General features: G+C 37.1%; 7 protein-coding genes across 8 annotated transcripts in view; 2 read left to right on the top strand and 5 right to left on the bottom strand.

The window, feature by feature from the left end:
- Positions 1–25,129, bottom strand: part of LOC139138743 (serine-rich adhesin for platelets-like) — an 81,609-nt gene extending 56,480 nt beyond the window's left edge. Inside the window, exon 1 of one of the 2 annotated variants that reach the window (XM_070707254.1) lies at positions 24,962–25,129. In XM_070707254.1, coding sequence (XP_070563355.1) covers positions 24,962–25,034 — 73 coding nt within the window. In that variant the 5' untranslated portion in view covers positions 25,035–25,129. The remainder of the gene's footprint in view (positions 1–24,961) is intronic. The other variant, XM_070707255.1, reaches the window with a different exon arrangement.
- Positions 25,130–39,507: 14,378 nt separating this feature from the next.
- Positions 39,508–41,108, bottom strand: LOC139137907 (receptor-type tyrosine-protein phosphatase epsilon-like). The gene is made up of 3 exons (XM_070706162.1): positions 40,993–41,108; positions 40,747–40,882; positions 39,508–39,668 (listed from the first exon to the last, which is right to left on the bottom strand). Exons 1-3 carry the CDS (start codon positions 41,046–41,048, stop codon positions 39,588–39,590), a joined length of 273 nt encoding a protein of 90 aa, XP_070562263.1. The 5' UTR covers positions 41,049–41,108; the 3' UTR covers positions 39,508–39,587.
- Positions 41,109–41,787: 679 nt separating this feature from the next.
- On the bottom strand, positions 41,788–43,918 carry LOC139138005 (receptor-type tyrosine-protein phosphatase kappa-like). Its single transcript, XM_070706224.1, has 6 exons — positions 43,790–43,918; positions 43,243–43,342; positions 42,969–43,048; positions 42,521–42,655; positions 42,091–42,210; positions 41,788–41,799 (listed from the first exon to the last, which is right to left on the bottom strand). Exons 1-6 carry the CDS (start codon positions 43,916–43,918, stop codon positions 41,788–41,790), a joined length of 576 nt encoding a protein of 191 aa, XP_070562325.1.
- On the bottom strand, positions 43,829–110,259 carry LOC139138004 (uncharacterized). Its single transcript, XM_070706223.1, has 25 exons — positions 110,159–110,259; positions 109,410–109,513; positions 107,705–107,889; positions 106,916–107,053; positions 106,376–106,475; positions 98,644–98,723; positions 97,505–97,639; positions 97,079–97,198; positions 59,397–59,460; positions 57,665–57,814; positions 57,080–57,355; positions 55,219–55,551; positions 53,705–53,775; positions 53,087–53,327; positions 52,421–52,647; positions 52,156–52,225; positions 51,579–51,685; positions 50,750–50,945; positions 49,790–49,919; positions 49,243–49,495; positions 46,809–46,854; positions 46,258–46,372; positions 45,778–45,881; positions 44,655–44,835; positions 43,829–43,966 (listed from the first exon to the last, which is right to left on the bottom strand). Exons 3-24 carry the CDS (start codon positions 107,882–107,884, stop codon positions 44,756–44,758), a joined length of 3,216 nt encoding a protein of 1,071 aa, XP_070562324.1. The 5' UTR covers positions 107,885–107,889; positions 109,410–109,513; positions 110,159–110,259; the 3' UTR covers positions 43,829–43,966; positions 44,655–44,755.
- Positions 101,588–105,867, top strand: LOC139138741 (uncharacterized). Its single transcript, XM_070707252.1, has 2 exons — positions 101,588–102,965; positions 104,621–105,867. Exon 1 carries the CDS (start codon positions 101,771–101,773, stop codon positions 102,866–102,868), a length of 1,098 nt encoding a protein of 365 aa, XP_070563353.1. The 5' UTR covers positions 101,588–101,770; the 3' UTR covers positions 102,869–102,965; positions 104,621–105,867.
- A 1,459-nt stretch (positions 110,260–111,718) lies between the features above and the next one.
- On the bottom strand, positions 111,719–119,431 carry LOC139138003 (fibronectin type III domain-containing protein-like). The gene is made up of 7 exons (XM_070706222.1): positions 119,314–119,431; positions 118,516–118,742; positions 114,295–114,364; positions 113,706–113,812; positions 112,864–113,059; positions 111,902–112,032; positions 111,719–111,733 (listed from the first exon to the last, which is right to left on the bottom strand). Exons 1-7 carry the CDS (start codon positions 119,429–119,431, stop codon positions 111,719–111,721), a joined length of 864 nt encoding a protein of 287 aa, XP_070562323.1.
- Positions 119,432–122,094: 2,663 nt separating this feature from the next.
- Positions 122,095–139,333, top strand: LOC139138002 (uncharacterized). Its single transcript, XM_070706220.1, has 2 exons — positions 122,095–123,451; positions 139,134–139,333. The coding sequence occupies exons 1-2, from the start codon at positions 122,095–122,097 to the stop codon at positions 139,331–139,333; spliced, it is 1,557 nt and encodes a 518-aa protein (XP_070562321.1).
- Positions 139,334–144,179: the final 4,846 nt, after the last annotated feature.

Below are 144,179 nucleotides of genomic sequence, written 5' to 3'. Positions count from 1 at the left end.
TAGTGGTATTACAGCTCAACTTAATCCTTCACTCTGAACAAAATCTGATGGAAAGACACTATTAAATTTGCAGGATTTTGCAATACTCCAGCAGCTTTCTGTGACCATATACCGGTAAAATAAACTACTGGATAAACAATTGATGTACCTCAGAAAAAAATACAAGCTTAATGCCTGTCCGAAAAGAGTTGCTATATTATATAAATTTCTATATTGTTAGGATTTAGCCAGTTTGTATGCTGCTTGAGTAAAAATATTAAGTAGTATGTAATGTAAATTACAAAGACATTAAATTTGTCTTGTATTGGGATACATTTTTTATTGTGTATATAGGAATCAAACTAATCAATTGAAGATGAACTGCATATTTCCTTTTCGTTTATGTTCTTTATATGCTTCTCTTGCAATTTTCAAACAGTCTGACAGAATGTCAGATGTCATACAATTGTTTGGCAGGTTAGTACTGATTGTAAAGAAAAAAAGGTTAAAAAAATGAGAAGTTAATGGACATTTCTGCAAGAACATAAACAAACTACCTTGCGGCTGATTGAGGTCTGTTGTGTTATGTAGAGAATAACTAATTGTGACACGTGTTGATGAAGAAGGTGAAAAAATCCTTGGATATATAGCTCACTTCATGATGGCCTGACCAAAAAATGGCAAAAATAGTGGCAAAAATAATAATAATAATAATAATAATATTTATTTCTTAAAAAACGCCTTCCATGTAAAAAAGACATCTCAAGGCGCTGTACAGTACAGTGAATTGATAAAATGTTGCTACAATCTAAAAAATCTCTAAAAATAGCATTAAAACTTTCTAAAAATAAATGTGTTTTAAGTCCAGACTTAAAAACATTAAACTTGTCGAACTCCGAAGATTTAATGGAAGCCTATTCCACAGCCGTGGTGCACAGATGGCAAAAGCTCTATCACCGTAAAACTTTGTATTACATACTGGTTGATACAACTGAATGAATCATTCGTGGTTGACCGAAGGGTTCGACCCGGAGCACGGACACTTAAAAGTTCTTTCAAGTATAATGGGGCCGTATCATGCAGAATCTTGTATGTTAAACATAAAAGCTTGTACTCTATGCGCTTGTGAACTGGAAGCCAATGCAGGTAATGCAATACTGGTTGTATATGAATTGATTTCTTAGCTTTTGAAACAAGACGTGCTGCAGAGTTTTGAATAAGTTGTAATTTCTTAATCTGATACTTTGGAAGACCGAAAAGTAGACTATTACAGTAGTCAAGTCTAGACGTAATAAAAGCATGTACCAATTTTTCCGTAGAACTCTGGTCAAGTAGGTTGCGAATCTTACCAATTTTCCATAAGGCGAATGAAGCTGATTTACATAAACTTGCCACATGGGCTGACATAGTTGCAGATGAATCTAATATAACACCAAGATCCCGAACTTCGGTTGATGCATGAATGCTGACTCCCCCTACGTTTACATCACAAGCACGGGGTTGACACTCACCACCAAACTTGGAGGAAAATCTTATCACCTCCGTCTTACCATCATTAAGTGCCAACATGTTGTCGTGCATCCACAGCCGGATCTCATCAATACAGTTCTCAATTTTAGAAATGGGAGCAGTATTGCGTGAACAAGTTATGTATAACTGGGAGTCGTCAGCGTAAAACAGAGACTGTAAACCATGCTTATCTATGATGTCTTCAAGTGGGGCGGTGTACAGACTGAAAAGTACAGGACCAAGTACAGAGCCCTGGGGTACCCCACAGTCAAGCGGTTGAGCTTTTGACACCATAGATCCGACACATACACTTGTTTTCCTACCCCTCAAATATGAACGAATCCATTCTAACACAGTACCATTGATTCTAAACCTACAGCGTAGCCTATGTATTAAAATGTCATGATCGATGGTGTCGAACGCTGCAGAAAGATCCAGGAGTATTAAAACTACTTCGCACCGCCGATCAAGGGCACACAAAACATCATTCAGTACTCTAATAAGCGCAGTTTCTGTACTGTGACCCTCTCGGTAGGCAGACTGGCATTTAGCGTAGAGGTTGTTATTACATAAATACGAATTAATTTGAAGTAATGCTGCTTTTTCAACCAGCTTGGAAATACATGTTAAATTAGAAACTGGCCTGTAATTTTTTAGGACATTTCTATCAAGACCTGGCTTCTTAAGTAGTGGTCGGATAATTGCAGACTTACACGACTCGGGAAATTCGCCTGTCTCAAAAGAAGAATTAATTATTCTAGTAATAATGGGAGCATCTTGATTCACACACTGTTTATCAAGACAGTGGATATGGAATATTGCATAGAGGATTTTGCGGGTATAGCCCTAATGAGTTTATGAACACAAGCAACTGACACCGAATCAAAAGAATCCATACTGAAACTTACATCTAATACAGAGTCTGACGGTTGGACAAAGGACAAATTCTCTCGAATCTTAACAACTTTAGTATGGAAAAAGTCTGCAAAGATATCAGGGAGTGTAGCTGAGTCCATATCTGGCTTAATCGAAGAAATTGCGCCCTTCGTACCTGTCATATTATCGATGATACGAAAAAGTCCCTTGGTGTCAGCTCCTTCAATACGATGACGGTAGTAAGACGCATGGAGGTCACGCAATTTGGTGGTATACACACTTCTAGCCGATTTAAAAAATCTGCTCATGAACAACAAGTCCTGATTTCCTCCATTGCCTCTCCAATCTGCGAAGATTTTGGCGAAGGTGAATCGATTCCACCGTAAACCATGGAGCACGAGCTTTATCAACAAACTCCTTATGAACGACTGGTGCAACTTCATCAATGATGGATGTTAAGACTACTATTGTAAGCATTCACGAGGACTGTTGGAGAATAGAAAGTCTCAAAAATGCTGATTGCAATGATGAGGCGATTTTCTCTTGAAGTACAGTTATGTTGATGTTTGCAAGCTTTCTTGAAGCCCGAGCGAATTTCAAAGGTCGCGGTCTCGTAAATGCAGTGGAGAAATGGAGGGAAGCATGGTCAGATGGTAGGAGCCAGTCAGTTTCGATGTTGGTAACGCACGGGTCGGCTGTCCTGGTGATGATCAAATCCAAAGTAGACCCTTACTGTGCGTTGGCCCAATCACGCGCTGGGTTAGTCCCATAGAATCAAGGAAGTCTGTGAACCTTGCAGTATCGGTATTAGCCGGATTGTCAACATGAATATTGAAATCGCCGACAATAATCAGCCTTCCATGTGTGTGGATAACATTCTCCAAAAAACTAGCAAAGTCATCGATGAAGTCAATTATAGTCCCCTTTGGTGGTCGATAGACAACGACAAGACGAATCACAGAAGGTAAAATTAGCATGTTGCCGTCAATGACTTCAAACGATCTGTAGACCCGAGTCTTATTTGGGGTGAACTTCAAATTGGATCTTGTAATTACTGCTGTATCCCCACCTCTTTGCTTTGAACGTGGCACCTGATATATCACGTAACCGTGTAGTAATGACGAAAAACGTGCCGCAATGGTGTCATCAATTTCTTTAAACCAAGTTTCGGTCAAAACAAATACATCAGATCTTCTCTGCATTATAGAGTCAGTAACAGATTGCAGCTTTTTATCAACCGAGCAAGCATTCCATAACGTAAGCTGGACATTCTTAGCTCTTGATGTAGAAGAATCTCTTGGCACAGTTATAATATTTGATGGATTTCTGACAGAAGGACGACATTGACGATGGAAGACGTTCAACACTGTACTTATGCATTTGTTAATGGAGCAGGTATAACTGCTGTCAGGTTTTTGTGCTGCACTGCGGTGAATGTTCTTGCCAACACCTGCTCTCTTCCCTCTGTAGGTTGATGGTTTGGCATTTAGACGCATGACTTAATAATTTTCAACACAGTCACTGGTAATTTCTCATTGGCTGAGAACTTCTTCAACAGATGTAACACATTCCTGCTGTACTGCATTGTTGAAATTACCATATGAATAAGAATGTGCAGAACAAAAGATTGCAGGAACTAGAAATGGCTTCACAGATACAAGGAGACAAATTTCCAGAACTTCAGCCCAAAAAATTGAGCACAAATGGACAAAATAAGAGTTCAGCCGCTAAAGTCAGAATCAGTGGATGTTCATGGAGGCTGTACAACTGCAACCAGAGTGACACCAATACTAATGCTGACATAAAAATAATGAACAACTCAGGAGCACGGCGTGGCGGCTGCCATCAAGGCGCACAACCAAATACACTTTAATCAAAGATTTCTTCATAATTTTAAGATATCAGATTAAGATCACCCCTAGGAATATGTCTACCAAATATCAAAGCTATCAGACGATTAGTTTTTGAGAAACAAATTTTTATACCAAAAATGGCAAAAAGTGTCCCCAACATACAAAATTGCCGATTTCATCACTCAGATCATTTCTAGGGAAATTTACATTAAATACCAAGGCTATCGGACAAGTGGTTTAGAAAAAAATGACCAAAGAGGCAAAAATTGCCAAAAAGTTACAAAATTTCACATTTCATCATAATTTGAATATATCTGTGACATTTTGATCATCCCTATTAGGACCTGTATACCAAATATCATAGCTATGGAACGAGCCGTTTTGGTGAAAAATATTTTTTACCAAAAATGGCATTAAAATACAAATTTGCATGTTCTGCAAAATTTGGACAACCCTTAAAAGGGGCAACCACCAGGAATCTATATCCTTAATATCAGAACTGTCTGATAAGCAGTTTTGTAAAGAAAAATTTTCAAGATCTTTTGACCAAAAATGACACTACTTATCTTAAAAATATAAATTTGCATATTTTGTCACTATTTTAACATATCTGAATAAGGTCATCACTAAGAACTGTATATAAAATATTAAAGCTGCTGAAGGAGGAGAAGATTTTGTCAAAAATGATTTTGTCAAAAATAGCAGAATATTAGCCTAAAAAGACAAATTTCCATATTTCATCACAATTTGAACAAATCTGATTAAAGTCATCTCTGGAGACCTGTACTCCATATATTAAAGGAAATGGACTGGCATCTCTGGAGACCTGTACTCCATATACTAAAGGAAATGGACTGGCTGTTTTGAAGAAGCTTTGGATGTAAAAAGTTGACAGACACTGGACAATGCCACACATCCACCTACAGTGAAGCTAAATTGGTACACATTTACTTGGAGGTTGGAGCAACAAATCCCAACAGATGATATGAAGTGGCCAGCTTGTTCCACGCAAGTATTGATCAAATGATGAGTGCTTTCAGGAAATTAATTTTCCAGTGTAACTTTAATATGGCTGGCTTTTGCATTTCGCTATTTCTATAGAGCTGATTGGTAATATGTGTATAAAGGTCAATGCCTTCAACATGAGATCAGTCATTCCTGAACTTTATCATTGCATTACACAATGCTGGAAGGTTCCATGTACCAGTACCTGGCAAGAGGGAAAATTATCTACAGGTATCAAAGAAACAGCGTATACAAACTTGTAAATGGTTTCAGTTTCCAAATGCTATACCTAAAAATAAACCCTCTTTCCATGGAGCAGATTTTCTTAATCTTAATTTTGTCATTTGCTCTTCATCACCATATGACATTATATCTATGGAAACTTTTGTAACTGTCAGCATTACTTTTAGAAGACAACATTAAGAGAACAAATGTTAAACTTGTTATTGATATTTGTTCTTAGCTGACAAATTGATGGTAAAGATATACAATATCAAAGGCAAATGTTAAACACAGAACAACGACTTCACAGGTATCTAATTTCAACTACACATGAAACTGATGCTACTTCATGGACCCTGTGATTCATTGGTTGTTCTGACAATTCCAGGGCAAATTACACACAATTGACTTCCATAGTGTTGCGAAATCAACCAATTTTCCCCTAAGTAATGGTACTGAGTGTCTATTGCCATTGCAGCATATTAAGTCCTATTAAAGTTTATTAATTGCTGCAATTTGATGTTAGGCCATCATGAAAATTCAATGACACATTCATTCAGTGATTCTTGCTTTTCAAATTCAGAGACAAGTATTCATCTTTTGAAATTTTTCTTTGTTCCAAGTTATACATGATACATGAAAGGATATGTGTTGTTTGCCTTTAATTATATAAATAGAAAAATAACTCATGATATCAATGTGCATCAGTACCGGGATAATGTAGTAATGCACTTCTACCTTGCAGTTAGGATATCTTCAGTAATAGTCTCTGGTATTACATTCTGACAGTGTCCACGAAATTCACTCAAATTACCCTTTCTAATTTAGTAAATCTTTTTAATCAACAACGAGGAAGGAATAAATTAAGCTTTCTAATAGTTTTCTTTTTAAACAACAACAAGGAAGGAATAATTCTAATCACTTCTTACAATCGAAATATCAGCATTCTTTCAAAGTGTCAACAATATATACCCTGGTGCATATTTATATTTCATTCTAAACTGTCACTGTTTACAGACAGCAGATCACAATGACAGTTAAAACAGAAAAGAGAGCAGATTGCTATCATCTATTGTTACTTTAAAAAACAAGCAACCTAGCAGCTGATATCCCGGTAGCTCCACTGTGTTATGTACCGGTGAGATAACTGTTTTGATACATGTGTTGATGAAGAAGGTGGAAATCTCTGATAGCTCATTTCAGCGGCCAGACAAAATGGCAAAATAGCTGCAATAATACACAATTGAAGATTTCATCATAATTTGAACATATCGAATTAAGATAATCCTTAAGAACAAGTCAGCCAAAGTTATCAGATGAGTAGTTTTTTGCGAATAAAATGTTTTGACCAAAAATAGCAAAATTGCCCCAAACTACAAAATTGCAGATTTTATCATAATTTCAATATATCACATTTAGTTCATCTTTAGGAACCTGTATGCCACATATGAAAACTATCAGACCATTACTTTTTTAAAAAACATATATTTTGACCAAAAATGGCAAAAATTGCCAGAAAATACAAAATTGCAGATTTCATCATAATTTCAATATATTACATTCAGTTCATCAATAGGAACCTGTATACCCAATATCAAAACTATAAGACCAGTAGTTTTTGATAAACAATTTTTTTTGACCAAAAATGGAAAAAAATGCCCCACAATACAAAATTGTAGATTTCGTCATAATTTCAATATATCACATATTGCTTATCCCTATAAACCTGTGTACCAAATATCAAAGCTGTCAGACAATCAGGTTTGGTGAAACTAATTTTTTACCAAAAACAACAAAAATTGCCTTAAAAATACAAATTTTCATATTTCTACACAATTTTAACAAATTTGAAATACTACCTAGGAACCTATGTACCTAATACCAAAGCTATCCAACCTGTAGTTATGAAGAAGAAGACTTTTAAAGATTTTGTGGATCAAAAATGACAAAAATTGCCTTAAAAATACAAATATGCAAATTCACCACAATTTGAACAAATTTAACTCAAATCACCCTAAGTAAACTGCAGATCAAAATTTCAAAGCAATGGGACATGCGGTTTAAGAGAAGACTTTTTTATCAAAAACAGCAAAAATGGCTCCAAAAATCCAAATAGCAAATTTCATCACAATGTAAACAAACTTAAGTGAAGTTACCCAAAGTGAACTGCATATTAAATTTCAAAGCAATTTGGCTTGCGGTTTCAGAGAATAAGGCGATTGTTGACGGACAACAGACTGACAGATGGACAGATGGAAATATAAATTTTACTATAACCCAAACGGGATTCGAACTCCCACACACTCACGGCAACATTAAGCCTACTAGACAGAAGAGCTAATAAAACACACATTTTTTGTACTGCCATGCATGATGTGTTATCTGAAGAACACTCAGTTAAAACATTTTAAGAAGACTTAACAGCTGAACCAGAAAAAAAGCACAATCTTGACTTTCTTGTTTTCTCAAATATGTGAACCTTTTCAGGACAAAAACTTCCAACTGGTTTCCTTATGATTCTATCAAGGGAAATTTAGCAATTGAATTCAACCAACTCATAGAGTCTGACACAATCATGGCACACCAACTGACTTGCAAAATGCAACGACCTCAATGGTCAAACCATGACCATATATAATTACATTGAGTTCCCTACCAACAAGGACATCAACTAAATATTTTGATTCTAACTTGGCATTCACTGAATGTAGAGATGACACTACCTGCCATGTATGCATGGCATACCAGTACACAATAGGAACTGTCAGATTGGTATGCCTCAATGCAGGGTATCTACAAAATTCAGTAAATAAAGCGAAGAAATACAACATCACAAGTAAATCATTGAATGGATAATGCTGGATTACAAAATGTTTAACCTACACTGTACATGTCGGTGAAAGATCATATGAGGAATGTGCCAGGACAAGTACATAGTAACAGTTATAGGGTTGGGCCATTCAATATCTTTAGGGTGTAGATTTATAGATTGAAACAAAATTTTAATGGACTTCTCAGAAATGAAAAATTTTGCAACAGTATAATCATCAAGAAAAAATAATCAGCAAACTTTTAGCAAAGTAATTAAATTAACCTCTTTTGGCAGTTCATGTTTTTCAAAGTGTCGTTCAGCTTGATTTTTCAGCACACTCTTCAGGAGAGATTTCACAGATTACCTCATTCTAAATCAGTCATTGTGAAATTATAAGGCCAGTACTGGTAACTTTTCATGATGTTTTTCATTATTTTTGTATTTTATATCAATTGCAAGCTCTAATTCTACTCCCAAAAGAATGTTGAAGCACCCACTATTTAGCTTGTCAAAACAGCCGTAAAATACCCTGTATTGTTTATGCTTGAATTCTAGTCTTGCCCAGAATTCACTTGTCAACAATAACAACGCAGTTTACACATGTACAGGCCGAGTTGACTAGCTGAACACTATAACATTGACAAGCTGAATACTGTGATGTGTACTATTAATATACTTTGGGGATTTATCGAAAAAGAAATTATGGTTGAATTAAAAAAAAAAATAGTGAAAAAATCTTCCAAAGCTTGCATTTCTGGCCCATAATGCATGTTTGACAATTTCGGCTACTTCTATATGACCTAACTATGCTACTTAAGATACAAACATGATCTATACCCCTCACAAATATGTACATTATGATATAATGCAGGTGTAACTATATAAATCTGATAAACAGCCAATGTGAGATTAGAATGTATACTGGTTATACCTTTGCCATCAGTGCCTCAGTATACTCTGTGAACAACATGCAACCTCAAGTAAATACAGCAAAACTTTTATTTCTATTTTCACAGATAGATCAATATTCAAAGGAATTAATACTGTATCGCCAACATCAAATATGGAGAAAACTGAATTGGCTAAGTTTACTTCAATATAAGAATATTTGTCCACAGTCCCTCCACACATGAGAGACTGTTAATGTCAGACATTAACATTTCAGCAAATACATGTAGATGAAGGATTACATCACAAAAGTTTCCATAGCAAATTTGGCCATCACATTTATCAAAACTATGAACTGTCCTGGCCTAATTGGCAGCGATATTTTGTCCTAGGATCAGACTTATTATACCGAAAGAGCCCTCTACAATACAGATTTAATTTTTCGTTTGTGTGTATATATATTTATGTCATCCTCATAGACTTGTAAATTAAAGAGCTGGTTGTTTACAAGATCTGTATGTCAAGACTTCTTGTAGACTAAAAGTTTGGCTACTTGCAAGTTGCATGTACATTTTTAGCTCACATTTCGAATACAAATTTGAGGTTATCTTATAAGCTGAAGTCGGTGGCGTCTGTATGTATATGTGTGTATATATGTATGTATCTATGTATGTATGTATGTATGTATGTATGTATGTAACAATCTTGAACATACATGCACTTTTTATCTGCCACTTCAAGCACAGCAAATTTAGGGCCCGTCAATAAGAAAAGCTGACGCACGACAAACTTTTATATGATAATGATTTTCTTTCATTAAAGTGTGGTGGGTACTTATTTTGCATAAGAACAATAGGTGTCAGTCGTGTTTTCAGGGATAAATGGATGGCAAGAACAATAGGTCACATGACCTTGAGTGGTATAATATGAAAAATCATAATACTTTTTTCTTATTCTGTCATCCATATCTACAAGATTTGATTCTGTTGTTTATAACCATCTAAACATTCAACATATGTAAGTTGGTCACATTCGATGTGGTATTTTTGAGTTATGAGCTCCACAACTTGGTCAAGGGACAGGCAGACTGACTGACAGACAGACAGACTGACACAGTGATGACATTGGCCCCCTAGTGAGCCAATTATAGGCCGATGGAGAATTGCAAAGATTCATAACAGACAGTAGGGTGTGATAATGAAAAAGTACATCAAGTACACAGTCACTCAGGTTGGCTTCGGCCAATAAAAACAGTATAACTCAAGCAATAACAACAGGGGCCCAGGCCCGGTTGGCTTGGGTCCCTGAATACACAGGGCCTAAAAATGCACACATGTGAAATTTATCCATAACTGGTCATCCCTTAGGACTTGAAAACTTAATATGTAACTTTTTTCTGATAAGGGGTTTCAGAGAAGAAGTGCAAAGTTGATCGTGCTAACTATGGATACCAAACAAACCAATCTGATAAGCTTCCTTCTGTCTGATAAGCTTCAAAATGCAGACAGCGCAGCTAAAAAATGTTCATGTGGGAGTCTTCGAAAATTGTTCGATGTAGGAAACATACTGTGGTACATTTTAGATTACTAGTTTCCCAAGTCATCTTATAGTATTTTGATGATTCAAGAATACAATTAAGTCTCTAAAAACCTGACATAGATATCTTAATGAAAAGTTGTCCATCCAGTGCTTAATTCTTAACATCTTGATCATTCTTGATATAGACATATTGAACTTCTACCAAAAACTTACAAGTGCATGCAGTTCTTGATTCACTGTACCGAGTATTCTAGATGAACAAAATATTACAAGTTAAAATATATTTTAGAAAATCAAAGGAGCTTAGCCGAAAGATGTTTATTCGCATAAAGAATGAGATAAAAATTCACTTTCAATAACCATCAGTATAGATAACTACTAAAGGCAAGGACATTCCATGGACCATGTACTTGTAAGCCCTTTCAGTGCATATGATTTAGTACACAGTGACAACATTAAACAGATGTACCGGTACATCTTACAATTCAAGACATCAAGCCATCAGTAAAGCAGCTGATAGAGCTCTACTGCCTTTATGTACAGAATAACTATTTGGGAGACGTGTTGATGAAGATGGTGGAAATTTTTGATAGCTCGCTTCAGGACTGCCTGACCAAAAACGGGCAAAAATGGTTGCAAAAATACACAATTAAAGATTCAATCATAATTTTAACATATCACATTAAGATCATTCCTAGGAACATGTCTACCAATTATCAAAGCTATCAGATGAGTTGTTTTAGACAAACGAAGTGTTTGACCAAAAATGGCAAAAATCACCCTAAAAATATATCACATTCAGGTAACCTTTAGAAACCTATATATCAAATATAAAGCTATCAGACCAGTAGTTTTTGAGAAAAAAATTGATCAAATTGATCAAAAATGGCAAAAATTGCCCCCAAAGATACAAAATTACAAATATATCACATTTTGATTAACCCTATGATTTTGCATTACAAATATCAAAACTATCAGTCAAATGATTTTGGAGAAAAAAATTTTGACCAATTGACAAAAATTCCCCTTAAATATTAATACAAATATGCAAATTTAAGCACAAAATGAACAAATCAATTGCACCAGCAATTTAAAAGAAGAATATTTGACAAACAACAGAAAAAATTACCCCAAAAATATAAATATGCAAAGTTCGCTAAAATTTGAACAAAACTGACTGAGCATACCCCTAGGAGCCTGCACACTAACTTTAGAAGAAATTGTTCGAGTGTTTCAGAGAAGATTATTTTTTTCTCAAAAGCAATGAAAATTGTCCCCAAAATTACAAATTAGCAAATTTCGCCACAATTTGAGTAAACTTGGCTGAAATCATCCCTAAAAACCAGCATATAAAATTTCAGAGCAATTGAATGAGCGGTTTCAGAGATTGAAACAGATTTTTTACCAAAAAGAGGAAAAATTGTCGTAAAAATACAAATATGTGAGTTTGACAACGATTTGAACAAACCTTTAAAAGGTCATCCTGAGGAATGTCCATGCCCATTTCTTTCAAAGTAACGTACTAGATCAGCAGTTTCAGACAAGAAGCCAAATACTGACGGATGATGAATGGACAGACAGAGAGATAAAGGATCTAATAAGCTCCACATCGCTGAGGAGTTACAATGTTGTGAGCAGACTCTTCCATATTTATAAACTGAACAGTTACTCTTCTAATAAGCACCACGTTGCTGAGAAGTTACAATGCTGTGAGCAGACTCTTCCATATATTTATAAACTGAACAGTTACTCTTCCCAATAACCATGCTTCTGAAGAGTAAAATTTGCAAAAGTCTATGAATTAAGGAACAGCCCCTCCTACTTTACTTCCTTACTACAGTTACATATGTGTCCATGAAAGTTAATTCTCTAAAACAGTGCAAAAGTGATGCAAAATGTGAAAACAAAATTTTCTTGAACACCGTTTATAAAAAATCACATGTGAACTTTGACCTAAAGAAATTTAAAATTTCTCTCAGTACAAACAAAAGTGAAGTCTGTCACAACAGTGAAGTGTCAAAATGAATCTGCCAGTTTTTTCAGGAATAAAAACATTCCATTCCATCCTTTAATAAAAGAACCTATAAACAAAGTTATTTCCTAACTTCCACCAATTTTGTGTCTTAAATTTGTACCGGTAGTTTCAACCCCTGATGACGAGTTGCTTGACTCGTTTTTTCATGGGTCTTGGTCATACATCCAAACAAGAAAAGCAACCCCCCCACCCCACCCCGAGTAATTTGTTATCTTGATCATACTCAAATATTCTTTATTTTTTTTTGACTTCCCATATGCAGAGTACAAGCCAATCTTGTGTCATCTGACTCTGTTAATGTTGCTGACTTTGCCAACTAGCTACAGTTGAAACTAATTAGTGTAAACAGTTTTATTGCAGTTCACACAGCACTATAGCTTCGCTGTCTAACTCTGCAAATGGTCGTTATTTATGTGAGCAAGTTAAATGAAAGAATACAAAGCTAATACATACATGGACAAATAATATAAGAAAGAGTTGGAGAACTTTATTCTTACAACACTTTTTAATGATAACAAACACTACCTCTTGTGGCAGTTATATTGCTCAAGTATTCAGTTCTCTCAAAAATATGATGTACTGTGCCCCATAGGTGCTCAGAATGTACAGTACATTGCAGTACATGTACCACGTACTGTACTGTATACTCTATTGAAAAAAAGTAGATTTGATAAGGCCTTTCCATTGTAAACATGTACAGAGAACCATATTTTACACTAAACCAGAGTCTATCAAACCACTAATTTTAAATTTTCTTTCCTTCAGTTTCTAAGCAAACTATAAGAGGGTCATGATGCCATGTCAGTGGCGTGGGAGTACTGAGAGGATGGGGTCAGAAGGAGTATGTACATGAACACTTTACAGCACTGCAATTAAAATGTTTGTGAAGTTTAGACTGTAGAATTGTCATATAAACACTTCACGGAATTATGAAGCAACAGGAAACATACAAGGAGTCACAATGTTGGGGTTCATACCGAATACTGCCAAATACACTTCTTTACAGGTAGTTAATGGGGCTATACCTGTTGGACAGATATTCAAACTCAAAAACTTTTAAAATATTGTATGTTGCTTGTGGGAGACTAATTTTGAGAATGTAAACTTATCACCGTCATAATTTTGTGAATTTCCAAACATATAACTTTTCCCCATTCAATGGGCTAAAGCAGACATGGCAGCCATTTTGAATTTCAAATATCAGGAAATGTAACGTAATTTGTTGCTCTCATACAGTGACTCCTGATTTTTATTTTTAATTCAGTAATACATGGTTGTGAGTTTCCTTGTGAAAAAACTGCATCTGTCAGTTTCAAGGTCTGTACTAGTACCTCAATATTGTTAATAATATGGAAATGCAGAATCAGTGCGTGCATAATTAGGATTTTTATAATTTCACACTGAAGCAGAGTCTATAGTATCAAACCACTTTTCAAATTTCTTTCTCTCAGGGTTTCCAAGCAAATTATGTGAGAGTCATGACACCATGTCATTAATGTGGTAGTAATGTATAGGAATCACACCTTTATGTCATGCCCCCTGGAAGAGCATGTGATTATTGGTATATCTCCAAACTTTGACAAAATATCCAGTGACATTGATTGAAAAAAAACTATACACATGTGCACACATGTCAAGTAGGCGCTTGAATATCATGACAATGATGTCACAGTGTACACTAAAATAAAATTCACAAGATTTTATCGTGAAGAACAGTTTCACAAGTTTAATTTCCAAAATAGACTTCCACCTTTTCAACAATCTTACTGAGACTTTCAACATTGGATTTGATTTGACACTGGAAGTTCTGCTTTTCTTACACTATCCTGCTACTTCAAACAATACCTCTGCATACTCTTTGTAGGCAATACAAATCTGTAGTTGCAATCATGCTTGTTCAATAATGAATGTATGAACTTCAAATTAATCGCCATCGAGCATATTATTATGTCTGTATTTCAGGTTTAATATTTAATGGTTAATGATAATATTTTACAATGTTTAATTTCGTTTTGCTGACTGAAATAAGTAATCGGATAATAAAATTATACATGTACCGTACAGAGATGTTTGCCTCTTTGATGAGTTTACTCAGACACAAATTCATTTTATCTCCATTGCCAATAGCAAATGGTACCATATTTCAGCATTCACCAATCACCAGTACTTTACGGTATGTCAAAATTTGCAGTAAGTCTTATGCAAGTTTGCAGCAGGGAAATCAAATATTGTACATCTGTGGTCAGATGTACATTAATCACCCGTCCTTGTAGTAAAACTTCTCACGGCAATTAGCCTTGAAATCACTTTTTTAAATAGATACTCCAACAAAGTTATGGATTTTTGGAAATAGTCAATATTTTTTTATGCTATTCAATTAAGTTCAGACACACAAAAATAGGTAATATATATACACACTGTAAGTTTATCATTAATAATAAAACTGAGCTTTTTTTATCCCAAATATGTACCCCTTTATCCTTCGAGTAGACTAGTATTGCTACCATACTAAACTTAAGATTCTGTGTTCTTTATAAATACCGTATATATATTGGTTTTCATGTCATATTTGATAAGAAATATTGCGTTGAAAAAAATGTGTTGGTTAAGTGCAACACTAACTTTTTTGTTCATCCTCTTGTAGATGTTATTTTCTCGCTATTTCATATCAGTGTTTTAAATAAGGTTTGGGATCACAGGTGTCCTTTTTGTTGTTTCTTATATGTTTACAAATACCATACACCCTGAACATTTTTATCTTGTGCTGCCCTCATGAGAAAATTATCATTATTCTCTGATTTCGTCAACAAATGTGTACAATGCAATGACATGGGACATATGGTGATATGCTTAGCATGAGAAATTGTAATTAAAAATTTACTTAATATAATTTCTGAACTTTTTTCAAAACTAAATGTAGTGTTGTACATTAATCATGTTTATTCTGGAGCACACAAAATGCAATTGTGGACAACTCAGAGGCAACAGATGGCTTAACATTTAATTTACCGGTAAAGTAAAAAATCTTACAATTTGGAACATACAGCTTTGAAAGCTATGACAGACTGCCAAACTATGTGAATGCACATATATAATATTTGGACCTTTCTTGTATCCGCCATCCAGAGGCATAAATTTTTGTGCCACTGCTGTCGTTTTGACAACTTAACAGCAGTAGTAAATTGTTCTCAGATTTCTTTCAAAACACATGAATCACTGATAAACCCAAGGCTGTTCAAGAGTGTCCAACTATACCTTATCAGATTTGTGAGTGAATACAATTTACTGACATTGTGAGTTACTGGAGAATTAAATAGCAATTATATCCTCTCATAACATAATTCACCCATACAATGTGATACCGTTACATGGTATTGTACATGGATTATTTGGTGCAGTTGCATTTGTGAGATTCTTAAATTTGTCTGTTAGAGACTACAGCAAAGTCCAACTTTGAGTATTGATCACTCACTACTTACATATGTAAGTAGGTTGAGTACCGTGGCACATGTTGCACTGCTGCAGTGTGTATATAAGCACTCAGGCTTAGTCGTACAAACATCTTGACAGATCAAATCAACACAAAAGATCTGAAAAACTTCTTATGTGATTGAAAAGGGCAACATGGAACTTGTGGTTAAAAAATAACTGCATCAATGCATCCTCAGGATTTTACTTCTGCATTTCTTTGTACTTCATTGAAGATTTTATTGGAAGAAAGTGTACAAAACTCATACCATAAAAAATGATTGGTTGCCAGCTAGTCTCCTTATCCTTTAGACTGGAATAGGACTTTGCAGAATGCAAGAAGGAGTAGACAAATCATTTCTTTCTCACCTTGAAGTCATTTTTTTTAAAGTTTAGCCAGGGTTTCTGGTGCACAGTAGACCACTGCATGAAATATCATCTACTCTGATAATCAGTCTATGGGTATTGTTGATTTTCTTTTTGCTGCACTAAACCGTATCAAAGCAAGCTTTGACATGACATGACAAACAATAACACTAAGAGACGCACGTAGAATACTAAATCACTCATAAAAAGAAAGTGCAGACCCATGGTCTGTCCCCGCGACAAAAGGTTGACAGGTTCCTTCTAGGAACTGACCAAAGGCCTGTTCATTTCCTTACACCATTGTGTGTATGTCACCTTGGCAACAGAGAACCAGACCATGACAGAGATTTTCTTTCTTTAACCCTGCACCTCTACAGTAAACACAGAACTTTTATCTTTGCAAAGGCAGTGCTTTTCACAGGGTCTGAGCAAGTAAGCCGATGAAATAGCTGTGGTATAAAATGTAATTCAGTAGTCAAAAACCACACCGAAATTAATTGCTGTAGGCATTCTGATGTTGTGTATTAAAGAGGGATATCTGAGTCTTGCACAAGCAAACAGTATCCGACAGGTGGTTATAATGATACCTTAACGTATCAATCTACATAAACACGTGATATATGTCAAGATTTATGCTAGTTACTTTTCAATACACTTCAAATGCAAATAAGCTAGCTGGTTCAGCCAATCATGACAAATGTGTAGGCTTGCTCCTTTGGGAGACACTGTCTGAGAATGAGGACAGCCGGTTTGGTTTTACACCATGTACCGGGTTTGCATCTTGTGTTTGCCTTATTAGTTCAAATACACACTTCCTCATGGTTGTAAAAGTTTGACATAGCTATCTGACATTTTCATGATGGTTAAGGCAGAAAAGTGTCAATTACACTGATGCCCATATCAAATATCTGTTACACTTAGTCTGTAATTAAATCCACCATTGACAACAAAAGTACAGGGAATTTACATGTAAGATCAGTGTTGACTCGCATGTTCATCACACACATTTTCTTCTAAAGTATACATACAAAATGTGTTGACAAGCCAGACATAATAGTTGCCGACTCATTTACATTGTAATTTATACTGGTTAGAAAAACATTGAAGTCTTTTGGGTCTTCGGAAAGACTATTTCACACTGAAGAAAGTATGGACTAGTAAAACCATAATTTTAAGAAGTTTTAAAGAAATTGCTTATTGATTTGTAGCTGTAGTGTGTATGAAAAGAGATTTTTTACAAGTAAAAACGTCGTGTTACTATTAAATGCAGTGACTTGTTCAATTTATGTGTGTGTGTGGTCAACTTGTGTGCGTCTGCAGTCAATTGCCTTTCTGTTTACGTGAAAGAGATCAGAAACTGGCACCCTGTGTTCTGGATAAACTACGGATCTGTCTCCACCAAGACCATAACCCCTGATATGTTTTTCTTGCAAATTAAAGATAGTCTTTCCTAAGATCCAAAAGACTTCCATGTTTTTCTAACCAGTAATTAAATGAGTCGGCAGCTTTAATGTCTGCCTTATCAACGCATTTTGTGTGTACTTTAAAAGAAAATGTGTGTGATGAATATGCGAGTGTAAACACTGATCTTCCATTTTGAAGTATATTTTAATTAGCAACCACTTTTAAGTGTCAAATACTTCATAAATTATTCATGATCAACTATAGTATTGCAAGCATATCCTTCTGAATGTGATCTTTATATTCAGCCAGACTAGTGAGTGTCAGAACTGTTAATACAGAGTACCACTTCCTTCCCAATTTTCAGACACAGGTATTTTTATTTCCAATTTTACTTGCCAGATTATTCAGTTTCCCAGATGAGGAATCTTCTGAGGGGAAAAATATGAGGAGGGATAATTTGATTATATTCTCATTTGCTTTGCAAAGTACAAAATACCTTATCACCAGATTTGCTTGGAAAATTTAGTTTTGGATTAGATGATGAATTGTAATGTATTTGTGATATGGCATGATAAAGATCACATGCTGAGAGTGAGTAACTTAGCAGCTAATGCAAATCTGCTGTGATTTTAAAGGGCAAGTTATGCTAACTTGTAATGATTTTTTTCATTATTTTTATTTTGTATGTCAATTGCAAGTTCATATTCTACTCCAAAAATAATGTTGAAATATCCACCACTTAGCTTGCCAACATAGCCTCTATGTATGTAAAATGAATTGCTATTGTTTACATTTGAATTCTAGTCTGGACCAGATTCACTTGTCAACAATATGCAGTTTCATGTGCAGCTGAGTTGACAAGCTGAATACTGTGTATCTCAACATACTTCAGGGAAGCAAACAAGAAATTATGGTTGACATTGAAAACAAAAATTGTGAAAAAAATCATCAAAGTTAGCATTACAGACCCTGTAAAGAAAATTAAGAATTGTCAGAGTTTCTGACTGGTATCCAGTGATTGAATCAAAACAGTCCGTTGATCATGTGAAATGCAGACGCCATTAATATTCATTGTTACAATACTATGAAAACTGTATTGGTAATCACATCAGAATATCAAATAAGAAGACATGTTAAGGTCAATGGAATTTTATCAACATTATTTTGGCACATCTGAATAGCAAACATTTAAAGCTACTGGACTAGTACTAGTTAGGCAGGTTTAAACCATGTCAAAAACTGCCTGAAACATTGAACAAAAGACTTAGTATGAAGATTAACTGAATTTGTGCTTTCCAGTATGTTTTTTTACAAATGAGAAGGTAATTGACTAAATTGAAGAGACTGTACGGGTAAATAAATATACAAACTGATTATGATCATTATAATAGTAACCTTAGTATTAAATTTCATGTTTCAACCTGTCTTGCATGACATTACAGAGCTGATGATTTCTGAAGAGAAAATGAGTAAAAACTTTCACAAATATACATATATGTACAATTCTTTGAAGTGTCTCATAATAAAACACAAACATATGGCAAATATCAAAGTAATTAGACCAGAGGTGTGTTAGAAAAAGATCCAATTATAAAAAATGTTGACAGACAATAAAATTCAGATGAAAACCACAAGAGAATGATCAATTATGCATTATATCATACCAGTATATTGACAGTGCAAACACAGCAATCTGATTGGTCGAGATATGAAAAGAACTGCAGTATATTTGTGGTATACCACAGCTGGCATACGGTGGAGCTCTCAGCTTGAGTAATAATCCGGTCTTGACGTTCCACGCCAGAATTTCAATATATTGTCATGATATAATACTATTAATGGCAATAAATCACATCCAGCGACGGTTTACCACTCGATTTTGACCAGTTCACTTCATATATGCACTCGCTATCGCTCATGCATATATGTCGTGAACTGGTCAAATTCTCGTGGTATACTGTCGCCAGATGTGCTTTATTGCTTAAGTATATGTAGCTTGGCTAGCAGAGGTCTATATATTTATGCAGTGTGCACTTGACTCTCCCGCATCTTCAAATGAAAGAATTGAAATTAAATTTTCTATACTTGAAACAGAATCACATTGACAACTATCAAATCAAACCAGACTTCAAACCAGGTTCAAAATACACTTTGAGAGAATTGTTGTGTCGATGTGTATGGCTAAATAAATGGTTTTTAAATTACCTGTGTGTGGGTGGGTCATTATGAACCTTTAAGTGTTAGTGTTGGTCTGTGACAGGTACATCTACAATTACCTGGTATGTTAATGGTTAAGGTTAATCAAATGGATCTAGGGCTCTTCATAACAGTAATTGGTAACCGAAGTGTTGGCAGAATTAGTTTTGTAAAGATACACAGTAAACATATAACAACATTATGCACAAATTAAGTGGTGGTTGATGGCAAAGCAAGATTCACAAACCAAATACTCATTGAAAATTATTAAGGTGCAGTAAACCTGATGCACAGAAAAGCTGATACAAGAGCATGCCTGAAGACAGAGATTCAAAGTACTTTGCTGGTATACTGCTTGGGTTGGCTAATTTTGAACCTTATCGAGTTAATGAAGTTTCATTATCATATCATATTTATGAAAATTAAAACTTTAATTTTTCCTACAGAAGTGAAAGAGGAATGGTGGCCATTTTAAACTTGAAGTACGGGCAATTTTTTCAAATACCAAGATTTGTACGTGATGTACCAAATCCCAGCCCATGATAGACAACTTTGCACAACATAATGGCAGAGCCGAGTACATTATGAAGTGCAAAATTTGCTCGAGTCCATTATGGGCTGGGAGAAGGTACATTATTGCTACTATTATATAGTTTTGTCGATTTCAGTGAATTCATAGATGTAAAAAACATCTTGGGCCACAATTCTGGATAATTGGATACATTATCAGTAATAATCTGAGAGTATGACATCACAAAATTCACTGGAATTGACAAAGCTGTTATATAATACTATATAAGGACAGGTTTATAATCTCTTGATACATTATGATGTGCTCACTTCCCATCTCTGTTCTGTTTTATCACTGAACACTATAGCGAACTTTCTATTTTCTGTAAGAATTCGTGCAAACCATCGAAGGTTCAGATAATCACTGTGTTAATCCTATCTACAAGGGAGATGAAATAAACAAATTGTAGCATAGTGTCAATATTATTTCACCATAGCATGAAACTTTACTGAATCTAATTGGCTGAATAAATTATCTGATAGGTTTTGTTGGGAAAACAATTCAGGCTGGATTTTTTTATTTTTATGGCTGAGAATCTTGCTTGCTCATACAGCTGACCAAAAAACACAAGAGGATAATGCAGATTTCATAAATTTCACTCACTTTGCGGCACAAGCCACATCATGTAAAAGACTTGTGTCAATTGAGAAAATGCCTAGCAACCTAAAAACCAAATATGTTGAAGCTAGGAAATATGAACAAATCTCAATCAGGTCATGATGATGCCCTACACATTACTTGTTCAAATAATATCTTAATTTCGGAACCAGGTTATTAACATGTAAATCTCCTATGAATCTGTCGGGGCAAATTTTCTTTTATTAAATGTGCAAAAACTTCCACATTTAATTCCAATTCAACAGAAGCATATGGTTCTTAAAGCTTCTGGTAAAGTGCCAAAATCATCTGTATGGAAGTTAATATAGTGGACGCTTTAGACTGCAGATAATTCATGATTTTGTGTTTGTTTCCCTACCCATGTATTGTAGAATTTATGTTGATTGAAGAAATCAATTTAAGGCCATTTCAGGGTAGAAAATAATTCAAGTAATCATAATTTTTATTTTGTTTGGAGCCTAATTCCTGTAAAACCTTTAAATGAGCATGTAAACATTACATTTTGTTTTCTTAACATATACCATGGCTGTAAGTTTGATTCAAGTATGTACAATTTAAAGATAACATCTGCCAAAGTAGTTCACTGAATTTCTTTCATTGCTTTGGACATTTGGTCGAAGGTGCAAGACATGATTTTTATTTACAGTTGCAGCTGAAGTCTAGAACTATACTGAAATCTATACCTATCTGGAGTTTTCCTCACCTGAACATTTGGACAACTAGCAAACTAGTGATTACAATGAATTTACATCACAAGTAATTAAGATACAGTCCATTATTCTGGAATTTTTAAAAGTCATTTTGAAATTTTTAATATTAATTTGATATTATATTGAAAAAATTGATGTCTAATGAAAGAATTTGTCAAGCTGTTTTGAAGGTCAGTGCAACATCTGCTAAATACACTAAGCATATTACTCCTGAATTTGGCATGGTTAACTAATTAAAAGATTTGAGGTTCTGTTTGTTTGTTGGTTGATCTTGGTTGAGTTTATTGTTGGGATGGGGATTCATAAAATCTTTGGTGCCTCCAAATAAATGGATCCGGATGACTTCTTGGAAGATGATAAGATGATACAAATTTCATGACGCTCACTCCCCCCCCCAATGTTGTTTTTGAGCAAATTTTGACATTTTGATTTTCTCAATAATTTTTTGGTGAAAGCTACAGTAACTGTTAATTTATGATTTCTTTTGCAGTTTTGTACTGTCAGTTTCATGGTCTAATTCTTAAAGCATTTTGAAGTATCAGTGCTAGAATGGTTTATCAAAATGGCATGTAATGTGTTATCATATTATATGCATTGTTATTGCTGATGACACAATTCAAGTCCAGAGAATTTTGAATTTTGATCATTAGCACTGGACCTTATTTACATATTTCATGATATTGCATAATACCACAAATATTCTTAAAATTGTTTTTCCTGTGACACGACAGCTAAGGGTTGCTGTTCGACTGCGTGTAACTCTATGGGAACTGAAAAGGATGCTGGTCTACTATGGCAGCTGTCAGCCATTATTGAAAAGTATTTTATTCATTTTACTTTTAAGCTACTTTTATTTTCATTTTATTTTTTTATTTTCTTTTCTCGTTTTAATTTTTTCATTTAACTTTTAATTTTTTTATTTCACTTCGATTTTTTTTCATTTTAATTTTACTTTATTTGATTTTCATTTAAACTATTTCATTTTTTGTTTCTTACATTGTGAAAAATAGTTTCAAATGAAATGTTACTGCCTTTTTTAATCAAATAAAATCATAAAGCAAACGGTTTTTGTTTCCAATCTCTATAGTTCTCTATAGTTAAATTTTTCCTTTTCAAAACACAAAACAAAATGATTTTTCAAATTTATTCGATATTTCTTTATTAAACCTGAATTTCTTTGTTAAAAAATCACTCTTAAAATAATATTTAACATAAAACAAAACACTAATAATTCTTACGTATTTTTATCGGTGGCAACTCCAGGCCACCATACACCACTATCAATGCTGGTTTATTTCTCCATTTTAGCCTTTACTAGAAGAACAGAACAGACCACAGGCGCAGGCTTGAGCACTGGAGTGCACGAGACTGCTGAACACTAAAAAACATGGCGTCATTATTGTATAGACTGCTCGGAAGTCTATTTGAACAAATTATCCGCTGTCAGTGCCGCGTTGTAATTTACGACACATGTACGCACTGGCCTCCGTGTGTGTGCCATTTGTACGCTGCAAAATGCGGGGTAAAGGCCAATGAAAATACAAGATTACGTGGAGAGCGAGTCCGATATCTTTATTCACACGGATGATCCCCGGGGACGATCCTTCCGTCTTGGATAAACGTTACATGTAACACTTGTGGTGTTTCCCTGGTTCATATAGGCCTACACAGTCCTGCATAAATTTTCGTAGGTGTGGGTCCATAGCTGTGGTGTTTTTTGGAAGGGGTTTCGGCCGTAAGTTTTACGGGCTGGTTTTGACTTTTATGTTGTTAACCCCGCCACCACAACATAAAAGTCAAAACCAGCCAGTAAAAGGCCGAAATCACGTCCGAAAATACCAGCTATGGACCCACAAGCTTAACCTGCATCAGGACACACTGCCCGCCCCCTGGCAAGTATGCAAGCCGACTACACTTGTAGTCCGGCCCCAGTGTTCTTGGGGTGGCTTCTTTCTAGCTGCAAAAATTGAAGCCCTGGGTATTAGCTGTGTTTGCGCAATGCAGCCCAAACCATCACGAAAAGAAACTAGCGCACGGGCCCTGGCCGGGGGACGATGTAGTTGCATCACATGCATCTTGTCCGAGCCACATGTGCCATACAGTCGCGTGTGTCGACACAGGTGGAATGCATTAGTAAAACAGCGGCCGCCGTGTATCGAACCACACTCAACCTTGCACAGCGCTGCCTGTATTTGGCAGTGTGTAACGCAGTTGTCCGGAAAAAACAAAAAGATCCGTTTTTGTATTGACCAGGAGTGGCACATTGGCTTACATGCAAGTCAACCAACAAAGGGAATCCTGAGGGTCAGTTCCGCGTATTGGTTCAATGAGGAATTCCTAGTAATTGTGAATACATGTCTGCAATTCTTAGAAATGAGATTGGGATTTTCATGACGTCGACACAGCACGCACGGACGCGGACGTAGAAACTATGAATACAATCACAAACTGATAATGCTTTGCACTGTGATATTCTGTTACATACGTCCCTTTGCGTCATTTCTTTAAGCAAGGTAAGATATTAACTAAAGAAATCGCCAACAAATTAAAAATGTTGTCTTGACATGTGGCAACGGAGGTAAATGGTAAAAAGCTAGTGGGATAACCGAACGCAGTAAGCTTATATATCAGTACGCAGTTAGCTCAATTCAGTTACCGAATAACTGACTAACGAACAGACCGGTATAAAGAGAGTGTCGAAATCTTCTGCAATGTCGACATACCACTTGAATACGGTCGTTGTCAAAGTCCAAACGCCATGTGACCCTCCCTCCCCCTTAATTCATGTGCTGCGTTTTAACAACTTTTCTTTTGAGACATATCGGCTACTTAGTATTTGTTGGCAGATTTCCGAAGTTATTAAAATATGTAATGAGATTCAGGCATAAATTAAATCTTAGTTAACCTTACCTTCGACGAACACAAATGTGAGTATGGATATTGCTAGAAACAAACCAAGGCTTGACAAATAAAGTCTTGCCATGTCGCAGACATGTTGGTCCGGGCGCGACCGCGGGTCCAAACCTCTTCGGCTGCCCTGGCGTGTGACGTGAGTGCATCTCGGCGACCAGTACGAACCCGTTCAAATTGAGGGCGCTCCCGCTAGGAGCAACCAATGGGTACACATGGTACAGGTATATTCACAGGGTACAGCCGGCGTTATACGTTTCGAAGTAGTGCGTGATCAATAAATGTCATGATTTAAACTTTTCCTCATTATACATGAGTTGCCTGTTTTGCGATTATGCATATTACTGTACCCTCGCCATCTATGCATGATATTTCAAAGGAAAAAGTGCATATACTCTTTGTTCTAATCAATTCACAGAGTAGATAGACAGAGTGGCAACACTTGCATGCCTTTTGTTCCATGGTCGTCTCGGTAGACTATTGGCTTTTCATATTAAAATGAGCTTCAAAGGTGTTAAACTTTTTGGAGGCTTTGTTTGTGGTTGATAATTACACGAGATTATGCGAAACATACGACGAGATGGCATCGTACTGCCAGTCGCGTAGCAACCATAGTTACTTTGTGAGCTCTCAGGCCAGAAACACTGCTTCACGCCAATCAAAACATAACACGCCAGCAGTTTCATAAACATGTCCTTTCTTGACGCACGTGTAAGAGACGGTATGACTGACCGTAAACCATTGAGTAAAACCAGACAGTATCGATAAAAGACTTTCAATTTGGTTCAAACACACTCATTATATATTCATAAAAATATGAGAGGAATTTTTAAAACGGTAAAACCCACTTTCCTGAAGCTAAAAAACACTCCCGTTTTTGCCAGCACATCAATTCCGATCAGCACCACACGACAACAACAACACAAACTTTGTCAAACATACTTTCGCTTAACAATTGGTGAAAATCCGAAAATTACCGAAGGGTGCATGGTCGCACTCTTCGGAAAAGAGAGCCAAGAGCTTCGTGAGGCGAGGCAAACACGGATTGCTTACGTAACCGCTTCACGCCTTAAACAATAGGTGTTGCCACTCTGTTTATGATGTTACTCTGTGATCAATTCTACCAAGCACCAACCCCGGGTGGGGGGAGTGGGGTGGCCTTATCTCCCTGACCAAATAAATCGTTAGCAGCTCATAGGGCTCCGTCTTTTAAAATATGAGTTGCCAACGAGTTATGATGACCCCTGTGTCGGCAATCGTGAGGAAAAAACTAATGAATTAGGCAGGGCAATTTAACAACTTGGTATGGATTGTTTTCCTTGAAATGCTATACTGAGACAGCGAGGAAATTGTAGCCACACACAAGCGACACAAATAAGGCTTTTGTTGATCATAACATCTAGGCGAATGATGCATGCTTTACTCTTTGGTATATTCGTCAGTCGCTATTTTAGAGCCTGGACACATTTAGAGAGGGGGTGGGGTTGGGGCTGGAGCGATTAAAAAACTGGGTGCATGGAAAATGGTGACCTTCCCTCAAATTATGCAGGAAAAATTATGACCCCCGTCCGTCTCCATTTTAAATCTAGTAGTAATTTATTATTATTATTTTTTAACAATGATGATTTGATACTATTATAAACTAAAATTGTATAGTTCTGTGAAGCAAAAACAAGCTTAAGCTAGACTGTGAAATTACAATATCAACTTTTCCGCAACACAGAGAAGGATAGCTTGTGACATGAATCGAAGTTGTGCAATGCAACCATGCAGTTGTCATGTAGAGGGATCAGGAGGTGTTATTATAACCTTTCCTGTGTAAAAACTTGAAAATTCAGCAATGGCGTATAATGTTTAGGTGACTTTTCAGATGTGTGCCATCCATGCTAGGCACCCGTGCAGTATTGTTGGGTGAGGTCAGAAGAGAATGCCTCCGTCCTGATGTAGAGAGTTTGAAAATTTAGATTTTAAAATGTCATTTGGTGGCATTTAGGGTGAATTTTGAGATGTGATGGCCATGAATACGAAAGTTCAGCAGTAACTTTTCTGCGACACAGAAAAAAGGGATATCTTTGTGTCAAACAGTGTGGCAATGCAACTCTGCATTAGTCACATGGGGCGGCCAAATGCTTATAGTAGTCCCCCGTCTCGTTAAAAAACTTTTGAAAATGTATAGTTATTGAAAATGAGTCATTTGGTGACATTTTAGGTGGACTTTTAAACATGTACCGGCCAAGTGTCCAAATAGTTTGACAAAACGATTACCCGTATAGCGGGTAATACATAAGGTGTTATCATTTTGCCAATAGCCTAAAAACAGATAAAATTGCTCAATTTGCCCGTGATATAAATGGAAAATACCTGTGGAAGAGATTTAGTCAACTTTGATAGCAGTGCAAGATAAAGGCTAATTAATATCCTTTTTGCTGCTTTAAACCATATCATCGATGAGCGGCAATAAATGAGATTATGTTCTTTTTTAGATATCTGTATAAATGGATCAAGGCGAAGGAAACTCATTTGACCTATAGCACTATTTACGTTTTGCATGGATGCTGTCTTTCCAAGCATTCCATAAGGTAGACTACATTAAAGCCCCTTTGCTGCTAACTTTCGATGTTTTTTTCATTATTTTTATATTATAAATCAATTACAATTTCTTATTCTACTCCCAAAAGAATGTTGAAACACCCACTATTTAGCTTGTCAACTTAGCGTCTATATGTGTAAAATGCATGAATATATTGTTTACACTTGAATTCTAGTCCGGGCCAGAAGTCAGTTTTCAACAATAACAATGCACTTTACAATCATAGGGGCTGAGTTGACAAGCTGGATACTGTGTATATCAACATTCTTTGGGGAGAAGAACAAGGCATTATGGTTCACATTCAAAATAAAAATGGTGAAATTATCATCAAAAGTTAGCAGCACTGGGGCTTTAACATAGTTACCTTGACGTGATTCAAATCAGCTCACCACAAACCCGTGTTGTTTCTAGTGCAATAATAAAAGAACTACAAGGGTAAGACCCGCTGCGTTGAAATAAAGGCATAATTTTGTTCGCAGTGAATAAAAAATAAAGTCACCGTCTTAAAGTGAACGAGAGATTTAATCTACACCTCCATGGAAAATGTATAGTAAATTCTTGGTCTGGCACTCAATCTTTGGTACGTATTGTGCGTTGACTATAGTTTCCCTCATGGTGATGGAGAACAGAACTCCACATGTACTAAAGTTAGCACAAGTGTCTACGTGTGCAGCAAACAGTGTGCAGTGTCGTATCGATGAGATTGCGTCATGTATTGCTAGTTCATATAGTACTAGTTCAACGGGAGATGACGCTAAAGCCGGGTGTTTTACATGTAGAAGCATCATTGAAGATCATTTAATGCTAACAAGTCAAGTTACAAGCCAATTGAAGGCCCCACCGTAGAGAAGAGAACACGAATCAACCTGGAAAATAAGAACAAAGAGGCAAGCGAAACGTTCGAACTGCACCAACCGTCAATAGCCACAAGGGCACAAGCGCCTGTCGACAGTCTCGTAAGTGATTATGGCATCATCATCATCATCATCATTATCATTATCATCATCATCATCATCATAGTTACAATTCAAGAAAGACATTTTAATTCATATTTTACCATCACCTTCCAACATTGATATTAATCGATGGCAAAAAAGAGACACTTTTCATTCATGTTTTCGATTTCCCAATATTCATTTTGTGCATTCGTTTCTTGAACAACAGCCAGACATCAACACTACAGCTGTTTTCGAGGACAGAATAAACTTCTTACCAACGCCTAGGGTTTGCCTGACTTCAGATAAAGCCTGCCAGGAACCCATCATTTTCACTCTGCCAAGCCTGGTAAATGCGATGGCAAGACAAACTTCTATGGTGAGACAACTTTAAGGTTCCAAGACAAGAAATTGACCATTTTAAACTAACAATTCTCTAGTGTTTTAATAAGCTCAGAACCCCTGTAAATTGTATATTTTCTGAAAGCCTAGATATAGGGAAGATTTTGGTAACCACAGTGTTACCATTGTTTACATAACTATCACGTGACAGGTAATTTGCATAACCTTTCAAAAATCGGTTTTCCCTATGTTTTGTTTCAATGCTTTGAGATATGTGGCCGAAATTTGTGTGAGTGCAAGCTATCCTACAGGTCTTCAAAAGACTGTCTCAGAATTTTTTTAAACCTTCTTAAACAGTTTTTATGCCAGAAAAACTTCCAGAGCAGTGAATTTTACCATAGTTGATTTCTTTAAAATTGTGCTCCAAAAAAACTAAGCAAGATATAAAAAATCTGAGACATACTTTGAAAGAGCATTGTGACAGCTTGCATTCCAGCAAGTTTGAGTCAGATATTTTGAAGTTTTGAGACAAAACATAGGGAAAACCGACTTTTGAAAGGTTATGCAAATTATCTTGTCACGTGATAGTTATGTAAATAATGGTGACACTGTGGTTACCAAAATTTTCCCATAGGCCTATATGTAGGCTTTCAGAAAATGTATACTTTACGGGGGTTCTGAGTTTATTAACCGTTAGAGAATTGCTAGATTAAAAAGGTCACATTTCTTGTCTTGGAACCTTTAGGCGGAAAATGCTCAGAGACTCGTGGAGAATGACCGTAGTATTTCGGAATATGAAAATATAACAAGTATTCTCAGATGATTTGGGTTTACCCTTGATTATTTGTCACATCAGAGTCAGAGGTACATCAATACTCTAGCTCTTGAAAATAACCGTAATCAATAAAGATTTACAGCAAAAAATGTAAAATCAACGGTAAAGTATAGTGTCATAATGTTATGATCATGAATATTCTCGTTTTATCAGGGTGTTCGAGATACAAAGGAATTATATGTTTTCATTGATAATTGATATTTTCGGTCCTCGTCGCTATCTCTATTGTTTCAGTTCAGGTTAAGGTTTTTACAAGTCTTGTTTGCATCAATTATGAAGACAATAAACGCATTTTAATGTTGCACAAAATGTAAAATGGTGCAGAAAGTATCGAATGTTGTTATATTTTACATCTTCATCTTGTTTTCACTGTGGTTGTCAGTAGTTTTTTGCCAGGAATGAGTGTTGGTTGAATAGATAGTTACCTGCCAAATGCTACCTGACGTACTTTACTATGCATGAAAAGTAAACCTTGTTTCATCACAGACACAATTTCCGGTATGGCACAGCAAAATAGAGTTTTCATTACAAAGTTTTGTTCTGCAGACACACATATACTTCAATTCTTATTGTTTTCTGTTGTGGGGATTTGTTAATATAGTTAACTCATTGATCTCTCTCTGTCTCTGTCTCTCTGTCTCTGTCTCTGTCTCTCTGTCTCTCTGTCTCTCTCTCTCTGTCTCTCTCTCTTTGTCTCTGTCTCTCTCTCTCTCTCTGCTGAAACCGAGCTTGTCTTTGTGATCAAATCCTGTTACATGTATTACACAGTTAACTCATAACAGAAAGCAATACCCTGCTTTTACGTGGGCGGTTTCGTATGACCATTGTTCCGCTTCGTTAAAATGGTGCGGAAGTAAGCAGCTGTTTATTTTGTAATGAAGTTCCACATCATTGATATCTACTTGGTCGTGAGACTAATCTATATTGAATTACTGACACACAAGTAGAGTTTCAGTAATATTATTTGGCAATCAGCTGTACTTCTGCAAGAAGTGAAACCTTATCAGCATGGTTCATCTGAAGACCGTTTCAGTATTTGTGTTAACATTAACTGTTCACTTAGAGAATGTTTACAGACAGCGTTTGAAACAAGTCACGTCACTTATAGAAAATTGCAAGCTTAATTATTTCAATGGAAGTAACATGATCAAAGCGAGGCTTTCTCTTTGTTAAAGTTCACGGTAATGATAAAATGTGGTATTGCTTCAAGTCGTTAGGCTAGAGGTATATATCATTGAAGAAAGATGGACCCAGTTAATGAAGGACCGCGCCACATCCGATGTCTGCGGTTACTTTTCAAATAGTTGTCACCGCTGTTCGTTTGCTTTGAGACTGGGCACAAACTACGTGTATTTGTACTCAACATTTTGAAATGGAAGCCATTCCAGCCTTGGGCAAAAACAGGAGACAAGAAAAGATTGATAAGGTATTTATTCCTGCGATGTATATTTTTAGTTTACTTCCTTTCTGCAATAGAAAAACAAGTTAGAGCTAGCAATTGAGTTAATTGCTGCATATTCATTAGTGTTATCTAGCCTTAATTTTTCTAAAACCGTCAATTTTAAAGCTTTCCTGAATCTGTATGGCGGCTTACGAAAGAATATCCAACCTTATAAGGGAGCGTTCACTTATTACGGCCTGGGCTGGGCCGGCAAAATCCAGGAGGGTCACCTTAAATTTGAAAATAGTGGGGGGGGGGGGGGGGGGAGGTCATGCATGCAGTTTTCAAACAGCTCAGCAGAGGAGGGTCACTTAATTTTCATAAGTATCCGTCCCGTCAAAATGCAGTTTCAGTGTTCAGAAATATTCTGGGAGATAAAAATGATTTGCTACATGATTTCATTCTCTGAAGTCATTTAACTGTAAATCTGAACAAAAGTATAATTATCTGTCACATGAACATCTTGACTTGGCAACTCTGAGGCATGTCTTATTGTAAATCAAGCTCACTGAGGGCAATGAACAATTTCTATTACTTACAGATTCAGATAGTTTTGTATTGGAAAAAGATTATTCATAGTTTCCTCATAGATTACCATTGGACATAAATTACAGGTGGATTGCAATATTTTTGTGCAACCATGTGTGTACAAAATTTTGATATTTGGATTTAATTGATAATCAGCTGTTGATAATGTTGATTCACTATACATGGTAGTCTATGAGAAAACTATGTAATACATTTTCAATACAAAACTGTATCTATGCATTTATAGATATTTGATATTGATGCAATTAATAGTGATCAGCATGCAATTCACTTAGAACGTTTTCACAAACAGAAGTGTTAAATTAATGAGGTTAAGTGGGATACCTCAAAGAAGGTTGGAATGACTTTATGTATGGTTATATCCCAGTAAGCGAGACCTTGACCATCAAGATGTAATTGAGCGTGAGAAAAAAAATAATAACTATAGAGGACCGCCGGCAAATCTTAAGATGAGCCATTATACATCCGAAAACCAAAGGAGGAAAGAAAAAACGTTTTCCCTGGCTCGGGTAGTATGATATTGAAATAACAGCCTCGTTTGAAGTAAGTTCCCATTCTGGAATACTGCCTCAAGCAGAAGGCTTAGAAATCACGCGGTCTTTTATATTATGAGCGAGGAAAAAAGGTATGTCCTTGAACAGGTAGAGAAGTACCCGTGTTATACTTCCCCTTTTCACTATAAACACATTTTTAGAAGTGTGCCTTATGGCTTGAATCGCTTTGTCTTATCTCAGAATCGCCGTAAATTGCTTACGAACTCAGGCTATTACAATGCTTGAAAGTAAACAATGATATACTTGGTTCTCATAAGACAAATGTTCAAGTCGAAGTGCAATAAAGTTAAGATGGAATAATGGTTGTTGATTTTAAAAGTACACAAAAGTTAAACGGGCGACCACAGATGAGTGATTACAGTCCAGAACCTGTTATGAATAACGCATTTCCTGCGCACACAGAGAATATCTACATGATACATTATATCCTCTCACAGCCCCTCGACAGCTACGCTGCAGACCATACATGTGCTCGTGAACATTTTTTTAATTAAGTAAGGAACTGGTCAGTTTCTTCGGCCTGGGGGGGGGGGGCGGTGGATTCATGGGGGGTCACCCTGTTTTTGACTTTGGTGATGGGGGGTCACCATGTTTTTTGAAATGCCCTATGGGGGGGGGGTCAGTGTGTTTTTGAATTTCGACACAGGCTCATCGTTGCCTAAAATGCATCGTGTCAGCCACAAATTTCATCCAGTTGCATTTTTCGGCGCGCCCTTCGGGCGCATAACTTTAATAATCAGACATATTATTCAGCACCCCCAACTTTAACATATCAGGCATACATATATCAGAGATGTATGTATGTTCAATATTTTTCAGCGTGCTATTTTTCAGCACACTACCTTCGCATTTTTCAGCCCCCCTCCTGTGCATTACTTTAATATACAAGACATATATATCAGAGATATCAGGATGTTTCATATTTTCTCCGCGCCCTTCGGGCGCCATACTTTAATAAATCAGATATATATGCCAGAGATATCGTGATGTTTGCTAAGTGAAAGTGTACTATTATGAAATCTGCATTTCATATGAAAAGCATGACAAATTCCTGATACTTTTCTGTTCTCTCTATGAGAATTCAGTATGAGAAAGCAACATGAACAAATATCAATGTTACAAGAAAAGGTCATCTCAGACTCTGCACACATCAGATTTGGCTAAAATGCCTCTCTATGGTTCCTCAGAGAGATTGGATGGCTGGCAAGTCTTAACACCCATCAAAATTTTTGATTTACTGCTTTTTCCTGTTTGATATTAATGATTGACATCCAGACCAGGACATCTGGTTAAGCATAGAAAGTGTGAAATACATTCACAGCTCATTCAAAATGTACTGTATTCAAACTTTAAGATTGACACTTTGAAATTCCTATCTTACAACTGACATGCAACAATTTCATTAAAACACAGAATGACTTAAAATATAAATGTATGTAAAATATAACATATTATATATATATATATATATATATATATATATATATATATATATATATATATATTTACACACACTCACACACACACACACACATATATATATATATATAACATATATATATATATATAATATATATATATATATATATATATATATATATATATATATATATTTATATATATAATCCCATGGTATTTTTCTCTGTTTGACGTCATCGTATACGAGTGTTTTTCGCGGAGCCGTACAACTTCGAGCCGAAGGCGAGAAGTTGTGCGGCTCCGCGAAAAACACGAGTATACGATGACGTCAAACAGAGAAAAATTCCATGGGATTATATATTTATCACATGAACAGTCTTCTTATTTTTCTTTGATGTGGATGGATCAAAATTATTTTAACAAATTGCATGATTTTTATCGCGATTTTGTGTTTATTTACGCGGATTACTTTCATTTAACGAGTAAAGCGGCCCGTCACCCAGGAGATGTGCAAATGTTTACAGGTATACTTTCATTCATAAATCCGATTAAGCTGAAATTTCGCTACAGCGAAAGGTATCTCCACCAATCAGACATCCGGATTCGGTCACGTGCACGTGTCAATCATTGTCTCGCGCTGGAGCGATGCCAAGGCAAGTCTGCCATCATAGCTTTCACCGTACCGTGCTACCGACGGATAGCCATAGTATTTTGGGTTATTTAGAATATTTACAATTATATTTATGAAGTTAATACAATGGCACTATCGAAACAGTAGTTATCATTCTTAGAGATGCTGTGCTTTTTAAAATACCTTAGCGAGCCCGAAGATTCAGATCGATGACACACAGAGTGTACGCTTGTTGTTGTGGGCACTGCCGTACGTCACCGGTCTCCGCCGCGCCGGTGGCCATCTCAGTCGTCAATGTTTTCGTTTTATGGACTTTGACGTATCTCCCGTAGGTGCATCTCAATTTTGTTACTTGATGGGAACTCTGTTCTGTTGTACAGTGAGTGTTGTCTGAGTCAACTTTCGAAATAAATCAGATTCTACAGCGCTGCACTGCAGAGTTAGGGCTACAGGCGTAGGCTACAGGTCGACAGCTGTATATGTCTTCACTACAGCCTTCCGCTGCAGGTTTGATCTCGATCGAGAAACGACGGAATAATTTGTGTGTGAAGGAAATTTATCGTTGTTCGAATGACTTTATGCTTGTGCCTTCTATGTCGCTTTCCCGAAGATTATACGGTACTCATTTATTAAGTTGAACTTTCGTTGAGGTGTATCTTTAGGGTTTATCGCCAACCGGGATCGCCAGGTACGACGTCGCTTGGCGATCGCCAGGTACGACGACGTCCACACTGAGCCTTACGACTGGAGCAGTGACGTTACTGAGCCAAATGATCGATGGTATCCTCATTCGATTCTTGGGAATAGCTAAAGCTTTAGCGACTTGGAATTTCGTTGGACATGCCTTCTATGTTTCCATATCTGGATTTATCGCGCCGGGTCACCTTTTTGTCAAAATTCCATGAGCACGGCCGGAAGCACGGCATCGATCACGACAAATCGGTCTGTGTTGCGACGCGTCGACGAACGGTACCATTGCAGGAAAAAAGTTCCGGTTGATGACGTACAACAGGGGTAATATGGATTTCTTATTTGTGCTAGTGTACGTCACACAGGTGGAGATACGGGCCAGTTCATGTGATAAATATATATATATATATATTACATTATTATATTATTACATATTACAGTTGTCGCGGGGGTCACCCTGTTTTCAAAATTTGGAATAGGGGGTCACCCTGTTTTTAAAATATGAATAGGGGGGTCAGCCACTTTTTGATGTTGGCAAAAATAATCCACCGCCCCCCCCCCCCCAGGCCGAAGAAACTGACCATTCCCTAAAAGGCCACGTACAAGAATTGTGTTGCTATTCTTCGAAACGTATTAAAAAGACTTTAATGACGACAAATTAACTATAGTAGCACTATGTTAACAGCAAATTGGAACTAGAAATTAGGGAGCCCTTAGTAATTACAAGGGGATGGGAATCCAGGGCACACCTGTACTGAAAAATGTGACCCCTTTGCTTGAAGTGGGAAGTAAAAGGTGCATGATCGATCAAAAGAATTTTTGGATTTCATCAAACACGTTGATTCGCTAGACATGGTAATCTATGAGAAAATTATAAACAACATTTTCTAATACAAAATTAGCAATATCTGTGCATTTATAGACGTTTGATGATTGATAACCACTTTTCCACCTGTGCTGTCATGGACACTTTTACCCTTATGTTCTTCTCTTGTCTTTCACCAGTTTTAATTATACCACACCTCACCCGCAGTCTGTGTTTTGATTCACCAAACGATATAAACACGTGGGATGCGTTATTTTTGTAATGATCCACGACGTTATCAGCCATCAGTTGTCGGAACTGTTGCCTGCCAGGCATCAGTTCCGACAACTGATGCTCGGATATTTCAAAAACGAAATCTGCGCAAGCGCAAAGGGGAATGCAAACAAAGATATCGTCTGCGGCCGACAGAAAGATAGACAAGTTGAGAAATTTCTCAGGTTATCCTATTTCTGAAGAATAACTGAATACTCTTGTTTCAAGAGGGACTCGAAATAGACGAAAACGATAATCAAAGTTGCATTGAACGTTGAACGTTTTGCAGACGTATTGCGAGGCTGTCACTGTGTCAGGACAAATTCTGTTCTGTATGACTGCAGATGAGGTATGTATAAAAACATATTGACAGGCGATGAGGGCAACAGCATACGCCTTAACCCTTGGGCCCTGAGTCACCCCAAAACATACTGGAAAGTGTTTTTGGGGTGACCCACAGTCCTTGGGGCGTACAGACATACACTGTTGCTCTCATGGCAAGTCAATATGTGTATATTGTAGTCCTGCCACACCACACAAGACAACTCCTCCACCCCACCATCTCTCACTGATCTTCAGAGTAACAGTTTTTCTGATATACTTGTCATGCTGAGCCCTAGAAAAATTCAGGTCAGCTTAAAATAGAAAAGAGCGTTACAAAAATTTCCCCAGGCCCTAATTTTGAATGTAAGTCGACACATCATCACGCATTTCTAACATTTTTGTTGAAAAAACACGATTATACCTAATTTGGGATATTTTGATCGTGAAGTAATGTCTCTTTAATCTGCAAATGCGAGCTCAGCTGCTTTTCTTTTTGAATTATACATTGTTTTTATGAGTAATTTGTAATATTGCAACATTCAACTATAGGGCATCTAACATTTTTGAGAAATTTTAAAAAAAATATGAAGATCCAACTATCCCAAATTAGTTCAATCGTGTTAAATGAAGACTAGGTCTGAAGGACCAAAAAGGAATATGTATTTTCGTCATTTTTACAGGTGTAATTTTTAAAAGGTTAATCTTAAAATGCAGACAAAGATTTATTTTTGTATATTAATGAGGATAATGACGTCAATATGAGCAGCCCGAACTGTGAAAATACAGTATAGTTCCTGGTTTCAGTGTGGTGCACGGTGCAGACGTGCGCAATGATATAGCGCTGCCAACCTAGACATCACAGAGAATCCGACGCAATGATAATGATCATATTGTATTCCACGGATGAACAAGATTTTGGCGTCAAAATGCACTGACCGCTGTTTACAATGACACACGCAACGGCAGATCAAACACGGCATCCCCTATTCTAACTCAAACCACATGGCACACGTAATCTTTGCTCCTCAATGGCCGACCAAAACTAAATTTGGTGTAGGCAAGGCATGGCATACACGTATAAATCCATCTAAATAAAAAATTTAAAAACCCAAAAGACCTTCGTTTTACAATGTTGTTCAATATTCAGCTTTGAAGATAATTACTTTCTCTTTCTGTCAAATAGTGTTTAATTCATATCGACGTTTGACATCTTGTTTCTCGACAGTTTTCACAAAGTGCTTTCACTTCTCTGCTGTCTCTGCCGGGTATACCGCACGCGGAGACAGTGAGGCCATCAACGCCTGTGACGAAGAAGTTCACCCACAAAAATATTTTAATCAAACAGTTTATTGTCAGTCTCATTTGAAATTACATTTCAATTCTTATTCTGCACGAACTACTCATTTGACTCAGACGTTTTATGATATTAGCTTGTGCAGCGTGCTGTTACAGGCGGCTGCAAGCGCATCACTCTTATACCGCATTACAATAAGTATAAAATGGTTTACGTAATAATGTTTTTTGAAAAAGATAAATTTATTCCGACAAAGTGCCAAATAAAACAAATCTACATAACTGTGAATTTGTCGTGATAATGAACAAAATAACAAAGAAAACTGTCTGAAACTGAAATATTAGTCATTCAAAAACCCTATGTCATCATAATAAATGCATTCTCTACCGCATAGTCGCCGCCATGCAAGTATGAGTGCGCCAACGCAGGTGAGAGTCACTGCCTCATTTGTTTTTACTTCGGTCGAGATTTGCGATCGAGAAAGTCAAAACGTTACTAAGATAAGAATACCATTTTCTCTCTGCCTTTCTCGACATCCAACGCTAAAATTAACACCTTGACACACAAAAATAAGTAGTTAACTAGAGACCTGCCTTGTCAGGAATGTATAACAAAGACAATTACTTGCATCATTATAAAGTTTCCTTGAATATTTTTAATAGACAATACACTGCAATATAATGTAGTGAGACTACCATAGCGAACATACGAGTACTTCGTTAGATTGTTTCTACGGCTTTCGGCATCATATTTGAAGTACTAAAATGGCATATTAATACTCGTAACTTAAAATCATGCGGCGATTTATCAATACCACTGTTCTCAGTACCATAATTAGTAAATAAAACAAAGCATTTAACAAAATTAATCAGACATATATTTAACCCCTAAAAGATGATGCAACGGTAATGATAAATTTACTACTGCAAAAATTCATGTATAGTTCACGACTGAGCAAATTAATCGATGAATATGACGAGTCCATCTGAATTATTAACACAATCATCATTCATGCACTTTGTAAAAGTGAATAGATCCGTTAAGTAAGTCAAATTAGTTGCATGCATCGAATAGTAATTCAAAAATAAAAAATTCGCCCAATAATAGTTTGTAAAGAATCGTTTCAACGTGAGATGTCATTGAATAAAATGTATATGTAGTATATCTTTAAACAGTTTTCTTATCGAATGTCTCAATACATATTTCAAAACGCATCGAGAAACGTATATGTATATCGAATTAAATTTGATCTACAACAAGATAGATTAAGTCTAAAGAACTTATACTTGATGCAGAACCTAGACTAAGATTATAGTAAATATGTGATCCCCCGGCCCAAATAACACTTTATCTGATATTTATTTTCAAATATATAATTTAAGGATATTGAACGTCGCGGTGGTGATGACAGGTTATCAAACACTTTACTCCTAAGTTCAAAAATGATAATAATCACAATAAAATAACGTTATGTGCTCTTGTATAGAGGTTACTATGTTTCTAGTGAAGGTCACCAAGCATAGGTATATTCTGAAAGATAATCAGGATTCAAAACGTCTAAGGAATAACTGTGATGACACCGAAGTGTCCGTGGCACTATTCAAACAATATTCTAATACTCTGATATCATAATTCAAAATATCAATTTTCAATTCTTAATCTGAATATAACCCAACGAACTTGCACAATTACTTTTCCAATGAACATGTTACCCTTTGGCAAATAGATACTAAATTACAAATTTAATTGTAAACTAAAGACTTAGTCGGAATATGCATTGTATATTTTTTCTCGCTGTGTAGTGTTTGAAAGTTGTGGGTACAGATGTAACTGTAGGATATAAACGGAATCATCTGAAGGATTCACACATGCATGTTCCACTGATACACCGACATAGAATAACTGGCCCCTCGCCCGACGAATCCCTGTGTCGACTTATGTTCATTAAGGCTTTGTATTTTCGTAGAACAGAAGATGGACGTCACAATATTGACGAACGATTTCATAGCAGAGCATATATTGTTCCTGTAAAGCAAAAAACATAAAAGCGAGAATGATGGATGTCCCATTAGTATTGAGTCTCCCAAAGACAGACATAGATAAAAGATTTATAGTTCATTTATTACATTGTACAGTAGGGTTATAGTAGGATTGGACTGGAATCCTATCCTTTTTCAGTCCTACGGTGAGCAAATTTTCATCAGATAACAAATCAAAACCTTTGTACTTCTCGCAATGTTGAAAATGATACCGCATTTTACGATATCGATGTCGATGTCGCAGATACTGATGGGTACAAATGTAACTGCGAGGGTATAAATGAAATCATCTGAAACCATTCACATATGTTGCAGTAATTGAGTATTATGCCGATATTTAGTGGATGCAAGAAAATTATGTTTTAATGCGCTTAATCTTGAAAATTGCAGTGTCGTCTGCAACTGAGAGAAGTAATGATCAGCTCAGCCAAGGAACTTATCAAGTTTTCTGTAGAAAAATTTGGATAACTTAAAGTGTGTTTCAAAACACATATTGACTGGCCATTTCTGATAAAAGCATACGTTTGTTTTCCCTGAGAGTCGCCAAAACAGCTATAGACTAAGCCTGTTATCCTCGGCCCATGGCCTCGTGACACAGACTGTTTCCGCCGACTCTCAGTCCCTCGGACAACAAACTTATGTTGCTACCTCGTGGCCACTCAGTATGTGTATAATTAACCAAGCTGTCGTCGAACAGATCTGCCCAAGAACATAGCCATCGTGCAAATACAGTAACAGATAATGAGAGAACGATTATTACTGAAATATTGACAAAAATGCTGCAAGTAAAAAGCGAATATAAAGAACAAAGCTCTTTATATACTCAATCTACACGTGTTAACTTACCCAAATCCATTGCAATATGTGCAGGAGTTAGTATAATTTTTGATCAGTTCGACATTTCAGCTAAATTTGCATATTTGTATTTTCAACGTATCGATTCATTGAAAATATGTCACCTTCAAATGTATAATGAACAATGCAGATACAAATTTGTGTGATTTTAATGCGTTTCCATACTACGACATTAATGTTCTTTCAGTAAGTCTATATTAACATCTTACCAGATTTTCAACCACGTTTGTTCTCTTATTTCGCAGTGACTTCACAGCCTCAAAAACATCAACCGTCTGATCTACTTTGATTCGTTCACATGCAAATGAAGCAGAACAGTAAACTCCACTGCGTCCGTTACCATTGCTGTGTGTAATAAAAATTAAAACAAATTGAATGTTCAGGTTTAAGGTGGAAATCTATAGATTTTTGATATTCTTTGCAATTTACCGAAAAGTTTCAAAATGACGACTTACATGCAGTGTACAACAATGGGCCCGGCTCCAGTTTTCTTTTGCCGTTTCTCAACCATTTCGATCAAATCTGCTATTGTCCGAGTTAGTTTCCCACCTTCAGAAGTAGCGGACCATTCACGAATTGGAATTGTAAGACAGAAACGGATTCCTTGCCCTGAAATGGTATCAGTAGCGTTTTAGCATTACCACAATAGCAAACGTTTAGATTACGGGCTTGATGAAATGGCCGATTGACCCTAGGCCAACGCGTAACCTTTTAACATGTCAAAAGAGACTTAATTCGAATCCATATAAAAGTTCCTGACAATACATGCAGCTTATAGTGAATTTCAAAATAGTTTGGAATTGCAACGTGCTTTGGTGATTTGAAAAAACGTTTCTGGCGATAGAAAATACCGCCAACTGCATCCATTGCAAACGTTCTCCTTTTGACAGATTTTGCGACAATTTTAACCCAATACGACGTCCACTGTTCTTACTTACAGAACACGTTCAGTGTATACGGTAGGAAGTACCAATCGTTGTACCGACCCGTACACTCTGTACCGAGAAAAAACCTATCGTTGTTAGCGTACGCGTTCTGTGCAGTTTCATCGCCGGGAAATGTGATAAAGGCTATATGAGGAATGTTCAAGCAGCCAGTTTACGGGTGAGTTTTTCAATGGGAGCGCAGCAGCACTGACGATGTTGACTGTGTCACAGTGATCGGTTAAATTGTTGCAAAATTTATCGAAGAAGAACGTTTGTTATGAATGCAGGTGGTGTCATTTTCTATTGCCAGATACGTTTGTCTTATCACCCTAGCACCTAGAAATGCCAAGGTATTTTGAAATTCACTTTAGCAATCATCATACTAACCCGACAATTCAGCTAGTTTTCCGTAACAAAACGGACTGAATACGTGCGTATATATATATATATATATATATATATATATATATATATATATATATATATATATATATATATATTATATATATATATATATAGATAGATAGATAGATAGATAGATGGAATCGGTGGTACGATACAGAAAATATTTAAAACACCCGACAATTAAGCTATTTTTTTCGGTAACACAACGGGCTGAATACTTACCATTGAAACAGTCATTGCTCTCTCAGTAGTCAGGCCATTCTGTTTTACTTTATTCAGTTTCACTTCGAACGGACCAATGTATTTACTGTGTTCATCATCTGGCCAGTATTTACTACGGATCTTAGAAAAGATGACATAATCTTATTGCGATGTCACGATATCTCACGGTATGGGAAAATATCAACATGACCTAGCTCTGTCGTGTTCTTTAAGGTATTTAGTAAATTTTATTGGGTGAATAAAGTAACCAAGGCGTATTTTTCCTTATGACTTTTCTCATTGACACTTTGTGTGCAGTTTTCAACTACTTAGCACAATTAAAATCACAACAATAAGAAGAATTTGATTCCGTCGGCAATGTGGCTGTTAAAATTAAGCATGTTTTACGCTGCAAAATGAGTTGCTAAAATAGCTAACGATATGTACTCACCGATTTGTCACAATCTTCATCATTTAGCATAATGATTGTGCGTACTTTGTGATCATAAACCATCCTCCAGAAATCAACAACGGTGTGTGGTAACGGCATCTGTGTTGCCAGATATGCGTTCTTCACAACATATCCCTGGGAAAGAATGCCGTTACATTAAAAAAAAATCGTTCTGGAATTATTATATTGGAAAGAGCGATGGAGAATTGGGAACATGTTGAGGAAATTTTATGTCGAGCTACTCAAATAGTCAATTTCCTTTTATCCCTATCAGCAGTAACCCCTGGCTGAATTCCAGACACATCACTTGGCATCATCAGGAAAATACAGATATTGATTCAAACATAATTTTCTGATTTCTGATCAAACGGTTCCGAGCTACTATTTTATTTAAATCACCTTTCACTATTTTGTACGCAGTACATTCAATAATTCGGTTGATACTTACATCCAAGAAGCTGGCATTTATGTAGTCTGTGGCATTTGGATCTTCTACTGGAGTTGACAGTTGTGGACGATATCTATCAACTAAAATATAACACCATTCATACATTAAATAATACATTCAATTAAATACCTCAAGCTAAATTTCTAACAGGAATAGACATCTGGAAGAATAGACCCACAAAAAATTATCCTCTCTATCCCCACACACGTTCTTTCCCAAAAGTTTTCCTGGTTAATAGAAACGAACTTGCAAAACATTTTGTATTGAAACTTACTTGGCAAAATATCAGGAAATCTGTTTTTGTTAAGGTTCTGAGGAAGACGGCCTCTTCGACATTCTCCCGATTTTGGCTTGTAGCTAACTTCATTTAACTTCTGTTGAAGCACATCCAGGAGACAAGATATGTTACTTTTTATGGCATTACGATATATATATATATATATATATATATATATAGAGAGAGAGAGAGAGAGAGAGAGAGAGAGAGAGAGAGAGAGGAGAGAGAGAGAGAGAGAGAGAGAGAGAGAGAGAGAGAGAGATGTGCATGACACGGGGGTTTAAGTTTGTGCTCGGTCTGAACTCCATAAAGAGAATAAAGATAAAGTAAGAGTGTATATTATGAACATCTTATATTTGATACTCTCAAACATATTCGGTTCCATTAAATGTAATTTATCTGTATATAATGCAAGGTCTCGACCCATCGCACATTTTACAGAGAACATACAATAAATATTTTTGTTTTATTAATAATACTTTGAAATCGTACCCCCTTGCCAGAAGAAAGACATCAAAATATGGAGCAAAACTTTGGCCGTTACGGTCAAGTGTAGAATGTGTTTTAAATGCCGTCCCTGCCATTCTCGTTCCAGGCGACTCTTCAATGTCTGTTTGTCTTTTTTCACTGCATCTGTAAACAGTTTCTTGAAATCGGCGACAGGAACAGCCATTAACTCCATTGACACACTGGAAATACTTAAGGAGGTATATTCGTCTTTCTGTGAAGAACAGGTTAGCGAAATCAATACGCATGCATGCACACTACCCTTAATAGAGTATCACAGTGAAATGTCGTATCGCTGGTGCACGTGATAAATCTTTCATTTAATTATTTTTCAGTCAATTCTGTAAATTTTCTTGTCGTTTCATGCTGTTTTGCACTTCATGAAATCAATTGTCAATATCTCATTGTTTCTGATATTCACTTTATAAGTTCTTCGACTATTTTTGTAGAGTAGTTGTAAGTTTATATGTTTGACTTCTGAAAAGTTTTAAAAACACGACTGGAACTAACCTGGGATTGGATAGTAAACGTATTGTAATGTTGCTTTAATCTGCAACTGTAAGCTCATCTGCTTTGATGTTTTTGCAAAACACTTTTTATGGGTGATTTGTAATATTGCAACTTTCAGCTATAGGGCACCTAACACATTTGACAATGTTGAACAATCAAACGATCCAATTCTCCCAAATAAGTTCCAATCGTGTTTATAGTGAATCGATCCAATCGGGGTTCGTAATGAATGAATGAATTAATAAATAATAAATAAATAAATAAGTAAATCCTCTCTGCAGTGCTTGAAAATGATACACGTTAGCTGGAGTTCGATCATATTACAAGCTAGCATCAATGAAAAGCACTTGGCGGGCCCTACGATTGGGTATGAATTAAATCGTCCCACTCACAGGTTCGTCCAATGTATCAGTGTAGAAACCTTCTTCACTCGTCTTTTCTGCTTGCTTTCCAGGTCCTGTCTCCTCCTTTATAACTTTCTGAGACTGGATATTTATAATTGGTATTCGTTAGTGTCGCCTGAATTTTCATCCTGGGCTTTGGGATTTACATCCGCCATCTTTTCCATTGTTACTGTAACAAGAGCATTGGGCACGTTTCCTTTCAAAGATTTGATAAGGTTTGGAATTAAGAAGAATCTAAGACTCATAAAAGTCATCTTGCCACGTTAAAATTATGTCCCAATACCTTTTTACCGCTTCTGTTTCCCATTTCGTCTGTTAATTTTTTGTTGAATATTTTTTCTGCATATTTGTCGTTGCGGCGTTTGGCTCGTTGTGTGACATGTTCAATATAACAAACACGTTAAAGCAATGACAGTACACTTCTTCGGTATTTTATCAGAAACAGCTTGCTTTAAATATACTATGACAGCTTTGAACAAATTTTTAAACTTAGGTCTGGAATTCAAGCATCTCATACCCTGTTTGACAGTCAAAAAGGTTACATTGGTTATCTTTCTCTAACTGTAATTTGTATCTCTCAGTCTAAAGTATCGAGAATACAGCATTTGAATAAGAAATAAACAGCCTGAAATTGTGCAAGCCCCCCCCCCCCCCGCCAATTCTATCACAACCAGTTATTCAGGAGGAGCTTTATAATAACTTAGTCTGCAATATAAAACTAGAGATGCATATACTCCTAAAGACCCAAGAAATTTGCACAAGTATTTCTCATTATTTCGCATTATTGAACTTTTTTAACTAATTTAATGCCAAACTATTATTGGACTTTCACATCACACCTGTTTCTGAATATTCTTTCTCACATATACATGTAACAAGCAGGTTTTTAAAATACTTCCGATGTGAATCAAAATGTGAAATTTCAAATACAATGACTTCACATAAAACATATATTACTGGCAAATGGCTTTTGCAACATACATTTGTGCCGTCATTACGTTCTATACGACGATATATAAGTCCCGGGAAAAATTATCATTCTGAAGACAGCACATGTCTTCATATGACATAACATGACTAAGGTGTCTGTTATTTAGGTATATAAATTTACCTTGTTCGTTGGAATAGACTTGGTTTTCCTTCGTTCGTTTACTCTTTTTATTGAGTTCAACTTCATCTTGTTGTGGACTTTCGTGGTCCTGCCTCAAACGTCTCCTGGAAAAATAGATATATGATCTCACGGGTGAAAGTTGAAGCGCATAAGGTCACAGTAGTATGATGGAAAAAATTCAATGAGACATATTAATAATTTGTACACACAAACTTTAAGCAGAAACAAAGAAGGCAGGAGGCAGCGGCGAAAATATACGAAATACACATACATTATCACATATACGATTGAAGGAGCCCTCTAAGGTATTAAGCTCACAACAATAATAAACTCAACAGGAAATAGAATGACAACCCTAGGCGCCCCGTAAATACACTAATGGCAACTATATTACCTGAATTGCAGGATGCTAAAAGCAGCTACTATGTAGTACGTAAAGCACCCTTCCAGAGTTAAAACAAAAACAACGTACATGCTTACCGTCTCACAATGAACACTGCAACAATAACAGCACATACAATAAACACCACAGTCAGTATGCCTCCTACTATGGCACCAGTTGGTGAACTTCTTGTTTTGGGCGTTGGCAGACGTGCTTAGAAGAAGGCGAATGTATACATTAGACCCTTTGAAGGATGCCAGTGTTTATATTTCTAAAACTGGGAAACTTTGCAAAATTTGTGCTCATCGTAATGTACATCGACTCATACGTATGTTTGATAATAATCTCATATTGTGGTTAAAATTTTACCGCGTTTTATCGAAATTGTTGAATTTTAAACTAGCTTGCTTAAACCCCGGCGCGATAAATATGTTTCTAGATTTTTTGATTAAGTCCGCAATGGGCTTTAAGAAATTATATTTGAAAAATGAACATTTCGTGTATTTTGCGATTCTATTAGGTTGCTGATCACAAAGACGATGTGAAATTGATATTTATCGAACAATAATTACATTTTACCAAAAGTAATCTTTAGAAGGTGATGTTTGACGAATTCCTGAATTCGACAGCGGACATCTGTAATACTTACCCGTAAAAGATAACGCTGGGATGTCATCCAAATGATACATTAGTTCCTATTAAAAGTCCAAGAAAAATGAATGAGGGATAAGGAAAACACAATTGAAAGTCTTAACAATGTTGGCTAACAATCATCTCCATTACTGAGAAAACCTTTCGGTGGCCGCACTGATTGTGACTACATGTTCTGACTTAGTCTACTAACAACTAAAATTCTGCACAGCGACACATGGTTTCCTGTGATCTTCTCGCCTGTGCCCAAGAACTCTTTTCCAAGGCTGTAACGCGTCGATGGCGTTTTTTTAACTGTGGTGCATGCATCGTCAGTTGGCCATCTGTGTAGCTGCATATTGTTCGTTGCGATCAGAGAAACTGTAATATATTATAGACCTCAGAGCCCTGGGTTTACACCATGTAATTTTCACAAAGACGACTGGACAGATTAATTAATCAGAGGCGCTCGGGGCGGCATTCCATCTTCCAAATATCAGTGTAGTTGCCAGACTGTTCAGCAATGTAAGGTTAATTTTGATATGATGCATGGGTAGCGACTCACGATATCTCACTCATGTCCATGCACCACCAATTACATGATCAGTCTGGGTTTTTTAATTGTTGCTGCAAAACCCCTCCAAATGCGGAACACGTCATTCAGTACGACAAGGTACGTAACCTCCATAAATGTAATTATCTCCATATATGTAATATTAACCATAATTGTAATAAAATCAATCACAAAGGATACGTAATAAACAGCCAACCAATAATACTCAAAGTCATCAAAATAACCCGGAACAACAAATGTAATACACAAATTAACCATAAATGTACTAAAACTCAACCATAAATGTAAGAAACTTGAACTTGTATATATGATCATTTGTCTATCAATGCCCTGTGTAAATAATAAACTTTAATACTACTAGTATGTAATTGCACACTTTCCAGAAAACTAGGTTTCCTTTCCGAAACACAGGATCGAATACATTGATAACATTGATAATACGGCTAGTTTTCAATCGGGTTCGAACCCACAACATACGGCATCAGTCGCCTAGCGGAGAGGCCACAGAGAGAACCGCTCGGCTAAATCTCCACTCCCAAAAAAGAGTGGTTCAATAGCCGGCTAAGTTGTTACATTTTTCTGACTGAGACCGCTCCACACGTTGTAGAGTTCGTGAAGCACTCACGCACGCATGCTCACTATCACACATCGCACATACAAACTTTATCGAAGCGAAGCAACGAATACATCGCTTTAACTGGGCGAACGATAACCTCGGGGACAATTCTGTCCACCAGCAGAGCTACCAACCCAGGGTAGAAAATACGGCTAGTTTTCAATCGGGTTCGAACCCACAACATACGGCATCAGTCGCCTAGCGGAGAGGCCACAGAGAGAATCGCTCGGCTAAATCTCCACTCCCAAAAAAGAGTGGTTCAATAGCCGGCTAAGTTGTTACATTTTTCTGACTGAGACCGCTCCACACGTTGCAGAGTTCGTGAAGCACTCACGCACGCATGCTCACTATCACACATCGCACATACAAACTTTATCGAAGCGAAGCAACGAATACATCGCTTTAACTGGGCGAACGATAACACTATTAGAAACGGTGAGATACCGATCAACCGTTTGATAAAGGAAGTTGAACAGCATTTAAAGACACTAAAAAGACCTAATAAGGAACCGTCATAGCTCGTCAACCAGTGACACTACACAAAGTTTTCGACTCAGATCAAACAGCAGAGAAATATACAACCTTATAACAGAAACTTAAGACAAAATATGACGAGAACATATATATCAGATTTCAATCTAGAAAACACAATTCTAACACTCTCTTGAACACAGTATAACAACATTAGCACCCTAGTGAAGGAACCTACTTCAAGTGGGACAACATAGGAATACAGGTTATTTATCAATTTTTCCACACAATTTATTCACTGAAGATGAATTTGAGGCGACAGATTAAAGAAGTATGGCAAATGTTCGAAAAACAGCGTTAAAGGATCGTAGTGTTTTAAAGTCTCTCTACTGTGGAGTAGAAACTGCACTGACACGCAGATTTCAGCTGTCTCGCTGTTGCCAATCAGTTCTATACCCAAATCAGTGAAACGTAAAATACACTTTCAAAATACACAAAAACACTAAACGCAAAGAATTAAGATATGGACAATGCGTGGAGTTGCTTTCTTTTATTACATAGATAAATAGTTGAGGGCTAATTCTTTAATTGCGATGACAAATATATTTATTTATGGTTGACAAGTTTATGGATGATTTTTATTACATTTATGGTTACCATTTTTTACAATAATGGTTGTGTTTTCATCACACATATGGATGCATTTTATTTCAATTATGATTGATGTTACATTTATGGAGATTAGTACATTTATGGAGTCGTCAACCTCTGTAATAACCAAGAGTATCTTACCGTGCTGATATTACTCTTAAGTCCATAGTAGACGTCATATTGTCCTCCTGTGGTCAATGGAACATTGGTGTAACCACCATAAACAGCACCATCACCGATGATAAACGTCTCTGGTAAATCTTGAAGAGGGATCGATGCTGTGATGTAGTATGTTGGACCTTTATCACTGTACTCCCCAAGTTGTAGGGTATCAATAGATCTTTTTCTTCTTGTATCAGTGACTTTATCATGGTCGAGGACTATTATGTACTCACTGGAATATGAGGGTTTTTATTAATTTGAACGCTTTAAAAAGTTTTGGGAAGTTTCAAAACACCCATTGCACTACCCACTCTAAATACATCAATCGTAATAATGTACTCAGTGATTTATTGGGGAATGATCTAAACAAGAAATGAATACTTATTTGATTGGAAAATTCATTTGCTGTTTCAGACCATTAAATTTTAGCAACGAAAGTGTGAGAGCACCCGACACTAGTTTTTACATGGCAAGAGACACTAACTAATGGACCTTTATGAGCACGGCTTACGATATTAACACTTACATCAATGTGGTGTCTTCGGAAATCTCCGAATCTTTGTGTGGATGGAGTAACGTTACTTCTACACTGTTATCATTTTTCACAACAAATTTTGTGTTCGCTTCTTTTCTTGGTAGAACTTCTGAGATATCAACTGAAAAATACAAGTCATCATCATACAATAATAATTATCACGTTATATGAGAACCACGGGGCGGTAAGACATACACTCGACCAGTTTACATATTGGAATAAATTCTCGATCTGATTCGATCTCACAACATATGGCACCAAGTCACCAAGCAAAGATATCATCGCCAGAACCACTCGGCTAAATCTCCTCCCTTAAAAGAGAGTGGCTGGATAACTAAGCATAGGTGTTTCAAAGCAATCTGTTACTCCTTCCTTCGCTGTTGAACTGTTTTTACCAAAATATTTAAATTCCAAATGTACATTTGAAACACAATCAAACAAACAATCGTGATTAGGAGACAATCATACGTCTTGTTGTCAGTAATCTTAGGTACATGTCTGGAATAACGTTTTTCTTATCCTCTTAAATAACTTATTTTTAGCGACAGAGAAGATATTAGTTTCGGCGATGGCAAGATGAATGCTCCACGATGTTGCAGTTTTAAACAAAATAATGTAACAAATGGATTGGCTGAAAGGAAAGTACCCTTATTAACAATAGGTTAAGCGGCAGGAGGAAGATGTATTTCATAACAAAATGCAGTATCCTTTAAAATAAATCTCGAGTCGGATGGTTGCAGGAAGTTAGTCGTTGGAGTAACATTTGAATATCTAAGGAAGGAATGATATAGCAGACAGTGGTCCACACAGTATTATCTCAAATTGATGTTCTTGCTAATCTCAAAATGTGAGTACAGATTCGTTTGCCGCTAATTATTGTGCAATAATTTGAACGGTCCTAGTCATGGAAAAATAACTTGTAAACACCTTACTGTGTTTGAAAACACCTACTGTTAAACTCGGTCCATATCAAGGCAGTCGCTCGATCTCCAAACCCTTTAGCAGTACTTGCATTCACTCCGATTTTATACAATGTTGCAGGACTCAAATCTTCCATTGACAGCGAATTATCTGTGCCTTCCAGGAACAGAGTAACAGACTTCATCAGTGTGTCCTTGAACACCGATCTAGTTGCTTCGTACCATACCTAAAATTTAAAAAAGCCTCCAAACATCATATCATATAATCTAATCGTTACAAATCATAGATAACTATATGTTATTACCACTGGAAATAAAACATTCAATTGGGCATTTTGTGTTGTACACGGCCAACGTAGTGTCCCCAAATGATATTTCCATGCATATGAACCCCTGCCAGAACGAACGATGTCACCAAACAGGTCAGGTAATCAGTATCCTTCAAGATGGGAATTAAATAATTTACAAGGTCCTAAGTACAGACTGAAAATGACAACAGCAAATGGGTGATCTTGAACCACTTCTTAGGCGGTGGTATCAGGCATCTAGAATGAGCAAGGGTAGAGAATACCTGCAACACTACCTTTTGTGGCAAGAAGCTGCGTCTCACTTGTATGTACATATATCCGTGTTATTTACTCCGTATATATAACGAGTATCCAAAACATAGAACAGCTGTATATTCATTGAAAAACTATTGAGTTTATGTAAAAAGACATGTAGAGACATTTTGTCTGTCAATTGCACATATTCGTTGAATCAAATATAAATAATGATTTTCAATGTTCCGCCAGTTAAAAAAGGAAAATACAAGTTAAATTTAGCCGCAAGTTTAATTTAGCAAATAGACTTGACATTACCCCATATTTTATGATGGCACCACTGAATGGGTAAGGAGGTGACCAGCTTAATTCCATACTGGTGTCGGTAACATCTCTCACGGCTAGGTCGCTTGGTATGCGCGGAACTGCATATGATAAAGAGAGAGGTATACACTGAACGGGAACCTACATAACCAACTGCTGCTTTTTTTGTGTAAACTAGAAGCAATATCAACGCAGGTCATTCATAAGCAATACACAATTCCTTATAAAGAAAATAGCTATTCTTGTTGCCCAACGCCGCACGAGAGAGAGAGAGAGAGAGAAGAGAGAGAGAGAGAGAGAGAGAGAGAGAGAGAGAGAGAGAGAGAGAGAGAGAGAGAGAGAGAGAGAGAGAGTGAGTATCTGCTGAGATCTGTGGAGGTCAGCAAGTTTATCAGACAGAGACAGGTAGACATATAGCCACAAAGATACATGGATTAAGAGAAGCGACGACAACGAGTCAAACGAGAAAGGTTGAAAGCTTAACAGAAGATAGAGACTTATTGCGTACACAAGAATTTCGCTAGAAGGTATTGGATGATGGCATACATACGAATTCCTGTTAATTTCTCACCTGTTTCTATTGTTTCAGCTGAAGCAACATCACTATAACTTCCCGGTCCTTTTGAGGTGAATGCTTGTACCTTTAAAAATATGAAATATAGATTGATTACAGTGTTGATGGCAATGAAAAGAATTAAAAAAAGAAAGATCAATCTGAATTGATCATTTACCGAAGATTTAACAGAGTGCGCACAGAATGTTTTTTTTTTCAATATAAAACACCAAAACATGAGAGAGTACATACACTGGTTTCCTTATTAAAATAACATTCTCACCTGGACACTGTACAAAACTCTAAATGTAAGGTTGCTTATGACATGTGTATTCACATCACGTAGGTTTTCGGTGAATTCCTCCTCTTGACGACTCGATGCTTCGCCTGTTCTCCAGTATGCTATTGTGTATTTCAGAACCACACCATTGGCTGGATCAGGTATCGACCATGATACTTCCATGGCGTACACTGCAGGCCACAAGGTCACATTTCTGGGTTTCGTAGGCACTTGAACAAAGAAATCAAGTGCGCTACGAATGAGATTTTCACAAGGCGTCTCCTGTGGTTTGCTTTATGTATAAATGATTTGTTTGCGGAAGACATTTTAAATTGCAGATGCTGTGCAAACACATCGTTACCGAAGACGAATGTAAGCAATATTTTTAAAAATTATTCTAATTAACATCAGAATAGAAGAAAGTAAAGTGATCTCTATTCGTCCAAGATGCTGCTAATTATCGATACTTTGAAAGAGTGCATGATTTAAAAAGACTGTCATCGATCCCTCATAAAGGTCACATACGCTTTATGACAACAAACTGCTGATACGTTCTCCTGGGGGATGTGATTCCCCTGTGATTCTGCGTAAACGTGAAAAAGTGTGTCGGTAGATTAATTTTGCTGCTGGAAGTGCCGCTACACTCACAAGAAAATCTGATTAGCTTACCACTTTCTGCAGTCGTAATTGAGAAAGGTAAACTCCAGGGACTTAGATAATTTCTGTTCCAAAATGCCAACATTATTTCATACTCTGTGTATGCCATTAATCTGTCCACTGTCAGTGAACGGGCAGTACCATCGTCTATTTCTCTCTCCGTATACCCATCCGGTTGATTTGCTTTTCTGAACTTGACATGAAAATTCCTGATGAATCCAGAGTCGCATCTTATTGCATAAGGATCAGGTACCTGAGAGTGATACCTTAAAGTTAAAACCTTGGAAAATAAAGGGTGTCACACGGTGTCATGGTTTGTATAAGCCATTTGTCTGCACGAGTTGTCAACCTAGCAGAAACATCGCCGGTTTTCCACGCATTATTTGAAATACAAAGACCATACAGGTTGATATCATTTTAAAATCTCGTTAATACCTTCATGATGAGGCATTCACTAAGGATTTGAATACACATGTATGCTAAGACCAGTGTGCTATGTTTTAAATACAATAAGAATTCAAGTAAATATTGTAGTGATGTTGAGGTAACCGTTATCTTTTGACTGATTCAAATATCCCTCAAATGTTATTTTAAAAAGTAAATGAAAGGTGAATATACGTCCTATCCTACCTCAAATTCGACGACGATCTTCGTTGGATCTGTTGAAGTGACACTTTTAATCGTCGGCCCTTGTGTAGGTTCTATATTAACAGAGTAAAAACACGTCAATACGTATTGATTGGCCTCTGTCCTAAAATAATATTTACAAATTTATATATGTGTGCCGGTATATTATGATTTACTTTACGACTGGCATGCCCTGTGAATAACACATCTTTGGAATATCAGTTGGTCATGTTAAGGAGAGTTCAACTGTACCCTTCATTGTTGTACAGCCGTGGCTGCATTGTAACATGCCTCATCCCCTCCCATTTCTACCTTTACCGAATTACCTTGTTTTTCAAAAGTTGATGAGCTCTTTGCCATTAGAGGCTTCCTCGTGAGAGTCGGCAAAGCATTTCGGCGAGAGACATAACCGTTTCTAAGACCTTCCAAAAACACATGATGAAGAAATGATATCTATTGCAATTACTCCTATAGGTTGAGCTTCTTTTTGGCTTAGATTGACAGGACTAATCGAGCTAACAACTACTTACAGATTTAACGAATGTTTCTAATTGAGGATACATATATCTGGATTGAGCTGACCAAAATTGATGAAATTTGCTGTGTGCATTGAAGTTCATGGATACAAGCGTAAATAAAATCAATTTCATTTTTACGTCAAGCTATCTAACAACAAATTTTAATATTTGTTAACTTTCCTAATAGTGATTATCTTGATAAATTTGATCAAAGTTTATGAAACTTGCTATACACATTGATATGCACTTTGATATAACAGTAATGAAAGTCGTTTAGCATTTTACATCACCTATTAGCTAATGTGCATATTAACGAACTTTCCTAATAAGGGACACGAGTCTGGAAGGACATGACAAAATTTGATGAAAGAAATTTGACACTTTCCTAATCACTAATGTAGTACATGGAATTTTTTACAATTGAAGTTATACATGATGAATATTCTTCATCATGTTAATTATAACAATTTCAATTAGGTTGAAAATTCATGGCAATAACGTCAGAGAACTGTGTCAATTGCAGACGACTACATCATATACTGAAAAACGGGAGCATTTTCATCAGTTCATACCTTTTTATCACAAAACTGCAGATTATCTATGCTGACAAAGCAACGCTCGTAAGATTCTGAATTGGTCTCAAATCTCGCCACCAAAAATACTATTTGTGGAATTCTAAACTACCGAGCAACGTATAGAATGATCCAAATATGTGTAGTGCTACGATGGTCGGAGTCAATTATAGTGACGACGCAAGGCACATATATTATTACTTTGGACTTGAAGAAATTTATGCCGGTGGTTGTAATGCTGCTTTGGCATCGAGCACTTTAGTTTCTTATACATATATAACATACCTCTAAATAAATAAATGTTTATGAAAAGCATATTATAATCCTTTCATGGCTTATGACAATGAACAGACCGCACAATAAAAACTTAGTCAAACACTTGGTCCAACGACTGCTAACAGTTTTAATGTAAAACCTATTCAATTACCTGCACATTGTGTCGTTGCTTTGGTTATTGTTTCTTTGCTGCCTTCACCTTTGCTTCCAGGTCTCTTAACGGTCACTGTGAAATTGTAAGTAGTCGACCAGTCAAGGCCAGTGATATCTGTGCTATAAACCGTCTGATCCTGATCAGTCACAGGAAATTTTCGATGCAGATTCCAATCACCAGAAGCTCTCGTCTTTATGTAGTAAACACTGTAAGACTCCACAGGTCCATCACCGAAGTCAATTCCTTTCTCCCATTTCTGCCAGGTCACGGTTGCATGAAATGTTCCCGCAGTGACGACTGGTGCATTCAATTCTGAGAAACGCGGTAGCGCTGAATAGAAATCATATCATTTGGACAGAAATCAAACTCTGAATGATTCAGAAACTTCATCAATTACACACAATCACTGGTCGCACGTTTTCGTGAAAGTTCAGCGATAACTTTCAATTTTCGTTTGAATTGACGATATTGTACCTTTGCTCGAAGCAAAGTGAGAAACAAGAAAGTACAAAAGTTCTGTTCTTACATCAATGTAAGCATAAATTAATTAATTAATTAATTAATTAATTAAATAATAGTTTAAAGTAATACTTTACTTTGAGACTTTTGACCTGCCGAGCGCGTCTATTTTGCAGTAAGCATCAAAAGGAATTCACATCCAAGGTAAGAAATGAGGGTACTACTACATAAGCACATATGTGGGCCCGCACGCTAGATATTGTGCCTTCGGTAGTCGTTTAATGTAATTAGTAAATGTTATTGGTACATGTGAAATTTACACTTTATCGTTTACCGCAATAGGGAATAGAGGATACCTTCTGAGCGTGTTTTGACGTTCTGTTCAACCGATAGTTTCTGAAGTAACACATGTCTTTGAAACTCATATTAGAGTAACTCGTTTAGTTACTGCCACGTGACATGCGCAGATATACACAAAATAACGTTACTCGTAAAAGTATCAAAACTGTCAACCGCTTACTAATATACACATATAAGTCAATATGTGTTTTATAACACACCTCATCCGCAGTCATGCATAAGAACGTACCATACACAAAACTTGTCGCATGTAATATGTTGGAGTGGTTCAGTAAGAAAAAGTTTTTCCCAACAGGATCGCAATACTTCTGCAAAACGTTCAATGCACCTTTAATTATAGTTTTCGTCCGTTTTGAGTCCTTGTTGGAAACCAGAGCATTCAGTTCTTCTTCAGAAAGTAGGATAAACTTAGAAATTTCTTGACTATCGTTTCGATCGGCCGCAGACGACATCTTTGTTTACATTCCGGTCCGCGCATGCGTCAATGTCGTTTTTGACGTCAGCGGGCATCATTTTTCGGAACTGATGCCTGGCAGGCAACAGTTCCAACAAATGATGCCTGATAACGTCCTTCAATGGATCAGCACAAAAGAACGCATCCCACGTGACTATCAATTGGCGAATTAGAATACAGATTGCGGATGTGGTGTTTGTTATAACAGCTTTTGACTCGGCAAGCGTCACATGAAAACGCAGTCACCGCATGCACACAAAGAAGATTACTGTGTCTCTGCGACAGCAACGGGTGACAGCAGGGAACTTTCGATTTTCTGCGAGAATTGAATGAGGTGTGTTACAAAAAAAAATATTGACTTGCCATGTTTTGGTTGAAGCATATACGTCTGTTTTTTTCTCGGCATGAGAGTCCCGATCCAGTCAGCTTCGAACGGCTTCCGCCTCGTGAGAGTGACAGTTTTTGGCGACTCTCAGATCGTCGAGCGACAAATACAAGATGTGTTTACCCTCATGACAAGTCAATGTGTGTATATTGCCTCCATTGCACTTCTATTGAGTAAACTAGTACCATAATATTGCTTACCATATAAATTCAGTGTCGTTAGTTCGTTTGAATGGTCGCTCACACTACAAGTAAAAGTCAGGCCATGATCAACAGTTACGCTACTATAGTTACTTGTTGAAAGGTAAATCCCTGTGACATAATGACTTGTACGTGTAACAGGAGATCCAGACTGATCAACTAGTGTCACATCATCAGGCGATAAGACAGGATTCGCACTTAACGTACAAACGATAGAGCTTTGCTCACCAGGGTTGACTTTGGTGTTATACAAGGACCATATAGTAGGGCTTCCATCTGTAAAAGTAACAGACACTTTCAATATTATTCCAATGAGTATACAGACCTTCACTAAGCTGTATGATTAAAGTATATTGGTATGGAATAATCCGGAATTATGAATAAGCAAATTTCTCTTGCAAGAACAAAGTACCGAAGTTCGTATAATTAACGACACGAAATTTAAGCTCGGCTCCTATGTTTTTAGTTTCTTTAGTGAAAGTTGATATGAATTTAGAGACGTCAATGCATAGTCTGATGAAGCTGGGTGTATTACGTATAAAAGAATTGAATCAGGACGAACATTTTCCTCTGAAAGACACTTACCTTGTTGGCAGTCAGTAATATTTACATTAACCCAACCTGGAGCACACTGTCCGTTCGAACACTCACCAGTTATCTTACCACAAGCTGCATTGTCTTTGCAGTGACACTTGTACTCACACAACTCTCCATAAAAGCCATCACTACATGAATCTGGAACTGAAGCGAGAATTTCTCATTTTGAGTCTGAATCTGCTAAAATATCAGAGCAGGACGAAAATAATGTGGCTGTTCTTGATATACGGGCTTAGAAAGCATTCATGCTCTTTCTGACCTGTTATTCTGATAACACACCTGAAGTTTACATACAAATATATGTTGAGGTCAAAGGGAACCATGGAATATTCTTTAAGAGACTGAAATACAATTGAATGATGACAAATTGTAGCATTAATCGCCATGCCGCTGTAGATGATATTATATGTAAATACTTGTTGCTTAGAAGCCCAGTTTTGTTCGATATAAAATTAATAGCACATGATAGCAAAAACGATCAGAGTTTGTTGCCTTTTCTACGGCTGGAGCTTATGACGATAATGGTGATGACTTCCATGCCTTCGACTATGGTGGTGAGCAACAACGACAAATCATGTTGTCGCTCTGACGCGTAATCGCCCTCCTCTTTCAGGAGTCTTCTTACAATGTACCTACCTACCTACTTACCTTCATACGTGCGTGCGTATGTACATACTATGTATGTATGTATGTATGTATGTATGTATGTATGTATGTATGTATGTATGTATGTATGTATGTATGTATGTATGTATGTATGTATGTATGTATGTATGTATGTATTCTAAATGTTAATATGTATTCAATTTTGCAATGATATCAAAGTAAAGTAACATACAATATTCACAGAAGTAATGTTAATGTAAAGCATTATAGACCTCCATAAACACAATTGAAGTTACCGTATATTTCACCCTTTGTTTGCATCCATAAAATGCAAAATTTTACCCTTAGGCTCATCGAATAAGTATCAAATGTATACCAACGCCAGTCAATATAATCAGGTGCATATGCCTATCGACTTCTTATTCGTTTACCTCACGATTTCATGTTCAATTATCCCGAACATTGACACAACTCCCTGAGTAGTGCTTGACAACACTGGTCTATAGTAGCTAATCGGAACATTTTGGCTTTCCGTAAATTCATACTGACAGGTCCCCTGCTCAAGCACGATAAGTAGCCGACAATTAAATTGGCATTTTCTCACTCAGATTGGAGGGACGACAGAGCTTGCCTGTCTGTATGCACTACTTTCATCTTGGAAAACGTCCATCTATACAGTAAAATGACTGTCCCTGCGACTGTATGCACTGTCTGATAATATATTTTACATTTTACTAAATCTCTATTTGCTCTATTTTTAAAAATCATCTTTCGATAAGATGGTTTGAAATAACACCAACTGATTTAAAAATGTATTCCCAAGTGTGACAACAGAACATTTTCAAAATAACGATGAACGCACAAATTAGATTTGATAACTAATAGTTGCAAATTAAATATGGCCGCCACAACTTTACGCGTCATCACCCGAAATTAAACAACGAAATCCAAACAAAATTTGAAATGGTGATATTTTCAAAGACAAGATGCCTTATTTAACGAGAATCCAAAAACATCTCTTCGATGATTGAACAGTATTTGGTTTTGTAAGTTAGGGGTTTTAAGAGTACACCAGGACTCACTGTGACATTTTGAACCCCCCGTCCCCACTCACATCCACCACTGTTACATTCACCTGTAGCTCTATCACAATCATTGACACAGTGACATGTCGACGTCTGCGTGTACAAGAGCAATGAAATAAGTGTGCTGATTGGCCTAACACACACACACACACACACACACACACACACACACACACTGGTACTTACTACGACACTCGGGTCCACCCCATCCCGTCTCACAAAACTACCATTTATACATTCACCTGTAGCCTTATTACAACCATTGGCACAATGACATGTCTGTGTGCATCCAGCGCCGTACTTTCCATCAGGACAATCTGTCGACAGATCAATGTATAAGTAGTAATTTCTACGATACTTTACAAAGTGAATTATAGATTTTAGTAAATAGAGCTAAATTTTCCTTGAAATACATATAGTGGACTATGATGTTACTTTGATGGATTAAAACTATACGATCGTGTTTAGCTTCTGATAGCAGATACATGGTTAAACTTATTCGATCCAAACCTGGAAGAGTTTTTCTCATAACATTTTATTTTGGGTGATAAAGGTATTTGTTTAGTCTATTCTGTGTTTTTCACGGCATTCCACATTCGTTTTAAAGACACAGCATGATGCCTGCAAATGATAACTGCGTCTGTATGACTTCTGCAATATTTTTCGGTCGTCATTATGGTGGACGTGAGATTCAGTTGAGCATCATTTATCACCCGTATTAAGTCATTAGTTTATTGCTGAGGAAGATTTAGTGGGTGACGAAATGCTGTGTTAACAATTACGGATCTAAAATGTACGAAGTAACGTAGCACCGATATTGGGATCAAGAACGTATACACATTACTATGCCATTCACATCAAAATCGGTATATGAGCAATTGATGTCACTATGCCACTTACCAATTGAACAGTCTAGTCCTCCATGTGATGCACTGCATGAACATCCATAGGGATCAGCTATGCAGTACATTGTTCTGCGACACCAATCAGAATTCCAAATTGCACATCTTCTTTCACAAGTCATCCCCCACATATTTTTACCACAGCCTAAAAAACGAAGTTATATGTCTTTCCACTGCTATACAGTAACGGAGGAGGTCCATGAAAGTATTTTGAATGATTACTCAAAATTACAAAATTGACATTTCCTCTAGTCGTCATTCTAATTTTTAAAATCAAATTGCATAGTGACTTTATGGTACGTTTTATCATGAAATTCACTTTTACTTTAATGGCGTTTCGACATAAGACATCAGTAAAATTTTAATTTTCGTTAAAGTAAGAATTATTTTTATTCTTAAAATTAAATTCTGATTCATTTCGATTTTTGTGGATTTTGATTGTTTTTACGTTTTATTGTTGATATTGATGTTGATTATCTGTTCGCAAAATGAAATTCATTTTCGTTTCAGTTTTATTTTGATTTTGATTTTCCTCTGAGTTTAAGAATAAAAGTCTTTGCTTTAAAGTTTTGTTCCGAATTTCATTTGATTATGTTACGATAGCTTCTATTGTAAGCTGTCAAAGCGAATGTACTGTTTCCTTTAGCGTGACCGGGTGGACATATTTTTGTACCGTGAATTTATGCGTGACCAGGTGTGTCATGAAATATTCAGTTAGTGGTTTTGTAAAAGCACACGCATCGCCACGCCGCTTGTCTTTTGTAAGCAGTGTGATCTGCAGAAGTCCATGGTTCGTTTTCTTCCCAGTTTCTATATCTTTTCAGTGAGATTTTGATTGTTTAGCGACGAAGAAATCATGCCAAGTTGTTACTGGCCGAACTGTTCCTCTCCGAAAACGCTCAACTTCAGATTATATCAGCGACTTAGAGGAACGTCCTAGTTGTAGGAGTTGCACGCTGTTATATCTTGGTAGTCTATTTGGTCTTCGACCCAAGAACTGCATTACCGATGTTACGTCGTTACGATGTTACTGTACATATTATATATGGGAGTTGTCTTTACGAGCACAAGTACTCAGAAGGGACAAACCTGGCAGCAGTATGCAAAACTCACGCAAAATCTCTACTGGACAAGCGGCCTGCAACTTTAGAAAAATCACTGGCCTTCAAGGAAATCAATTGGTCCGATCATCAGGTCAAATGTAAATATAGTGGAGATTTTTTACCCGCGCTCAGTATAGGGGCCCAGAACATGCGATTGAAAAATAAAAAGACACCACTTCAAAATCGTAACATGAAACTGTTTTGTGTCTTTTAATTATCTAATTCTTTTTTAATTCTTCAAATGAAGATGACTATCAAAACCAAAAGTTGGGGAACTTGTCTCTGTATTAAAAATTTAAACATATGAAATCAGTGAAAGGTTAAGCACTTAACACAAAAAAAATCGTTCTTATTTCCTAAAATAGCCTTTTCACAAATATTTCTAATATTGAGAAGAATAAGCACAAGCGTGGGCTTAAATATGTCCGAACACGGTAATGCTAAGCATCCAGAACTCCGATCAGGGATGGGTAAGTTTTGGCAGCACAAACACCGGATCACACACAAATGGAGTCAATACAACACTTGACTCTTCCAAAAACGATTCTGGCTTCTCCCCTTTGAGGGACTCATCGTCAAATTCAAGGAAGGGAATACAAAAAATTAGGGCAACTGATGCAGAGAAATAATACTGAAGTGTCGAAACCCACGTTAAAAGACGAATCACAAATTTAAAATGTAAGCGTAATCTTTACAGTGACCAAGGCAAATGGCCATCAAGGTCAAAATACAATGAAGACGGTACTCTGTATAATGTTTAAATACGGGTTTGAGAAATTGTCAATATTTTACCCCAGGCTGATACATATTGGCGATTTTGGACTCTTTTAGTAAACGATACTATAGGCAATTCTGGAATGATTTGCCTTTCGTCTCGACACGTCGGATCTGTGAAATCACAGATATTAACTCGATATTTATCGGCGATTGGGACCCTAATATCATCACTAGAATGACTCGCCTCGTGTCTCGGGCACGTCTGGTCTATGTAAAATCACCGATGTTTATCGGCGATTTCGGGACAAATGTCCGATGTATAATGTCGGAGATTTGCCACGCCACAGATCTTGCCAAGCCCGACTTCATCATTTCGGCTCGAACTTCGATACTAGACGATACTATACTTGTCAAATTGCGGGCAAATAATCGATGTTTATCTGGAAGATACTTCCTTACGAATTTGGCCCGCGGTCTAGCCAAGCATGACTTCCGTAGTCTGACTTAAATTATATTATACGATATTAGACTTGTCTGAAACGGTGGGTAAATATCGCATATCGGAGATTTCACCACCTCACATATCTGACCATAGTTTTTGTCCAGGGTCTATGATCTGAGCAAACAATTCTAATTTCGATACTGTGTTGTCCAGAAGCTGAAAATATCCGATATCATATAAAAGTGCAATGTTGCAGTGTCCTCGAAATCCAGTTTCAATACCTCGACACCTGCAACGAGGTCGATACGCTAAACAATTACTCATTTATGACCAAGAGGAGATCTCTAACCTAACACATCCTTAACAAATGGGGAGCATATTGAATAGCGCCACTACTCTCGCGAGAAAACGTGAGTTAGTGACTTCACAGCAAACTCAGCTACTCTTTTCAAACAACTTAATATTCTCGATATATACAAATTACATAAATTACATATCAGTACATTCATGTATGATTTATAAATAATAACTTGCCACACAGTCTTACAACATACTGTCAGTTGCCTTCTCATTGCTACAGTACACGTCATAAAATTAATGGTAACCTTTATGTCCCAAGTGTCAACACTTCCTTGGGTAAATTCTCGATATCATATACAGGCTGCATCTATTGGAATACATTACCTAAACAAATTAAAACAAAACCACTAGAAGTTCGTTCAGACACTCCCTTTCAAGTCTCCTCATACACGGTTAGTGTTTTACATGACGAAGAGTTATATTCAACTTTACAAATATGTATATCATAGATATATAAATATATATATTTCACTATACATTTTGTTTTGTTTTTATTTTATTTTACATATTTTCTACTTACTCGTAATGTATTTATTTAGTTATATATTTATTTATTTATGTAGTTGTTCTTATTCACTTAGTTACTTAGCACTTTCAAGTCTACTTTTACACGATTGTTTTTTTTAAGTGATACAGAGTTATATTCAACTTTACATGTATGTATATCATATTTAAATATATATGTATATTTTATATACGTTTTTTTTCTCTTATCGTTTTCTTTTTTACGCATTTCTACTTACTCGTAATGTATCTATTTAGTTATATATTTATTTATGTAGTTGTTCTTTTATTCACTTAGTTACTTTGTTACAATTAGGTTACTTTGCAATCCCACTACTTTCATGTACACTACCCTCGATATACTTCAGTTTTCTTTTTTCTTCTTCGTTTTCTTGCTTTAACATCAAATGGCTTTGGGAACGGACTAGACTAGCATTTGCTATTTTCCGTTTCCATTTACCCTTTATCACAGCACAACTCAGATGTACATTCATTATTGAATTGTAATATTATTATGATAAAGGGTAATAAAGATTATTATTGTTAGGGTCTTTCGTTTTGATGCAGTACCGATAAGTCTCTTCACTTTTTATTTTGCGATTTTCACGTTTTGCAAATCTCTTGAAAGAATAATTTTCGTATCTTTGAATTATTTTTATATGTATTTAGCTTAAAACAGACTGGTAAACTTCTATACATATAGGGAAAAGTTACCGCACGCGTCTTTATACACAACAGGACGTCTTTGAAGAGTTATTGGTCCGACCTAAAAACTGCTGGTCTCGGGTTAGCGTGAATTTCGCACACTGCCTGGCAGTATGTGACAACTTTGTATCGGAAATAAATTGTGTTATCTTTAAAGACTTTGAGCCACTACCCTATATCTCGATGACCTCTCGCTAACTATTCCTCGAAGGGAGACCCTGAGCTGTATACACGATATCGTTCGCCCTGTGCAAATTTCATTCTACCCATGGCCATTTCATTCTATCTAATTTTCATTCTATCCATTTCTACCGAGTTGTTTATCTCGATTGAAATGTAAAATTTTGTTTCTGTTACGCGATAAATTTCATTTTCATTTTCAAAATAGCTTTCGTTTTCATTTCAAAATCGCTTACGCTTTGATTTTCATTTTTGCTTTTTAACATTGACCCATAACCATTTGTTTGTCACCTGATATCGTCGGACCAACGACAAGTGTTATGCATCTCCGCACGTATTATGATCGAGAATGGCTAAGCTCGGAACTTGAGTGACTCCGAATACTTTTTGTGTCTGGCTGGGCTCCCAACCGTAAGCAGCGCAACCGTCAGCCTCCGATACAGAGGCCCTTGAACTTGATGAAGAGCAGGGGTAGGATAGAAACACAGGTGGGAAACCACTTCGTGGGCCAGTAAAACCTGCGGTGGACGGCAAAAACTCCCGAAGGAAGTTGAAAACTGGATTCCATCGCGTTCCCTGCGATAGTCTGGTCCCCTGACCCATATCTACAGCTGGCTGCGCTGCTAGCGACAGGGGGTCAAGTATGAGCTAAGGATTTGGTCGCCATTTTAGACAGAATTTCGATTGCATATCAATGAGCACAGTCACCTGACAAGATCATGTGATCAGCACATCTGTGTAGTGTCAAGCTTGGGAATTAGGTGACGAAACATCGAACCGTGAAATTGTCTGCACGGCTTCACTTTTGATGAGTATGCGACTGTATACTTCTATGATGGCATTTAGTGGTGAAATGTCGATTATCGTCTGTGGTCTTTTTCTAAGACGTAATAAACTATCCCTCCTTTCGCATGTACGGCTGTGACGCAAAAAAGTGATTTTTCGTTTTTTATTCAATGTCGACATAGAATGTTTGGTTCGGGAAAACATGGAGGTAAAACTAATCAGTTGGAAATAAATTTCATACAATCACTGCACTCGTACTATTGACCAATGAAAGCTATGCTTACAATAGCCCATATATGACCCTATTTTCGTTAGCAGCGCAGCCAGCGGTAGAAATTGGTCAGGGCACCAGACTAACCCGGCAAAAGCGTCCAGTACTAGTGGCAGTAAGAGGGCGTTTTCTTTCGAGATGGCGACACCTGCTTTCTACACACATCTATGTACGTCTCTAATATGGATGCCCTATCCAATAAAAAAAAACCCCAACATTTTCGAGAATACCCGTGTCAAGTTTCTTTTGAAAGATTATGTTTTGCTGTTAAGAAAATCAAATTCTTGTGTAACAAATTTGGTTTTCTTCACATAATCTGTTACGGAACTATGGATTTTCCCAATGCACCGCAGGTCATTAGTTGTCCAGAAAGTAGTTTCCGTTCCCTATGCCTATTTTATCCTACACCTGTGTTCGTTTCGTAAACTGTCAAGCTGCGTTTCATAGTTAATATAAATGCCATTTGTGTGTGCAGTAAGAGTGACATCTACGGTGTAAATTAAGTGTAACAGGGCGAATTCAATAAGGTCTGGTAAGTGCCAAAATCTTCTGTGGCGTTACCTCTTCCCATCTTGCTGACGAGCTTATTGAGTACTTCAGTGAGAGTGAGCACAGAGATGCGTTGCAAATTAGCAAGCTTCCGTTGTGCCTGGAAATGGGACTACCTTTAATTTCGAGCCTTGATTACTATGTATTACGTACGTAATTTTGTCAGGCGAGAGTGCGTACGATCTACGGCTCTCACAATGTTTTCACAGGAGCTAAATCGGATGCTAGCGCTGCATGGTAGGGTTGTGTGTTACCACTGGCCAACACAGCCCTGCAGAGCTAGATCAGATTCTTGCCACGGTGTCCACTGGTTTCGCGGGGATATAACACTTCGTCGTAAGTTAGCTCGAGGATTCTCATAAAAAGTAATTTGTACGTATGAGTTCTCAGGTTAGCAGAATAGGTTAGATAGGAATTTCATAACTACGGTCAGTGAGTACATCAGTGAACAGTTTCCTCTTCTGTCAAAATCGCCATTAAAGTTAAACTTAGATACAAAATGAAAAATAGAGTTTTAACTGAAACGCAATTTAAATTGAAGTAGATCTGAAAGCTAGGAAAAACTCAATTTCTTGATGGTGAGTAATCATTTATGAATATGATATGACCAGCGTCATTGATTGACGCACTACAGGCCTTTTTGTGGACAGGAAATTTAGACAGAAGTACGTAAATTTTAAAATGTCAAATAATGTAATGATTGTTTGTACCATATCCCGTGATTACATGGAAGCATAGCCGTAGAGTGTGCGCACGATGCCGTGTGGTATCCGGCTTCTGTCACCGAATAAACTATAGCAGAACGCCATCATACCGTTCTTATTATATACAATACGTGTCAATTTTTCAATTCAAAGAATTTCGACTGCATGAAACTCAAAATGCATGCCTTTTGTTCCATGGTCGTCTCGGTAGACTATTGGCTTTTCATATTAAAATGAGCTTCAAAGGTGTTAACGTTTTGGAGGCTTGTTTGTGGTTGATAATTACACGAGATTATGCGAAAATACGACGAGATGGCATCGTACTGCCAGTCGCGCAGCAACCATAGTTACTTTGCGAGCTCTCAGGTCAGCAACACTGCTTCACGCCAATCAAAACATAACACGCCAGCAGTTTCATAAACATGTCCTTCCTTGACGCACGTGTAAAAGACGGTGTGACTGACCGTAAACCATTGAGTAAAACAAGACAGTATCGATAAAAGACTTTAAATTTGGTTCACACACACTCATTATATATTCATAAAAATATGAGAGGAATTTTGAAAACGGTAAAACTCACTTTCTTTAAGCTCAAAACACTCCCGTTTTCGCCAGCAGTCAATTCCGCTCAGCACCATACGACAACAACAACACAAATTTTGCCGAACATACTTCGCTTAACAATTGGCGAAAATCCGAAAATAACCGAAGGATGCATGGTAGGCACTCTTCGGAAAAGAGAGGCGAGAGTAACCTGAGGCGAGGCGAACATGGATGGGTTACGTAACCGCTTCACGCCTTAAAGAATACCCGTTGCGACTCTGTCCATGTTTCTTTGTGATTGGATATAGCATAATTGATTCTCTCTTTGCATTATACCGACATTCTGATCACATGCTTATGGAATGAAATATAGATGACTTCTCGATTATTTCGCTCGTTCTACAAATCCAGTATCCATTCGAATGTTAGGAAAAAAACATAGTATATCTTTATTGGAATCTTCCAAGCTATTCACCCGAAAATATTGAAGTTGTGCTACAGCAAATGAAACATGAAGTACTCATGGGAAGCTGATATTTTTGACTTGCAGATTACGATACCATACTTATTTGATGTACACAACTCGTTTCGAATGCATAGAATTTTTACTTTTCTTTTGTTGATGTTTACATGTAGTTCATTTTCTGTGTGATTTTTGATTATTTTAATCCTAGTTTCAATCAATGTTCTACTGTGAGCCGAGCCAACAGACAGATTCCAATATCTGCACGCAGATTAAGACCATCATCCAAGCGTGTTACAGAGCATATCACATGCACTAGCGCTAATACCAAAGACAATACGCTCAAAACTAGTCAACTATGAAAGTGACCGAGAAAAATCATCCAAATACTAATACACCGAGGATATGATGAAACCAGTATCCAGAACCTAATCAGCAAGATTGACAAAAATGACACACAAGACTTAATTGGTATGCAAAACCAACAAAGAAAGCAGAAAACTAAAAATCGTGTGGTATTTCTTATGAAGTACAACAGCACGTTACCCGACGTACTCCAAATCCTCGCCAGAAATTTACACATCCTCCATAGATCAGAACGATGTAAAAATGCTTTTCCACAGTCGCCAATTGTAGCCAGGAGAAAAGGAATAGACATAGCATCAAGAGTGACAAACACACATGCGATGAAAACAGCCTCCGGGACAAATCCAGGATCAGCACCGTGTGCCAGCAAGAAATGCGTCATCTGCCCGTATATGCATATGGAGGAGCACAAAATGTCCATGCCTGGGGTAGGGGTGTCTCGGGCTCAGCACAGGGTTCTTCTTGCAATTGTTTATTTTATTTGCATACGTTTGGCAATGATATGTAGTGCCAATAAAGAATACTGCCAACCTTTGTGTCTTGGTCTTATGTTAGCACTGGTTTTGTAACAATTTCTTTTTCTTTTCTCCTTCCCCGCGTCACGTACTTGTCCTTTGACAATCTTACGCGAAATTTTGTCACTGTGTTGCGTCTATTATCTGATGCGTTTGGTTGCCTAATGCGCCAAAGCAAGCAAGGGTAAATTACTAATTTGTAGATGCTGTCACAAGATTATCACCGGATTAACTTTGACAAAATCAACAACGAAGGCACAAGCGCGCACAGATGTTTACAACATCTGCAAATTCATTGGCATCGCCAAAACTATAAAATAATAGCAATAATGTACCGCCTTCCTCAAGCAAAATTTATACTCCAAAATGTACTCGGCGAAGGGGTTACATTATTGTTCAAATATTTTATTAGGCAATTAAATATTGTACGGTAATCTAAGTCTTGACGTATTTTTACACTTACCGGTTTCACAGTTATTTCCTCTGAATCCGATTGGGCAGATACATTCACCAGTATCTGAGTTACATATGCCTCCGTTGTAGCACGTCGGACAGGAAGAAACACATTCGATAATCCCCATTTCCCATTAGGACAGCCTGATTCAATCAAAATCCATGTGATGCACTAATTAAATACCATCCATTTATTTGTCTGTAGACTGGTCTAAAATTGACTTGAGGTAGAATCACCTCAAAAATTGAAAGACTTAAAGTTCTGCTGAAACGTAATGCTTAGAAATTTTAAGCCATTTCATGTCGAAATAAAGAATAAAAAATTAGGCAAAATGCAAAGTTTGTGCTGGAGAAACAAATTACCCATGGCAATATTTACCGACACTTCGAATTCAAAATGACTGCAGTCTCTATGTTATCTCTGCGGATATTTTTTTTCTTACACAAAAATTAGTTGGTGAAAAGCTTATTTAACAGATAAGCTTGAAAATGAGCCCCTCGAGTGGTAGACCAAACACGTATGAAAAGTTTGAGAGTCTGAATTTCTGTCATTGAGGCGCATTCTACCTTAATAATGTTCAATGTGATGCTGAATATGCACTTGTTATAAGTGAAACACAAATATATATTTAAAATCTATTTCTATGAACATATAATAACATTATTTGCCCATACGATGACTTATCTTTTCGTACATGAGTCAGTTTGATGTAACATCGATGAAATTTCTTCAGCTGTGCGATACGATTTGACATTCTTAATAATATAATTTATAATTATTTGTAAATCCATTATAACGTCAGCATCGTCTTAAAACACTAACATTATCATCTGTATGGTTTATTTACCTCTAACAATGAGTCTCATAAATCCACTTTTCCCGTCACTTCGTTGTGTTTCACTGCTGTAACATTCATAAATTCCCGCGTCACTGGTCTTTGCAAATGATATCGTAATACTACTCTGACCATTCCATTCTGATTTCTCTATCCCATTATGTCTCCATTTTAATGAAGCTTCTGATATTGACGTCGTCATCGTCAGTGTTGCATCGTCTCCCCAGTTTACTGTCTTTGTTTGAATTTCTGGCTTCACCGCAGCTATATAATTTGCAAAAATAATATTACTACCTCTGTCTGTACCTAATAAGTAGCAGTACCGTAAGTTTATGAAAGCAAATTTTGCAGAAAGTAATTATTATGAATTATACATAAAACGTGGTAAAGAATTGTTGTGTTACTGTTTGAGGTGAGAACTAGAAGCAAAACTTGCTATGCATTATACTTACAGAGAGAAAGGAAAACACGTTCGTTTGACGTTTAACTGTAAGAGTTTTGGAAACATGGAAGATTTATGAATTGAATGGACGAAAGTATGGATATAGTCCCCTGCTTTATCGGGAATTACTGCGCTAATGTGACACATGCCAAATGTGTCTCTAAACCCTGATTGATGATCAGCGAAATCCAAAACCTTGCCTTTTGAAAACGGATACAGAACACGGGTAAAGATAAGCCCCCGGCACTTAAAAAATTGTGTGCTTCCGATAACATTGCTTTTTAAAAATAGGATAGGTAGGCAGGGGAAATCTCTTTTTTTGCATTTTTTTCTTTCACCAAAAATATCAGTAAAGCATGCAAGTAAATAGCAAGTGATCACGCAACTGATTCTGTTCCATATGAAAATGATATTAAAAACACATTGTGTTTGATACCGCGTGCAGAATAGCTCACTGTGTCGCTGACGACAATAGGCTGGCGCAGGCTAGACTTTCCTTGAATGATGGCTTCATATCGCTCCAACTTTTTCAAAGGAATTTTCTCAAAATTATCGCGCAAAGTACAATTTGTGTTACTTCCTTGTTGACGGACCCATAAAGAGTTAAGAGTGGGGGATAATTATAGGGTAGATCGGGTTACCGGAACCACACATTTTGTTTTCATTGGCCTAAATTGTTAAGCTTTAAATTAAGATCTTTGTTCCGAAACTGGAGCATAATCTTGCGGCAATTTCTCAGGATTTGTCTATGAGAAGAAATTTGAATAATTGATGTGGTTTTAAGAGTACTTACTGACTGAATGAACGGACTCGTTAATAAGTGTTTAGATACTCCAACTTTCTGAGAGTCTATAGAAGAGTTCATGAGCGACAAAGATAAAATGTAGCTGTAATAAATAAATACTTTGAAAATTTACCTTCTGCAGCCACCAATACTGTTTGCAGACGTTCAGTCTCTCCATTGTTTGAATGGGCATCACAGTAATATACACCCGGTCTACCAGCGCCAGTAGGTAAATAAAGTCTTCTTGCATAGCCCATAAAATCTTCATACCTATATCCTTCGGGGAGACTAGATCCTGAACCTGTATTTAACATTCTACCGTAAGAGAAACTTGCACCCACAGTTGACTCGGCATCTCCAGCTGAGTATCCCCCGATGAAAACGTTTCCACTAATACTTGGACTTGCTCTCGAAACGAAAAAGGTGACATCGAGCCTGCCCACTTGTAAAGAAGAACGAAATCAATAATATACCAATATAGAAACAGAATATTATGAAGCAACAGAATCTATGAAATATTTTGGCCATCATAAATAAGAGCAACTACAGTGTACCTGTTATCTATATTCTTACCAGCACAAATAAAGGCAACAACTACATGTATGTGCCAGTTATAGACCTTTAACAATCATTAATACAGACAACTACTATAAGTACCATTTATCGACATTTTTACTATTATAAATCAAGGACTGTGTACTTGTTAATATGAAAAATAAATGATTTATAGCATATTACCGTTACCATTAGCGTGAGCATTTCTCATTCTCGAATAGGAACAGCAAATTGAAAGATTTCACAGTCCAAAGTTATTGTACTACGCATTTTAGAAAGTTTCAAAGAGTGATTGCGAAATAGCAGACCTGACTACTGAACTTACTATCAGAAACATGGCAAACTCAGGTGTTTTGTCCCACAGCAAGGCAGTTTTCCCGGTTGCTAACTTGGGTGGGGATGATCAGTAATTCCTCTTATAAATCATGGAACTGGCTTTCTCGCCCGTGGGATGATAACGTAATTTTCTCTATGAACGATTGTTGGTTATGATAGATGTTCTGATAGTGTGTTAAAGTGTCTGATATCTGATATACAGTTAGTTCAAATATGTGATGCAATTACCGACATACCTCAAATCATATGAAAATAAAATGTTTGACTGATGACGCCCATATATGTCACACTAGTTGATAAAATGAGTATAAAACTTAATGTAGCCTCACGAGGAAACCTGTCAGGATGTCAAATAACTAATACAAAGTTTCTACTGTTGAAACGATAATTCGAAACCGCTCACATTCTCCGACATTTTCCTGTTTTGATATGTTGTTACCGACTGATAACAAACGTCGATAATACTTTTCCTGAAAGTTTTTCAATTGCGTCAATATATTACCTTCGCCATCTTTCAGATTCATAACACAAAATTAACATAATAAACGAACTCAACATATTAAAATGAAATGGAAACTGACTTGTTTTACGACTTGCGCAGAGAAATTATCAGGTTATATGTTAGCTAGTCGATCTGTTTTGTCACTCTTTTTTACGCCGATGATGTCGTATTTTTTGCAGATTCTGTTCGGGATTTGCGGGCTCTCATTGACGTACAGAAAACAACATTCAGCATTCTGCTCACCTTGTCTAACACATACAGAGATTCAAAACAAATTTTGACGACAAAATTTTATATCTAACAAAGCTTTTGCATTTCTATTGATTAAGTGTGCAAAAAAATATGATACCCAAGGTATTTCATTAATACAGTAGGAAAAATTTTGTTTGAATATTTGGTCAATATAACTACATATGGAATCAGACAAATTGCCTGGCCCTGATTTAAGCCTTAAATTAAGTACGCACATAATAAATGACATGTACTTGTCTTAAAAGCGATTATATCGAGTATGTGCCTTAGATTTACAAATATCATGCTTGTACTGGTTGAAGGTCAATGACCTTCGGAAAGTATTCGGCAAAATATTAGGTGCAGACTGGTTTATTTACGGAAGAACCTCTCTTTCAACTCCATGTAATTTCCAAGACACATGAGAGTAGACCAAGGGTCAAAGGTCACTCACCATATTCAAGAGCAAATGTGATTCCATATAGGTCAATACCCACCGAAAAACAATCCCTCGCGGTCCTTGTACTTACAAAAATTTGAGAAAAATTTCAAAGGTCATCTCAAATCATCCTAAAGTTTTTTTCTGGAATCCATTTGTTACATATTTGCTAATACGTAAAGACACTATTGTCTTAGCCATTGAAATTGCTGAGATATGAGAAAGTAGCTCGAAGGTCATTTTGGAGAAAAAAGGTGGTTCAAGATTGGTTAATTTTCAACAATATCAAAACCTTTAGACCTTGTTGATGCTTAGATATGTAAAACTAAGTCAAAGTTCATTAAGGTCATCCTTAATTTTGGTGAAAAAAAAATTGACGCCGCACTTGTCCATTTGAGCAAAAATGTCATGTTTGTTCCAGTGAAGGAGATTAGTTTATTATGTCAAGGTTATCGTTAGTATTTCGTGGAAGCAATTAGTTGAAAATCGAAAATTATATTTTACCCTTAGACTTAACACAGGGATTGCGGCCATTTTGAATTCCAAATATCTCACATTTACGGTAATTTGTTTCTCCGATACCAACATTAGCAGGTGACTCGGTCCTGAGTTTTATTCTAAGACTTGATTTTGAAAGAGATTTGTTTTCAATTTTAGGAACACTTGGGCAAAGGATAATATTTGTAATTTCGAGACGCTTACTACTTGAAGCAAAACCGAATGTGCATTAATCTGTAGTTTATATTGCGTACGGGGTTGCATTCCGATGTGTACCCATTCCTTCTGTAACAATTGAATCACAGGAAACTGCAAGCAGATTTTGGTCCGTCTATTCTGGAGGTAAAAGATATCAACATCACAGTACTAGACATTTTCATTGATAAGGCAATTACTGTAAAGACCGACTGAGTATGAAGTGATAAAATGTTCTTAAATCAGGTCATATTTCATTTCTTTCCTTTGTGTGGCAGAATAATATAAGCCCTTCCTCAACGATGGACCCTAGATCTTGTAAACATTATGTATATAGGAGGTCTCTACTATAAAAAGTTAGACTTTGACGGCTACACTGAGAGGAATCGTCTTGGTTAGTTGGCAAATTTGAATGAGACAACCTCACATGCGTAAATTACCATAATAACCATTCAAAACGCGTTACAAGTTGTTAGTTTGCGAAGAAGAGAGACAGTGCCCAGCCCCGACGACATTCATATTCAGTTAAATATGAACCTGCCCAGAGGAACAAATAGGTATTATACTCACGTACCTGTTAAAGATATCGGCAAGGATAGGATGATAAACTCCACTAATAGGAAACATGTCTGATCCTTTCATCAAGGTTTCAGTACTTTTACTTTGAACAGATTCTTATGCGCCTTTGAAGAATGTCTTCACCTTTAAATATTATTTCCTGCTCAGTGGACGTCACGTGACACAATGATATCTATAGACATGGTTGGAAAGCAAATTTACATAGCGTCCTCGTCTCTGAGCCTGTTTTTGTATTTTGATTATGTGTTTTGTTTTGTTTTGTTTTGTTTTGTTTGGTTTGGTTTTGGTCTGGTGAGGTTGTCGTTGTAGTTTACTGTTTACAATTGTTTAAACATAAATTCACACCTTCTGTGGCTAAATTAAAATGAGTAGCTGTTGTTTCCCGTTAAATGGTTTCTGGTCGCAGGATAGTTAGGCCATACCACTGAGCATCTCACACTGTACCTTTGGAAATTTCGTACCATTTCATTGGACTTCCTTGAGTTCGAAAATGTTAAGAGGTGGTAGGGCTGTGATATGATTGTATGCTTACCGAAAATATTTAACTCTCATTTTGATGCATGGGGCAGTAGGGGAAATAGATATGCAAACAGATAAAAGCCTTTGGGTAAATTTGTGAAATCGAGGTCAAAGGTCATCGAGGTCACTTGACATTTTATCACAAAAATTGTATCCCATAGTATCCCCTTGCCCACATGATATAGCGTCATAAGGTCTCCTATCATATCAAATATGAAGGCTGCAGCACTTGTGATTACTGAGTTATGAATATATATGTTAATCTGAGGTCAAAGGTCATCGAGGTCACTTGACATTTAATGAGGTACAGGATATGGCGTCATAAGGTCTCGCATCATAGCAAATATGAAGGGTGTAGCACTTGCAGTACCGAGATGTGAACATATATGTATATTTCGGGTCAGAGGTCATCAAGGTCATGTGATATTTCATAAAAAAAATGTATCCAAGAGTTATCCTTATAAACAAAAATCAGACCTGTAGCTCTTCTAGCTTGCCAAAAATTAGATATGTGCATCATTAATAAGGTAAAGGATGTGTCGTCATTGGGCGTCCCATAATACCAAATATGAAGGGTGTAGCACTTGTGGTTACCGAGTTATGGACATATATGTATATTTGAGGTCAAAGGGCATCGAGGTCATGTGCTATTTTGTCAAAAACATTGTATCTTATAGTTATCCCTATATACCAAAAAATCAGACCTCTAACTCTTTTTACGAGCCCAGAATTAGGTATATGTATAATTAATAAGATACAGGATGTGGTGTCATAAGGTCTCTAATTATACCAAATATGAAGGATGTAGCACTTGTTGTTATTGAGTTATGGACATATACGTATATTTGGAGGTCAAAGGTCATCAAGGTCATGTGTTATTTGATAAAAAGATTGTATCCCATAATCCTTAAATACCACAGATCAGACTTCTAGCTCTATTGGCTTGCCCAGAATTAGATATGTGCATAATTAATGAGGTACAGGATGTCGCGTTATAAGGTCTCTAATCATATCAAATATGAAGGGTGTAGCACTAGTGGTTAATGAGTTATGGACATATATGTATATTTGGTGTCAAAGGTCAACGATCATGTGATATTTTGTCAAAAAAAATTGGAATTGTATCCCATAGTTACCATATATACCAAAAATCAGACCTGTAGCTCTATTTTTAAGCCCAGAATTAGGTATGTGCATAATTAATGAGATACAAGAAGTGGCTGGTCATTATGACATATGACATTTTGTCGAAAAACTTTGCTCCAATATTTATCCCTATGTACCAAAAATCAGACGCAAGCCCAGAATTAGATATGAGTGCAGGAGGATGCCAAGGTCAAAGGTCAAGTGGAATCTCCAAAATTGTAGAGCGTAATTTTGTCCCCAACTGGGCATTGTCCAATAGACGCTGGATTTGTTGGACTTAAACATAGACCAGAATAAGCCATTGCCATGGCTCAGCTGCATATGTATAGGAGAGGTCAAACGTCACTGAATAATGTGAAAAATAATATTTCAAAATCTTCTTCTCAAAATCGGCAGGGCCCATGACCTTGATATTTGGCATGGAGGAGTCTAGCCCTAGGGTCTACAAAATTTAGGACATAACTTTGATTGATTATTTTTTATTGCAAATAAAGTCAATTTAAAAGTTTAATTTCTATATATAGCCGCCAGGTCACGTGACCAATTGTTATGGTTATGTTATCAAAAAAATGTTTGGAGTTTTACCTGAGTGCTAAATTTGAAGTCTCTAGGTGCGTTGGTGTTCCCATGGCAGTTGCATTTAGGGGACGGAAGAAGAAATAGAAAATAGTAATTATAATAGTCGCGCCAGCGGCTTACTGACTACGCATGCGCATATTCATAATATACTATGCGAGTAACCGGAAGTGTACCCTACTTTCATGGGCGCCGCCATGTTTTTTTGAGTACTCGTAAATAAACAAATACGAAACGTGCAAATTATTATATAACATGCCATTCATAAAATATATCTCTTTTATTAGCCAGTAAGTATTATTATCCACCTTGTCACTGATACAAAATATCGTTAATATCACGCATAAAAAATAGAAAAAGGGAGAAAACTGTCGTGCATATGAACGGGGGAGGGGGCATACGCAAAGAATGCTGGGATTGAATTTTAGAAAAGCGCCCCCTGTGTCAATAATTAGATCCAAAAATTGCCAGTTTTTAGACGGAACGCTGTAGTTTTCAGCTTGCAAGTGGAAGGTGGGCAGTGCGGTTACCATTGCAATGATAATTATTGCATAATACGTCCCTTGTTTAACGCAATTGGCTGTTATCATGGTAAAAATTGCCAATTTTGTCCAACATTTTTACACATTACAGAAAATCTTTACCTGCACTGCTGCAGGGTTTGACGTCGTGTACGTACGTGAACTGCTTTCATCAGAGGGAAACTGGGCATAGTTGTCATATGAAGCAACAATTAATTATATTTTATCATGAATCAATACAAATAACATTGCCAATCTTAACCCCTGGCGCGACACCAAGGGCTGAGCCCTATATAATATTAATTATTATTATTATAATATAACAATAATTAACAGAACAATTACTAGAGTCTTTCTGACCCGTGGTCTCGAAACCGTAATTCATCAATCATTATGCCACGTGGAAAGTAGGACTATTATGTGGCAACAAGAACCTACGTTATATTGTTGTCGTCATAAATAACGGCAACTACAATGGAAAAATATTATTGCACTTTTACTCTTACAAATTTTAAATATTTATATTGTCTTCTCTTGTTTTGTTTATGTTTTAGTTTGATGCATAAAAGTTTTATCGCAGAAAACATCCTTATAGGGTTAATTTTCCGCACTTTTGTTCATTAAACAAACTTTCCTTTCTCTGTACACAGTCTGCACAATTCAGTTATACAGTGCTTATAGGATACGTCGTAATTGTAGTCGTAATAGAATAGTAATTGAAGAACACATGTAATCTCCATAAAGTTTGGCTTTCAGGAAAGAATGACTTGTTGAAATAATTTGGTATGAATCACTCATGTATGGGATATAAAGCTTGATGGATTCCAACATTCAAAGTATCAAAGCATTACCTATTTGCTGGAAAGGGCATACTTCGAGTGCGATCTACTGACTGCAAGCTTCAGCCATCAGAATGAAACTATTAATGTTGTAGACAAATTAAAAACAACGGTAGGATGCAAATGATTTTATAAATCTGTTCTCGGACGTTGCACATCCAACAGATTAGGAGAAGTAGACACTCGTCTTCAGAGTCACCTGTGTTACATAGCTTATAAATTCTCAGACGTTGACCTAGTTTCTTACTTCAACTTCGGCGATCACTAAGTTGACGACGAAAATGCGCAAAGCCTTGACAAATTTATTATTACGTAACCTTTCAAGATAAGACAATTTTCTCTATGTACGTTCTAATGTTCTGATAGATTGTTCACAAATGCCTGATACTTAACGTATTCGTAGTTCAAAACATGATTTAACGTGATTTAACGCGATTTAATTACCAACTTCTTTAGCAACACACCTAATACCATTATAAAGTAAAATGTTTGACTGATGATGCCCATATATATCCAACTAGTTGATCAAGATTTATACATAACTTATTATATGCCTAACAAGGCACCTGTCAGGATACATATGCAACAGCTTCATACAATAACTAATACACTGTTGATGCGGTAATTCGAAGCCGCTCACTCTCGCCGACATCTGCCTCTTTTTTGTGTTTAAAAACTGATAACCATACGTTGACACTATTTTTTCCGTAAAACCGTCAATTACGTCATAATATTGCAGTCCTCATATTTCAGGTCCACAACACAAAATTGGCTTTGGAAATGAGTTAAATATCTTTAAATGACACTTAACTGGAAACTGCATTGTTTCACGACTTGCACAGAGAAAATTGTCAAGGGATTTGTTCTTAGCTTGCCGATCTGTTTCGTGTTTCGTCTGTTCTACACCGCCGATGTGGTAACTTTGTAGATTCCGTTCGTGTTTTGTGGACTCTCGTTGACGTACCAAATAATTCATCTGCAGCCTGTTCTGAATACCACAGCCTGTCTGGTTACAGGTATGCACAAATATTACCTAAAAAATCTTGTTATTGTCTTACTCTTGTTACCTGTTTAAACACGTATGTGTTTCAAACTTTTATTGACCACTTTAAGAACGTCCGAGGTAATGCACCTATTTATCTGATCGATTTTACATAATTGTACTGTTCGTTGCGACGAGAGATCTGCGTATAACTTCTAGTCGCGGATATTTTATGTCTTACGGTTAGATAGCTTTTACGGTATGTGCTCCATTGCTGTGGAACTCACTGGCTTCGGAATAAGCTGTACTAGAAATGTTCCTTCTTTTTAATATGTTTTGAAAACACTTTTCAAACATGACTTATAGCAAGAGGACTAGTCAGTACCGGTAGTACTATGTATTCCTGCGAAAAGCACGTAAAACTATTTTAACGAAACTGTAGCCAGAGTCCATAGTTTGCATTGATAATGACATCGAAAACAACCATCAAAACATGGCGTTAGCCTCTATGATCAATTTAATTATAGTCAGTCGAAGAGATTTGGGTTAACCCCCTCCAAATCTATGGCAGAACGTGACGTTACAGGCCATATGGATTGATGGCAGCATGCCAGGAAATCCCAAGACGATTTGACCGGTTGACCTCGCTGTTAATTTTATGCAGGAAATTACAATAACAATGCTTGGTCGAATGACGCAGTGCCTTGAGGGTGGGATCGCCAGTGGTATAGGGGGAGGAGTACCTTTCCGATGGTGATAAGTGGTGCAGATTACCGTAGCCTAAGTGACTTGATTTCCTGTTGACCAGTCGGATGGCAGAGTTGCAAATACCTGGACTGAACCATTTGGTTTTTTGTGGGTGTCGGTGGTACTTTGACAATAAAAGTAAAGATGCACATATATTGAGTTTATCGTCTTGTTTATGAGCGGCCAGTATTTCCAACAGCACAATTCTTAAGCTCGACGTACACTTATGTGCATTTGCCCTTGAAGAAATAAATAATTTCGAATAAAACATCGCGAATGTAACCACATTCCTTAAGCTCGACGTACACTTAAGTGCCCCAAAGAACCATGAAATCGCCCGACTTTCGATTGAAGAGATGAGTTTTGCCAAACCGCGTGTACAGAAAAAGTGGCAGATGACTTTATTGTTAGAATCATAGACAGTATTGCGAGATGTAAAAAATGTGAAACAGGCTCCCCACCTAACTATCCTAAATGTTTTTTGTGTCGAGTTTGTGTGTGATTCGTTTCGAAAATGTGTTCCTACATTCTTATCCGATTGTTTGTGTTAATGAAATGTTTGTTTCGCTTTGGATATTTGTAGAGAAGTTTGGATTAGTGTGTACGGTAATGTTTTGTTTTTGTGGGGAAAGCTTATGGTGAGACGCAGCCGGACCTATGTTGTTACAAAAGTTGATAAAGTCGGCCTTTGACGCTTGCATTTCGAAACCCGAGTGTGGTTTCTCATCAGTCGCAGTGTAGATTCTTTCCTTAGTTTGTGTTTGTGAAAATTTATTTTAATGCATTTTAGTGGTCTTGCTTTCCGATTAGCGAGGCAAGTATATTAATTTTGGTCACGTTGTGAGTCCGTTTGGTGGTTCGGTTTGTTTGTTCTATATTTCTTTACTTCGGTAAATTTTGTTTTGACTGGTGTGTCTTTTAGACTTTTGCGGAGGTTTGTGAATTTTTAGGCAATAAGTACCACTGCGGGGTACGGATTTTATGTTTATTGGATCAAGATACTTACAAGTATCCTGGTTGATGTGCTTGTTCTCGTACATTTTGATTAATAGTTCGTTTACTTTGTTTACTGTTTGTTCTGGCTTGTTGTGTATAATACTGAGTGTTGCGTAATTGCCTTTCGCATTCGAGTACGTAATCGTTTGTGTTGACAATAACGAAAAACCGACCCTTGTCGAAGGGTTATTTTCCCGAAATTTGTCCATTGTTTGCAAGCTGGTTTATCGCGATTCTTTTGGCACGCGACATGTTTTGTTTCCTTGTTTGAAAGGGTATCTCTAGAAGTGCGAGTTTAGCAGCTTCAGATAGCTTTCAAGTTTTTGTTTTTTTGTTGTTCGTGGAGTCCAATTTGACTTTTCTTTGAATTGGAATTGTTTGTGTCTCACGATGTAGCGTAGTCACATTATACGACTTTATTTGTTGAAATCCTTAGGTGGTTTTATTCTGTTTGGTTTTGTTGGTGTCCGAATGAATTTTAAGGCTTTTGCCTAGTACTATTTTTCGGAGTTTCATAGTTTGAGCGATGATAGGTTGTTGTTGAATTTCATGTTGTTGTCGGCTTTTCTTTGGAAATAGCTGATTTATTTCCACGGCCATGTTTTCTGTTACGTTACGGTGATTGTTTATTTTGTATTTAATGTTGTGTTTCAGTTGTTTGTTATGTGTACGATTTTTGTTATTTCTTTTAAGTGTTTGTGTGTTCTATGTCATTTTATGGGGTTTTTTTGGTAGTTCTCTTTTTGGAGTATTTGAAAAGGGCCGCTTGGTATGGGTTTTTGTTAGCGCTTGGCGCGTTTGTTTTGGCGATGAGCCTAGCTTTTTTATGCTTCTTTTCGCCGATTCGATGTGCTTGATGAGTAGGTGTTTGCCGCCTTCTTGTCACTGTGTGTGCGTACATGGCACAGGCACTCCTTAGCTGGGTAGTCTGCTAAGTAGATCGATTTTCGGATAGATCTATTGATCCCGTAGTCGATATGCCCGCCACTGCAACCTAAATACTCACTTAGGATAGTGTTTAGGTTGCAGTGGCGGGCATATCGACTACGGGATCAATAGATCGATCCGAAAATCGATCTACTTAGCAGACTACCCAGCTAAGGAACGCCTGTGGTACATGGACAGTCTGCATAGCCCTTGAATGTGGTCTCGATTTTGATCAAACTTACAATTTAAGAGTATATATCAAAACTGATAAATGATTTATGTGATTACTGTACCTATAGATAGGCTACATTCAGGACGGGCAGCGACGGGCAGTAATTAGTAGGCAAAACAGGTGGTTTTTACCGTGGGCAGAACTCGGTGCAATGATACTGAACATTAATAGTAAGCCTGTCACCTTGAAGGTAATGCTGTAGGTGAAACAAGGACTTCAAACGCACGATGGTACAAACAACACCACAAGTGAAACGTACACATAGAAATACACGCGTTCCTATGTTGTGCCCACCCGGGCCACGCGATTAAAATATGACTGATACTGCTGGATAGTGTTAATTGGGTCGGTAAACAGTCAATTAATAGTTTAATTGACTACCTGGGTGATTGGCAGGTCGTGTCCAACGACGCATATGCAAAGCAGGCCAAAAGACAAAAGCCCCCAAAGATATTGACAGCTGGCCAGGGGTCACCATGAATACGTAATGACGCTTCACTACGCAGAAACTGCGTAGTCAAGCCCTTCTTAACCGGTCAAATCCTCTTGGCATTTTCCCTCATGATCAAGTGTACACGTGTTTTTACACATGGAAATGACAAGTCGTGTTCTGAGGACTGGCGAGATTTGATATACCGTCCCGTAATGATAATTTAACAAAACTTGTATGACATTTGAATAGTTGAAACATTGTATCTGTTAGTTCAAGGTGAACAAGTAAACGTCATCACCCAACCTTGTAAACGCTTCACGATATGCGTGTCGGGGACAGTTCATTGAGTACGAGCCACATCGTAAAAATATTTCGACAGAGGCTAGACTTTTAATTCCTTCAGTAACGAAGACAAACCCAGTCTAAATTCAGTCGAAGGTTAAAAAACGTTTCGTGCAAAACTTGCAATTAGTCCGAAAATAAACATAACTTAGTCATGATGAGTTTATTTTCGGTGTCACCACAGGGTCTCGCGAGCAATATTCGTCTAGAAGTTATGAATATGATCAATAAATGTCTCGTATTAAACTTTTTTCGTTATACAAGCTTACATGTGTCTAGTATGTGCCTATTACTTTACCCTAGGTATCTGTGTATAGTATTTCAAAGAAAATAGTATATATCTGGTAATTGCCTTCACTAATCCCCTTCATTAATTTGTTCTGCCGATCACCGACGCGGAGGCTTATCCCCAAGCACCGAGGTCACGATGGATTACATTAAGTTTTGCGAGGAGCTATGCATTCCCAGGAAGTTGGTAACATCTTATCCCAATGGTAAACCCTGGTTTGATCGGACTGTAGCTACCAATCTTCGCGCGAAAGAAGCTGCTTTCAGATCTGGCGACAGTTCAGCTATGAAGAAGGCAAAATATGATGTTGTGAAGGCGATTAAACATGCGAAACGCCTGTATCGAGACAAGTTAGAAAAGGATATTTGGCAACTGACTCACGGGAATTGTGGAAAGGCTTTGATAAAATCATGCGGTATAAACCAAAGTCAAAATCAGCTCCAACGGATGATGAAACTCTTCTGGATCGTTTAATGAATTTTACGCGCCATTTGACCGTCCTTTTGACATTCCACCAGTCATAGTGAATCGCTGCCTCCTCTGTTTGAAGCTTTGGGACCTCCGACGCACTTTGAGTACATTGGACGTGAGAAAAGCTTCTGGTCATGATGGAATTGTCCTCGCCTGTTACGATATGTAAAGAGGAACTGTGTGAAATCTTATGTGTGATATTTAACTGGTCATTGAAAACGAATCACGCTCCAAATGTGTTCAAAAATCCATGATAATTCCCGTACCAAAACGCATTCCGGTTACTTGCTTAAATGATTATCGTCCAATAGCTCCTAAATTTACTGTTATGAAATGTCTAGAAGCTATTGTTAGGAAATAAATAAATAAAATACATTCAATCGAATATTCCTGCATCTTAAGATCCATATCAGTTAGCCTAAAGAACAAATAGATCCGTTGATGATGCTGTATCTTGGGTACTTTTCCAAGTTTCTCAGTTCTGGATAAGAACATTCCAAATTATTGTCGGCTTTTATTCATTGACTATAGTTCAGCATTTACTACTATATCACCTTTTAAATTATATGATGAACTCATTAACTTAAATTTCAATCCCTCGATTTGTAAATGGATTCTAGATTTCTTGTTGAATCGCTCCCAAGTCGTGAAATTGGCAGTAACTTTTCAAATTATATAGTCCTAACCACCGATACACACCAGGGTTGTAACCTGTCACCGATACTCTATTCTTTGTTTACACATTGATTGTGCTGTGAGTTCTGAGGAAAACAATTTAATAGTATAATTCGCCGATGACACAACCCTTTGCGGTGTTATTGAATCTGACGAATCATCATATAGGAAACATGTGGACGATACAGTTAAAAGGTGTTCAATAACAACTTGGAACTGAATGTCAAGAAAACAAAGGAAATTATAGTGGACTTTCGTAAAAATCCATCGGAAATTACGCCTCTTACTATGAATGGTACCGAAGAAAATAGTTAATTTTTTCAAATTTCTTGGTGTCTACTTATCTGCTGACTTGAAATGGGAAACCAAAACTTATTTCATAGTCAAGAAAAGCCAGAACGCTTGTTCTTTCTGAGGGGGCTGAAGAGTTTTTGTGTTAGCCAGAACTTGTTGATTAGGTTCTATCGAGGAGTAATGAGAGTGTCTTGACATTCGCAATCACTGTCTGGTATGGTAATATTACAATGAATGACCGGAAACGACTCAACCGGATCGTCAGTACCACTAGCAAAATTATTGGTTGTAATCTTCTATCGTTAGACACTCTATACAAGGACCGTGTTCTCAAAAATATGTCTCCATCGTTAATGATCTGTACCACCCTGCACACAATTTATTTCAACTTATGCGTTCTGGCGAACGTTCCCGTTCCATCAAGTCAAGTTCAAATCGGTCCCCAAAGAGTTTTTACCCTACAGCAGTTTGCATGTTAAATGAATGTAAATCGAGTACTGTGAGAGCTCACACATCTCGTCTCTCATAGTTCCTACACATTGTACATCTGAAGTCGGCACTTTTATTTAACATGTTATTTTATTCTGTTTGTTTTATTATGTGTATTGCTCTTTTATTCCGTTTTTTGATCTCACTGTCTGTCCTTTTGATGTCGCAAAACCAAGATGTATTTCATTGTATGTGCACTAGCGTATATATGACAAATTATTATATTATTACCAAATACATCATAAGGTCCGTCTACTTGCTTATGAGCTGTTAACGAGTTATTTGGTCAGGGCGATAAGCCTCCGCGTCGGCGATGGGCAGAACAATTTTATGAGGGGGATTAGGAAGGCAATTAGATATTATTCCCTAATATTTTTCTTCGTTCAGCGAAGGAAATACTTGTGATCGACGTAATGACCGTGTCACCACTCGTCTTCGACTCGTGGTGAGACGGTCATTACGTCACTAGTATTTTCCTTCGCTGAACGAAGAAAAATATTAGGGAATAATATACTTATCACATGCACAAGCCAAGAATTCGTTTTTTTTTTTTTCAAAATAAATAAGTTTTCCATGACGACTCCGCCTTTAACTTTTGAACTACTTTAGGAATAAATATCAGTACGCCGTGCACAAGTTGTCAATCATTTCCAGTCGTCCGTCGTGTGCGTTAGCGCTCACGTTCGTTCGTGTATGGAACAAATGACAGCTCTCTGTCTACACGTAGGCTACCTTCCGCAAAGTCATACTCCATTTCAAAGATAGCATAGTCCACGGTCCCTCCAGGGACCGTGCATAGTCCTAGAAATTTTTTCACAGACGAAGATACGCTATTTTTCGGGAGCAAATATCGACTGAATCTCGACGCCGCGAACACTGTAAACGTCGCGCCTGACCCTGTTTGCAATGCATACGGAATCCACGGTATACGCGACCAGCTTTGAGTTCGTTGTTTCCGCAAATTATTCACGTAATTCCTTCGGAATATACAGGCCGTACACTCTTGTGTTTACATTGTTCGGATTAGTAATGTCGTAGTCTGTGAAATTTCATTACATGACTTTTGATCGTGGGAGAAACATCGGCCGCCATGTTGTTTGTTTACATATTTACGAGCACACTGAAGGTCGACAAAAAAGGTTCGACGCACCAAAATTGATGACATAGACGCGGGTTGTCGTGACGTAGAACGACAGAGAATAAATCCCGTATTTTTTGTTCGGAGACGACAAACTTGGCTTGTGCATGTGATAATTAACAGATATGGACTGTTTCTTTGAAATACTATACACAGATAGCTAGGGTAAAGTAATAGGCACACACTAGACATAGGTAAGGCTTGTATAATCATAACTTCTTAACGAAAATTGCTCGCAAGACCCTATGGTGTCACCCGCCAAGCAACCGAGTAGCCGAACGCAATCGCTGCACAGATATCGAGTTATCCCGCTTTAGCACACACTCTGTGAGATTTCCGGTTAAATTTTGTGGATTGACAATCCTTGGTAATATCCTTCAAATTCGTGTCTGGGATTTCCTTTATATGCCTTACACACGATTTGACCCAATTTGGGATAATTTGATGCTGAATTACTGTCGCTTTAACGAAATGTAACTTTATCTGTTTTTCTTCTTACGTTACACACTTCTTTTCCCGATTGATTTGTAATATTGCCACATTCAGCTACATGGCACCTAACACTTTTGAGAAATTTCAAAAATATGAATATCCAATTATTCCAAATAAGTTCCAATCGTGTTCTGTGTTTCTTTTGTTGTGCACCATTTCAGCTGTTAGACTAAGGTGTTTTTCAGGAAGTATAATTGTCGCGCCATATTATTCGAATGCAGACTCGGAGAAAAAAATGCAGAAACGGATTTGAAGGGTATTGCTAAGGCTTGACAATATATAAATTTCAAACGGAAATCTTGCAGCGTGTTTGCTAAGGGTGAAAAAAACCTATTTTTTAAGGTTAGGCAAAACGGTTGTCACGTGACTATTGTGCAAATAATGACTATGTACTATGCACAGTCAGATTTACCAATACCAGGGCTTATGGAAAATATATACTTTATTGGTGTTTGGGACTTTTATAAACAGAGAAAAAAATAAAAATCTGAAAGTGTCTGTAAGGTATGTTGCTACTTAAAAGAAAAAGGAGCATCAGAGTTCGACCGAACCCACAGGGACCAACGCCCGGTTTGCCTTGGCCTCCAATAAATAGGGCTTGCTACAACAGTTTGACTGACCGGTTTATTTTCGAAGTACATGTGGAATAAAGCTAGGTCTTTAACCCTGTGTTTTTTGGCCAATTTACCAATTACTGGATCATATTCAGTCAAAAGACACTAGAATCATTAAAACGAATTAGGTGAACAGTCTATTTTTGATGTTCATATAAAAGTCTTCCTTCACCATATTTTATGCTGATATAACGTAGTCGGTTTTGCAAGAACAATGGGGAAATATGAGTTTCCCGGAAATTTAACAGACTGAGTCATTTTATATCCTGAATGTACAATAAATAGCAAGAGTGATCTGAAGAGAGACATAAATAACAGTACTTCCTTGAGCTTGCGCTCCTCAGCGAAAAGGCAAAACATGAATGCAAATAGATTAGATGCATCAAAGGGAATGGCAAAGCAATATTTTAGATATGTTGTATGTAATTATGGTGTGTCCGGTGCCTGACTCGCTTGCACTGCGTTATATTTGATAAAAATCGTTCATCTTGAAAATGAAATATCGCTTTCTTCTGCTACATTATTATTGCCAATGGCACATTGTACTACGGCTTGTACTTACAGGATGATTTTAGAGCATGAATTTTCAATAAACGATTTCTACAACTCGGCCTTGATTCAGCCCTGAAGATAATTAATGCATCTTTTAATGCACAATGGTTCTCGATTTTTGAATTCGGCTTTAAGGTAAAATGCACTTCTGCGGCAGATAATCGGACTCTCAGAGTTTTACAAAACTCTTTTGATTTACCGCTCATGTTGAATGTTTAATTTGCGACTTCTTATTTTTGTGAAAATCGAAAATTACATATTTCCTTAGACTTAACACAGGGATGGCAGCCATTTTGAATTTCAAATACCGTCACATTTGAGGAAAATTCTTTCTCTGGTACCAAATTAATAGTTGGCCCCCATAATTTTTATCTTGATTTTGAAAGAGATTTGCTTGAAGTTTCTTTGGGGAACGCTTCGGCAAATGTTTAATATTTTTATTTCGAGACGCCTTCTACGTTAAGCACAATTAAATGTGCATAAATCTTTAGTTTACATTATGTACGGATATACATTCCGATGTATACCCATGGTATTCTTCTGTTAAAATTAAATCACAGGAAACAGTGCAAGAAGATTTTGATCCGTTTATTCTGGAGGTAGAAGATATCAACATCACAGTGCTGGATATTTCATTCATAACGCAAGTACTGCGGGAAGACCGATTGAGTAGTGAAGTAATACATGTTTTGAATCAGTAATATTCGTTTCATTCCGTTATTGTTAAGAATAATATAGGAACTTGCTCAACGGTGGACAATAGATGTTGTTCCATTATGTAGGAGGTCTCTCTAAAAGATTACAACTTGAAGGCTACGCTGAGAGAAACCGTCTTGGTTAGTTGGCACATTTGAATGAAACAAAACTCACATGTTATATATTACAAGTTGTTAATCTGCAAAGGAAAGAGACAGTACCAAGCCCCGACGACATTCACCTTCAGTTAAGCATGAACCTGCATAGATGAATATGTATTATAATTGACATACCTGTTAAGGATATTGGTAAGGATAGGATGATAATCTCCACCAATATGAACATGTTTGATCCTTTCATCAAGCTTTTGGTACTCTGACCTAAAACAGACTCATGTTCCTTTGGTTAATGTCTGTTACCCTATAACCTCATTTTCCTGCAGGCAGACTTCACGTGACACATGATATATATATGGACATGAATGTAAACATATTACATCCTCGTACTAAGCCTAATCTTTTGAATTTGTTAATTTGTGTTTTTTTCGGGTGTTAGTTTGTATGGTTTTATTCGGATAGTTAGGCCATGCCAGTGTGGTTCTCAAACTTTACTTGAGAAAATTTAATTTCCTACCATCTCATTGGAACTTTCTTGACTTTATGCTTTGGTTTTGAAGTATACTCATCACTCTATCACATGAAAATAAAATTCAGTGACACAATGGTCTGTTTTTGTTTATGTAAAAAGTATGATGATACCTTGAAAAAACACATTCATATGAGAGAACGTGTCTAAATGAATTTTTTTTCCAGAAACTGGGTTCAAAGTACAATGACCTTACATATCTATCTGATATTTGCAACTATCCTGAAAATAGTCTTATAAAAGGCATTGAAATGTGAAGTTAGGTATATTGATAAACAGTCAATATAAATTTAGAGTTTAATATAAGGTCTGAAGCCATGCAACCAAAAGAAAAGCATAATTGACTGGCATTGTCTTTTGAAATACGTATCGAGTTCATCGAGCAACCTCTGCGTTCACAGTGTGTTTCGTCTCTTTTGGTGCAATATTGTCTTTTTTGAATAGTAAACTTATACATGGAGGTAAGGATGAAGAAATGGCACGTCACAAATGATGTGCGCAAAAAACAGATGCCTTGTAATTGCGGCACTGACTAACTGATAACGTTAAAAAATAAATTTCCACTTTCTTCCAAGCACTTTTACAATTTCTGACGGCTTGATTTTGCGTCTGATAAAGCATACTGGGGGCCAAAAATTTTTGTTAGCTTATCGAACTGTCAGAACGGAGCAAGCGTAAGCAAGCGACGTCTGACAAATAATGACACATCAAAGTTTACTGCACAAGAGCAGCCGCCACTGATGTGTGATACTTGGAATGCACAAACAAGAAGAAGAAATGAGTCCATGCCACTAGTATGAAGACCCTACATAACGAATGCATTGGTAGCAGATTTTGCGCGCTTCCGTACCTAATTCACTTTATCAATTTACGGACTTTTCATAATGTATTTTGTGATATCTTCCAATATTTTGTTCACATTTTCATTTACAATAGCAATGAATACTGCATTTAATGCGTATTCAGTGATTGACGACTTGATAAAAGCGGTATTATCACAAAAATGGAACAGATGTATTTAGTATTGTAAAAAGTAGCAAAAAAATTTAACAATAAATATCAAAAACGAAGTATTCAACATATATAACACCCTCAATAACCACGTCACTTTTGAGTAACTGTGCAATGCGACACAATGATATGACAGAATATTTAACAAATAATAATAAAGCTGCACAACAAACACGGCAATGGAACATAAAGAACAGAATTGAAATAAACAAAGAAATAATAAACCTGAACAACAAACACGGCGATAAGGAAAAATGCGAATTAAAAATAACATAATGAAGTAAATACAAAGCCATAAATTGATAAAAAGGAACCCAAAATGTCTCAATAAATTTAGACCAGCATCAGCACCTGCAACTTGGTCCCCTGAAGTACAAGTTATAGGAAAAGCTTCACATGGGAAAGGTGCTGGGTTCGAGCCCAGGCAGCGGTGTTATTAAAAAAACATTGCATAACTGACAAATAACATTTTTTCTCGCTGTTCAATTAATGGCTGTTCCTTCCACTATAGGTATCAGGATGAAAAAGAAGATGTGGATAAAGTTCGAATGTCACAATTAGAGGGAATGAAAATGAAAACCGTGAACGTTAGGACCTTTCTTTTCAATAGTTTCCCGCTAAGTTTCCAAGCCCCGTTCCTAACTCTTACTCACCATTTTAAATGTAACCTTTGACCTCATTTCCATAAGTACACACAACTTTGACGTCATCACTTTGTGGCATACCACTTGTACAATGTTGTCAACTAACCCTAACCCTCAAATTTGGTGTTGGTATTCATTTGCTTGATTCTGTGACGGATGAAGCACAGTGGGAAATTGGAATTGGAGTTAGCTAACCAAAGTCTTACGCTAGCTCCGTTCCGACAATTTGGTCAGCAGACCCTCGCCAAATCCTGGCGGCAATTTGCTTCACAAATCACAAATATAAGCAGTCGGATATTGTGAATGTGATTGGAAGAAAGTGAAAATATTTTTTATTTACCAGTTTAGGTTAGTTATCTGCAAAATTAAAAATACAACGACCAAAGTGACCTGATGGGAATAAATTACTGCAATAACAATTAACCTAAACGTAGCGTTAATCAACGACAAATCATTAAGGCCATATATTGTATATGACATCATGATCTCAACGAAGGTAACCGACATAGCGATTTACTGCCTGCACTTGCTGGGCTTGCAACCAGTGGTTAGTATATCAAATAAATTAAGGCCTTTTTGCCTTTTTGACATATTTAGAGGACCATCAAATGTTGATCTGTTGACGTAAAGTTGATAACAGTAACATATACCCAATTTTATATCAATATGGACGCATTTGGTACTTTCATCTTCATTCATAGCAGTGTGCGCGTAATAATCTAGTGCATCTACATATATATAAGTATGCAAGCCATAATTGATTAGAATGCTGCCTCAACATTTACCACATATATTTTGCTGCCAAAAATACGTATGTACTGCGGCTCTGTAGTAGAAAAATTTACACCATTCCTTCAGATACAACAGTTCTCATGGATTACGAGTTAAGGTATGTAGTCGTGCAAAAATTTAAATATTCAAAGAATTGTCACAACTTACATCTGATTTGTGTTTGCTTCAGTCAAAAACTCCTGAACGTACAGTGGTTTTAAAACATTACCATAGCACTTACGTGTACTTACCCGTTTGATAAGTGTAAATAATTTCAAACACACACACATATGAGAAAAAGCAAAGTGTAATGCCCTTAAAGATTTACCGTAAAACAAGACAAAAATCCAAACGACGACGATCCTACCATCAACAAAAGACCTCGCCCTACAGTCTATGTCAGCCCTTTGATGCCATATGGAAATCTACATTGTCATGTGTTTTTATTTACGACCGTCGTGACAGTACAATGCGAGAAACCAATACAATATTATATTTTATTTAACTCGGATACTTTGATCTACGCAATCCTTAATGCCTTCTGTTATCTCAATCGTTTCAACATATTTTTGTAAAACGGGGCCATATCTCAACAAAACATTGAGGAGAGTTGCGTTTTTTCTGAAGAAATGGGGCAAGTTTCGACCGTATCATTGTCCATGTTGAAAACAGAAAGGTCAGAAAGTAGTTGCAATACTAAGATTTAAGTCCAAACACCGTTTTCCATGTCGCTCATAGTTTCTTTGCCAAGAGAATTAGAAATGAACCATCATTGAGTCCTACTTGGGTTGCGCCCCTCGTATAAAGTATATAGATTGATAACATAAATGCTTCAATTCATCGGATATTACAATTGTACATATGAAGAATAATCTTTGGAGAAAACAACGACAAATTGCGAATGAACACGTAAATTAATTACACCTGCAACTCTGATAGACCCCAAGATCAATTAACAACAATAAGGGTGGGCTCTTTTACGCGTATATTTACTTAAGTTTTTTATCCGTACGATTGTACCGTGACCATATCCTGGAAGAATGATTAAGGGGACGCTGCACCAAACACAGCATATTTTGCTCAAAAATCACTTTTTTGCAAATATTTATTCAATTTTAATAAATTTGTTAACGAAGATTCAAATATTGGTTGGGTTCACCTTGTAGATTTATAAATGCTATTTAACAAAATGACTATTTTGTTTGGCATTAAAGTTCTTACATTTTAAATAAGAGGCATTTTAATTTTGCTTATCATGATTTCATCAATTTTGTTTAGTGTCTTTCTTTAAACCCTTGCCATTTTAGAATGAGGGTAGATAATGCCAAATAAATAGTCGTATTTTGCTACATATACTCTTCGTTCAAGTGAAATATTACATTTCAGAAATAACGTCAAATTTTTGACTGAAATTAATTTTTATCATTTATACCAAAATTAAGGGTTTTTTACCCCAAACATACACGCATTTCATCCCTTGAGTAAACTACTGCTGCCATACTAAATTTAGAGTCTCTGCATTTTGAAAATATATATAGTATGAGGGGGTTTCCTTGTCATCTGTGATGATAAATATTGCTTTGAGAAAAAAGTATTGTCATTATGCAGTTCCACCTTAAGGCAATCGCTGTGCTTACAAGATTTCGAATCGCTGTATTGATAACAATGGTCGGGTGCATCCTTTAACTTTAACCCATATCTAAGGTATTATTTGAGCCACGCCAATAAGATATTGTTTTAAAACCCCTACTTCACAATATCAATTTCTCTCTCCCAATCTTGCTCTCTCGACGTCCAACACTAAGATAAAGACCACAACACACCATGACAAAACATATAAGGAGTTACTAAAGCAATGTGAAATAAAGACAATTATGATGCAACATTATCAAGTTTCATTGAATTTTTTTAATGGACAGTCCGAATGCAATACAATATAGTGAGACTACCTTTGCGTGCACATGAGCTAGCTTTTTGTTAGATTATTCCAAGGTATTCCTTGTCCGGATTCTAAGTCACATGAGGGCTTTCGGCATCAGATTTGAAATGCCATAATACATGTTAACTTTATGGCCAATGCTGCATTCTAAGTTTTTACTTGTAACTTGAACTCATGCGGCAATGAATCAATGCCGCTGTTCTTACCACCATGTTCATAAAAAACATTTCAGAAAATAAAAAAAAAAAAACATTTTAGAAAATACATCTGACATAAAATTTAATCCTAAAAGATTATAAAACCACAATAAACCACAATGATAAATCAACTATTGCCAAAAGCCATGTATATTTTGCACGATTGTGACAAATGAATATTCTTGATCGATAATGAATAATTATGAGTCCATCTACTTGTATTATTAACACGACGTTTTATAAACTTCGTGAAAATGGATCAAATTAGTTGTATGCACCGTACATAAAATAAGTAATATTTAAATCACGAATCAACAATTCGTCCAATTAAAGTTTGTTAAAGAGTAAAATGAACGTGAGATTCTCATTGAATAAAATATCCATGTCAAGAATCTATAAACAAATTTCGTATCGCATATTTCTCAATACATCCATCTCATCGCATCAATCTAAACAGTTATAAACTTATGTCGAATTATGTTTGATCTACAAACAATGTTAAATCTTAAATACTAAATACTTGGTACAGTCTAGACTAAACGTTGTAGTAAAGATATGATCCCAAGGCCTAAATACAACTTTCTTTGATATTTATTTTCAAATAGGCAATGCAAGGGCATAGAGTGCCTCAGTAGTGATAACACGTTATGAAAAACTTTGGCCCAAAATTCATGTTAATTCATTGATTCATTAATGTTAGGTGTTCTTGAATATAGGCTACCGTATGGCCATATTTTCAGTCGTCATAATTAGCATTCAAAACGTCTTGTACATCATTGTGATAACAGCTAAGTGTGAACTACTCGAATCTAATAGAATCACAATTTTTAATTATTGATCTGAACATAAAACCTAACAAACTTAAACAATTACTTTTCCAATTAACACGTTAACTTTCGGAAAATGGTAGATAACAAAGATTATTACTCATTGAGACTAGTCCGAATATGAATTGTATGGTTTTCTAGCTCTGCAGTGTTAAATACTAATCGGTACAATTGTCACTACAATACGAGGATACAATGGTGATCATCTGAAAGGATTCACACATGTCCCACTGATACTTCGACATAGAACAACTGGCCCCTCGTCCGACGAGTCCCTGTGTCAGCTTTTATCCATCAAGGCTTTGTATTCTCGTAGAACAGAAGATGGGCGTCACAATATTGACGAACGATTTCATAGCAGAGAATATATTGTTCCTGTAAAGCAAAAAAGCAAAAAAAAGCGAGAATGATGATGTCCTAGTGGCATAGTCTCCCCAAAAATAGATATAGATGAAAGATGTATACTTCATTCATTTCACAGTACAGTAGGATTACAGTAGGACTAGACTGGAATCCTATCCTTTTTTGGACGTACGGTGAGCAAATTTTCATCATATAATAGATCAAAACATTGGAACTTCTCACAATGTTAAAAATGATACCGCAATTTACTACGTTTTCTCTAATCTAAGTAGCAGATACTGATGGATACAAATGTAACCACGAGGGTATGAACGATAACATCTTTAATCATTGACATATGTTACGGTAATTGATGTATTATGTCGATATTTAATGGACGCAAGAAACTGCCGATTTCTTGAAAAATGCAATGTCGTGTGCAACTGAGAGAAGTGATATGATAAGCATAGCTCAGGACCTTCTCAAGTTTTCCATGGGAAAATTTGGTTGTGGTGTGTTGAAAAACACAATTTGACTGGCCAATTTGGACGTTTTTATTGCACGTTTTGTTGGCACGTTTGTTTTCCTGGTGCCTGAGAGTCGCAAAACAGCCTATTATCCTCGGCCTATGGCCTCGTGACACTGACTGTTTCTTCCGACTCTCAGTCCCTCGGACAAAATCATAGTCAGTCTGTATGTTTCATAATTAATCAGCGGTCTCGATACAAGATCTGCCCAAGAACATAGTCATGGCAAGTACAGTAACAGCTAATGAGAGAACGATTGTTACTTAAATAATGACAAATGCTGTAAGTTAAAAGCAAATATAATTATGAAAATCAAAAATCTTTATGTACTCAATCTACATATGCTAACAAATCAAAACCAATAGCACTATGTGCAGGTATTAACGTACTGAATTTTTGATCACTTTGACATTTCAGCTAAATTTGTATATTTGTTTTTCAACGTATCGATTCATTGAAAATATGTCACCTTCAAATGTATAATGAACAATGCAGATACAAATTTGTGTGATTTTTAATGCGTTTCCATACTACGACATTAATGTTCTTTCAGTAAGTCTGATATTAACATCTTACCAGATTTTCAACCTATGTTTGTTCTCTTATTTCGCAAGTGACTTCACAGCCTCAAAAACATCAACCGTCTGATCTACTTTGATTCGTTCACATGCAAATGAAGCAGAACAGTAAACTCCACTGCGTCCGTTACCATTGCTGTGTGTAACAAAAATTAAACATAATATGTTCAGGTTTAAGATGGAATTTATCGATATTTGATATTCTTTGCAATTTATTACAAGTTTTCAAAATGACGACTTACATGCAGTGTACAACGATGGCCCGGCTCCAGTTTCTTTTGCCGTTTCTCAACCATTTCGATCAAATCTGCTATTGTCCGAGTTAGTTTCCCACCTTCAGAAGTAGCGGACCATTCACGAATTTGGAATTGTAAGACAGAAACAGATTTCTTGCCTGAAATGGTATCAGTAGCGTTTTAGCTTTACCACAGTAGCAAAAGTTTACATATTAGCGATACGGCTTGATGAAATGGCCGATTGACCTTACGCAACGCGAAACTTTTGCATGTCAAAATAGGCTTAATTCGAATCCATATAAAAGTTCCTGAAAATACATGCATCATATAGTGAATGTCAAAATAGTTTGGAACTGCAACGTGCTTGGTGATTACAAAAACGTTTCTGGCGATAGAAAATGACGCCAACTGCATCCATTGCAAACGTTCTCTTTTGATAGATTTTGCGACAATTAAACCCAATATGAAGTCCTCTGTTCTTACTTACAGAACACGTTCAGTGTGCGGTAGGAAATACCAATCGTTGTGCCGACCCGTACACAATGTACTGAGAAAAAATCCTATCGTTAGTACGCGTTTTGTGCTGTTTCATCGCCGGGAAATGTGATAAAGGCAATATGAGAATGTTTAAGCAATCAGTGTACGGGTGAGTTTTTTAATGGGAGCGTAGCAGCACTGACGATGTTGATGTAGCAAAATTTATCGAAGAAGAACGTTTGTAATGAATGCAGGTGGTGACATTTTCTATTGCCAGATACGTTTTTCTATCCACCCTAGCACCTAGAAATGCCAAGGTATTTTGAAATTCACTTTAGTCAAACATCATACTAACCCGACATTCAGCTAGTTTTCCGTAACAAAACGGACTGAATACGTGTATATAATATATATATATATATATATATATATATATATATATATATATATATATATATATATATATATATATATATATATATATAGATATATATATATATATATAATAAAGAAGTAAAATACAGACAATATTTAAATTACCCGACAATTCAGCTATTTTTTCGGTAACAAACCGGCTGAATACTTACCATTGAAACAGTCATTGCTCTCTCAGTAACCAGACCATTCTGTTTTACTTTATTCAGTTTCACTTCGAACGGACCAATGTATTTATTGTGTCCATCATCTGGCCAGTATTTACTGCGGATCTTAGAAAGGATGACATAATCTCATTGTGATGTCATGATATCGCACGGCATGGGAAAATATCAACACAAGCTCTGTCGTGTTCTTAAGGTATTTAGTAAATTTTATTGGGTGAATAAAGTAACCAAGGCGTATTTTTCCTTATGACTTTTCTCATTGACACTTTGTGTGCAGTTTTCAGCTATTAGCACAATGAAAATCACAACAATAAGAAGAATTTGGTTCAATCCGTATTTTGCTGTGCTATAAATAAAGCATGTTTTGCGATGCAAAATGAGTTGCTAAAATACCTAACGATCTGTACTTACCGATTTATCACAATCTGCATCATTTAACATAATGATTGTGCGTACTTTGTGATCATAAACCATCCTCCAGAAATCGACAACGGTGTGTGGTAACGGCATCTGTGTTATCAGATATGCGTTCTTCATATTATACCCCTGGGAAAGAAATGCCGTCACATTAAAAAATATATCGTTCTGGAATTATTATATTGGAAAGAGCGATGGAGCATTTGGAACATGTTGAGGAAATTCTATGTCGAGCTACTCAAATAGTCTATTTCCAATTCCTTTTATCCTCATCAGCAGTAACCCAAGCTGATTCCAGACACATCACTTGGCATCATCAGGAAAATACAGTGTTACGGAGATATTTTATCTCAAACAAAGGTTAATGAACCTAGCGGTCATTGATACCAGTAAAATTATCAATTAAAACAACAAGATGTCAATTAGAAGCCGATTTCCGTACAAACTACATTTGAGACAAACGCACAATAACGCTAATTACGTTTTACGAGGATTTTTTACGGAAGTCTGGATGAAAACTGGAATATATTTGAATTATATTAACAATCATGAAGGTAGTCAATTACAAAAAATACCTTTGCATATTAATGGTAACATATCAATTTCAGATAAAGATCTGTATTGATGTTTATGGTTATGTATCATTTTATCTTTAATTTATGTCTATCGTATGATAAAGCCACTCCTTAAACATAATGTTAAAAATCCCATACACAATATAACGAAGAGGGTTTCTCAAAGATAGTTGTTGGAAGATAGTTGCGCGAATAGATAGTTGCTTGAGAGAGAGGAACACGTTGGACCCAAGACATTGTGACTATGGGAGAAGCGTATCTTGGGCGATGGAAACTGCTAAGCTTGTCTACACAGAAATAAAGTCTATGTACTACCAAAGAACTCTGAACGTCTCGTGTAGTCAATATTTTGAAGATCCCCTGGTACCTCTCCACAAGCAAAAGCGAATGTACGGGAAGAAATAAACGATTTCTTTTGAAAAAAACCATACTTACAACAGATATTGATTCAAACATAATTTTCTGATTTCTGATCAAAGGGTTCCGAGCTACTATTTTATTTAAATCACCTTTCACTATTTTGTGTGCAATTCATTCAACAATTCGATTGATACTTACATCCAAGAAGCTGGCATTTATGTAGTCTGTGGCATTTGGATCTTGTACTTGAGTAGACAGTTGTGGACGATATCTATCAACTAAAATATAACACCATTCATGCGTTAAATGATACATTCAATTCTATTACGTCATCAACACTCTAGGAATCACATGAGAATGCACTGCGCATGCGTAACTTCAGTTGTGCTGCTGACCGTACGAAAGATCAAAACTTGCTACATATTAGTACATATATGTTACAAATTTGATACACACTTTAATTGAACATGTGAAATATGCACCAAGTTTGTACTAGTTTGGTACACACTATGGGATTTTCACCATGGTAGTTGTGACATTTGTACCAAGCTTGTAGATATATGTGAAATACAAATCAAGTTTGGTACGAACTACCTCCATGGTACGAACTTCAGATTTTTTTAGCTGTCCCACGTGGCACTGTTTTGTCACAGAATTGAAACAATGATCGAACTACGTACCCTGTGTTCATTGTACAAAATGACAAATTAATTCTTTTTATTCAAAAATTTTTAAATACTCTCGGTTGTTAACACATATGAATTAGGTTACGCGTGGAATGCACAAATTATAAAAACCATTGAGGTAGCTACCTCCATATCAAACCATTGCAACATCATGAATGAAAAACATCAAAAGTCAACTAAGCTGCCATTTTTCAAACAATTTCCTTGGACATATTTTAAATGATAAGGATCCAAAAATGGTACTAGAATTCCATTTAAAGACTTTTTTGTTCCGTTCACTAGTCGTAACCACTGAAAGTACCTGTCATGTGTCCGCCAAAACACATTCACACTGTCATACCAGTACTGAGTACGCTCAGAGCAGGGAAAAGTCATTGCCACGGCTATAAATGATTACTTGCATTATTACACATGTCCAAAGACCATGGATCCCAGCTGACACCAAATGTCTTCAAATGATTGATTTCAAGTGCATAAAAGTTTGTAAAAAAGTAATATACTCTCCCATTTCTCGAGAAACTGACGTTTCAGATAAATGAGAGCATCGAGGTCACAGGTCACACAGCCTATTATGTATTTGAACTTCGACCTTACAAGATCACATGTCGTGAAGAGAGACACTTGATTGGCTAATTTGGCCAACACCAGCATTTGAATTCCACTGCACCATAGCAAGTCATGGATCATGCACTGCTTCAGCAGTCAAATTTACAACGTTTTTACCTGCCGTTTTGGGGAGAAATTGTAGACTATTTCTGTCATCCGACGATTAAGGGAACAAAGAAGAGTTTTGGGAGTACAATTGTTGTTTGATGAAGGACACATTGCCTCCGTTCGACACCGAGAGTTTATGTAAGTTAAACACATTCAGTGGATCATGGATGTCCGTTATACACTCAAATGACCTTGGATAATTCCGCGGGATTTCAGTTAAGTTTCAAGCTAGAGTTTGCTGCTTTGACACTTTCCATGCCACAGAGGACCATTTCAAACCAACCACTGTTCATTGAGAACATCATGATGACAAGAAGTGAGACTGTCCCTATCGATCATTGCATTGGTTCTTATGATAGAAACTCCACTGCATGCTGTGCATTGGACAAATCGGACATGGCAGAGTTATTTTCGTCACAGTTGTCAGTATCTTACGGTGGAAACAATATTTAGGACTCGGCGGAACTAATCTATCATCCAAGTGATGTGGAATGTGGTTGTGTTTAGTTGTTTGCTTTTGAAGTTGGACTGAACACTAAGTGTCTGTTCAAATATCGCTGTTAAGTCAAGGTCATCCCATGAAGTTTTTTTTTTTTGTAGCTCTGGACAATGTTTTTCGATGATTTTGCGTTTTGATTTGAACATGTAATAATACAACATTAAGTTAAAACTCTTATGTTTTCCATGTACATTCAATCGGAAAGGTATTTTGAAATGTTTAAAGTGAATTTTATTCGTCAACAAAAGTATATATGTCACAAAAATTACAAAATTTTTTGAATAAGTTTTTCATAGTTAACTATCTATGAGACTTTAATATTTTCACCACTCAGTTTCTATTTGGTACACATTTAAAAAAATTGTGATCTGTATGATCTTCTTTAAAGAGACAATTTACCATTTTTCAATCTAAATTCCATTGTCAGGGAATGTTTTGAATTAGAGTGTACTGTACATATATGCCAAAAAGAATATATTTTACAGCTCATTTTATGTATAAAGTACAAAGATTGTATGTTTATTATAGTAGAGATACTGTTTTATTCTGCAGTAATATATTGTGTTTTTTAGTTAACAAAATTATTGTGTGAGAAGTTTTTTCTTTTACAGTGTAGTATAGTTGAATGTGTCGTAGGGTGAGTGCTTGTTGGATGTAGTAATATCCTCTCAACTTTTTCATAGATGTTCAACCTAACATCTGGATACATGACTCTAAGGTGAATTTTAGAATCTGCTGCTCACAAGGTAAACATATCTAAAGAGTGTACATTTATAAGCCAGTTTAGAAATTATCATTTGTATACAATACAATGGGGAGTAGCAGCACGATGATGTCATGTACCACATGTTGTGTGAGCATTACTTTGAAAAAGACGCTGTCAGGAATTACAATCATCTAAATCCTTGAAATGTAACCAGGGCAACAGTATATGTCTGCTGTTGCTAAGGCAACAGATACCATGCCCACGATATTGAACCCCCCCCCCCCCACATCTCCAAGCTTGGTGCACACTCAATACAAACAAAAACAAAATGACCTCTACATTCTCTGTACAAACTTGGTGCAATGTTCATCACACTCTCCACACATACTTGCTGCAAACTTAGCCTATTTTGAATCAAAGTGTATATAACTGACTAGCAAGATTGGTGCTTGTTTGGATGTCAGAATTTGTATCAAGTTTGTAACAAATAAGGAATGCAAACTTGTGGCAAATTTTGATCTTTCGTAAGGGGACCTTGCTACGAAACACGCAGCGTTCCGTAGCTCTTTGCGTAGCTTGCTGGCGATACACGTGGTGTGTTGCATTCAGCGTTTGTTCCAGGAGTTGTAATAGTTTACAGTTACATTACTCGAACATTTCTATTTTATTAGCAACGTTGTTGCTTACTACTACGACTGGTGAGTAGTTAGTGTTTTCACAATGCCGTCGAAACCTAAGACAATGACGGACTCGGCTTCTAAGGATTCAGGCAATGTTGCAGCTTGTGCAACCAGTCCAGATAAGGGCAAATGTCCTAAACGTAAGCGTGATACTATTACTCTGGGCAGTGGCGATGCCATAGCCTCGACAAGCAGTAGTCATACTAGAGACTCTATGGGAACTGACGTCAGAACTGGTGGAGATACGGCGGCCATTTTGAATTTACTGACGGAGATAAAGGACAATCAGGGTAAGCTCACTGCTCGTATGGACAAACTTGAGAATGATTGTTATTATGAAGGTGGTGACAATGAATTTGTGGATGACACTGGAATTGAGCTTATCGAGCCACCTGTAAAAGTGAAACGCTCTACTTCGGACGCGTCCGAGGAATCTGTTTCAGCTGCCGACGCCTCGCAGAGTGACGTCAACAAGCCTAGTTTGTTCAAAGACATAGCTAGCAAGTTTCTTGTGAAAGAGCAGTGTGAGGATCCTATTGATGACGATTTTGCCAAGATCATTAATGCTCTCTTCAGAGATGGAATCTCTGATGATAAATATAATGACCTGATAAAGAAATTCAATCGACCTGAAAATTGTGATGGCCTCACCAGTGTAAGAGTAAACCAACTGATATGGGACATCATACGTCCTGAAACTAGAAGTTTGGACACCAAATTCCAGTCTGTTCAAGCATCACTTGTCAAGGGTGCCATTTGCATTACTCAACTTGTTTGTGAATTAGCCAAGTTGAAAGATAGTCCGTCAGACAAGATCGATTTAGGAAAGCTGATGGACTTGGGTACAGACTCTCTAGCGCTTCTTGGTAATACGAACCGTCTTTTAAATCTTAGGAGACGGGATTGCATGAAAGCAGACCTCAAGCACGACTATCTACATTTATGCTCTGCTACAGTACCTTTCACTGAGCATTTGTTTGGTGATGATATCACCAAAAGAGTAAAGGACATACAGGAAGTGAATAGGGCTGGTAATAAAATCAGCACATGGCAACAGCGAGGTGGATATAACCGTGGTAGAATGAGGGGACGTGGTTTCCGTTTCAGAGGTAGAGGTCGTGCAACTTCAGACAATTGAATGAGGCTTCAAAAAACTACCCAAGGGGTTTGAAACCCCAAGTCAAGTCACAGATGAAATAGAGACTGGTAACGGAAGTGCATCTTCTGCTTTATCTGTGAGTACGAAATTAATTTCTGATCATGTCACGTTTCAAGCAGGTAGTGGCGTAATATTACTTCTGATGAGCGTATTATTGATATCGCTCTTCACGCCCATATAGAGTTTATCGATGATAAACCACCTGTGCAAATTAAGTGGCCAAATTTATCTTCTTTCATTGCGATTGAAGAAGCAAACATTGAGATAGAAATAAGGAAATTGCTTTCAAAGGGTGTGATTTCTGAATCACAGCATTCTAGTGATGATTTTGTTTCACCATTTTTTGTTGTACCCAAGAAAGATGGTTCATTTAGAATGATTCTAAATCTTAAGAAATTAAATGAACAAGTCCAGTATCATCATTTCAAGATGGACACATTTGAAACGGCATTACGCCTTATTACACCTGTTGTTATATGGCATCAGTAGATCTTAAGGATGCTTATTATTCTGTTCCTATAGCTGAGGAACACCAAAAGTATCTGAAATTTCTTTGGAAAGGACAGTTGTTTCAGTATACCTGCTTACCAAATGGATTGGCATCTGCCCCCCGCATGTTTACTAAACTTCTGAAACCAGTGTATGCTACCCTTCGTCGAATGGGTCATGTAATAATGGGTTATATTGATGATTCTTTTCTTGTTGGACATGATTTCATTTTATGTACTCGCAATGTGTCTGACACAGTTGCTCTTGTAAGGGAGCTTGGATTTACTTGTAACTCAGAAAAATCTGTTCTTGTTCCAACACAACGAATTACCTTCTTAGGTTTTGATATTGACTCTGTGTCAATGACTGTCACTTTAACTCAAGCCAAGGTTGAAAATTTGATTGAGCAATGCACGAAGTTGCTTGCTAGAGACTTTCATACAATACGTGCAGTTGCCAAGGTCATTGGCATGATGATTTCCAGTTTCCCTGGAGTTGAATTTGGCCCACTGTTTTATCGGTCTCTTGAGTTGGCCAAAATAAGAGCTTTGCAGTCACAGAATGGTAACTTTGATGCCACAATGGTCATTTCTCTGGAAATGAAAAATGATTTGAACTGGTGGGTTCAAAATTTACCCTATGAAAAACGTCAAATTTGTAGATGTAATCCACAAATATGTATGTCATGTGATGCTTCCACGTTAGGCTGGGGAGTCAGCTGTGAAGGAAAAAAGAGTTGGGGCAGATGGACTGTAGAGGAAGCCACACACCATATTAATTACTTAGAAATGCAGGCTATATATTTTGCTCTAAGATCTTTTGAGCAAAGTGTAATAAACAAACATGTTAAGATACTTTGTGATAATACCACTGCTGTAGCCTATATTAATAATATGGGTGGAGTGAAGTCAGTAGCCTGCAATGATATTGCCAGGAAAATTGGTTGTGGTGCAAAGTGAGGGGAATATGGCTTACTGCTGCACATTTGCCTGGTTCTCGAAATGTTGAAGCTGATTATGAATCAAGACAGTTTAATGAACAGACTGAGTGGCAATTAAACCCATCTTTATTTAAACGCTTTGCTAATATTTGGGGAACTCCAAATGTTGATCTTTTTGCCTCTAGGCTTAACACTCAGCTGCCAAATTTTATATCATGGAGAACAGATCCCGATGCCATGCATGTTGATGCATTTACATTAAACTGGAAATCTTATCATTTTTATGCTTTTCCTCCTTTCAGTCTCATGGGGAGGTGTGCACAGAAAATTGCGACAGATCAGGCAACTGGCATTTTGATTGCACCACTTTGGCCGACACAGTCATGGTTCACACCACTGATGCAGATGTTAGTGGATCTACCATTGCTACTACCACGGACAGACAACTTGTTGAGGCTTCCAAATGTTCAGAAGCTTCATCCATTACGGAAGAAGCTACAGCTTATGGCCTGTCGTGTGTCCGGCAATCCCTTGAAAAGCTAAACATTTCTGCAGGAGCAGCCACTATCATTATGGCATCATGGCGACAGAGTACTAAGAGACAATACAGAACTTACACCAGGAGATGGTTTCAGTATTGTAGTAAAATCAAGGCAGATCCACTTTATCCAGATATAACACAAGTGCTTGATTTTTTGACTGAACTGTTCCATTCTGGTATCAGTTATAGTGCTCTGAACACAGCTAGATCTGCTTTGTCTGCCTTATGTTCAACTAAGCAACATATGACTGTTGGCGCACATCCTTGGTTGTGAGGTTTATGAAAGGAGTTTTCAACCTGCGGCCTACTGTTTCCAGATATAGACATGTTTGGGATGTTCGCAAAGTTTTGAATTATCTGAAGACTTGTTCTCCAGTTGTAGAGCTTTCGCTAAAGACTCTTACCTTAAAACTGGTAATGCTGTTAGCATTAGTAACAGCTGCTCGTAGTCAATCTTTACATCTATTAGACTTGTCCAGTATGACTACAGAAGAGAGTTCATATACATTTATTTCACCGGTTTACTTAAGCAGAGTCGACCAGGATATGTGAATCCTGTTGTAACTTTACGGCCTTACACGCCTGATAAACTCTTGTGTGTCTGTGATACTCTTAAAGAATATTTGTCTCGTACTGAGAATTTTCGTGACAATGAGACTAAACTTTTCATCAGTTATGTGAAACCACATAAGGCGTTTCTAAAGCATCCATAAGTCGCTGGATTCGTGAGGTAATGACTAGATCTGGTATTGACACTGACAAGTTCAAGGCTCATAGTGTGAGAGCAGTTGCTACTTCAAGGGCAAAACAGAGTTTTGTTCCAATAGAACATATACTTGCCACTGCAGGCTGGTCTTCTCTTTGTACCTTTGCGAAATTTTATGATAAGCCCACCGACAACAGACAGTGATCTGTTTGCTCATAGTGTATTGAAGGCTTAGATATTTTTTTTGTGTTTTCGTTCCAAGTATTTGTGTTGTACGGACAAAGTTCTTGCCGTGTTAAATACAGTTCGTATTTGAAACATTTATTCTGTTTCATTTCACACGTCTTTGCTTTAAAATCTCATGTGATTCCTAGAGTGTTGATGACGTAATAGAATCCCCAATTAAACGAGACTTACCTGAAGTCGAAGTTTGATGGGTATTCTATGTAGTCATCTATAACACGAAAGGGATCACATGCCCGCCCTGGTTTTTTCTGGGACCCCTCCCATGGAATACATTTGGACGTGTTCATTCAACCTTTAAAATCTGAAGTTACGCATGCGCAGTGCATTCTCATGTGATCCCTTTCGTGTTATAGATGACTACATAGAATACCCATCAAACTTCGACTTCAGGTAAGTCTCGTTTAATTGGGGGATTAAATCCCTAATTCTCAATTTCCAACAGAAGTGGACATCTGGAAGAATAGATCCACAAAGAATTATCCTCTCTATTTACTCACGTTCTTTCCCCAAAGTTTTCTTGGTTGATAAAAAGGCTCTCGCAAAACATTTTGTATTGAAACTTACTTGGCAAAATATCTGGAAATCTGTTTTTGCCAAGGTTCTGAGGAAGACGGCCTGTCCGACATTCTCCCGATTTTGGCTGGTAGCTAACTTCATTTAACTTCTGGTGAAGCACATCCAGGGGAAAAGATATGTTACTTAATATGGCATGCCTATATATATATATATATATATATATATATATATATATATATATATATATATATATATATATATATATATATATATATATATATATATATATATATATATATATATAATATATATATATATATCTGAACTTCAAGAAGAGCATATTATGAACATATATTATGAATATATTCAATTTGATACTCTCAAACATATCGTTCCTTTTAGTAATGTAATGTATCCAATGCAAGGCCTCAGCCCATCGCACATTTTTACAGAGAACATGCAATAAATATATTTGGTTGCATTAATAATATTTTCAAAATCGTACCCCTTGCCAGAAAAAAGACAAACAATATGGACCAAAACATTGACCGTTACGGGCAAGTGTAGAATGTTGTTTTAACGACGTACCTGCCATTCTCGTTCCAAGCGACTTTTCAATGTGTGTTTGTCTTGTTTCATAGCATCTGTAAACACTTTCTTGAAATCGGCGACCGGAACAGCCGTTATCTCCATACTGGAAATACTCAAGGAGGCATATTCGTGTTTCTGTGAAGGACAGAATGCGAAATCAATTCACATGCAGGCACGCTACGTATAATAGATTATCGCAAAGAATTTGGATTTGATAGTAAAAAGTGTAGTAATGTTGGTTGAATCTGCAAGTGTAGCTCATCTGCTTTTGTGTTTTGCAATACACTTTTGTATGGGTAATTTGTAATATTGCAACTTTCAGCTGTAAGGCACCTAACACATTAAATTTTGTTAAAGTTTAAACAATCAAATGATCAAATTCTCCCAAATTACTTCCTATCGTGATTAAAGTGAATAGATCCCATAGTGGTTCCAAATGAATGAATGAATGAATGATGAATGAATGAATGAATGAATAAATAAATAAATAAATAAATAAATAAATAAATAAATAAATAAATAAATAAATAAATAAATAAATAAATAAAATAAACAGCAAACAAAAAAATAAAATAAACAAAACAAATGGAATAAAATAAATAAATAAATAAATAAATAAATAAATAAATAAATAAATAAATAAATAAATAAATAAGTATAATAGCATCTATGCATTGCTTGAAAATGATACACATAAGCAGGAGTTCGATCATATTACAAGCTAGCATCAATGAAAAGCACTTGGCGGTCCCTACGCCTGGCTATGAATTAAATCATTCCACATACAGGTTCGTCCAGTGTATCAGTGTAGGAACCTTCTTCGCTTGTCTGTTCTGCTTGTCTTTCAGGTTCTATCTCCTCCTTCTCTCCAACTTTCTGAGACTGGATACTTATAATTTGGTATTCGTTAGTGTCGCCTGAAGTTTCATCCTTGGATTTGGGATTTACATCCGCCATCGTTTCCATTGTTACTGTAAAGAGAGCGTTGAACACGTTCCTTTTCAAAGAATTGATAAGGTTTGGATTTTGCCCACGCTAAAATTATGAGTGTCCAAATACCTTTTGACCGCTTGATCTGTTACCCCTTTAGTATGTTGATTTTTGTGTTGAATATTTTTGTCTGAATATTTGTTGTTGGGCTCGTTGTGTGACATGTTCTATATAATAAAAAACACGTTAAAGCAATGACAGTACACTTCTTCGCTATTTTATCAGAAAGAGCTTGCTTTAAATATACTATGGCAGCTTTGAACACATTTTCAAATTTAGGTCTGGAATTCAAGCATCTCTTACCCTGTTTGTCGTACGGCGTACGGGCCCTCGCACGCTCGGGCCCATCCGCCGTACGACCTCGGGCCTCAAAAGCCGTATCAGGGCCGTAAAGATTAATCATATACCTTATGAAATGGTAATATGTAGTTTACATAATATTCAACATTGTGTAGGAGATAAATATGCGTGCGACATCAAAGATTTTCGCCATTTGTGTAAGTTTATCAGAAAATACGATGACCGCTTCCCGTCGCGGATTGACATACATAATGACGTCATTTGTTTACCTGCAGAATTCTAGAACGCGCAAATACATCCGTACTGTACGTGACCAACAGAGATCAAGGCTGAAATCGAGGTGTATGGAGGACAAAAGCGTGTTGTCAGTTTCTGGTAATTTTTACTGAACAGGCACGCACTTAGTATACACAGGATTTCACTAGAATTTAGAAATAAAAGCCGATGTCACCTGCACGGCCCCACTGTCGCCACGCGCAACTACGATCTGAGTGAGCAGACGTTTTCCTAATCTCGCGCTGGCTTTGTGTACGAATGGAACGTTTGCAGATAGCAACGCGCGTAGTAACCAGAATCGAAATAGTTCAGAAATGCACGCGATTGCCCATATTTGGGCACCGGGCCGGGGCGTGATACGTCAAAAAAAATGCACGGATCTGAGGGCGCTTTCTCCCATAGCTTTACACAGGCACGTCAATGTAGTAGGTATATGATAATGCATATTACATCATAAACGGATTTTTGCTCAAGCCGAGAGCTCGCTCGTATGGCAGCCGTGGTATATTGCCAATATACCACGGTTCTTTCGCGTCTCGACCAATCAGATCGCGTATTTGCACCATCAAAATACTGGTATGATATAAATCTTGTATTGAAGTGTTTTAACTAATTTAATGCTTAACTATTATTGAACTTTCATACCACACCTGTTTCTGAATATTCCTTCTCAAATATATACCTGTAACAAGCATGTTTTTAAAAATACTTTAATGTGAATCAAAATGTGAAATTCCAAATACAATGATTTCACATAAAACATATATTATTGGCAAATGGCTTTTGCAACAAACGTTTGTTCCGTCATTACGTTTTATAAGACTATATATAAGCCCCGGGAAAAGTTATCATTCTGAAGACAGCACATGTGCCTTCAGAGTACATAACATGACTAAGATGTCTGTAATTAGGTATATAAATTTACCTTGTTCGTTGGAATAGACTAGGTTTTCCTTCGTTCGTTTACTATTTTTATTGAGTTCCACTTCATTTTGTTGTGGACTGTCGTGATCCCGCCTCAAACGTTTCCTGGAAAATACAAAATGATATTACCTTTAGGCGCAAAAGGTCACTGTAGTAAGATGGAGAAAATTCAAATGAAACATATTTAAAATTACACGCAAAGCAGAGACAAAAAAGACTGAAGGCAAGGCAAAATAGGCAGACAAAGAAGGTCGAAGGAACCCACTAAGGTTTTAACCTCATACCAATAATACACTAATGGCAGCTCCATTAACTGAACTTCACGATGTAAAACGCAGATACTAAAAGCAGTACTTAAGGTAGTATGCACCTCGAAAGTGAAAGACTTAAACTTTTGCTCTAACTTTCCTCAAGGAATCTTTCAATCATTCTCTTTCAAAATCAAGAATAAAAATAGGGGGTCACCGTGCAAATTTTGGTACTAGAGAAACAAATTAACCAAGATTTACCGATATTAGAAATTCAAAATGGCCGCCATCCCTGTGTTAACTCTATGGAGAAAAATGAAAATTTTCGAATTTCGAAAAACTAAGCCGGTGAAAAGTTTTCTTTCACCAAGAGCTTTAAAATGAACCCCCACATGTGGTATATCAGAAGAGAATTGTAAAAGTTTGAGAGTCCGAATGTCTGTCCCCGAGGTGCGTTCTACCTTAATTCCAGAGTTTAAACAAAAACAACGTACTGGCTTACCGTCTCAAAAAGAAACACTGCAGCAATAGCAGCACATACAATAAACACCACAGTCAGTATGCCTCCTACAATGGCATCAGTTGGTGAACTTGAAGGGGACGTTGGTAGACCTGCTTGGCTAAAAGGAAATGTATACGGGGTATACGGGCTTTATATTTCTAAAAGTGGGAGATTTGTCAAATATATGCTCATTGTAATAGAATAGATTCATACGTTTGTTTAATAATAACCCCAACTTCTGACTTATATGTTACATTAGTTTTTATCGAAAGTTGTTGAACCTTAAATTGGCTGCTTAAGTTAGATCTGAAAAGGAACATTTTGCATAATTTGCATAGCCGATCACAAAGACAATACAATTGATATTTCTAGAAGAATCTACAATTTTACTTAAACTTATCTCTATAAGTTGTTGTTCAACGAATTCCTGAATTTGAAAGCGGACATCTGTAATACTTACCCGTAAAAGATAGAATGGGATGTCATCCAAATGATAGATTGGTTCCTATTAAAGTCAAAGAAAAATAAGTTGTGGATAAGAAACACACAATTGAGAGCCTTACATTCATTTTATACTGAGAAACCTTTCGGTGGCCGCGATTATTATGACTATATATTCTGACCCTAACAACCAAAATTCTGCGCAGCGACAAATGGTTTCTTACGATCTTCTCGGCTGTCAACGGGAACTCTCTTTGCCAGATTGTAATGGCGTTGTGGTAACTGTAACGGATCGCAAGTTGGTCATCTTTGTACAGCTGATTATTGTTCTTTGCGATCGTTATTATGTTATATATTTATAAACCTCACAGCACCGGGTGTACCTGATGTAATTTTCTCAATTAAGAAGTCTGGATAGATTAATTAATCAGAGGGAGGATGGCATTCCAATTCTTTTACATTTCACTGTACTTGTTAGACTCTTAAGCAATGTAACGTTAATTTGGATATGAAGCATGCATAGCGTCTCACGATATTCACATATGACCATGCATCCGAATTACTAGTCTCGGTTACCCAGACTTCCCTGCGCTTCCGCGGCACTACAGGAAGTCTTGGTAACCGAGACTACCCAAATTACATGATCAGTCCATTTCGTAATTGTTGCTGTAATACCGTCCATATAATAAAGGAACACATCATCCGAGTACGGAAAGATATCCCCTACTTCGTGTAATAAGCCCGAGTATCTTACCGTGCTGATATTACTCTTAAGTCCATAGTAGACGTCATATTGCCCTCCTGTGATCAATGGAACATTGGTGTAACCACCATACACGGCACCATCACCGATGATAAACGTCTCTGGTAAATCTTGAAGAGGGAGCGATGCTGTGATGTAGTATGTTGGACCTGTATCACTGTACTCCCCAAGTTGTCGGGTATCAATAGATCTTTTTCTTCTTGTGTTAGTGACTTTAGCATGGTCGAGGACTATTATGTATTCACTGGAATAAAAGGGTTTTTATTAAATTGAACGCTTTAAACGTTTTAAGAAGTTTCAAAACAGCCATTGCACTACACACTCTAAATACAACAATCGTAAATGCACTCAGTGATTTATTGGGGAATGATCTAAACAAGAAATTTGAGAATACTTATTTGATTGGAAAATTAATTTGTTATTTCAGACTATTAAATTTTAGCAACAAAAGTGTGAAAGCACTCGACACTAATATTTATATGGCAAGAGACATTAACTAACGGAACTTTATGAGCAAAGCTTACTATGTTAACACTTACATCAATGTGTGTGTCTTCTGAAATCTTCAAATCCTTATGTGGATGGAGTAATGTTACTTCTACACTGCTGTCACTTTTTGCAACAAATGTTGTGTTCGCTTCTTTTCTTGGAAGAACTTCTAAAATATCAACTGAAAAATATAATTCACCATCGTCTAATAATAATTATCACTTATATGAGAACCACGGGGCAGTAAGATATACACTCGACCAGTTTACATATTGGATAAATTCTCTATCTGATTCGAACTCACAACATATGGCACCCAGTCACCAAGCGAAGATATCATCGCCAGAACCACTCGGCTAAATCTCCTTCCTTAAAAGAGAGTGGCTGGATAACTAAGGATAGGTGTCTCAAAGCAATCTGTTACTCCTTCCTTCGCTGTTTTATAAATTTGAACTGTTTTGACCAAAACATTTAAATTACAAATGTACATTTGTAACACAATCAAACAAACAATCTTGATTAGGAGACAATCGTGCGTCTTGTTGTCAGTAAACTTAGGTACATGTCTCGAATAACGTTTCTCTTATCCTCTTAAATAACTTAATTTTAGTGACAGATAAGATATTAGTTTTAACGGTGGCAAGATGACAGCTCCACGATGTTGCAGTTTTTAACAAAATAATGTTACAAATTGATTGGCTAAAATGCAAGCACCCTCATTAACAATAGGTTAAGTGGTAGGAGGAAGATCTACATTCATAACAAAGTTGAGTATCCTTTAAAAAAATCTCGAGTCGGATGGTTGCAGGAAGTTAGTCGTCGGAGCAATATTTGGATATCTAAGGAAGGAATAATATAGCAGAGAGCGGCCCACACAGTATTATTTGAATGATCTTGCTAATCTCAAAATATGAGCACAGATGCGTTTGCCGCGAAGTATTGTGCAATAATTTGACCGGTCCTGGTATGGAAAAATAATTTGAAACACCTTACTGTGATTGAAAACACCTACTGCTAAACTTTGTCCATATCAAGGCTGCCGCTCGATCTCCAAACCCTTTAGCAGTACTTGCATTCACTCCGATTTTATACAATGTTGCAGGACTCAAATCTTCCATTGGCAGCGAATTATCAGTGCCTTCCAGGAGCAGAGTAACAGACTTCATCAGTGTGTCCTTGAACACCGATCTAGTTGCTTCGTACGATACCTAAAATTAAAAAAAAAGCCTCCAAACATCATATCATATAATCTAGTCGTTACAAATCATAAATAACTGTATGTTTTTACCACTAGAAATAAACATTCAATTGGCGATTTTGTGTTGTACAGGCCCATGTAGTGTCCCAAATGATATTCCATGTATATGAACCCCCTGCCAGAACGAACGATAAGTGACCAAACAGGTCAGGTAATGAGTATCCTTCAAGATGAGAATTGAATAATTTACAATGTCCTAAGTACAGATCGAAAATAGCAACTGCAAATGGGTGGTCTTGAACCACTTCTTAGGCGGTAGTATCAGGCATCTAGAATGAGCAAGGGTAGAGAATACCTGCAACACTACCTTTTGTGGCAAGAAGCTGCGTCTCACTTGTATGTACATATATCCGTGTTATTTACTCCGTATATATAACGAGTATCCAAAACATAGAACAGCTGTATATTCATTGAAAAACTATTGAGTTTATGTAAAAAGACATGTAGAGACATTTTGTCTGTCAATTGCACATATTCCATATATTCGTTGAATAAAACATAAATGATGATGATTATCAATGTTCCGCCGGTTAAAAAAGTAAAGTACAAATTAAACTTAGCCGCAAGTAAAATTTAGCAAATAAACTTGACATTACCCCATAATGTATGATGGCACCACTGAATGGGTAGGGAGGTGACCAGCTTAATTTCATACTGGTGTCGGTAACATCTCTCACGGCTAGGTCACTTGGTATGCGCGGAACTGCATATGACAAACATAGGGGGATACACTGAATGGGAACCTAGATAACAAAATGCTGCTTGTTTATGTAAACTGGAAGAAATATCGCAATAACGACATAGGGCAATCATTAGAAATACACACAATTCCTTACAAAGATACACTATTCTTGTTGCCACCGCCGTATGAGAGAGAGAGAGAGAGAGAGAGAGAGAGAGAGAGAGAGGAGAGAGAGAGAGAGAGAGAGAGAGAGAGAGAGAGAGAGAGGAGAGAGAGAGAGAGAGAGAGAATCTGCTGAGATCTGTGGAGATCAGCACAGTTTATTAGACGGAGACAGGTAGACATATAGCCAAAAAGACACATGGATAAAGAGATGCGACGACAACGAGACAAACCAAAAAGGTTGAAAGCTTAACAGAAGATAGAGATTTATTACGTACACAAGAATTTCGCTAGACGGTATTGGATGATGGTATACATTATGAATTCCTATTAATTCTCACCTGTTTCTACTGTTTCAGCTGAAACAGCATCACTATAACTTCCCGGTCCTTTTGAGGTGAATGCTTTTACCTTTAAAAATATGAAATATAGATGATTACATGTTGAATTCAGTCAAAAGAATCAAAAATTGAGATCAATCTCAATTGGTCATGTAAAAAAATTGTCTGACTAGCGGGAAATACAATACTTGTTAAAAGACAGAAGATAAAAACTGCAATTGTTTAAACAAGTATAATAAAATACTAACCGACCAGCGGGAAATAAAACACTTGCAAATCGCAGAGACTAAAAATACGCAGACGTTTCGCGTGCAACCCTTCGTCAGTACTAAATCTCGCAAGGGAAACGTGAAAACAAAAGAGAGAAAAACAACCAATCAAACAAGAGAACGATCAAACGCGTTAAATATGCATTCATACCGGATGGTGCCAGAGTGCCAAGTGTGAAAATAGTGGCTTGTTTGAGTTTATGGCGGGTAGAGTCGGTGGTGGAAATAATAGCAGACACTGCCATGTCAGACCGACCGCGGTGGGGTGGTGTACAGAAATGTTTGGCCACCGGGTATGCAAGCTTGTTGTCGGTCACGGTGAGAAGGTGTTCAGTAAAGCGATCGCCTATGCGACACTTTGTTTCGCTAATATATAGCATGCTGCAGCGTTTGTATTTGATCCAGTATAAATGATATTAGCCGACGTGCATGTGAACACGCGGGAAACATTGAATCCACCACGCGGGCCCTGAAAGAAATTGGTAGTAAAAGTATGCGGGCAGGTGTTACACACTTGACGGCCACATGATGGTGTTCCAGTTGTGCAGTCGTAATTAGGTAAACTGGAACGTACAAGCCGGTCTTTGATATTCGAGTCAAGTCGAAATGCCATGATGGGAGGTGCGGAAAAAATATGCTGTGTGTTGGGGGAGTTGGTTAAGATGGAAAATCCTCACAGATGATTTTATAGATTCTATGGTTGAAAGGATTGTATGTTAACACAAAAGGAATGCGATGGCATTGAGAACGGGTGGGTGACATTAATAAACGCATCCTCCTGTGTTAGTGGTTCCACGCGCTGTTTGGCTTTGTCCAATACAGAGTGGGGATGACCCCGAGAACCAAGTGCTAATGAACACCTATTGCCTGGTCATGAGGGCTATAGCGCCCGTCTATTACCCCGAGGGGCTGTGTGTTGCTAGAAACACATCGCTTTTCCCCGAGGTCGTAGGCCGAGGGGTATAGCGATGTGTTTCTGGTAACACAAGGCCACGAGGGGTAATAGACGGGCGCTATAGCCCGAATAAAGACCAGGTTATAGGTGTTTTATAACACACCACATGCTCATGTTGTATTGTTATATAGTTTTTAATGTGTTTTCAAATGATATTTTGCACCGCAGCAATCCATTGTGACAAGTTTAATGGGCGATGTTTCCACAGCGGTTTCAGTTGTACGTGGTACCACTTTCTTTCAAAAAATATGTAATCATCCCTGGCGACATCCTTAGTTGCACTTTAATCTTTTCCGTCAATGAGCTGTTCAGGTTCCTACGCTGTTGGAATGTTGGAAAATGTTGGAAAATCTGTTTTAGAGAACGTATCGTCACCTATCCCAGACGCACATCACGTTCTAGTCACCCGCCATTGTTGCAAAGCTGCAGACGACACTATGGTCACGTGACCGGGCACTTTTCCAAATTTGGTCCGAACTGTTTCCCTAGGGAGATAGCTTTTCAAAAAATACCCTCTGACGTCACTTTTGTCGATCCGGTGGGGACTAGACGTATCTATTTCTCGTCACGTGACGTATTCTGGCGAATCGCGACACGGAATGAGCATGTGGCGTGTTATAATAAACACCTATTGCCTGGTCATGAGGGCTATAGCGCCCGTCTATTACCCCGAGAGGCCGTGTGTTACCAGAAACACATTGCTATTCCCCGAGGCCTTAGGCCAAGGGGTACAGCGATGTGTTTCTGGTAACACATGGTCACGAGGCGAGGGGTAATAGACAGACGCTATAGTCCGAATAAAGACCAGGTTATAGGTGTTTTTTAACACACCACACGCTCATGTTGTATTATGCTATAGTTTTTAATGTGTTTTGATCTTTTGCTCTGCAACAATCCATTGTGACAAGTTTACTTGGCGATATTTCCACAGCGCTTACGGTTGTAAGTGGTACCACTTTCTTTCAAAACATATACGTAGCAATAACCCTTGGTTGCACTTGAATCTTTTTCTTCGATGAGCTGTTCAAGTCCTACGCTGTTGGAATGTTGGAAAATGTTGGAAAATCTGTTTTAGAGAGGCTCGTCGCTCATCCTTGACGCACATAAAGTTCTACACAACTGCCATTGTCGCAAAGTTGCAGACGACACTTCCGTCATGTGACCAGGCACTTTTCTAAATTGGTCTGAACTATTTACCTAGGGAAATAGCTTTTAAAAAATTATCCTCTGACGTCATTTTTGTCCATTCAATGGAGACTAAACGTATCTATTTTCTTATCACGTGACGTATTCTGGCGAATCGCCACACGGAATGAGCATGTGGTGTGTTATAATAGTGTCTAGCTACTGCTCAAAGTCCTTTTGGTCAGAGCAAATGTACCGAGTGCGTAACGTAGAAACTGTGAAAATGTAATGGATTCCTTGCACCGACGGGGTGAGATGAATAGAACGTACACATGAGAGTCTGTGGATTTATAATGTCTGGAGGTAGACAGCGAGTCCTCACTGATAGATACTGATATGTAAAGAAATGCATTCCATTTTCAGAGTTTCTACGCACTCGGCGCATTTGCTCTGACCAAAAGGACTTAGAGAAGCAGCTAGACACTATTTGCACTTGGTCATTGACTCGGGGTTATCCCCGCTCTGTAGTGGACAAAGCTAAACAGGGCGTGGAACCACTAACACAGGAGGATGCGTTTATTAATGTCACCCACCCGTTCTCAATGCCATCGCATTCCTCCTGTGTTAACATACAATCCTTTCAACCATAGAATCTATAAAATCATCTGTGAGGATTTTTCCATCTTAACCAACTCCCCAACACACAGCATATTTTTTCCGCACCCCCCATCATGGCATTTCGACTTGACTCGAATATCAAAGACCGGCTTGTACGTTCCAGTTTACCTAATCACGATTGCGCAACTGGAACATCATCATGTGGCAATCGAGTGTGTAACCGTGCCCGCATACTTTTACTACCAATTTCATTCAGAGCCCGCATGGTAGAGTCAATGTTTCCCGCGTGTTCACATGCACGTCGGCTAATATCATTTATACAGCAAGTTATACCTTTACAAGTTTAGCCCATGAAGGGCACAGTTGTCCCGATATTTTTCCAGCGAGAGAATTGAAAATGCATATAGTTCGATTACGAGTTAATTATGCAAGTCTAGAGTTTCTAACACTGTCCATGTGGGACGATTTTTTTCCCTGTGACGGATGGAATGCATGTTAAGGTGCTGCATGCGTTGCCACCCTGTCTTCCCTTCGAGGGAATGATGTATTCCCTCTGAGGGTTACTTACTGCATCAAATGCAAACGCTGCAGCATGTTTTATATTGGCGAAACAAAGTGTCGCATAGGCGATCCCTTTGATGAACACCTTCGCACCGTCACCCAACACAAGCTTGCATAGCTGGTGGCCAAACATTTCTGTACACCACCCCAACGCGATTGGTCTGACATGGCAGTATCTGCGATCATTTCCACCATCGACTAAACCCGTCATAAAATCGAACAGGCCACTATTTTCACACTTGGCACTCTGGCACCAGCCGGTATGAATGCATATTTTAACGCGTTTGATCGTTCTCTTGTTTGATTGGTTGTTTTTCTTTCTTGTGTTTTCACGTTTCTCTAGCGAGTTTTAGCGTATTTTTAGTCTCTGCGATTTGCAAGTGTTTTATTTCCCGCTGGTCGGTTAGTATTTTATTTTGCTTGTTTAAACTATTGCAGTTTTTACCTTCTGCCTTTAACAAGTTTTGTATTTCCCGCTAATCGGCCAATTTTGTACTGTATTCATTTATACTTGCTGCAGATTTATCCCTCTTTTTAGGTAGGCCAAACGTTTTTGTAATCTTAGGCCAAACATTTGTAATTTCTGTAATACGCCAAATATTTAACAGTGTGCACAGCGTTGTTTTCTCGATGCAAGACATCAACACACAAGAGAGTACATTTACTGGTTTCCTATTAAAGTAACATTCTCACCTGGACACTGTACAAAACTCTGAATGTAAGGTTGCTTATGACATGTGTATTCACATCACGTAGGTTTTCGGTCATCTCCTTCTCCCGACGTGTTGATGCATCGTCTGTTCTCCAGTACGCTATCATGTATTTCAGAATTACACCATTGGCTGGATCAGGTATCGACCATGACACTTCCATGGCATACACTGCAGGCCACAAGGTCACATTTTTAGGTTTTGTAGGCACTTGAACAGAGAAATAAAATGCAATACACATGAGATAGATTAAAATGCGAGCTTTTCACATGGCATCGTCATTGGTTTGTTTTTTAGCATAAACGATTTTGTTTACCGAAAACAATGCAGCATGATGCTGTGCAAACACTCCTTTACTGAAGACAAATGTAAGCAATCTTTTTTTCCAAATCATTTGAATAATATCAGAATATAGGACAAGTAACGTGATATATATTCGTCCGAGATGCTGCTTATTATCGATACTTTGAAAGAGTGCATGATTTAAAAAGACTGTCATCGATCCCTCATACAGGTCACACGCGCTTCATGGCAACAAACTGCTGATACATTCCATTGCTTAAAAATGAAAAAAGTGTGTCGGTAGATTGCGTTTCTGCTTGAAGTGCCGCCACAACTCACAAGAAAATCAGAATAGCTTACCACTTTCTGCAGTTGTAATTGCGAAAGGTAAACTCCAGGGACTTAGATAATTTCTGTTCCAAAAGGCCACCATAATTTCATACTCTGTGTATGCCATTAATCCGTCCACTGTAAGTGAACGGGCAGTACCATCTTCTACTTCTATCTCCGTATATCCATTCAATGGATTTGCTTTTCTGAACTTGACGTGGAAACTCTGATGAATCCAGAGTCGCATCTAATTGCATAAGGTTCAGGTACCTGAGAATGATACCCATGATTATATCTCACTTTGAATTTAAAGATTAAAACATTCCGAAATAAAGGGTATCAGACAGTGTCATGGTTTGTATAAGCCCTTTGTCGGCAAGAGTTGTCAACCTAGAAAAACATCTCCGGTTTTCAACATATTATTTGAAAAAACCATACCTGTCAGGTTGTTGCCATTTAAAGTATCGTTAGCACCTTCATGATGAGGAATTCGCTAGGATTTAACCCTTTCACCACCATGGTTTGTCCCAAATCCATTGTTTTCTATGGTAAAGTTGGACCTGTACACAGGGAACTGGCCATGGGGGTGAAAGGGTTAAATACACATGTCTGCTAATACCAGTGGTTCTGTTTAATACACTCGAAATTCAAGTAAATATTTGTAGTGATGTTAAAGGCGGAGCCTCCCTTTAAAAGGACGCGAAGCTATGGCGGCATTCATTGTGTAAGTGGACACTAAACAGGTAACACGCGGGTACACGCTCCAGAAAATGCCACTATTTAGTTTGTTTCCGGCCGCAAATACGCAGAAGACTGCCAAGCGCTCAGCGCGGTTATATTCAAATTCTACCGTGACTGGAAGACGATTTTTTAGAAAATTCGCGCGTTGGTGATAGGTAATGAATGACCGTTGGCGATTTCAACCGACCGTCAAACAAACGCTTGTATAAACTCTGTTAGCAGGATTAGCAAAATGTGACAAAAGGTTGAGATCAGTTTGTGTAATTAATGTTATAGAAATCAAACCATCGTATTGGCCAAGTGTTTGACTGGGAGGAGAACTCCACTAATGCGAGAACCTGGGATTGAAATTGCGGCTTTAAGGTAATTGTTTTATTTCACTGATTAAAAATTCCCTATTTTTTATTGTAAAGGTAAATACTACATGTACGTCCTCTCTTACCTCAAATTCAACGACGATCTTTGTTGGATCTGTAGAAGTTACAGTTTTAATAGTCGGCCCTTGTGTGGTTCTATAAATCAACAGAGGAAAAACACGTCAACCAGGTATACGTATTGTTGACCTAGGTCCGTATTTACTTTTACAAATTTATCTGCACGCTAGTATATTATGATTTACTTTACGACTGGCATGGCAGTGTGCATGCCTATGTACATGTCCTTTGGATTATCATTTGGTCGCGTTGATGAGTGTTCAACTGCACCCTTGACTGGTTTTAAATTCATGGCTTCATTAACTTGCTTCACTTCCCCAAAACATTGATGAGCTCTTTACCATAAAAGGCTTCCTCGTGAGACTCGGCTAAGCATTTCGCCGAGAATCCTTACTGTTTCTAGGATCTTCTGTGAAGAAATCATTTCTGTTGCAATTAGTCCTAGGTTTACCTCTTTTTGGCTAGATTGACTGGCCTACTCGAGCTAATAACTTATTTACATATTGAACTATCGTTTCTGATATATATATATATATATATATATATATATATATATATATATATATATATATATATATATATATATATATATATATATATATATATATATATATGGTTTCAATAGGACGTTAGCAGTTGATCCCCAGTGGAGAGTGGAGTGGAATAATATAGAAAACTTGTTGATACACACTACTACACCCAGTTGTTTGGTCCGAACGTATTTAATAAACTTGTGACACAACGTTTCGCTCCAAAACTGGAGCTTCTTCAGGTGTACTGTATAACGGAAAATACAAAGATCGTGCTTATAAATAAATGTTGTACATTAAGAAAACATGCTTTACGAAACTTTAAACTGTGGAATTGTCTGAGAAAGTCGATCGATTGGAAATGATGTACCCACCTTGCAGTCCGACGCCCAAAGTTTTAATCTGGCGTGCGGATATGCAGGTGAATGGCTATTTATACCTCCGGGAAATGGACTGAGAGGGCGCTGTGGGAACTTATTTGAATATTGGGCGGATGTTTAAGCCAACAGGTGAAAGAGTATTGAGTTTCTGGATCCATAGTGATTCGATTTGTTTACGCAGCTTATCATCTGACTGATATATTTGCACTATCGCGGAAATTGTACACTGCATGAAAACCCAATAATACATACTGTATTTGCGTGGATTATTGCCTGTATTTTAGCTGAAGAGTGCACATACAGATGAATACAGTCAATAATCCTTGGCGTGTATTCAGCAAGCCTGTATTTATGTGGATTCATGTGAATTTACGTGTATTATTCTATAATACAGGTAATTCATTTGTGTGAATTTATCTGTATTATTGCGTTTTCATGCAGTATGTAATGTCGTTGATGTCATGCTGATCAGAGTTGAAATGGGTGGCTACAGGGGTGTCTTATTGTGGCGAGTAGTCGAGAGATGATTGTTGAAACGTAGTCTAAGTGAAGTCTTAGTTTCACCCACATATTGTTTTGAGCAACGTTTGCATGTGATGAGATAAATGATGTTTTTACTTTGACAGCTCATATTATTTCTGATTTCATGGATGGTATTATTGGCTGTGCTAGTGAAATGGGTGATATCCGATGAAAATTTGCAAACATAATGCGTCAAAAACATTATGTAATCTTCTCATAAAAGAATACGCTCACCAGGCGCATCTACATGCTAATGAAGTCAATAACATTGCATCATCAATAAAGACAAGATTCCAACACAAGGTGCCCGTGAACATCACTCAACAAATACAACAATGGGAACATGACATCAAACATGAACAAACAGAACTCTTCTACGACATCATCGCAGTTGCGAAGTCACTCACAACACAAGAAATCAACTACGGTCATCAATCTAACTCAAACCAAACTCACGGAACACGAAAGAAACCTCCTTGATAAGGGCTTGTCTTTCTGCCCCACCCCGACGAAAGCTAACAAAGTTCAACTAGCCATCGATATGAACACTTTCCACCGTCGTCTACGCTTGGCGGAATATTTCTTCGACGATGAAACAGAGGACACGACAAAATATGTCAATGAACCATTCCGCAAAAAGAATCTCTTCACACCACCTCCGAACCGTGATTCATTTCTAGAGGCATTCATCACTTTGACCAAGGAAGATACAGAAGATCATTCAATATTCAGAACTATGAAAGACAATCTTACCAAATCAGAGAGAGATGCATTAGAATCACTCAGGAAGAAGAGGGACTGGATCATCAAACCAGCAGACAAAGGGTCAGCTACGGTAATAATGAACAGGTCAGACTACATCTTAGAAGCTGATAAGATTCTGAACAATACAAAACATTATAAAAGACTCAAATCAGATCCCACTAACAAAATCAATATTTCTATCAAAGCAGCCATTAATGATGAATACCAACAGGGTAATATTTCCAAGTCAACCCGGGATTATCTCATTTGCAACGACCCCAAACCAGGCACATTTTACATGTTGCCCAAAATACACAAGGAGGGCATCCCATTTAGACCAATTATTTCCACCATTAACCATCCAACACAAGGTATTTCTGAATACATAGATTATCATCTCCAACCACTAGCAGCGAAATTACCATCATATATCAAAGACACGACCCACTTTTTACAGATAATCCATAATCTAGAACACATTCCTCCAGGAAGCTCCATGATAACATTTGACGTGGTTTCTCTGTATCCAAGTATTCCCATAGAGGAAGGCATACAAGCCTGTCGTAAGGCCTTAGATCGTAGATCCGACAAGACGCCACCCACAAATACTATCATACGTTTTTTAAAATTAGTCCTCTACAGCAATAACTTTGTCTTCAACAACCAACACTTCCTACAAATTCACGGTACAGCCATGGGCCAAAAGATGGCACCTAGTTATGCCATTATCTATATGGGTGACCTGGAAGAAAAAATCCTACAGGACGCACCCTCAACACCACTTCTATGGCATCGATTTATCGATGACATTTACAGCATTTTCGTAGCAAACATGCAAGCCATTACTGCCTTCTTTAAGTTTCTCAATTCATATCATCCCACTATCAAATTCACCATGGAGATATCCAAGACGAGCATCCCATTTCTAGATGTCAAAGTTCATGTGGATGATCACGGCAAAATTATGACCGATTTATACGAAAAACCCACCGACACCCATCAGTATCTTCATTTTAATTCCTCACACCCTAGACATGTTAAACGAGGTTTACCATATAGCCTGGCCATTCGAATTTGTCGCATTTGTTCAGAAACTCATTGGAGAGACACACACCTTTCTGAACTACAATTTTCTCTCTTGGAACGAGGCTACCCACGAAATCTTGTGGTAAACCAAATCGAACGTGCCAAGGCGATCCCCAGAACAAACTTACTGCAATACCATAATAAACAACCCCAAACCCGCATCCCCCTTGTCACCACCTTCAATCCTCGTCATCCCGACTTGAAAAAAGTTATCTCCACACACTTAACACTCTACACAAATCACCAAGATGTACACAGGCGATACCAGATACACCTATCACATCATCAGTCCGGGTCAGCTCCAAAATTGGAGACGCTATACCATAATATTTCCCCCCTCTCATTAGCCAATCAGCGGCCAGCGCGCCATCAGTAAAAATTGTATTTCCTGGCAACCTCCACATGCGTCCTTCGTTACGTACGCCATACTGTGTCGAACTCCCGCGCCGTATTCTGTCATAATGTCGAACAGTTGTGTGGCCACTCTGTCAAAACACAATTTCAAAATCGCGTACCGTTTTAATTCTGGCTAAGACAACCTAACCCCATATATCGCTGTGATTCCTAGACTCTGGCTTGAAGTCCTGCGAAATGTAAATCGTGTACCTACACAGATCGTTCAGAATACCCCATTTGTATCGGAGATGGCAGCGATACAAATTCTACCGTATGGGGAACAGTTGTGTGGCCACTCTGTCAACACATTTTCAAAATCGCGTACCATTTTTAGTCTGCGTTTGACAACTACAAAACAGGTATCGTTTTAAAGCTCTGACATTGCTCTTCTTTCTTGCAAAATGTTATACGCGTACCTACACAAATAACCTTTATAACAGTATTTCTAATAGAGATGACGAACATCCACAAAATGATTCTCGGTACTTGAGCGAAATCGATAAACTGGGGGTAGAAATGAATCGTCAATATTTCGAATATTTGTTCACTAATCGGACTCCTTGTTGGACATGACCTTCTGCAGAACACGTGGATTATGTTGACTGTCGAAATTCGTCGAAATTCACAAGACAGGGGGCTTAATAAGCGGCCCAAAACTGCCGATCACACTTGGTGGGTAATTTGTGACCAAGCGTGACCTGTACTTTATTAATGATGTAATCTGGTCGATGATTGGCTGAATGCCGGAATACATTATCATAATGAGTCTCCAATTTTGGAGCTGACCCGGACTGATCATACGTCGTACAGAAATCTCCGCGATCTTCTGGTTCACCCGACATCAGTACGTCCATTACACACAAACTCTGGTTTCTTTAAATGCGGCCTCAAAAAGGGCATGCAATGTTTGCAAATTTTCATCGGATATCACCCATTTCACTAGCACAGCCAATAATACCACCCATGAAATCAGAAATAATATGAGCTGTCAAAGTAAAAACATCATTTATCTCATCACATGCAAACGTTGCTCAAAACAATATGTGGGTGAAACTAAGACTTCACTTAGACTACGTTTCAACAATCATCTCTCGACTACTCGCCACAATAAAGACACCCCTGTAGCCACTCATTTCAACTCTGATCAGCATGACATCAACGACATTACAATTTCCGCGATAGTGCAAATATATCAGTCAGATGATAAGCTGCGTAAACAAATCGAATCACTATGGATCCAGAAACTCAATACTCTTTCACCTGTTGGCTTAAACATCCGCCCAATATTCAAATAAGTTCCCACAGCGCCCTCTCAGTCCATTTCCCGGAGGTATAAATAGCCATTCACCTGCATATCCGCACGCCAGATTCCAACCTTGGGCGTCGGACTGCAAGGTGGGTACATCATTTCCAATCGATCGACTTTCTCAGACAATTCCACAGTTTAAAGTTTCGTAAAGCAATGTTTCTTAATGTACAACATTTATTTATAAGCACGATCTTTGTATTTTCCGTTATACAGTACACCTGAAGAAGCTCCAGTTTTGGAGCGAAACGTTGTGTCACAAGTTTATTAAAATACGTTCGGACCAAACAACTGGTGGTTGTGGTAGTGTGTATCAATCAAGTTTTCTATATGATTCCACTCCACTCTCCACTGGGGATCAACTGCTCACGTCCTATTGATACTATATATATATATATATATATATATATATATATATATATATATATATATATATATATATATATTATATATAATATATATATATATATATATATAATATCTCAAATGAGCCGACCAGAGTTGATCCTACGATACAATTGAGCTAACAACAAATTTTAATAGGTAGCGATCTTTCCTAATTGAATTGTTTTCTTTAAAGTTTAGGCCACTGGCCCCGTGTGCCACACAAAATACCACACAATAATACACTCAAAGGTCAACACTTAGAAAACAATCAAAAAAGGAAAAATGGTTACAGTATCTTAGGAGTTTTCACTCCGTCTCGTAAACGCATAAAACAAAAATCTGCATAAATTTCAGATAACATCAGAATTTTTACTTTGTAATAATTGTATAAATTTATCAATATTTGGTAAAATGTAATAGCAATTGGGTATGTATTTTGTCCTGAGTTCTGTGTACATAGGACAAACTAGCAAGAAATGAAAAACACATTATCACAACTAAAAACTCTATGTTCCTTGACAAGACCCTCCTGTCGCCCTCTTTCAATATTCAATGAATGTGACGATATACGGAAGGATGTAATGTATTTTTGAAGACTGGTTCATGGAAAGTTGAAAATAATTTTCTAAACATAGCGAATTCTTAAATAATGTATGAGTAGCTTATCTGTTGTAACTATTTATCTGATCATGCCAATTCAGGACATCAATATCTCTGCAACGTTGTCTATAAACTGTAATAAAAATACAACTTCAAGAGCCACTCTCACTGCTGCATTTATTACACATTTCTTTTGTCTAATTAGCTGTTTACAAAATTTAACATGTACTTTTTTCGATATTGTAACCGTCTATATGCCCCCAAACCTCTCTTCCATAGTGTAAAATAATGAGGATTTTTGAATCAAAGATTTAAAGCAAAACTCCATAGCTTCATCCTGAGACAATGTATTTTGAATTAACGTAAACAGTGCTTTTGTAACTAGGTCAGCCAAGACCTCCTGCGCTTTACTCCAGAGACCCTTAATGAAAATACAACATCCAAATATTTGAAAATAAGATACAACTGATATTTGTGTCCCTTCATAAAACCATCGTTCTTACTTGCGTAGTCGTCCACCCTTTCGAAATACAACAATATTTGTTTTGTCAAGGTTTACCCTAGTTTTGAATTTTGTACAATAAGATCTTTCCTAATATCGATATATATTCATAGATTTGACCAAAGTTTATGACTTTTTTGCTTTGCAATGTATTGAAGAGAATATGATATAACAGTAATGAAAGTCGTTTAGTTTTTTACATCACCTATTTACAACTTTGCGTATTAAACGAACTTTCCTAATTAGGGATACGAGACTGATAGGATATGACAAAAGTTGATGAAAAAATTGGCACCTCCTTACAGATAATTACTTACATATATCCTTGACATTTTTTCAATTGAAACTGCACATGGTGAATATTGCTCATAACATTGATTTTTAATAATTGTAATTAAGTTGCAATTTCATGGCAACAAGTCAGAGTAATGTGTCAATTACAGACAACCACAATAGTTACTGAAACACGGGAGCATTTTTATCAGTTTGTGTCTTGAACACGATTGGAACTAATTTGGGATAATTGGATTAACATATTTTTCAAATTTCTCAAAGTGTTAGATGCCATATAGCTGAATGTTGTAATATTACAAATTACTCATAATAAGAAAAGCAGATGAGCTTACATTTGCAGGTTAAAACGACCTTACTTCATCATCCAATTATCCCAAATTAGTTCCAATCGTGTTCTTGTTCCTTGTCAGAAAACGGCAAATTATCAATGCTGATAAGCCACCCTGTTAAAGGTTTTGAGTATGTCTCAAAATGTCGCCATCAAGAAAAATACTATTTGTCAAATTCTAAACTACCAAGCACCGTATTGCAATGATAAAAATATATACAGTGATACCATGGTTGGAGCTAATCTGTATGACGGATACAAGGCACATGAAACTTAGATATCATTACTTTGTGCTTGAAGAAATTGATGCCGTTGGTTGTCATGCTCTGCTTTTACATGGAGCACATTGATTTCTTACACTTATACATAAACATATACCTCCAGTAAATTAAAATGTATGAACAGCTTATTCCTTTCATGCCTTACTAAGACAATGAACAGACCGCACAATTGTCACTTAGTCAAACATTGGTCCAACCACTGCTAACAGTTAAAATGTAAAACCATTCAACTTCAATTACCTGCACACTGTGTCGTCGTTTTGGTTATTGTTTCTTTGCTGCCTTCACCTTTGGTTCCAGGCCTCTTAACAGTCACTGTGAAATCGTAAGTGCTCGACCAGTCAAGGCCATTGATGTCTGTGCTATAAACCGTCTGACCGATCAGTCACTGAAAATTTTCGATGCAGATTCCAATCACCAGAAGCTCTCGTCTTAATGTAGTAAACACTGTAAGACTCCACAGGTCCATCGCCGAAGTCAATTCCTTCTCTCCCATTTCTGCCAGGTGACGGTTGCGTGAAATGTCCCCACAGTGACCACTGGCGCATTCATTTCTGAGAAACGCGGTAGTGCTGAATAGAAATCACATCATTTGGACAGAAATCAATCTCTGAATGATTCAACAATTTCATCAATTAGCCTACACACATTCACAAGTCGTACAATTTCGTAAAAGTTCAGAGATAACTTTCATATTTCGTTTGAATTGATGATATTGTACGTTCGCTCGAAGCACAGTGAGAAACAAGCAAGTACAAAAGTTCTGTTCTTACATCAATATACTAATAAATAAATAAATAAATCTCAAGTGATACTTTACTTTCAAAATTTTGACTTGATCGTCGCGTCTATTTTGCAGTCAGCATCAAAAGGGATTCAATTTCTGGGTCAGAAAAGGGGGTTCTGCTATGTAAGCACAAATACGCATGGGTACAGATAGTGGGCCCGGATGCTACTTACTGTGCCCTCTGTTGTAGTTTGGTGTAATTTGTTCATGAAATTATATTAACATGTGAAATTGGCAATTTTATCGTTTAAACGCAATGGGGAATAGAGGATAACGTCTGAGCGTGTTTTGGTGTTCTGTGCAACTGGCAATCTATGTAGTTACACATTTCTTCCAAACTCATAGTAGAGTGACTCCTTCATTTACGGTCGATTGATGATATGCACCATTTTGGCGCCGATATACCGCTTAAACGGTTTGGAACAGCTGTTGACTGTGTAATTGTGAAAGCGCAGTCAACGCATGCACACAAAGAAGATGGCTGTGTCTCTGCGACAGCAACGGGTGACTGGGGTACTTTCGATTTTTCTGCGAGAATTTAATGAGTTGTGTTACCAAACACCGTACTAACTTGCCATATTGGGTTAGGCCGCATTCACAAACACCTGCGGAGGGGGGTTAAGGGGAACTTGAAAAAATTACAACATGCCAGGGGTATCTTAAACAATTGACATTGCAATCGGGGACTTGAAAATTTATTAATTATCAAATTCTTTTCAAATACCTTCTGGCGTTTTCATTTCCTGCCATTTCCATTTTCGGCGCGCCCTTCGGGAGTAAGATTAGGGTATATTACACAATTATGATCCGAGCAGCCACCTTGAGGCAAAAGATTTAGTTTGTCATGTCCTATTACCAAACCCTTTGTTGTGCAAAATTGTCCTCTATAATGAGTAAAAGTTTAAACTTTTCAATAACAATTTGGGAGATAACTTATTTGATAACATTCCCTCATTGACAATTTGAGTCGAGGTCATTGTCAAACATTCATGTTGCCGTATGTACATTTTTATTTTTTAAAGACTTTGACAGAATGCAAACAATTAAGAATAGTGCATATAGTGTCATCATTAACTACTGGAAGCTTCAGGTCAAACAAACTTTAAATAACATTTGAATTTAGGAGATGATAACCTTTGTGTTATTTGTAGTTTCCACGTAGCCTACAATTTATAGTAAACAAATTTTCAGTGAAATTCCAAAATCAAATTCCTTGCACACACATGTACTTGTAACCACGATAGTCTAATCAATTACATTAATATAACTTATCAGACTTCCATAATACACAGATTTAGCTAGTTTTGTATTGTAAAAAAATCATTCGCAGTTTCCTCATAGACTACAATGTATAGTGGATCGACTTTTCTGCAAAATTCCAAAATCAAATTTCTTGTACTTATATGCACAGTAACCACCCTCTTCTAATCAAATACAATTATGGCAATTATTCAGGTCCATATATGCACAAATATTGCAAGTTTTAAATTGGGAAAAAAAATTTCACAGTTTTGTCATAGACTCCCATGTATAGTGGATCAATATTTTCGTGAAATTCCAAAATGAAATTTCTTGTACACATGTGCACTTGTAAACACCCATGCTAATCAAGTACATTTATATCAGTTATCAAACGTCATACATGAATAGATATTGCTAGTTTTATATTGGAAAATACGCGTTCATAGTTTCATAATTAACATTATCGATGAAATCAAAAAATCATTTTTTGTACACACATGCACTTTTTTACCTGCCACTTCAAACAAAGTACACCAACATGAATTATCACACACATATAAATGTGAGATACAGTTTGTTCTTATGGGAAAATGTTAGTAGTTTGCCCAATAGACAATAAAACATGTCATTTCCCGTGTGTATTTTTCACATCCCGAAGTTTTACGATCGTTTCTGATTATGACCCGAAATCCCCCGAAGGTTTGTTGTTGTGCTGATTGACGATATTCTAGGGAGTCCATAATAAGTTCGAACGACGCAATTAATTTACCTCCCACTGCGAAGACTTTATATACAGCATTATGCCTTTACCTCAGGTAAGTTTTTTAAAACTTCTCCTTAGTTTTTGTCGTTTTCATTATTCTCAATCAGTTGTATTATATTTTTAACCAATACCACATAAATATCAGTTTTTACGTGTAAAATATTAGCCGCCTCTGATGACTACATTTTGTCGTCTGCCACACAGTTACCTGTGGTTCGATACTTAGCGGCCGCCGCGTGGTATGCGTCTATGCATACACGCGGCGGCCGCTATGTATCAACCGCACGTAACTGTGCTAGTCACCTATGCGAATTCTGGTGGAATCAACAAAAATTGTTTTCGTTTTTTCGCCAAGTCAGTAAGACTCAGCTTTCTCCCACGGGGCATGACCGATCACCGACGCGAGTGGTACTGTGGCGTACAGCAGCGTCAGCGTAGACTCGTACTCCATAGCTTAGTTGACAATGGCCCCAGTGCCGAACGTTCGATGTTCGGAAGCTGAATTTAGGTGGGCCACCGGAATTTAAACTTTTACTTTTTTGAGGACATGCATGTTTTTATCGATATCTCGCGATCCGCGCGCAGTCGCAACGTCAATATCGACCGTTGGCATTAAAAATATTTTTTTTAAATGCTACCAAATGGGAGTGCCACTTTAAACACATTGCGAGTTTGTTAAGGGTATTTAAAAAAAATCTGTGAGAACTTTTTTCGAATTCCCCCTAAGAGGTGTTTGTGAATGCAACCTTACAGAGTATACATGCTATTTTTCTCAGCCTTAAAGTCGTCCCGATACAGTCAGTTTCGACCGGCTGCCGCCTCGTGAGAATGACAGATTTTAGGCGACTCTGAGATCGTCGAGTACAAATACAAGATGTGTTTACCCTCATTACAAGTCAATGTGTGTACATTGTCTCCTTTTCACCTCTATTGTCTTAAACTAGTAGCCTACATAATATTCCTTACCAAATAGTTCATTGTCGTTAGTTCCTTTGAATGGTCGCCAACTCTACAAGTGTATGTCAGGCCATGGTCAGCAGGTACACTGCTATAGTTACTTGTTGAAAGGTATATTCCATTGACATAATGACTTTTACGTGTAACAGGAGATCCAGACCGATCAACTAGTGTCACATTATCAAGTGATAAGACCGGATTCGAACTAAACGTACAAACGATAGAGCTTCGCTCACCAGGGTTGACTTTGGTGTTATACAAGGACCATATCGTAGGGCTTCCATCTGAAAAAGTAAATTGACGCTTTAAGTAAAATTCCAAAGAGTAAACAGACCTTCAGTAAGATGTTCGCTTAAGGTAAATTGATTTGGAATACCCCAAGATCAAGATATGAGCATATTTTCCTTGCAATAATAAAAAGAGCTATTACCCAATATCGCCTGTTCCTGTGTCTTATCAGCATTCGTGTCATTTGTGCTGCGTCAGACACGAGACTAAGTCGAGTGTCTGACGCAGCACAAATGACACGAATGCTGATACGACACAAGGAACAGGCGATATTGGGTAATAACCGATTTATCATATACCCATGCCATAATTTAGTAATTTTTACTAAAAGTAACGAAAAACCTCAAATTTTGAGGCTTTACTTTATTACGGCTTGCGCATAAATATCAGAATATTTATGTGAACAGGCTTCATTCATAAAGTATAACGACATCGCTGCAAGTCGTCCTATATCTCAATGAAACCCAAGAAGAAAGACACCGGGATTACAAAAATCGTCATACAGAAGGAACATTTTAAGGTGCAATATGCTAATACTACTGTAACCGATCAAAACTGTCCTCAGCTTTAAATCTATCGTGATTTCAATGCGCCGATCGTCGTGCGGCACGGAGGTCGCGCAGAGAGGTGCCGCCATTTTGTTTGTTTACCCTGAGAGTTGCCATGTCAATAGTCGTCGCGCGCGACATGCCGTCACGCCACGCGCTCACTACCTGTTCGGCGTAGACCGTGCACAGTGGCGGCGCCGTGCGAACGGCAGAATGTTTGCTAGAGCTTGACCAAAAAATAAGAACTACGAAATCATGGGAAAACATTACAAGACTCAACATGTTATTTTCGTATTTGGCAACCAGAAATAACCCGTGTTCCTCGAAGCCTTCAATTTTTGACGTCGGCGACATTCGCTTCGCAGGCGGGGAATGGCAGCCATTTTGTTGTTTACGTTGTTTACCAACAAACTGCTAATGTAGTTCGGGAGAACTCGAAAACCGATGATGTTTATCGTGCATATCTCGACGTTTACCGTGAAATATCACGGCTGATATTTTACGGTGAACGTAACTAGGATGAAGCAATATGGGCATGGGTATATGATAAAGCATGAATGTTCATATGATTAACGAGAGGAAATTTAGGTTCGTTCCCTATCTTTTGATGTCTTAAGAGAAAGTTGCAATTTAATTTAGAACTGTCAATGTACAGTCTGAAGCTGTGAGTGTTTAGTATTACAGAAATCAATCAAAACGAACGTTTTCCTGTGATGAGACCTACCTTGTTGGCAGTCAGTAATATTTACATTAACCCAACCTGGAGCACACTCGCCGTTCAGACACAATCCCGTTGTCTTATCACAAGCTGCATTGTCTTTGCAGTGACACTTGTACTCACACAGCTCTCCATAAAATCCATCATTACACGAATCTGGAACTGAAACGACAGTTTCCATTTTGTGTATGTGAGTCTGAATCTGACGCAATATCAGAGCACAACGAAAATAATGTGGCTGTTCTTGACATGTTGAGTCAGAGAAAATTCATGCTTTTTTCTTACCTGTATTCTGGTTATATACCTAAATTTCATGTATATGTTGGGATCAAGGGAAACGTGGAATATACTGATAAGAGAACGTAATTACACATAATGATGACAAAATGACATTAACCGTCCAATAATCATTTCCATTCAAGGTAATACATTACCAGGTCCATGGGACATTTGAGATTTACAAATTTAAGTAGGACCATCCTGAACCACTGATAGTTAGTGGTGGTACCAGGTGTCCGGAATGGGTAAGCGTACCCTGCTAGCATGCTTCACCCGTCAGGATTGGTCCCAAAATTGTCTAAATATTGTATGAAGTGATACAGTATATGAATCACTGTAATAAGTCAAAGCCGGGAATGCTGTCGCTAATCATTTGAGTGATCGAGGTGTCATATTTGGCCACAATGTCGTCATATCGACCGTAGAACTTTTTGAAAGTCCTCACGAGTCTTTTGGATGTATATCCCTGTCTCACTAGTTTTGATACCAATAAGCTGTGTCTCATTTGAAAATCAGCGTAGGAATCACAAGCCCTACAATATCTGAGAAGTTGAGACACGTACACACCATAAGCAGGTGCAGATGGAATATTACTTGATAAGTGGGGATAATTTATGATTTCAAAATCGAAATCATCCTTTTGTCATACAGCTTAGTGTGTAGCCCATTAGTACCCACTTGTAGGAACAGATCAAGATATGAAGCTGAGTTCTTACTCTCAGTTGTTTCTTTGATTTCAAACTCATCAGGGTAGATATGATGTAAGTAATTTGATATGTCTGGATTGTCTAGACTAATCAGATCATCAATATATCTGTGCGTGTTGTTAAAACGCCTTGCAAGTTTTTTAGACCCTGCTTTGTAGAGAGATTGTAGGAACTCTGCTTCATGATGAATAGAGAAATAAGTCAGAAAGAAGTGGTGCACAATTTGTACCCATTGGTATGCCGATAGATTGTTGAAAGATCATACAACCAAACTTAACAAATATGTCGTCGATTAAGAAATTAAACATTTTAATAATTTCTTCATCTGTGTTTTTATGCTTGGTATCCATGTTGTTACTGAAATAAACTGACCTATGTTTGATGATAACGTATTGGTACCGTAGAATTAATCGTCATGACGTTGTACATGATATTACATTGTGACCACCTGCTGCTAAGAGGCCAAGTTTTGTTCGGTCATATAAGATTGATAACACATGAGAGCAAAAACAATCACTGTTTATTGCCTACTCTGTGGATGGTGCTTATGACGATAACGGTGATGAATGAATGCCTCCGATTATGGTAAAGAGCAACAATGACAATAGCTCTGGTGCGTAAGCGTGCCCTCTTCTTTCGGTGTCTTCTTACAATACGGTACAATGCATGTACCTGCCAACGTTACGTGCGTTCATATGTACGTACTATGTATGCATGTATGCATGCATTCATGCACGCATGTATGTATGTATGTATGTATGTATGTATGTATGTATGTATGTATGTATGTATGTATTATGTATGTATGTATGTATGTATGTATGTATGTGTTCTGAATGTGAATATGAATTTGCAATGGACCAGGTACCAAAGTAAAGTAACATACAACAGTCATAGACCAGGGCTCGAAATTAACCCTTTTCCCTGGTACCAGGGAAGACTACCATTTTCTGAAGTTGGCAGCCCAGGGACAATGGCTGGTAGCTCATGCATATTTTTAGTTTAGGTATTGTTTCATTAACAAGAGGAGAAAAATCTATTTTTCAAGATTCTGCCAATGAAGTGAATTTGTTAGTCATTTGATGTGAATACTTGCACACCTTATTACCCAAAGGAAACTAAATAATTGACGACAGTGACACTAAAACCTTTGGTGACCTATCATTGTATTGACAACCCGTTTCATATTCTAGGAGTTGCATGCCAATTTTGATAGTCGTCATGGCAATGGCCAACGCGTTCTCAGCAGGGCTAAAACAGACCTCGGGCTTTCTTAAGTAGAGAGGGGTTTGTGATTGATACATTTTGATCAAAATGCAATGAGAATACGTTTTCATTGGCCATCATTTTCTGTGCCTGTCATCCAAGTACATCAGTTGAGATATTGAAACTTTGTTGCAAAGTTCCATCGCAAGGTTGTCTTTGTAATTTGCAAAACAAAGTCATAGTCTGGGCTTACTGTGTCCAGCTGGGTTTGACTGCATTTAGTTCGTCCAAAAGTGAAAGACCGGACATGGCACGCCAAGTGCGACTGAATTTCATGTCCCACGCTTTGGAAGTCCATGTGGACTACCATTTCATGGACTTTGGTAGTCCAAGGGAAAGTTGGTTGTCTGTGGACGCGGGACTACCGCTATTTCTAGCCCTGCGGACGCATAAGTATTGTTCAATGTATAGGCCTGCATAAACACGAATGAAGTTACCCTACATTTCACCCTTTGGTTTGCATACTTTTCACTAAAGTTACACGACTACCATATCAACTAATAATTATCGACATTTCTATGGTTTTTCGGTCATCGATTACCTCAAATATATTTCACAAAAAAATACAATTCAACTTCATTCAATTCAATTCAATTCAGTTCATTATTGTGTGTCCATAAGATGCAGAATTTTGCTCTTCGGCTCATCGATATAGCATCAAATGTAAACCAACGCCAATCAATAAATCAAGCGGGTGCCTATCGACTATTTATTCATTTATATTACCTAACGAGTCATTGTCAGTTATCCTGAACATTGGCACAACTCTCCGAGTCGTGCTTGACAACACTGGTCTGAAGTTGCTAAACGGAACATTTTGGCTTTCAGTAACGGTAAGTCGTTTAAGTTTCAGTGAGTATGACATATCAATATTGAGATTATTTTCCTCCAGAGGCGTAATCTATATACATCCAATGTGACAAATTATTAAAACTGACAGGCCCCCTTCTCAAGCACGATAAGTAGCCGTTTTAATGTAATTGGACGACATAGCTTATCTGTCTGTTACTATCTGTATGCACTACTTTCATCTTGGAAAACGTCCATCTATACAGTAAAATGACTGTCCCTGCGACTGTATGCACTGTCTGATAATATATTTTACATTTTACTAAATCTCTATTTGCTCTATTTTTAAAAATCATCTTTCGATAAGATGGTTTGAAATAACACCAACTGATTTAAAAATGTATTCCCAAGTGTGACAACAGAACATTTTTTCAAAAATAAGCGATTATCGCACAAATTAGATTTTGACAACTAACGCGAATCAAATATGGCCGGCCCAACTATATGCATAATCACCTGAATTTAACCAACGAAATCCAAACTAAGGTTTGAAATAGTGACATTTTCAAAGACAACATGGCTTATTGAACGGAGAATCAAAAAACAAATCTTCGATGATTGAACAGTATTTGGTTTAGTAAGTTTGGGGTTTTAAGAGTACACCAGGACTCACTGGCATTTGAATCCCCTCCCACTCACTCACCACTGTTACATTCACATTATCCCTATCAAATCATGACACAGTGACATGCGAGTCTGCATGTATCAAGAGCAATGAAATAAGTGTGCTGATTGGCCTAACACACACACACACACACACACACACACACACACACACACACTGGTACTTACTACGACACTCGGGTCCACCCCATCCCGTCTCACAAAGACTACCATTTATACATTCACCTGTAGCCTTATTACAACCATTAGCGCAATGACATGTCTGGGTGCATCCAGCGCCGTACTTTCTATCCGGACAGTCTGTCGATAGATGAATGGGTAAGTAGAGATTTCTGGATACTTTACAAAGTAAAGAATAGATTTTTATAAATAAAGCTGACTTTCCTTGAAAAACATATAGTGGACTATGATGTTACTTTGATTGATTCAAACCATACGATCGTGTTTAGCTTCTGATAACAGATACATGGTTTAACTTGCTTGATGCAAACCTGGAACAGTTTATTAATTATAACATTTTTTTAGTGATAAAGGTATTCGGTTAGTCTATTCTGTTTTGTTTATGGCTTTCCACACTCATTTAAAGACAAAATGATACTTGCAAATGATTATGAGCCTGTATGACTTCAATAATGTTGCTCAATGCTCATTACAGTGGACGTAGATGTAAAACGCAACAGTTACTGTACGAGGTTCAGTGGTAGGAGCATTATTCATCACCCCTATCAATTAGCTTATTGCCGCAGAAGATTAGATTTGGATTTTTTAAGAGTTAGAGAAACAAATTACGCAGTAAATTAACAACGATACAAGGATCAAGGAACGGTTACTATTTTATCGCATACATATACATAGACCCAGTTTTCCCTACAGTATGGACGTCACACTATAGGTATATGACTAAGATGAATCCATATTCAACATGTGGTGGATATCGGACCCGGACTTTTTTGAAAACGTAAACAAACCAGATGTGAACTGAATGTGCTAACGTGTTTTACATCAGTTTCATTAATAGTAGTACGCTTCCTAGAAGAATAAGATATATGTTATATTCATTATATGTAGAAGGTTTAATCAACTTTCGCACAGTACTCTCAGAGTTAAATTACTTATTACAAAAAATTATTTAATGCAAATAGCTGTTTATTAAAGTTGACACTGCTTAATGCTTCGTGGGACAATTAGATATTTATCAGACCACATATTTGTAGCACGTTTCATTATAATTTCATGCTGTAATTTTGGAGTATATCTCTCATGACAAAGTTCATCAAATATGCAAATGACCCTTAATAAACCTGACATTGCTCAATGTTTCATAGCACAATTAGATATTTATCAGATCAATATCTGTAGCGGGTTTCACCGAATTTTGTGCCGTAATTTCAGAGTTATATACTCCGTAATTTCAGAGTTATATACTAATTACAAAGTTCATTAAATATGCAAATGAACCCTTAATTAACTTCACACTACTAAATGCTTTACACCACAGTCAGATATCTGTCTGATCAGTATCTGCAGCAGATTTCATCAAATTTGGTGCAGTTATTTCGGAGTTATATGACTAATTACAAAACTTCATAAAATATGCAAATGAGCTATTTATTAACTTGACACTGCCCAATGCTTCTCAGTACAATTAGATATATATCAGATCAATATTTGTTGCAGGTATCATCAAATTTGGTGCAGGAATTTCAGAGTTATGTCACTAAATTACAAAAGTTCATTAAATATGCAAATGAGCAGATAATTGACATGACACTCACAGTATCATCATAATGTTCTGAGATTGTCATCTGTGAAAAGTTTCATGAATTTTTTTGCAGTATTTCTTGTATATGTCGACACTGTCATTACTGTCTCCATAGGGAAACCATTATATGAAAAAAGATATTGCATAACTTCATTAATATGCAAGCCACACTAACCAAAATCTAATCAGTTCTTGCATTAGCATATGGTACCTGTCTACCAAATCTGACTTGAATCTGTTCAGGCGTTTTTGAGTTATCGTGTAAACAGACAGACAGACAGACAGAACACAAGACAGACAGACAGACATCGCTATGACATTAACCCACGTGTTTAACACGTGAACTAAAAATCAGCTGTTCAGAACTATTTTCAAATCCCTGAAATGCCAAAAGTGGGAGGGTAATGAAGCATATGGAAATATGAAGTATTAAAATATATGTGTAAAACACAAAATACCGTCGATACTAGAATGTTTTATGAATTTGTGTTTCTTTGTCGTTGATTTGCGATTGAAACGTTTGATTTCTACACCACTGACATTTATACACAATGTTACCGACATTTTGTGTTGTCTACCTCGTCAAAAGAGCCCCTGTCGATGTCCATCAAACAACATACTAATAAGCATAGCCGATAACCCAAGACACGTACCAATCATCCCTGCAGCAGTAAGAATGTTTTCTGAAGCAACATTGACGGGTTTCAAGTTCAACATCACGATCAATGCTGCCGCGGCAGTCAACGAGTCGAGCCCCCGGGTCGAGCCGAGGAAGCGAAGAGCGTTCATCATTTCTGACAGCAATGACGATACTCCGGACTTGAGACTCATCAGAAGAAACGCTTTTTTATTTTTCAAGAGCGACTAGTTCACAAGGTTATCAGTACATGTAAAGATGCAAGCTATTGTTTTGTCCATGATGTGCATAACGTTTCCTGTATGTACCTTGTTGTTGAACTTCGTCGTCTCGCGTCTGAGCTAAGAAAGACTCGTTTCTTGTAGTCTTACCGATTGAGTCAAAGACGAACACTGTTCTTCTTATATTTAAACAATCAAGCTCATTTTATTTGTAAAATATTGAACATACAATTGATAATTTCGTAAAACATAATAATTGGTAATTTTGAAAATTTCATACAAACTTTGCAAAGCAGAATTCTTTGAATGATGTTCGAATATTGACAAAAATAACCCGTTCTCGGTAGCTGCGGCTGAGTGTTGCGACGCCCCGCTTGCACGTTCAACAATTTTATGAATGAATTTTCACTCAAACTGATGTTATAGTAAGTACCAAATAAATACCTTGCATTAAAAATCCATAGTCTTTCCTATTTCCGCTTGATTCGCACAGAAAAAGCCTACGAGAGACGCTAATTATCCACAGGAGCAGCTTCGGCGTGCTCGAAGTTAAACCTCGACATATAGAACTGAGCGCAGTCAAGTTAGAAGTGACCAAGCCACGACCGCAATACACAAGTGTATGAATTCTTGCAAAATACTCCCTCTCGTTCTTTCCCAGTAATTATCATTCCTGAAAGCTTTATTCACGGAAAACTTGGTCTATGCATGTGATAAGTATATAATTCCCCCGTATTCCTCACTCGTGTGTCTGCGTGCGGACTAGCGACTCGTGATTCCTCGTGTAGCGGCCGTATCCCCCTCGCGTAGTACGGCTCGGAGGGATACTGCCGCTACATGGGGAATCGCGAGTCCGCGACGAAGACACACAGTAGGAATACGGGGGGATTATGGGATTATATATAAATATCCTATCAAAATCGGTACATGAACAATTGGTGTCACCATATCACTTACCAATCGCACAGTCAAGTCCCCATAGGATGCACTGCATGAACATCCATATGGATCAGCTATGCAGAATATCGATCCACGACAACCATCAGAATTGCCACTTGAACAATGCCTGACACAAGTCGCCCCCCATCTATTTCTACCACAACCTAAAAAAACAAATTATATCTCTTTCACTACAGTACAGCAACCGAGGAGGTTCAAGAATTTATTCTTATTAATATCTTTACTCAAGATTACAGAATTGACAATTCTTCTAGCTGTCATTTTTATTTTAATATTACATTGCACGTTCTTTGTGACTTATATTATACGTTTCATCACGCAATTCACTTTTTTTCAATGGCGACTTTGAATTAAGATTTCCTTTACATTTTAATCTTCGTTATGAAGTTAGTATTTATCATTTTCAAAATTAAATTAATTTTCATAGCGGGTTAAGTTGGATTTTGATTAAGTTTCTCGAAATTAAATTAATTGTCGTTTTCGGTATGTTTTTTGACATGTTGAAGATAATGAATGAATGGGTGACCATGCATATATTCGAACCCGGTTTTAGACAAATTAAATGAAACCATCGCAAAAATGATTTAATGGTCATGACCACTAATTCATTTTTGCGATTGTTTCATGTATCTTGTCTTAAGCCAGGGTTGAATATGATGCATGGTCACCCATTCATTCAGTATCTTTCAACATGTCAAACAATATAAGAAGTATCTTGCATCAAACAAAAATAATGAAAACGGCCGACTTTGTCCCTTTAATACCAAATGAACAACAGCGTATCTTATATCTTGTGAGCGTGCAATTAATATTTATTGTATTATAGCTTCGTCAATAGCAGCGAATTTTGTGACGTCATCAGCCTAGATTATTACAGTTAATGTATTCGATTATCCAGCATGGTTGCTCAGATGTTTTCTACATCTTCAATTCATTGGCATCGCAAAAACTAAAATAATAGCAATAATGTATCTCCTTTCTCAAGCAAAATTTACACTCCATAGTGTACTCGGCGGAGGGGTACATTATTGCTAAAATACGTGATTATGCAATTATAAATATTGTATTGTAAGTTTAGCCTTACCGATTTCACAGTTGATTCCTCTGAATCCCACTGGGCAGGTACATTCTCCAGTATCAGAGTTACATTTACCTCCATTGTAACACGTCGGACAGGAAGAAACACACTCTTGTGATCCCCACTTTCCATTAGGACAGCCTGATTTAATCAAAATCTATGTGACGCACTCATCAAATATCATCCATTGATTTAGAGGTTATAAACAGCAAGCGAGGGTATTTGGATGCGATATAAGACCTCTGGGGTGAAAATTAGCATATTTGGCGGGAATAACCACCGAGCGACGCGGAGTTCAGGAGCGACAAGCCTCAATACAAACCCATTAACCAGATATGAACTGAAAATACATCACGTGTTTCATATATATTGCAGTTATGTGTAAATTTGAACCTTTGCCACATGTTTGCAACTTCATTGAAAGTATTATGATCAACATAATGAACAATATTCACCGCGATTAATTCTAAAAGGTCATGAAGTATACAAATATGTCATTAGCTGAAATGAAAATATTAATGTTCTTTGACTGCTGTCATTGTATCACCACTTTATATAGCAAGTGTAATTACCTTTGGCCAAGTCCTTCAAGCCGAACTGTGAAAGCTCATTAGATATGCAAATTATAATATGCTGACATGAAAATGTGAAATGACTTTCGATATTGTTTCAATCTGCTATAATTATCATGTACATAGCATTTTTTGCCAACTTTGATCAAGTAAATCCCAGTATATATCCGTAATTAGGAAAGATCATTGAAAACGTACATAGGGAATTGGCTGAAGTAAAAATGTTTAATGATTTTTAAATCATAGTATCTTCAATATATGTAGCAGGTTTTGTCAACTTTGGTCAAGTCATTTCATATATCCCTTATTAGAAAGTTCAATAAATATGCAAATTACGAATTGGCTGAAGAGAAAATGCTTAAAGACTTTCAATAATATTGCATTTTAGTGTCTTTAATGTACATAGCAAATTTCATCAATTTTGATCAAATCAATTCAGATAAATATCCCTAATTATGAAAATTCATTTAATATGCAATTAGGAATTCGCTGAAGTAAAAATGTCTTTTGACTTTCAATTATGTTATATCACAGTATCTTTGATGTATATAGCAAGTTGTAACAACATACAATCAAGTTAATTCAGATATATATCCCTAATTAGGAAAGTTCATTAATATGCAAATTCGGAATTGGCCAAATTATTAATGCTTAATGACTTTCAAGAATGTTGTATCATCATAATAGCTGCTATACATGTAGCAAGTTTCATCAACTTCGGTCCAATCAATTCAAATATGTATCCCTAATTAGCAAAGTTCATAAAAAATGCAAATTAGGAATTGGATGAAGTTAAAATGCTTAATGACTTTCAATAATGTTAAATCATAGTATCTTCAATATACATACCAAGTTTGGTCAATTTTGATCAAGTCAAATCAGATATATATCCCTAATTAGGAAAGTTCATTAAATATGCAAATTAGCAACTATCTTTCATGTCACCCCTTTAATGGTTCCCACTGCTGATATATCTTGGTGTGATCAACATTTGTAGCAAATCTCATCAAATTGAGTGCAGTCGTTTTTAATGAATATCCGTTTTTCCTAAAATCATTAATTATGCAAATGAGCAAAAAGTATGCAAGCCACACCCACCAAAAACAAATCAGTTCTTGCCATTTGCTAACTGAATCTACCAGTCTGCCACAGAACCCCTGATTTCCGGTACCATTGTATCATGGGTAATTTGGGCCAAAATGGCGTTCTCGGCGAGATTCGCTGATCAGTGGAAAACAACAACTCTCTCAACTCGGCATTTCAACACGAATTCGCGATGCTCCGTGTTTATTTCTATTCCGACGTTGTGGCCCAAGTTCGAAAGAATACCATCAAAGCCATATGCCACAAAATTACCCAGTTTTATTGCCATGATCATTTTTTAAAATCCGGTGGCTAAAAATAGCTTATTTTGCAATAAACAACTTCAAAAACGTGTACTTTTGTGTCCAAAGAACGATATGCGAAGACACGTGTACGATTACGATCGATACCTTTCTGACTAATGGTGAATGGGTCAGCTCGGTGATCGAATGCGTCATTGTCTCGTAAAACCGCCAGAAACCATAGGTGGTAAATTGGTCAAAATCGTTGATTTTACGGATTTTTAAGAGGTCGTACAGATCACAGCACTTATTTAGTTTTGAACCAGAGAGCAGAATCATGTACAGTAACATGCCGCCATCGCAAGGAACCTGTTGGTGGTCATGCGTGCATACTTTTACTGGCCTGTCAACAGTAGAATCCAACATGCACTATTTCCGGGGGTTGGAGCAGTACATTTTCGCGAGCGTGTACTTTTGTGTCCAAAAATGAAATACGCACAATATTGTCATCAGCGTGTAATACAGTTGACATTAAAAACCTACGTTGTAAAATTGGGTGGAATTCTGACGCGACGACTGGTTTGAAGACACTCGAATTTCGAGTAAAAACGTAAAATTCTGTACAATTTCAACCACTTCAACACACACATGAAATACGAAAACACACACAGCGATGCCGTTGAATTTCCAGTGGGTTAGTGTCCGGACAACATGCTCTTTCAAGCTGCCCATCACTATCTAGGCTGTACCCCAGTCAAACTTTAGAACGTCATCGGATCGTGATGACAGTCATAAAATTGTAAAGTGACACATGTCAAATTCCTCAAATTGAGGGCAGTAAACACCGTTCTATCCAATCATAGCATATGCAACACAGTCTGGTCTCCTCCTACTGAACTCTGACACTCAAATTTTGCATGA

Source organism: Ptychodera flava, chromosome 8 (assembly GCF_041260155.1).
Source record: "Ptychodera flava strain L36383 chromosome 8, AS_Pfla_20210202, whole genome shotgun sequence".
Classification (NCBI taxonomy): domain Eukaryota; kingdom Metazoa; phylum Hemichordata; class Enteropneusta; family Ptychoderidae; genus Ptychodera; species Ptychodera flava.
This window is presented reverse-complemented; position numbering and strand designations above follow the sequence as displayed.

What these genes read in the sequence shown, in the direction of transcription:
- LOC139137907 (XM_070706162.1), bottom strand. Translation starts at nt 41,048, where the DNA reads ATGGTTGAGAAACGGCAAAAGAAAACTGGAGCCGGGCCCATTGTTGTA. An exon ending in CCCATTGTTGTACACTGCAT is followed by an intron (nt 40,883 to 40,992) that starts GTAAGTCGTCAT and finishes TATTACACACAG; the next exon opens with CAATGGTAACGGACGCAGTG. An exon ending in CAAACGTGGTTGAAAATCTG is followed by an intron (nt 39,669 to 40,746) that starts GTAAGATGTTAA and finishes TTTGCTTTACAG; the next exon opens with GAACAATATATGCTCTGCTA.
- LOC139138005 (XM_070706224.1), bottom strand. Translation starts at nt 43,918, where the DNA reads ATGGCTGTTCCTGTCGCCGATTTCAAGAAACTGTTTACAGATGCAGTG. An exon ending in ATTTCCTGATATTTTGCCAA is followed by an intron (nt 43,049 to 43,242) that starts GTAAGTTTCAAT and finishes GTTATATTTTAG; the next exon opens with TTGATAGATATCGTCCACAA. An exon ending in TAAATGCCAGCTTCTTGGAT is followed by an intron (nt 42,656 to 42,968) that starts GTAAGTATCAAC and finishes ATTCTTTCCCAG; the next exon opens with GGATATGTTGTGAAGAACGC.
- LOC139138741 (XM_070707252.1), top strand. Translation starts at nt 101,771, where the DNA reads ATGCCGTCGAAACCTAAGACAATGACGGACTCGGCTTCTAAGGATTCA.
- LOC139138004 (XM_070706223.1), bottom strand. Translation starts at nt 107,884, where the DNA reads ATGGAAACGATGGCGGATGTAAATCCCAAATCCAAGGATGAAACTTCA. An exon ending in TGAATGTAACAGTGGTGGAT is followed by an intron (nt 57,815 to 59,396) that starts GTGAGTGGGGAC and finishes CTTCAGTTCCAG; the next exon opens with ATTCATGTAGTGATGGCTTT. An exon ending in TTAAGAGTAATATCAGCACG is followed by an intron (nt 46,855 to 49,242) that starts GTAAGATACTCT and finishes GACTTTTAATAG; the next exon opens with GAACTAATGTATCATTTGGA.
- LOC139138003 (XM_070706222.1), bottom strand. Translation starts at nt 119,431, where the DNA reads ATGGGTATCATTCTCAGGTACCTGAACCTTATGCAATTAGATGCGACT. An exon ending in ATGGATATACGGAGATAGAA is followed by an intron (nt 118,743 to 119,313) that starts GTAGAAGATGGT and finishes TCTCTGTTCAAG; the next exon opens with TGCCTACAAAACCTAAAAAT. An exon ending in GTGCCATCATACATTATGGG is followed by an intron (nt 113,060 to 113,705) that starts GTAATGTCAAGT and finishes TTTTAATTTTAG; the next exon opens with GTATCGTACGAAGCAACTAG.
- LOC139138002 (XM_070706220.1), top strand. Translation starts at nt 122,095, where the DNA reads ATGACATCAAACATGAACAAACAGAACTCTTCTACGACATCATCGCAG. An exon ending in AGTTCATGTGGATGATCACG is followed by an intron (nt 123,452 to 139,133) that starts GCAAAATTATGA and finishes TCATCCCTGCAG; the next exon opens with CAGTAAGAATGTTTTCTGAA.